Below are 142,949 nucleotides of genomic sequence, written 5' to 3'. Positions count from 1 at the left end.
GTGGAGGTCCTGGGAGAGGAGCCCTAGGGCGTGGAGCTATGGGTCGTGGCGGAATCGGTGGTAGAGGTCGGGGTATGATAGGTTGGGGAAGAGAGGGCTTTGGAGGTAGAGGCCGAGGTCGTGGCCGAGGGAGAGGTGCCCTCACTCGCCCTGTATTGACCAAGGAGCAGCTGGACAACCAATTGGATGCATACATGTCGAAAACTAAAGGGCACCTGGATGCTGAATTGGATGCCTACATGGCACAGACAGATCCTGAAACCAATGATTGAAGCCTGCCTGCCCGCCCGCCTGCCTGTTAGACTCTTGTTAAAGTCACCACATCTGTAAAACAACCTTGAGAAAACATGAGAAGAAATCTGATCGATGCTGGAAGGACCTGTCACAATAGGCTGTGGACTTACCTGCCACCAGTTGGTGCGTTTAGTCTGTTCCGTCTACTTTTTGATACTGTGTTATATGAAACCCTATTTTCCTTTAAATTTGGTTGAGTTTGTTTTGTTGTTTATCCAGTCACCCAGACATCTGTTTGAACAGGAATGCGTTGGCCTTGTGAGTAGAACAGTTTTCTAGCCTCTGCCTGTCATATACTCTTGACATTTTAAAATATTTCCTCTGTTGATTTTTATGATCCCAGAAGGAGCCAGAGTTTTCACTATTGGGTGGTCTTTGGGATAGAGTTCTACATCTTTCTTTAAAAGCCTCTTGTTAATAGCTGGAGCTAAAGGTGTGTTTGCTATGTTGATAGTGAAGGTAGTAAATTGGAAATGTAGGTATTGCTACTGGGCCACAGAATGAGTAACACGTGGTACCAACTCTGATTTGGTCAAAGTTGATGTTGCCTACATTGAATCCACATAGATGGTAGCTGACAAGCTAAGTTGGAATTTCCACCCTAAGAAAAGCTTTTTAAGCTTATAAATCTCTCCTTTTGACTTTCTGTCTCATGCCCAAGAGGCTTCTGCACCTCTCATAGAGAAGAAGCAGCTGTTGGTGTAGCACAAGTGGCAGAAGAGACAAGAGTGGGAAACTGGTAACAAACTGACTGCTGGGAAGGGCTCATGTGCTGCTCGTGCTGAAGTGCATCCTGCGTTCATCCAGAAGCAGTCTTCTTGGTCCAATCCACTTACCTGGCTTTATTTGACCCTCTTGAAGGTTTAAGTTCAACCATATTTTGTCAGCTGTTCAGTTTCAGTGGAATCTTGTATTTCTGATTCATTATAACAAATTGTTCTCTCAAAAGAAAAAAATTCCCTCAATGTAGAAAGACGTTCCATGCACTCTGTGACTCTAGAGAAACCTCACTAATACAATCTATTTTAGTAAAAGAATTGAGTAAACAAAATATGTTTTACTTTATTTTATTTATTAAAATTTAAATGAGTATTTATTTAATACTCAATTAGTGTATGTGTCCCTGAGGTTTTGTTTGTTTGCTTGTGTGTGTGTGTGAAAGAGAGAGAGAGAGAGAGAGAGAGAGAGTGTCACAGCATTCAGAGAACACATGTGGATTGAGGGTATCAAAGACAGTCATTAGGAAGCAAATGTGTTTACCCTCTGAGCCATCATATTGGACAATTTTCTTTTAAAGACAGGGTCTCCTCATATAGCACTGGCTTGCCTTGAGTTCCATATGCAATTGAGGATTATCTTGAACTTCTTATCCTCCCACCTCTACTTCCTAAGTGTTATCATCACAGGGGTATGCCATTAAGCCTGAGGACTGAACCACCAGACTACTATATAGTCTACACAGACTTCTATATAACTAAATTTCAGGGAGGGAAAGAAGGAAGGTGGAAGTAAGCATAAAGGTGAGGCTGATTCATGGGTCACAGTCTTCACCTTGAAGTACCAGCCATCTGATGCCACCTCAACTCTGACTCTGTTCTTTGTGTTCTAAGTATGAAGTCATAACACAAAGCTAGAGATTGATCTACTTTAAATATTCAGTGGTTTCCATGAGACTTACATTGCAGTCCTGGCATAGTTAGAATCCTGAACATCCTTCAGGCTCTTCATGATGTGGGTGCCACTGGGCATTCAGAGAGGACCTGTGGATGGTGGGGACTGAACTCAGGTCATGAGACTTGGATGAAAATGCTTTTACCTTTGAGACATCTTGGGACCTTCCTCCCTTTCATCTCGTGAGATTGTTTGCACTTCTCCATCTCCTTTTCCACTTCCTGGGACTCATTAGACCACCAACCAATCCCTGCCTTAAACCACTATGCAGGTTTTCTTTCTGAGGATGCTCTCTCTTGGATTTTTTAATATTATTTTTTCTCTGTTCAAAGATCATACTCCTAGACAGGGCCACCTCAACTCTAGTTACATTTGTCAGCTTCCCACACCCACCCCTCTCCATGTTACTGTCCTGCTTTATTTTTCACATTCACACATTACCCATGATTCTATTATTTACTTATATTTCTCTCATCATCTGTTCTCTCTTGTTAGTATATAACCTTCATCAAGTCAAGGACATTTTTTGTTTTCTTCTATATCTCTAGTCCCAAGAACAGTACAAAAACCATAAAGGTGATAGGTGCTCAGTAGGTAAATGCTAGATAAATGAACCCATTGGGGATTCCCATGAAGAAAATCATTCTTCCCCATACCTCAGAGAGACATCTCTAGAGCCTCAATGAGATCATTGGTCCGTTTTTCTAGTCCCTGAGATGACAGATGTCCAAGGCTCTTGGGAGAGGAAATGCACAAAAAGTCACCTGAAAACTTAATGTTCTTGTGATTTTTCATTAACTTGAGGTAAGCTTTAGCTTTTGTTTAGAAAAGAGCCTCTGTGACAATGAATTCTGTCTCTGTCTCTCTCTGCCTCTCTCTCTCTCTGTCAATTGGGCAATAAAATTACAACAGAGTTCTCATTTTTCTTATCACATATTAAAATGATCTATGGTTTTATGCTAGGTGCACTTAAGAAAAAAAGATTTCAGCTGGACGGTGGTGGTTCCTGCCTTTAGTCCCAGCACTTGGCAGACAGATTCAGGAAGATCTCTGTGAGTTTGAGGCCAGCCTGGTTTACAGGGGGTGTTCCAGGATAATCAATGAGAAACCTGTCTCAAACAAAACAAAAACAGAAAAAAAGATTTCTTGCTCTCATCTCGTAGGTGACATGGTTTTCTCCTGCAGATAAAAATAGTAAATCGTTATTTTCCTCCAAGTCCATGTATGTAAAGCTGAAAGTCAAAAAGGTGACGGATATGAGGACATGGCCATGGCAACTCAACATGGAGCAGTGGGTAAGTGTACACAACCTGCAACCCCTTGGCTGGAGTCAGAATGTGGGTTTTGTGTTTCTCTGTAAAGGGAGGGTAACAGCTCCTTGTCAGTTTACTATGAAGAATACATGACTTAACTAATAGAAAGTACGTGTAGACTTAGTGCCAAGCATCCAATGAACACTAGTCACAATTATTCTCAATACATGAAACATCATCAGACACTCAGCTCCTCTTAGTTACTATTCTTCACCTTTTCCTGTTAGTTCTTGTTGAGCTGGTGTAGCTCTTAAGAGAAAATTGCATTTTATTCATATATACAAACAGTGTGTGAGTGTGTAAAAGCACAAAGAAAAGCTGTCTCCAAGGAAGCTAGAAGTTCATCCGTCCGTCCATCCGTCCGTCTGTCTGTCTGTCTGTCTGTCTGTCTGTCTGTCTATAGCAAGCTAGGGATACCAACATGTACACAGATGATTCAAAAGGGAATGAGGCAGAGTGAAGGGGTGTGTTGACCCAGCACACACTGTACAACAGCTGTCCAGATCTTTTTTTTTTTTTTTTAGTTACACTGTAACCACAGTTAGTTAAATTGAGTATTGCTGTTCATTCACTTAAACTCTGGATTCTATTGGCACTGTGGAAGTCAGTCTCTTGTATCGCTTCTTATTTGATTTATATAACAAATATTTTTATTTATGTTAATGCACCATCTTTATAAATATAGCTTCAATTATATTGCACGGGCTTTATCTGGTATTTGATATTAAATTGTTTTCATTATTTTCTCTTAAAATGATGTCATTGTTTTAGATTCATTTAGAATAAATTTGATTAAAAATGCTAATTTTTGGTTTAGGATATCTTTAACCTATACTCAGTAAAAGGTAGTATAAAGAACACTTATATGAATATTGCATAGCTTATAAAATTCTCACTATTTTGACAAAATAGAACATTTTAAGATGTTATTAGAGATAATGAAAACAAAGTGTTTAAAAGTAGTTACAATGAAACCTATTTCTCTATGAGCTGATAAAGAATAAAAACAACTTTTTTCTAAAGCTTTGAGCCATCTGGTTCTCTAACAATTAGCTTTTTTTTTTAAAAAAAATTCATTGTATGGGTATTTTATTAGCTGATCTCTCTAAAGAAGTTTTTTTAAAATTAGATATTTTCTTCATTTACATTTCAAATGCTATTCCGAAAGTCCCCTATACCCTCCCTCAACCCTGCTCCCCTACCCACCCACTCCCACTTCTTGGCCCTGGCATTCCCCTGTACAGGGACATATAAAGTTTGCAAGACCAAGGGGCCTCTCTTCCCAATGATGGCTGACTAGGCCATCTTCTGCTACATATGCAGCTAGAGACATGAGCTCTGGGGGTACTGGTTAGTTCATATTGTTGTTCCACCTATAGGGCTGCAGACCCCTTGAGCTCCTTGGGTACTTTCTCTAGCTCCTCCATTGGGGGCCCTGTGTTCCATCCAATAGATGACTTGAACATCCACTTTTGTATTTGCCAGGCACTGGCATAGCCTCACAGGAGACAGCTATATTAGGGTCCTTTCAGCAAAACCTTGCTGGTATGTGCAATAGTGTCTGCATTTGGTGGCTGATTATGGGATGGATCCCTGGGTGGGGTAGTCTCTGGATGGTCTATCCTTTTGTCTTAGCTCCAAACTTTGTCTCTGTAACTCCTTCCCTGGGTATTTTGTTTCCTATTCTAAGGAAGAATGAAGTATTCACACGTTGGTCTTTCTTCTTGATTTTCTTATGTTTTGCAAATTGATCTTGGGTATTCTAAGTTTCTGGGCTAATATCCACTTATCAGTGAAACAATTAGCTGTTAAATATTAATTTCTCCGAAGAGCTTCCAGCATGAAGAATCACTTTTTACTTATTAATATTGTTGCTTATTTTTTGAGAATTTCATATACATACATACATATGTGTGTATATATATATATGTACATACATATACATATATAATGGATCTTGATTATAAACACCCCAGTTCCTCCTCACTTTCCACCCAAGACTCCCCCATGTGCCCTGCGTTCTTCTCACCTTTATGCCCTCTTTTCTGTTAGCATTGGCTACATGAGCATAAGCAACCTAGTCTACTGGTGGTCACACTCCCAAGTGAAATGATTTCTCCTCCAGCAGCGTGATCACCATAAAAACAAAGAAAAGCCAAACGCCATATTGAAGCTTAGGCTACATTGGTTATCAAACTAGCATAAACCAATAGTTGAACTTGTTCTTTGATCTCATCCTTCACTTTTAGAAGAATAGTGTTCTTAGCTTTCTGAGTATCCTCTGCAAACATCAAGGGAAAGACCATTCAGTCGCTAATTTAGTCAGTTTCATTCAACTGAAAGGCTAACCACAATCACACGGAAATGTGTGTGCAGGCATGTGTGAGTCCATATTGCAGCTTACTTAAGTTCAGAAACATGGAAGTGTCAGCAGAGGCAGAGCCGGTGACCAGGGCAGTAGAGATTTTTAAATGTTATTTCCTGAAGTTGCACCTCAGCAAAGAACTCCATTTTCACTTATAAAATTGTTTTGTGACTCAGGATTTAATAATTGTATTGATAATGCAAGAATAAGAAGCTATCTTTTAAGACTCTCAGAATTGATCAACACAGCTTAGAAAGCATTTAAAAAAGACTACACTGGGCCTATAATATTGAGGTAGGTAGGGGGGTGAGCCCTGTAAAAGGAGGTTGGAAATCCTTTATAAGGTAGATGCCATTGGAACAAGGATAAAAGGAGATGTGGAAGAAGATGGATCAGCTGTAAGGTTGCTATTTGACACAATGCAACTGTGAAATTGAATTGTTGAATATTTAAGAAAAAATACCAGAATTCCAAGTTTTAAAGGATTAGATAGGTAAAAATGCATCCTATTTTAGTGATCTGGGCTCTGAATACCCACACTTGCAGAATGGGTAAAAGGCAGACTTGTGTAGCTTGCCGTCTGCGCTTGGTGTGGGGATCACATACATCCTTAGAGATCTGTACTTGTGAGCTGTTCTATGAATGTGTAGTCATAGAAACAAAAGGGCATGAGGCCGGTGAGAAAGTTTTGCTCCAAAAGAAGAGGGATGATGATCAGGAACGACATGGACAACACAAGGTAGCATATATCGAGACCCTCATGCATGCCTGGCATTGGTCTCTGTGCTTGTAGTCATAGAGTCTTGCTCAATTTTCACCAACACTCTGAGGTGGGTGTCATACATTTCTGAATTTTACAGTGAAAATGCTGGAGCCCATATTTCTCCAAAGTCACAGAGCTAGCTGGGGTTGAAATTCAAAGGAAGCTCAGAGAATAAGCACTTGGTTAACTGCAGACTGTGATTTAATATAGCTTAGTGACATGGGAAAGTAACTTTACCCTTGACTCTTTTCCTTGTACTAGGTCTGATGGAGGAGGAAAATCAGACAGGAGTGGTATATTTCCACTTCCGCCCCTTTTCAACCAACTCTACAGTGGCTTCCCTAGTGTTTGTGGGCTTCTTGCTGCTGTATCTAGGAAGTCTCATTGGAAACCTCACCATTGGGCTCACAGTCTGGCAGGATCACTCCCTCCATACCCCGATGTACTTCTTCCTTTTTGTGTTGGCCACATTAGAGCTTGGCTATTCCACCAACATTGCTCCACTGACTCTAGCTAGCATTCTCTCCATGGGGAAGATGCTTATCTCTCTGCCCAGCTGTGGGGCCCAGATGTTCTTCTTCATCCTCCTTGGAGGATCTGACTGTGTCCTGCTGGCCATCATGGCCTATGACAGGTATGTGGCCATCTGTCATCCATTGCATTACAGCCTCATTATGAGTTGGCAGCTCTGTGGGCAGATGGCTTTAGGTTCTCTGGGGCTGGGTTTCCTTTTGTCACTGCCTTTGACCATTCTGATCTGCCACCTCCCATTCTGTGGCCACAATGAAATCTACCACTTCTTCTGCGACATGCCTGCAGTCATGCGCCTGGCCTGTACAGATACCCATATACACCAGGCAGCTCTCTTTGCCATCAGCGTGGCTGCAGTAGCCATTCCTTTTCTCCTTATCTGTCTCTCCTATGGTTGCATTGTGGCTACCATCCTGAGGATGACGTCAGCAGAGGGGAAACGCCGGGCTTTCTCCACCTGCTCTTCACACCTCCTCGTGGTTGTCCTGCAGTATGGATGTTGCACCCTCATCTACCTTCGCCCTAGCTCCAGCTACTCCCCGGAAGAAGGCCGGGCAGTATCTGTTGTCTATACCTTCTTCTCCCCATTGCTGAATCCCTTAATCTATAGTTTAAGGAACCAAGAGGTGACTGATGCAGTAAAAAGACTTTTGACAAGAATGTTCTGGTTCAGAAAGCCAGAAAGATTCCTTCCTGGGGGAAATTATTCACTGAACAAGGGAGAACACAGTATGATGGAAAAGAAACTCAAAATCAATAGGCCATGAGACTGGAGCAGTACTTGCACTCATGACTACCTGGGTCTAGGAAGTGTTAATTGTCACCCTCTACTTCTATTAGATTTTCAGTGACTGAGTCCTGGATCGACCCATGCTGCCTTAATCGGCCTTCTTTTCTACCACAGGACTTAGGATAAAGGCTGGCAGAGGAAACTCAGAGGAAAAGAGGAAACAAATGAATAAGATTGTTGACAGCAGGGCTGAAGAGACCGCTCAGCAGTTAAGAGCACTGACTGCTCTTCTAAAAGTCCTGAGTTCAAATCCCAGCAACCACATGGTGGCTCACAACTATCAGTAATGAGATCTGATGCCCTCTTCTGGGGTGTCTGAAGACAGCTACAGTGTACTTACATATAATAAATAAATCTTAAAGAAAAAAAGAATGTTGACAACAGGTGATAGATAACTATCATTCTGTTACACTTTAAAGGCTTGTAGACCCCAGTCCATCTACATATAGCAATGTTTCTTTGACTTTTTTTGTTGGCATTAAATGTCTCCTGAAACCTCACTTCCTTAACACAATCTTGCTGAATGGCACTATCTGATAGTGATAATTTTTGAAAACTAAATCATTTTTCTTTTTATAAAATTGAGTTTAATATGTCATGGTATTAACCCTGCAATAAAGTTCTTAGGGTTCCTTTGAGACAGAAGAAATGATTTATTCTTTGCATTTTTTCTTGCACATTGCAAAGGATATAGTAAGGGCTCAGTTTTAGGGTCCAACAAACAAAGTTGAGTTCTCATCTTTCCTTTGTTTATTTACTTTATTATTTTGCTCTCTGACCCTTTATCCTTAGTTCTGTCATATGTGTGAGTGTTTTGTATGCATGCATATATGTACACCATGTGTATGCCTGGTGCTCAAGGAGGTCAGAAGAGGCTGTCAGATCTCCTGAAACTGGAGTTGCAGATGGTTGTGAGCCTCCATGTGAGTGCTGGGAGTGGGAGCTGGGTCCTCTTCAAGAGCAACATGTGCCCTTAGCTGCTGAGTCTTCTCTTCAACCCCTATTATTTCCTTCACATTAAAAGTAGATAGTAGTCTCTTCCCCACAGGCTCGGCCGAGCACAGATGGGGCTTCCTTGGCCCGCAGCCCACTTCCAGGGTCCCCGGTTCCCGCCGCCGCGTGACGTGAGGCCCGCCATGTGCGCCCGTCCGGGATTCCCTAGCCACCCCCGCGCCCGCCCGGGTTCCCCCCCCCCCCCCGCATGCAGAACTGTGACTGTCCACCAGTCACTGCCGCCGCCCACAGCGCCGTCCCCGACGAAAGCACACACGCAGATGTGGACGCCGTGGTCAAGATGTCTCTGTACTCCCCACGGGACGGACTGACGGACACCCCAAGTCGCGCGGAGGACACCGTGAAAAGGCCGCCGTTGGGACAGAGGAGGGTCGCGCATCACCGAGGAGATGGAACCGCTGTCCCCGTTGTCCCTCCCAGTTCATATATGCACATGTATGCACATGCAAACGATGCTTAAATATGTCTGTAAATGTCCCCTCCAATAAAATTGCTCTTGATGTGAAGATTAAAAAAAAAAAAGATAGTAATAACGTCTGACTGTCTGCCTTTCTGTCTACCTAGTCTTTGGAGCCAGACAAAGTTCCCATTGCCTGTAGTTCAATCTGAGGCAAAACTATATCAAGCTTGGGAGACTGATGGAGAGGGTTAGATGGAGGACTGGGAACACAGAATGATACTTTCATGGTATCTTTTTTAAAAGAGAAAAGGGTGAGAGGAGAGATGGATCAATGGGTAAAAGTGCTTGCTGTGAAACTATGGGAATGTGGATTTGAGTCCCAAGTACTTTCATAAAAAGCCAGGCATGGCTGTGTGTGCCTAGAGTTCCATGCTTGTAGGGCTTTGTTGGCTTCCAGCCCAGCTTCAGGTTCAGAGAAAGTCCTGGTCTCAAGTATATAAGGTGGAAAGTTGTAGAACAGGCCAATTGATGTCATCTTCTGGCCTCAGTCGGTGTGGATGGGTCTTCATACCTGCACATATATGTGCACATTCACCACAATACACAAAATAGTAAAGAAACCACTCTCTTCTTTTATGTAACTTTTATTTTTAACTTATGTGTATGTGTGTATATGTTCCATGAGTGCATCTCCTCCCAGAGGCCACTAGAGGGTGTTGAAGCTCCAGGAGCTATGCTTGCAGGCAGTTATGAGTCTCTGACATTGGTGCAGGGATCTGAACCTGGGCCTTCTGCAAGAGCAGCATGTGTCCTTAATCTCTGAGCCATCTCTCCAGCTCCCACCCCACTCTCGATGTTGCAGAAACATTGCCATAGATGCTCACAGACCTTCTATCCCTTCTTTGATGGGCAACACATTAAGTCAGGAGGAGAACATAGAAGAACAATATGAAAACCCAATGGCAAGAATTCCTAGGTCCATGACCAGGTGAAAACAACAGGAAGCACAGGGCTTCACACAATAAATTTTATAAACTCTAGTGAAGAGGGCATCCTATTGCTAGCCATGTTATTTGTTGAAATTAATTAGTTTTATTTTAGGATACTATATCCTCAATAGTTTTTCAAACAAGATTTGAAGCAGCTTAAAAGCTTTTCTACAAAAGTTTAAGTGACAAGGTCAATAGAGTTGGGTTAAAGAAGAAAATTCAAGCAGGAATTTTAAGAACTAGTAGTAAGATTGTCATTCTAGAAGTGTTTCTGCAGATTTGAGAGTGCCTGCCTACATGTCTTTAGGTTTCTTAACAGCCGATGGAAAAATAGAACTGTGATTGAATTTGAGGATATTAGCATTCACTTAACAGTAAACAATTATATGGAGACATAAAGTACTTTCCTTGGGTAACACTTAGATTTGAAAGGATCACATCCCACAGTTTTCAATATGTAATAAAACACCAACATTCACAACATTAGCTGATATCCATTGAACATTTATTTATACATCTGACAATATCTTAGCTGCCTAGTAAGTGCTAACTCATTTGATTACCACAAACTCATCCTCGTGTTATACACAGAGATACATGGTATGGAGAGGTTAAATAGTTCTCCCAACATGCCATATTCAGTAAGTCAGCACCATCTTATCCCAGACACAGTGGCTCTAAGACAAAATGGATTTCCTAGGACTGAGTTTTAGCTCAGGCTGAGGGTCACTAAGGGAAGTCCACCTATGGTTCACAATCAATGAAAAGTTTTCTAAACTGATTTTAGGAAAATAAATCAAAACTATTAAAGTTGAATGTGACAGCATCTCTCTCGGGAAGTGCTCCACAAACAGTTCTGCTGACTGCTCGTGACCATAGCAATAGAGAAGAGAAAGATCCAGGATACAATTTCTGTCTAAATGTTGGAATATGCATGTATGTGTGTATGATGTATGTATGCATGTATGTATGTATGTATGTATGTATGTATGTATATATTTATATCCTGCAAAAATAATGAGCCATATTTTACATTCACTGTGTAAGATTTACATATGATTGGCTTTCATTTCCTTCATTTGATATCCATCACCATGCTCCAGTTTTATAATCGAATTTTAATGGTATTTACACTGGAACAGTAAGAAATAATGGCATTATGTTCTAATTTAATTTATTTTAATTAAGAAATAAAATTGTGGTCTGAGCCTGCTGGAATGATTTGAGGTGGTACTAGCTATGTGAAGGAAATGGCTAATGAGTTTTTAGAAGATAGTTATTTGTGGAAACTAGAGATTTGTTTATTAAATTTAAATATATATTTATTTACTCTGAGAATTTTGTGTGTGTGTGTAGTATACTCTTATATATCCACCCTTTGTTCCCCTCCTCCTCTTTGTTCTACTTCCCAACTTCATGTCATCTTTTTTTCTTTTGTTAAATAACCCAGGGGACCTAATTTAGTGCTGCCTGTATGTGCGTATATTTACTGTATGTGTGTATATTTACTGTATGTGCGTATATTTAGGACTTTCCACGGAAGCATAGTCAACCTACTAGAGATCACATCCCTAAGAAAACGGACTCCTACGCCCCCCAGAAGCCACCAACTGTCAATGGTTTCTCAGCTAAGGGTAGAGGATCTTAAGCACCCCTCCCCATCCCATGTTGAAGTGTTGACTGGCTTGATGCTGTGCAAGTAACTATAGCTGCTGCGAATTCATGAGTACAACATCCAGAAGGCATTAACCAGACCTCTGTCTCTTACCAATCTTTCTGCCCCTCTTCTATGATGTTCCTGAGACTGGGGAAGAGGGTGTGTGATGTAGACTTCCCATTTAGCTCAGAGCACCCCCCCCCCACACATACACTTTTTATCGATTTTGAGTTGCAAGTATGTGTATTAACTGCTGTCCACTATAAAAAAAAACTTATCTGATGAGGACTGAGACATAACCTTCTTATATAAAGATATTTATTTAGAAGGCAAGTTGGTATATTCAGCAAAATTAGAGTAGTAGTTTCACTCTAAGGACCTGTAACCTCCCTGGCTGTAGATTCTTGACAAGATTTATAGCAGCAGGCATAAATTTCCTCCTATGGGCTGAGTATTTATTTATTTATTTATTTATTTAATGTATATAAGTACACCATTGCTCTCTTCAGATACACCAGAAGAGGGCATCAGATCCCATTACAGATGGTTGTGAGCCACCATGTGGTTGCTGGGAATAGAACTCAGGGCCTCTAGAAGAGCAGTCCATGCTCTTAACCACTGAGCCATCTCTCCAGCCCAGGACTGACTCTTAAGTCTAATGAAAGAGCGGTTGGCTACACCTATAACGTTCATGCCATTATTGCTCTCATGCACATATCTTGCCTGTCTGGTTATTATTATAGCTCACAGAGTCACAACTATGTAAGACTGGTGATGACTTTTCTTCCCCAACAGCTTGCATAGCACCTTTCAGTACTATACAAGCTGGCCAGCAAGGAAGAAGATCCTAGCTCAGTACCAGTTTGACTTCTTTGGGTTGTATGACCAAAGCTTATGTGTCTTCAGCTATAGTGTATTACCATCAAGTTCTGGCAGGCAAACAAGGACAATGGCAATAACTTGTATTGTTTTGGAGGTCTCTGGGATCCTTCCTCTCCACCAATAACTCAAAGGGTGGTATCCCACATCCTTTTGTCTGATAATCTGTGGCTTCTGGGAAAAGTATCATACTCCATGAGAACTGGGATTTTCAACTGAAAATTTCAGGCAGGCTGTAGAAGGGCACTAGACACTCTCTCATTGACACCTCTTTGCGTTTGGTGGAAGAAGACACAAAGTCAATAATCTTGGTATAAAATTCCAAGTCAGATAGTGAACAGTTGTGTAAACTTGGACAAGTCAGTTTACTTCTGTGAACTGTTGTTTTCTCATTTGAAGTCTTGACCAGATTATTCAGCAAAGCTTTATAAATTAAAATGAAAGATAAATGGAAGTTTATAAACATGAAATTATCAAGTAAATTATGAGTACAGTGTTATTGTCCTCATTATCCTTGTCTCCTCATGTTATCTGTGTCATTGTCTTGTTTGTCACCCTGATACCTGCTGTGTAATCGGAGATGAACTCTTCCACCATCTTCCCACAAGAATTTAGTTCTTTTCCATTACAGATGCACGAACTTCCTGGTCTTGGTTCTAACATCAGCAACTGCCCATGGAAGGATCAGATGATTTCTGTGGGCTACACATTTATCACCCCTCTGCTGAATCCCTTATAGCTTGGAAAGCAGAAAACAGAGAGCCTAAGGATGCTCTTGGGAAAGAAAGAAATTGCAAGATCCTTTTGTTTTTTAGATTTATTTACTTCTATTTTATGTGTTTGGGCATTTTGCCTGAATGTATGTGCACTTCATTTGTGATTTGTGCTTCTGGAGGTCAGAAGTGGGGGATGGTTCCCTTGGCACTGGAACTCATTATGAACCACCATGTGGGTGCTGGCAGCTAGACCCAGTCCCCTGTAAGAGCAGTAAATGCTCTTGACTGAGGAGTCACCTCTCTATCCTCACACTACAAGATTCTTGCTGCTCAGAATACAATGAGTCTTTCTGTATGAAGTCAACTGAGTTATATCTACACATGTGAACTATACAGAAGGCAAGAATCTAAGAAAGATCTCTAAGTTTCAGGAATTGTTGCTATCCTTTCTTACTATGTGTCTCTTTTTGCTTTAAAGCTAAAACAGTCTTTTAGAGTGATCTGTCTATGAGGTCAGCAAAAAGGATAATTAAGTGATGTCATAGACAGAAAGTTCTATATTACTGCAGTATATGATCTCAGGCAATCGGGTCTCCTGTGATTCTATTTTCCCTTAGAAATGAGAGCCAGTTCTTGATGATCCAAAAATTTATTTACATTTGTTAGACAGGACCCATGTATCCCATCCTGTCCTCTAACTCTCTAGGTAGCTGAGGATGACCTTGAACTTCGTTCCTTCCTATGTCCACCTCCCCAACAGAGTCCTGGGGATCCACCTTATGTGATGCTTGGGATTGAACCCCGGGTTTAGGGCACACTATGCAAGCATTCTACCAATGGGGCTATAGCCTCAGCTCTTTATTTACAGTTCTAAGGATATATTAAAGAAAGCTAAAGCGGCCATTCTGCCATGTTCCAGTGGCACAAAGATTTCAGAATTCTTAAATATTGCTGAGATACCATGAGGAACTGCACTGTATATTCCCCTACTACAATATAAACTAGAATTTCTTAAGCTCCTGGAAAAGGCTAACTTTCCTTAGACAATGTGGAAAAAAAATGAACTCTGTGGTAAAGGTGGCAAAATGAATAATCCAGTTCTGTTTAAGGACTTACAACACATACCTTTAGAAGTTCTAGAGGGGAATTTCCTAAAATATTTGGTTAAAAGAAAACTTTCTTTAGCATCTGTTATCTTAACACAAAGAAAATATTTTTCCTGGATATTCAGAGAAAAGGTTGTATGATAATAAATAATTAAGACTTGGGAAATGGCAGTAGATTAGTTTGATTGGTTCCCAAGTTTCCTCTGGGAACTAAAAAGTTCCAAAGAGAATAGCATGCATCAACGAGTTGGCTCAGCCAGTAAAGCACTTCCTGAGCCAGCCTGATGATCTTAGATCCTTGAAATCTCAGTGGAAGGAAAAAACTGACTCCCAAAAGTTGTCCTTTTACCTCCACATATGCACTTTGGCATTCATGTCTGCACTCACCCACACATACACATCAGCACACACACACCAGCACACATGCACACATGGGCATGTACAAACATCCACGCACATACTGAACAACAACAACCATAACAGCAACAACTAATAATAAAACAAAGTAACAAAAATCCAATAATAGAAGGATTGTTTTGTTGTGAAATTTAGTATTCTTTTAAAATAGTTTATCCAACCACCAAACCCAGCCACTATTGCGGATGCCAACAAGAGCTTGCTGACAGGAGCCTGATATAGCTGCCTCCTGAAAGGCTCTGCCAGTGTCTGAAAAATACGGAAGTGGATGCTCACAGCCATCCATTGGATGGAGCACAGGGTCCCCAATGAAGGAGACAGAGAAAGGACCCAAGAAGCTGAAGGGGTTTGCAGCCCCATAGGAGGAACAACAACATGAACTAACCAGTATCCCCAGAGCTCCCTGGGACTCATGACTCTAGCTGCATATGTCGCAGAGGATGGCCTAGTTGGTCATCAATGGGAGAAGAGGCTCTTGGTCCTGTGAAGGTTCTATGCCCCAGTATAGGGGACTTCCAGGGCCAGGAAGTGGGAGTGGGTGGGTTGGTGAGCAGGGGGAGGCAGGGAGGGGATAGGGGATTTTCAGAGGGGAAACCAGGAAAGGGGATAACATTTGAAATGTAAATAAAGAAAATATCTAATAAAAAATTTAAAAATCATTTATCTAGTATTTTCAATTGTTATCATCATTGTGTGTGTGTGTGTGTGTGTGTGTGTGTGTGTATGTGTATATGTGTGCATATGTGTGTATGTGTGTGATCAGCATGCATTAGAGCAGATAGGTATGCATGCCATGATACATATGTGGAAGTCAGAGGACTACTAATGGAAGTCAATTTTCTTTTTTTTTTTTAATTTAAATTATTTACATTCCAGTCGTTGTCCCCCCTCAGTCCCACCTCCTACAGTTCCTCATCCCAGTCCTCTTCCCCCTTGTCTCTGCACCCTTTTGGAAGTCCATTTTCTTTTTGAACCTTTTCAAGGCAAGGCCCTTTTGCTTTTGTTGCTCTGCATACTCAAGGATACTTTTGGGCGATTCTCCTATCTCTGCCTCCCAACTCCTTGTAGGAGGGCTCAGATTGTGGATACAAGCAACTGTATTTATCTTTTTGTAGGTTTCAGGGATCAAAGTCTGGTTATTGGCTTTTATCCACTGATCCATCCAATGGGCCTTTAGTAGTGCTTACTAGACTCTGTCTCTGTTCTTAGCAAGGAAACTGATTGTTGGACCACACATCAGGTACTAGAGTATCTTGACTTATTCTTCCTAAAGAAGTGAATCATGGGCTTTGATCAAAGTCTTAAGGGTTGACAAAAATATAGGTTGGCCCCTACCAAGTTACACACACACACAGGACCTTCTTGTGTACTGAGTTCACTGTGGTTCGAAGTTGATTTTGGGAAAAGAAGGTACAATGGAAGGTGATCCAGAACAACAACAGTGAACAAGTGGAGAATTTGAAGAGAGTACCCTGGGTGAGAAGAATGCAACGGTCATTGGAGTCTGACTCTGGATGATATGCCAGAAGATGACTGAACGGTGGTATCACCTGCCAAGGAATGAATGCATATTTCTCCCTGAAGCCTTTAAGATGGGTATTTTCTTAATATACACAATCTAAGAATTTAACATAAAATGATAAGGGTATGGAAAAATGCTAGAGAACTAGAGGAATTGGGTGTAGGAGTACCAAACCCTGCTTCTATGTCACTCAGAGATGTTGTGACTGACCGCTTGCACATTTGTGTTACATGTAGAAAATAAAAACAAGGCAATGACTAAGATATAGCCACATCTAGTAGCAATTAGACCAGTTTAGAAGATCATATCCCCAAACAATTCCTATTTGTGCTCCTACTGGGACAGGTCCAGTTGAATGCCAAGTTAGACTCCTGGGGCTTGGTGGAATCAAAGTGGGCAGGGAATTCTCCAGAAATGAGATGAAGAGTGAGAACAGAGAAACAAGCCAGAGTTCCAACTCCACAAATCCTCAAGCCTCATGTTCTTCCCTGGTGAAGGGGCAGTGGGGATGAGCTGGCACATGGAAATGTGTGCTGTCCTGAGAGGAAGGCAGGTTCTCAGAGGTTCAGCTCCATGGTTGCCAAGCCATTAGGAGGATCACAGCTTGAGCTTCAGTCAGCCTTGTGTTGAGGATGTGGTGCCAGGTCTCTGAGTAGTAGAAATGAAGGAGACCTGTCAGAGCTGCTGTGTGTTCTATTCCCTGGGAATGGGCCAATGAGTGTTCATGATCTTGGCACCTCCCAAGGTCTTTCTGGTGTTGAGCCCCAGATAAGTTGGGAGCATAGTTTAACCTCCTATAGCTAATGAGGAGTCTCTGGTCTTGTCACTGTGAATGTGGGGAGATTATTTTGTTCACTCATCAATGCCTTAGATGAAGACAAAGCCCACAAGAGTAAGTTTTTTGGTTTTTTGTTTTTTAAAAACCTATTAATTTCTTTGTATTTGTAGAATACAGGCAGGAATCATGACCAGCTATGTTTCTGGGCTTTGTTGTGTAGCAGTTATTATAAGGGCAAGCACAAAGTGTTAAAGAGAAATAGCATTCCCAGATGCCTAGAGCTGGAAAGAGTAATCTATATTTCTTAACTTATTGTAACTCAAGTGTTTTAAAAATAGAATATTTGAAATAAAACCTCAAGAATAAAAATAAAAGTCAACTGTAATGATGAAAGTAAAGACAACAGAAATATGTATTTAATTATAACTTCTGGCTAAGGCAGTGGTTCTCAACTGCCTAATGCCACAACCCTTTAATACAGTTCATCATGTTGCGGTGATCCCCAACCATAAAATTATTTTCATTGCTACTTCATAACTATAATTTTCTACTACTATGACTCATAATGTAAATATATGTTTTCCAATTGTCTTAGGTGACCCCTGTGAAAGGGTCCTTTGATTTCCAAAGGGGTCACAACCCACGGGTTTTGGGCTAAGGCATACTTAATAATTGAGTAGAAAGCTGATTTTGAGGGTCCTATCAGCTAACGCAAAAGGGAAATACAAATTATATAACAATCATGGTTAAGTGGGATGTCATAAGTATGTCTATTCATAGGAATATGCTGTAACTCCAGGAGTGTGGTACATACATGTAATTTCAGCACCCAATAAGTAAGAATCTTGAGTTCAAGACCAGCCTCAGCTACATAGCCAGTATATGTCTTTCTGATTCTCTAGTTCTTGTCCTCCCTCCTTTTTTCTCCACTTCCCCTTCCTTCTCCTTTCTCCTCTGTCTCTTCTCTGTTTCTCTCTCTGTGTGTCTCTCTGTCTATCTTTGTCTCTGTTTCTGTCTCTGTCCCTCTCTCTCTCTGGGTGTGTAAAGATCTTTCTGTATATTCTGGATGTTCTGGAACCTGCTATACAAACCAGGCTGGCCTCTAAATTCACAGAAATCCTCTTGCTTCTGCTTCCCAAGTGCTGTGCTTAAAGAAATACATCACCATACCCTGAAGCCAGTATGTGTCTTAACACAAATTAAGCTGATTGTAGTACTTTTTTGTCCAGGTAATACCAGCACTTGGAAAGCTGATCTCCACAAAATTGAAGCTGTACTGGGCTACATATTGAATTACTGGCTAGCTTGTGCTTTAGTCCCTGTCTAAAACAAAACAAAACAAAACAAAACAAAACAAAACAAAACAAAACAAAACAACTTCCCAAGCAAGCAAACAAAGAAAAAAAATCAACATGAAAACTATAACAAAATCAAACTAAATCGCTGAAATAAAAAAGAAAGAAATGTGTGTATGGGAAAAGACATGTTACATTGGGGACAAAGGCAAGAATACCTTCTGTGACAGATGAAACTCATTAAGGGTTTCAGTCCCATCTTAAATGGGAATTTTAAATTTATTTTTATTTATTATTTTATATGTATGGTTATTTTGCTTGCATGTATGTCTGTTTTCCATATGCAATCAGAGCCCACTGAGGTTAGAAAAGGGCTGGAACTGGAATTAAAGACAGTTGTGATATGCCATGTGGGTGCTGGGAATTGAACCTGGGACTTCTGAAAGAACAGCATCTTGAGTTCTCTTAATCACTGAGCCATCTTTCCAGCCCTTAAATGAGAATTTTAGCAGTCAGTATTCTATATATAACTTGTGTAACTTTCTTTTCTCAGTCAGGATTATATATTAAGACCCCTTCAGCTTCTGAAGTACAAAGATTGTCATAGTGACCACACACACACACACACACACACACACACACACACACACACACACAGAGAGAGAGAGAGAGAGAGAGAGAGAGAGGAGACAGAGCTTCATGCTCTAGACTACTTCATTAGGATGCCTGACCTAAGTAGTGTGCTTTCATCATATATCTTTCACAGAGTGAGTGGGGAGTGTGTGTTCCCACTACGGCCCACAGGAAGGACATTTCATTACTCACAAAACAGCACGTTGTTGGAAAGTGCTGAGGAAAACTGGTCTGCCACTATGCCTGTTATTTTGTAACCCTGTCCAGAGGTTAGTGATCATCAGCGGATAGCACAGGGTGAAACTCTTTAGAAGGTGGAACATTACTTTTAATGAATGCATGGAGTCATTCTATAAGAGGACTGGCTTAGTGGACATGGAAATATAGTAAATACTTAAAGGGAAGCTGCAGTCAATACAAATACCGTTTGTTCCATTTTCCACGATGGAAAGGAACAATGTCCTCTCATGACTGTCACATGTGCAAAGGTCATGGCATGTCTTCAGACAGGAACACAGCAGATATGAGCAAAGACACATTCTTCTGGAGATGCTCCTGACACCTTGCAGGGACTACACTGCTAACTCAGGGAGTGAAGTGCACAAAAGTATTGTTTGCCATGGAAGATGGGATGCTTTTGAACTGAGTGTCTGCATCCAGGCCTGTCCAAATGGTAGTGTTAAATTCTGCAATGTAATGCTATTAGTGGGGCCTGAGGAGGAAGTAGGTTTGGATGAGGATCTGGGCGTCAAAACTTTGTGGCAGGATTAATATTTCTCTGCAGGTGGAAATGAATACAGTTTCCTCTCTGCTATGTGAAGATACAGAAGAAGGCAGTGATTTGCTATGCAGAACAAGGGCACTCACTGTACCTCAACATATGGTTACCTTGAACTTGGAATTACTGGCCTTGAGAATTGTGAGAAATAGAAATCTATGGTCTAAGTCATTCACCCAATGTATATTTTTAAATAATATTCCATACTAAGACAAAGATTGAAAAAGAACAATGTCCATTTTCACTTTTGCAGGAAGTAGAATAATAATATCGTGTGGTTATATGCATGCTTAATTCAGTGCTTATGTTCGTGTGTATTTGTGAAGGTCTAACTTATTAATGCAGACACTATGCAAATTAACAGTGAACTTCATTCCTACTGGTTACAGTCAGTGGAGAAAATTCAACAAATAAGAAAGTTTAAAACAAATTAAAATACAGGACTTTTCTCCCTTCCAGAATTCTTTAGGTATGCATTACAGTCTGCTGTGTGTAAGTACCTGAAGACAATAGTTAGTGTTGCTTTCATTTTCAGAGGCAAGGGACCCATGAGGGAAGGTGAGGCATTTAGAACCCATGATTATGGAAATCTCTCTTACCCTTAAACCTCAAGTGACAGGGAAGAGAAATATGCCAGCGAAATCTAGGCATATCCAGCTATGGCAGACAGCCTACTCACTCAGAGCTGTGGTCATAGAGCCAAGGGAAAGAAAGAGGGACAAATGTGTGAGTGACCTTACTGAGAAAGGCCTCTTGTAGCATGCCTTTACAAATCCTACTCCACTCAAACCGGAACCAGGTTAACAATATGCTTTGAGATGATTTAGAACTATGTACTCATTCTGTTTACGCACAACGTATTAGACCTGCTTAGAATTAACTGACCTTGAAAGAAAACAACAACGTGATCAATCTTACTATGCTTTGGGCTCCCAGTGCAATTAACTTGTACAAGCTAAGATAACTGTATAGCTTTAATATTGTTCTATGCTGTTCAATAAATAGAGAGAACAGCCTCTTTTCAAGAGATCAGCAATCTAGGACAGTTGAGGCTTACTCTTGCTTTAGATGACTCTTCTGTTTTGCAGCACCCGCACAGGGAGGATGCGGGGCATGGTGTGAAGGACGAACATTCTGTCTCTTTGTGCTTTTTCATTCTCCAGCCCATTCCTCAAGTTGGTCAAGTACAGTGATAAGCCAGAGCGTGAGAGAGTTATCTGATGCAGTCTTTAGAGATGTCTAAAGGGCATGGGAAACTCGAGCATGGATCCAAGGACAGTTGGTGAGTAGCCAGAAAGCCTTGCCTGAGTCACTTGCCTGAGAGCAATGGGAGGATGGGCCAGTGTCACTGAAACCAGAAGTGAGGCGTTTCCAACAGGTTTGAATGCAACATAGATGTTACAACTATCTGTTTGATTCAGAAATCCTTGGTGACCTTCAGGAAGATGTTCTCAAACAATAGAGAAATTCACAACAGAATACTTGAGATAAAGGAGAGGAAATGGTTGGTATGGAAAGAGTATACAAAGATTTTGTTGTTAATTATTTATGAGAGGGTGTTTCATTTAGCTCAAGCTGCCCTTAAACTCTCTCTGTAACTGGAGAGGAGCTTAAATTCCCGATTCTTTTGCTTTGCTTCCCAAATACTGGAATTACAGGCCTAGGTCACCACACACAGCAAACAGCTTTGAAAGATGACATAACATTGATGCAATTGATTTATATTATGGGAAGTGTATTTGCTCTAGAATGGAAAACAGGACTAGATATAGGAAGCTTAGCAAGTATGTTATGTAGCAGGATCTTAGACAAAACAAGAGGGACTGAGAGCATTATCTGTGCAGAAAGGGTAAAACTTAGGCATATGGAAAAAATGTGACAGCCTCAAGGATCAAGAGGAACTGCTATGTCAAGAGCCTATGACAATAATGACAGAGTAAATAATGACAAGTGTCCTCCAGGTAGGTTCAATCTATCCTCAGGGCCATCACCTGTGCCAGTGGCAGACCCAACGCATTAAGTTCATGGAGGAAGGAAATCAGACTGGGATGGTCCTCTTCCACTTCCGCCCCTTCTCCAAACTCCCTGAGGTGCAGATGCTGATCTTTGTGCTTTTCCTCATGATGTACCTGGTCAGCATCGGGGGAAACATGTCCATCGTCCTCACCATCTGGACCAATCGGTGTCTCCACACCCCTATGTACTTCTTCCTGGCCAACCTGGCTAGCCTGGAGATCTTCTATTCTTCTACCATAGCCCCCCTGACTCTGGCCAGCATCCTGTCCACAGAGAGGACTGTGGTTTCCTTGGCAGGCTGTGGTGCCCAGATGTTCTTCTTCATCTTCCTGGGCAGTGCTGACTGTATTCTGCTGGCTGTCATGGCCTATGACCGGTTTGTGGCCATCTGTCACCCTCTGCGATATACCCTCATCATGAGCTGGCACTTGTGTGTCCAGTTGGCCCTGGGGTCCCTGTTGCTGGGTTTCATCTTGGCCATGCAGTTGACTGTGCTCATCTTCCAATTGCCTTTCTGTAGCAGTAAGGAAATCAGCTTGTTCTACTGTGATGTCCTCCCTGTCATGAGACTGGCATGTGCAGACACCCATGTCCATGAGGCCACTCTGTTTGTAGTCAGTGTCATCGTCCTCACCATCCCTTTCCTCCTCATCACTCTCTCCTATGTCTTCATTGTGGATGCCATCCTGAAGATCCGCTCAGCTGAGGGGAGGCACAAAGCCTTCTCTACCTGTTCTTCCCACCTGACGGTTGTCCTCCTGCAGTATGGATGCACAAGTCTCATCTACTTGTGTCCCAGCTCCAGCTACTCTCCTGAGAGGGGCCAGGTAGTATCTGTGGTTTACACCTTCATCACCCCTGTGCTGAATCCTTTGATCTACAGCATGAGGAACAGAGAACTCAAGGATGCTTTGAGGAGAGTGATAATGAAATTGGTTCTGATCCAAACACAAGAAGCACTCTAGATAATCCTCTACAATATCTTGTATAGAAATTCTGAGTTGAGTATACGCAATATGAGGAAGTGGGGCTTGATATACCTTTGGTTTGGTACTGTTTTAAAGATGTTTTATATTGTTCTTTTTGTTTTAAAGGCCAGTTTTCTTTCCTTATCCTCAGGTTAGTCATCTTGGGAAATGGGGATGAAAATGCTCCAAGCATTTACGTTTAAACTCTGAATTAATCATGAGGATAAAGAAATACACTAAGTGAAAAATAGTTTCTCTCTCTTTCTCTCTCTTTGATGCAAGGTTGAAGTTTATTAAATATAGAAAGAAAGGATATTCACAGAAAGATTTAGACAAGACTGAAAGAGGAGTGTGGGCTTTTCAAGACAGAATTGCCAATGTACTACTTAACATTTATTTAACATGTATGGGTGTTTTGCTTGAACAAAGGTCTGCATACCACGTGCATGGTTAACCAAGGTCTGGAGGCACTGCCACTAGAGTTATAGACAGTTGTGAGCCACCATGTTTGTGCTGAAAATTGAAAGCATAGGACATGCTTTTAACCACTGAGCCATCTCTTCAAACCCTGAAAATATATAAAAATTTTATTCTTTAATGATTTTATACAAGCCTATACTCTATTTTGGTCATATTTAGTCACATTACCCTCTTATATTCCTCCACTCTCTTTGAACCCCTTATTCCCATTGAATTCCTTTCCTATATTCACCTTGTGTGTGTGTGTGTGTGTGTATGTGTGTCTGTGTGTTTGCATAGCATTAACTTTAGTTAATGTTGCCTGTAGGAATGTGGGTGTAGTTATTTACTGGACCATGAGAAACTTAGCAGTGACTACACCACTTAAGAAAAATGCCTGTCTGCCCTAGCAGCCATCAGCTGACAATAGCTTCTCAGATAAGAATGGGACCTCTTCTGTGCTCTCTCTACATGCTGGACTGTGTAAGGCTTGATCCTGTTCAGGTCTTGTGCAGGTAACCACAGCTCTCTGAGTTCATGAGAGCTATAGCCATGTCATGACATATCTAGAAGACAAGTATTTCACAGTCCTCCTCCCCATCCTGCTGTTTTTTTTTTTTTTTTAATGTTCTTTCTGCCTCTTCTTTTAGGATGTTCCCTGAGCCTTGATATTTAAATAGAGATATAGTAGTGTTATTACTACTTTCCAAGACATCCCGGGTTACCTCTGTGTCTTACTCTGGACTTTTCATTAGATATAGTTTTTAGATTGTTAGCAACCTTCAACACTGTGCCTCTGGAAAGGGTTGAAGCCACAGCAAGAGAAGACCAAAATCGAGAACATTCCAGTGTTGGTGCAAATTTAATAGTGGTAGGTTTTTCTCTAAGCCAGCTGCTATCTTCCTAATAACTGAAACAGATTATTAGATTGATTTAACAAGCTTTAAGGCACAATAACTGAGCAGCTATCAATGTATTCTAATCCTCTAAAATAATCTAGCTAGTTTCTATTAAAAACTCCCAAGATGCTTGCATTTTAGTATTGATCTGGCTCTCTCTGCTCCGTGTGTGTTCTCATGGTGACATCTGGTCCCTCACCTTGTGACAAATTCTTTCTTCTTCCCTCTCACTACCTCTTCCCTGGCTGGAATCAGAAGTCCTGTCCTATTACCTCCTCTGCCAAGTCATTGGCTGACCAGCTTTTTATTAACCAATCAGAGATAAGTGGGGAGTAATGTTTACACAACATTGTGACAGGAGTTTCTTACAATAAGCATTACAATTACAATCAAATATAGGGCACCAGAAATCAGCATTTGAATAACACAAGAATAATCTTTACACAATGCACAATAACATTATGCCAACATTCCAATCTCTGTAATGACTCCTATTATGTAAATTTGGAATTTAAAAATTATTAACATTTCCTCCTAATTACTTTTCATGGAAAAGATTCTAGGGAAAACTCTGGAGTTCAATTTCTGTTCTATTTACTTTATTGGAGACTACACACATTCACCTAAATTTGTTTCTACAATTGTGAATACTGTCCTTTAAGTCAGTCTTCCTCTTTCACTCTTATTGTCTCTCCCTTCCCCCCCCCTCCAACCCCTGCCTCCTCCTCCTCTTTTTATTCCTCTTCCTCTTTGTGTTTATCACTAGCTAGTTTTCAGTTGATACCCCTGCTCAGCCGCACACAAGCTGGGAGAAACCCAGCTGCCCTCCTTCCCTCAACCCTGCTGGCATGTCCGGGCTAACACGTTATCACCCTTCACCTCTGCATTTCTGGCAGTTCACCCAAGAGTGCCAAACGCCCACCCATAGCTCAGCTTTTGACCATATATAGGCAAAACCCAAGCTCCTGACTGACATGTCATCACTCCTGGCCTAAGACCTATAACATCCCCTTGATTTAGCCGAGGTATGAGATCTCCGTAGCCCCGTCCTTGGGAGCAGTGAACCCTCCTGGGAGCAGCATCTAATAAACTTGCCTCTATTTTAATCTGGCCTAGTCTGGCCTGTTCCTTGACGGAAACCTTTTTATTCACGTCTACACAGTATGGAAAACCTTCTTTACTTACTTGAGCTTCTCTGGAGTTGGAAAGAGAAAACACTGATTTACATTTGGAGCCACATAAACAGTGCCTATCCATGAAGAAAGATACAAAGTGGACACTTGGACAAGGCTCGTTGTTAGGATCCCTGGTGGGTGTTATGTGACAAAACTTTACCAGGGGAGATACTATACACATCTGTCTACTCACCCCACAGAGGGAACCCACACAGACCAAAATACAGAGGTCACTGAAGTCTGTGTGGGTTCTCTATTTTTGAACTCTGTAGACAAGGTCAGAGAAGGGAAAGTCCTGCCAGTGAAGGGAGTCCTTCACTGTTCACCAAGCTCAGAAGGCTGTCCAGTCAACAGTACACTTGATCTTAATTAATAGGGCAATAAGACTTTTGGCAGTCTTACTAGTTATTTTGGGAGGGAAGGGCCTAGACAATCTGGTCACTTTCAGGAACTACCTGAAGGTATTTTGAGTTGTTTACCTTTCTGTTTAAGGAGATCCCTGATGGATGGAATGTTTCAATCCTGGAACTGTTACACAACAGTGAATTTCCTGTTGATCACTTTTCTCAAGACAATGATATCAGAACTTTGTAGCATGTAGTTTCTATTACCCAGCTTTAATTTAAGCTCCAGGCTGATGGCACTACCAGCTCCTACCCAGGTTCCCTTGGGTCCTCAGATGAAAGACACACACACACACACACACACACACACACACACACACACACACACACTATTTTATTTTTAATGTGCTTTTTAGTTCAATGGCCTGGCACTTCTAAGCCTACCATGGCTAATGTGCCCTTACCTTCACTCCCAGTTTAACTCTCTAAATCTGACTTTAATTTGGTTGTTCAGTCACCTTTAGTCCTAGCTCAACACCTCTAAATCTGTACTCAACTTAGTTGCATTTCTAATCTCCCTCCTGCTACCCCAGGCCCAGTTGGGGAAGCAGCCAATGGCCACCCTACCTAAGATCTCACATGGTTGGTGACTCTCTCTCTCCCTCCAAAGCATGGTGAATCTCCTTTCCCCTTCTGGATCTCTGAGCTTGCCTGTGGGAACCTGGAAGTTCTGCCTCTTCTGTCCAGCCATTAGCTGCTAGCAACTTGATTGATCAAGAACCAATAGGGGGACAGGAACTTCAATGTTCACAGGCAGATTCGTGATCAGAACCACTCCCTACAGGACATAATGGCTTACTATTTTTATAAGGGTTGGGGCACACATTAGATTTATTATTCTCTAGTTATTTACTGATATACTTACTGACATAAAAATAGCAGCAAACAACTACTTATTGGGCTCTATCCACTGTGTATCCATTTGTTTTAAGTAAAAAGAAAGTGGGAAAGAGCATTTAGGAAGTAGTTCCTGCCTTGAAAGAAAAAAATCCAATGAGATTTAACAACCCAAACCGTAATTACACGGAGGGTCAGCAGATTCCAGTGTTATGACGTTTCAGGGTGGAGGGATTAAAGGACTGGAGGCTATGTAGTGGTCAGGGCAGGTATAAATGACCGAGATGGGTGTGAAGATGCTGTTTGAGCAGGAAAGGTATTTCTGTCTCAATCCCCTCCCCCACCAAAAAAGGAAAGGTGCTCAAAGTCCTGCAGGCAGGTGACTTTAAGTGTGTAGTACTTACAATCTACAAAGGCACAGTGAGGACCATGGATGAAGGATGCATTTCATCATCCTTTCCAGCATCTTTTGTCCTTTAAATTATGTTGGAAGTGTTTAGTCCTGTTGAATTTCCTCTGAAAAGTACATTAGTAGTTGATATTGAATCTGGATGCTGTTATTTCCTAGTAGGTTGGAATGCCCAGCTATTTTTCAGTGGTAGATTTTTTTTTTAGAAGGCAGTGCAGTTTATCTTGGTTTAGTAAATAGTTTCCCAAAAGTTTGTGTAAGGGAATTGATACTTTCCATATTACTCATTTAGTTATAACTCACTTATCTTCAACAAAATCCACAAGATTTGATTTTTCTGCAGTGGACAAATAAGGAGACTGACGCACAAGTGATTATATTAAGCCAAAGTCATAGAACAGCTACTACTAGAGCTGAGGTTAGACCTGGGCAGTTTTGTTCCATAGTCAGGGTATTCAAACATGAGAGCTCATGAATATCACTGTCATTTGTTAACTTGGAAACAATACCTTAATTCTCTGTGTTTGATTTTATTAATGATAAAATTTGGATAATGTTTACTGAGACTCCCCTCTCTGTGATATTGAGAGAGAACAAATGCAAACAAATATAAAGCCATAATGAAAGATTCTACATCAGTATTCAAACACCCAAGTGGGGGAAAGAGCCACATTGCATGGCTTACGTTATTAATTACTAAATGTTCTGAGCCATTGTGTGCCCAAGGAGGCTCATTGTGCTGCTCTTTAGGACGTATTCATTTATGTTGCAAGAAACAGCCTGTTCTCTGCAGGTCTGAAATGACAGTAGGCTTCACGGGAAGAGTTCCTTTCTGATTTTTTTCTTGTCAGACCCTTTATGTTTTATGCATACAAGGATTGGGACTTTGCTTGAAAAATCTAAATCACATGTGATGTGAAGAATTTACCGTAGAAGTCATAGGTGTAGATCCACAGTATATGAAGATTGGCATAAGGAAAAAAAAAAAAAAAAAACACTGAACCCCATGATACCAAACCTTGTCATGAAGCAGAGTATTCTAAATATAGTAATTTAGTTACATAAAGCTAACCATTGAAGACATATGGACTTGCAATTGCATTTAATTTAACACCCTGGATCTAGGAAGGATTATCTTCCTACCTTAGTAAGACAGGGATCTTTAGTTGATGTTTATCTTAGTATTTAGCTATTCATTCTTCACATATTAGTGGCAGAGCTACTTTATAATAGCCCTGGAGAATGAACAACAGCCAGTTGATACTCTGAAGCAGTTCATGGTCTATTCAGGGAGACAGTTGTGCAAGTAGTCAGGTGTAAGACAAAGGTAGAATAAGTGTTAAAAAGTGATCTGAAGTTGGTGGACCATGCAGGAGACCACTGGAATGTACTTCAGAAAACCTCCATGTTGAAGGAGGTGTGGAAATTTGACACACATGACATAGAGAGGACATATGAGGCAGAGGACAAAAGACATGAAAGGATGAGTTAGGTTCAGAGATGATGTAGTTGTTTTGCTGATAGTGAGTGGAGCTGTGTGCCACAGGGTGATAGAGTACAAAGATGGGTGGTCCAGCAATGCAGAACCTGGACTGCTATTCTAAGAGTCTGGACTATGTCTTTTTGTAACAAGAGTCACTGATGAGTTTCAGCAAGAAAAAGGACAGGAATACCATACTTTTCCATTAATTATTTATTCACTTGATATCCCGATAGCAGACCCTCTCCCTCCTCTCCTCCCAGTCCTGCCCTCATAAATCCATTCCCCATTACCCCTCCACACCTTCTGAGAGAAGAGGAATCCCCCACTAGGTACCAGCCCACCCTGTGCCTCTTCTTTGCTTGTTAGATAGAGGACACATATGAAGACTTAGCTGTAGGCTTAGATTTTTTTTTCCATTTTTATTAGGTATTTAGCTCATTTACATTTCCAATGCTATACCAAAAGTCCCCCATACCCACCACCCCACTCCCCTACCTACCCACTCCCCCTTTTTGGCCCTGGAGTTCCCCTGTACTGGGGCATATAAAGTTTGCAAGTCCAATGGGCCTCTCTTTGCAGTGATGGTCGACTAGGCCATCTTTTGATACATATGCAGCTAGAGACAAGAGCTCCGGGGTACTGCTTAGTTCGTATTAGGCTTAGATTTTTAAAAACCTACTTTTAATAAGGGTTCTCAAACTCCTTTAACAATCCCCCTTCTAGCAAACCATCCAGAGGTAGGGGAGGAAAGATGGTAAATAGGACAAGGGCTTGTGGACCTGTTTAGAAGTAGGTCCTTGGGGGTGGGGGGAGTCCACTCTCCATCTGTCAGTATACCAGCAGTCCAATTAAGTAGTGTTGGGATAGCAAACATGAATCAGCAGCAGTGGGACAATCTAGCAGAAACCACCAGTCCTCCAACAGTTGAATTGGCACAAGTCAATATCAGTGACCAGGACCAGCCGAGATGGCAGGAAAAGTTCCTTACCGTGCCACTCTCAACAAAGTGAACATCAGCGAAGATGAAGACCAATGACGTATTGCAAAGCTAGCTATACAAGTGCTCTGTCACTGTCTGTTGAGTGCTATTTATACTCTCCCCAAACATCATGTGTCCTCTCATGTATCTTGCCTCAGCAAAACACCAAGTGAGAAAGCCTCACCATGCAAGTCGGTATCAGTAAAACACGATGTGAATCTGTATCACCTGACATATCCAGAAACTTCCACTCCACCCAGCTGCAGATCTGCTCCAAATGTGTGTGTGTGGCCTAGATCCAGCACAGCATGTTCTTTGGTTTGTGGTTCAGTCTCTGTGAACCCCATGGGCCCAGGTTAGTTGACTGTGGTCTTTGTGTGGTGTCCTTGACCCCTCTGGCTCACTCACTTCTTCTACCCCTCATTCTTCTACAAGAATTCCTGAGCTTCACCTGATGTTTGGCTGTGGTCTTTGCATCTGTTTCCATCTGCTCCTGAGTGAAGCCTCGCAGGATATGATAGGCTCCTGTCTGCAAGCATAGGAGAGTATCATTAATATTGTCAGGTATTGGCTCTTTCCCTTGGGATGGGTCTCAAGTTGAGCCAGTCTCTGGTTGGGCATCCCCTCAATCTCTGCTCCATCTTTATTCCTGCATACATCTTGTAGAAAGGACAAATTTTGGGTTGAAAGTTTTGTGAGTGTCTTGATGTCCTCCTCTTCCCACTGGAAGTCCTACTTGGCTAAAGAAACTAGCCACTTTAGTCTCCGTATCTCCAGCTACTAGAAGTCTCAGCTAGGGTCATTCCCACAGACTCTTGGGAGCCTCCCCCCATCTCAGGTCTCCCACTAGTCCCAGAGGTGCCCCCACCAATTTCTGTTCTCTCTCCAAGCCCTCTCCAACCCCCTCCCAACACCTGATCCCTTTACCCATTTCCCTCCTCACCCCCTCTCCCATATAGTTCCATCCCTCCATTCATTTCCCATGTCTGTTTTGTTTTCCCTTCTGAGTGGGATTCACACATTCTCCCTTGGACTCTCCTTACTACTTCTGTTTCTTTGGGTCTGTGGAGTATAACATGATAATCCTGTACTTTATGCATAATATCCACTTATAAGTGAGTACATACCATGCATGTCCCTTTGGGCCTGAATCACTTCACCCAGGATGATATTTTCTAGTTCCATCCATTTCCCTTAAAATTTCATAATGTCTTTGTTTTTAATAGCTGGATAGTATTCCAGTGTGTAAATGAACCACATTTTCTGTATCCATTCTTCAGTTGAGGGACATCTGGGTTGTTTTGAGCTTCTGACTATTACAAATAAGGCTGCTATGAACATAGTGGAACACGTGCTCCTGTGGTATGGTGGGGAGTTTTTTGGGTATATGCCCAAGAGTGGTATAGGTGGGTCTTCAGTTAGAACTATTTCTTATTTTCTGAGGAAACACCTGATTGTTTTCCAGAGTGGTTGTACCAGTTTTCAATCCCACCAGCACTGGAGGACTGTCCTTGCTTTACATCCTTGCCAGCATGTATTTTACTTGTGTTTTTGATCTTAGCCATTCTGATGGGTATAAGATGGAACCTCAGAGTCATTTTGATTTGCATTTCTCTGATGACTAAGGATGTTGTACATTTCTTTAAGTGTTTCTTGGCCATATAGAGTCGGGAGGAAGGGTTGTTGTCTATGTTGCATGTGGAGGAGAGGTGTAAGAAGATGAATCCACATTAACTTGAGCTTCGAATGATGTGCTCGGTTGCCACTGGGTTGCCTTCTGGTCTTCATGCCCATGCACTGTTGTTCCCTTGCCTTGAGTGTGTGTCAAGCCTCATTATTCAGTTCTAATAATAGGACAGAGCCAACATGACCATCTGTTACATATGAGATTGTGGTTAAAAAAACCACATTATTGTCCTTCACTATTTCATACACTAGCAAGCGTTTGCTGAAAGGACCCTGATATAGCTGTCTCTTCTGAGACTAGGCTGGGGCCTAGCAAACACAGAAGTGGATGCTCACAGTCAGCTAATAGATGGATCACACGGCCCCCAGTGGAGGAGCTAGAGAAAGTACTCAAGGAGCTAAAGGTAACTGCAACCCTATGGGTGGAACAACAATATGAACTAACCAGTACCCCGGAGCTCTTGACTCTAGCTGCATATGTATCAAAAGATGACCTAGTAGGCCATCACTGGAAAGAGAGGCCCATTAGACAGGCAAACTTTATATGCCCCAGTACAGGGGAACACCAAGGCCAAAAAGTGGGAATGGGTGGGTAGGGGAGTGGAGGGGAGGGTATGGGGGACTTTTGGGATAGCATTGGAAATGTAATTGAGGAAAATACGTAATAAAAAAAACAAACAAAAAAAAACCACATTATTGTCCTTGTTGCATTTGCTTTTCTTCCTTTTGAGTACTCCCCCTCTTCCTTATTCTTTCTCTTTCTCTCTTGTCCTTACCTCCCTACCCCCATCTTGTTCTAGAAGTCAGCTGCTATTTGTAAGAAGCTTCCTTATGAAAAAGTAAACAAGGCAAGAACATAAGACAGATACCTCCAGTTGTGACCAGCAAGGAACTGCTGTCTCCAGCTCAGTAGCCCTAAAGAAATTAAATCCTGACAAGAGCTCTGTGTGACTTTGAAAGCAAGTCCTTCCTCATTAAGGTTTGAGGAGACCTTGAGACTGAGGCAGCCAATTGAGCTACACCTGGAGCCCTTAGACATAGAAACAGTACAAAATAAACAAGTGCTTTTGCTTCAAACTGTGTGTGTGTGTGTGTGTGTGTGTGTGCGCGCGTGCGTGTGCATGCACGCGTGCTGCAGTGGAGGTAGAATATTAAATATCTTCCTTTTCAAATTTGTGGCTTGCTTTATTTGATTTTAAACCAAGCCACACCTTTAAGACACTGCCTCAAGCTATGCCAGTTCAGGTCCTCACCATCAATATGTAAGGTAGGATTACTGCCTTCCTTCTGAGCAGGACTTAAACAGGTTCAGAGGGAGGAAATGAAGATCCTCTGCATCACAGGACTCTGTCTTGATTTGTTTGTAAAGGTAAAATTAATGTTGCAGATTTATTAATAAATGAAATACGAGTACTTGAATTATCCCTACCCTTGCTTACTGATAACATTTCAATTTCTGCCTGTCCCAGAAGAACAAACATCTGCAAATTAACGAGTTGAGATCTCTATCTCATAGAAAGATTGAAGAACCTTGCATTCTACAATAACCATCTTCTAATAGATTACCATGATAACTGAACTGGATTTCTGTATTTCCTTTGAAGTTAAGTGGGATTTTTACAGTTTTTAATGCTTAAAATGTTAACAAAGACCCCTTCAGCTCCTTGGGTACTTTCTCTAGCTCCTCCATTGGGAACCCTGTGTTCCATCCAATAGCTGACTGTGAGCATCCACTTCTGTGTTTGCCAGGCACTGGCATAGCCTCACAAGAGACAGCTATATCAGGCTCCTGTCAGCAAAATCTTGCTGGTGTATGCAATAGTGTCTGCGTTTGGTGACTGATTATGGGATGGATCCCCGATTGGGGTAGTCTCTGGATGGTCCATCCTTTCATCTCAGCTCCAAACTTTGTCTCTGTAACTCCTTCCATGGGTGTTTTGTTCCCAATTCTAAGGGGTGAAGTGTCCACACTTGGGTCTTCGTTCTTCTTGAGTTTCATATGTTTTACAAATTGTATCTTGGGTATTCTAAGTTTCTGGGCTAATATCCACTTATCAGTGAGTACATATCATGTGAGTTCTTTTGTGATTGGGTTACCTCACTCAGGATGATACCCTCCAGATCCATCTATTTGCCTAGGAATTTCATAAATTCATCGTTTTTAATAGCTAAGTAGTACTCCATTGTGTAAATGTACCACATTTTCTATATCCATTCCTCTGTTGAGGGACATCTGGGTTCTTTCCAGCTTCTGGCTATTATAAATAAGACTGCTATGAACACAGTGGAGCATGTGTCCTTATTACCAGTTGGAACATCTTCTGGATGTATGCCCAGGAGAGGTATTGCTGGATCCTCCGAACAAAGATTGTTGGTACCAGGACCTTAGAAACCTGCGACATCACAGGTGACAGAGCGACCTACACACCTGATGTCAAGACAACGGCCACCATATTTCTAGAATCCAGTGGGCTCACCTCCCACCTTTACCAGTGATCATGTCACCATCCATATATATATATATATATATATATATATATATATATATATATGTGTGTGTGTGTGTGTGTGTGTGTGTGTGTGTGTGTGTATATATATATATATGAGTAATGCCCCCTTCACTCTTTCCCCCTTTTCTTTTTTCTGCCTCCTTGCCCCTCTCTCCCCCAATAAATCTCTTACATGTGGAACTATTTGGCCTGGTGTAGTTCTTCTGAAGCCACACGGCATTCAAGATCATAACAAAGATGACATCAATAGAAATGTCAAACTGGATAGAGGTGGGGTGGAGTGGAGTGGAAGCCTGTGGAGCCCACAAGGCATCAACCCACCAAAAACAACTATAGGCAACTAAGAAATACTGAGAGTGGGAGAAATAGTTTGCCCCATGGAAGAAGACCATTGGTTATCCAACACCACACTGTCATCTCTGAAAACACAAAATTACATACTGAACAGATTCTATTTAGGAGTACATAATCCATGCATGCAATAACAATGAGCAACAACAACAAAAGACTATGAATTTGAAAGAGCAAGGAAGAGAATATGGTAAGATTTGGGGAGATTAAAGGGAAAAATGATTTATTTATATTAATCTCAAAATAAAATTAAAACAAACAAATAAAATAATAAAAATAAAATAAAATGTTATCTCTTGTGAGTGCCCGACTCGCCAACAAAGCAGACGCCACAACAGGATCCTTCTGCACACGTTTATTGGGAGAGCTTGATTGCAGAGGCAAGAAAGACCCCGAGCCCAGAACTGGTGCTGCTTATATAGGCCTAGGAGAGGCATGTCTCACGCCCGGATTGGTTATGCTTTCTACCTCATTTGCATGTCCCACATCCAATTGGTTATACTCTCTCAGTACCTCACAAAACCTCATTAACATACCTCATTTGCATGTCTCACATCTGATTGGTTATACTCTCAAAACCTCATTATCATGCCTGGGCCAGGTAGTGTCTTGGCAAGAAACTTTACTGCATATGTACACATTGGTTGTTTGCCCAAACTTATGCGTGGTGGCCAGCGGTAGCCAGCGCCACCCTGCAATGGCACATGTGGCTTCCCACAGTTATCTTAAATAAAACAATTTTATTTTAATTAAAATTAAGGCAGATTATATAGCCATTTCTATTATAGCCACATACTAGCCAAAGATAATTTTGTTTTTGTACTAAAGTTAGTGCAAAAACATCTTGTTAAACCAGGTGTGATGGCACATGCCTTTAATCCCAGCACTCAGCAAATAATTACCCCAACAAACATATACATGTACATTATTCTAGGTCAGAGGCACATGAAAGAATACATAAGTAAAGACTAAAGCTATGAGTTTACCTTAGGTTGTAAAAGTTAATTTTATGATGTGATGGTTTGAATAAGAATGGTTCCCATAGACTCATACACTTGATGTTTGGTCTTCAGATAGTGGAACTGTTTGAGAAAGATTAGGAGGTATAGCCTTGTTAGAGGAGGTGTGCTACTGGGGTTGGGCTTTGACGTTTCAAAAGCCCATGCCAGCCCAGTGTTTCACATTTTGCTTGCTGCCTGTAGATCAGGATATAAAGCTCTCAGCTACCACACCAGCGCTATTCCTGTCCATCCCCTACCATGATGATCATGGGCTAACCTAACCCTCTTAAAGTGTAAGTGAGTACACAAATAAATGCTCTTTCCTTCTTCAGCGTGATTTCTTTGTGTAGCTCTGGCTGTTCTGGGACTCACTCTGTAGACCAGGCTGACCTTGAACTCAGAGATCTACTTGTCTCTGCTGCCCAAGGTCTGGGATTAAAGGCATGTGTCACCACTACCCAGCTTTCTATCCTTTATTTTTAATTTAATTTATTTACCTTTATTTTATGCACATTGATGTTTTGCCTGTGTGTGTGTGTGTGTGTGTGTGTGTGTGTGACTGAGAGAGAGAGAGAGTGTCAGATCTTGGAGTTACAGGCAGTATGTGGGTGCTGGGATCTGAACCTGGGTCCTGGGGAAGAGCAGTCAGTGCTCCCAACTGCTCAACCATCTCTCCAGCCCCCAGCTAAAGGCTTTCTAAGAGTTACCATGGTCATGTTGCAATATTAATGATTCTTAATAGCAATAGAACCGTAACTAAGGCACACGAGAAATCAAAGGCATAGTAAGGTTGGTTGGTTACACTGATTTTTTTTTTAAAGGCAGGCTTTGAACATTAACAGGCTGAGTATGCAGAAGAATAGTGATTCAAGTACAGTTTTAAATGGCCTCAGGGCATATTTTTAACTGGGTTGCAAGGTTTAGCAAAAGTTCAATCTCTTTGAAGAAAAAAAGATACTTTGAGAAAAATATATCAGCGCATCAGATGACCAAGATTTGGTGGTAAAGTCTGTTCTCAGCTCTCCTTGTTGTATGTCTAAACATGGTTCACCTGGCTGATAGTAACACATCCTTCATAGAGAAAAAGCCTGTGAAGTCTACTAAGTCTAGTAAGTCTATTGAGTGTTTGGATAATCGCAAGGAGCAAGAGATAACGATAGAAGTCATAAGAAGGAAATTTAATTTTCTATATTAAGGAAAATTTGTTAGAGTTCAAGTGCAAAAGGTGGTTAGAAGTGTCTGGGAAACTGAAAAAAATAAGAATGGTCAAACCGAAATCAAACCAGGAATAACAACAAAACACCCCCAAAGCAAGATTATTTGGTATTCTGTGGCATATATAAAGTGGCTTTATTAACTGCACCTTTCTAGTTGTCTGATGATATGATCATCTGTGCTTATCTTTATGATCTTGTAGCTTTTGTCCACCCTTGTCAGGGGTGCACAAATTTAATTTCTTAATTGTTTTTCATTAATTAATGAGTTAAATATAAACTGTGATGGGTATACATTTTCTAATTGTTTGAGAGTTATGGTTTGTCCTCTCTTTTGTAGGGAAGGATGCTAGCTAATGATTCTACCACTGAGTCTAATTTTGTTCTTCGAAACCAATGAACCGAGTGCTTATTTATTCTTGATCATTGCTCTTAGCAAGGAAAGCAAGGAAACTGATCTTCAGAGCATACTGTAGTGTCTGGAACATCTCAGATCATTCTTCCTAGAGAGGTGAGATATAGGTTTTGATCAAGACCTCAACATGTATACATAGATACATACATACATATGCATGGACACACACACACATATGCTTCAAAGTGTATATATGTTCCCTACTGTAACCATTGTATTTTGTAGTTCAATTTAGGAAAAGATTGAAATGGTGGGGATGAACCTTTGGGGAATATAGAAAGAATATCCTGGGGGAAAATGAAGTTGGTTACTTATGAACTCCTTGGAGTCCGGTCCTAGACAATAGGCCAGAATGAGACAGGAACTTAAAAGCAGCTTTTCTAAAATGCACTGACTCCTCATATTGGGTCCATGGTGCAACTGAAGCCGGGTGAAAGCCAGGTATCTCTGCTTTCATGTTGCATTTGTCTGCCTCCTTTACTTTTACTGAAGGCACAGAGATACTCTTGCCTTTCCCCTTTCCCCTTGAGTCACCAAGAAGTTTCAGAGCAGCAGAATATCCAAGCATAACATACCCAGGTCATTATCCTAGAAAGGGAGACCTCCATCCTGGAGCTGAAGTGATCATCTTGTAGAAAGTAGATTAGTCTTCTTAAGAATAAGAGCAATAATGCCGGTGTGGTGGCGCACACCTTTAATTCCAGCACTCAGGAAGCAGAGGCAGGCGGATTTCTGAGTTTGAGGTCAGCCTGGTCTACAAAGTGAGTTCCAGGATAGCCAGGGCTATACAGAGAAACCCTGTCTCAAAAAACCAAAAAAAAAAAAAAGAATAAAAGTGATAAGAACTTTTTAGAACTATCTTGTAGAACCTTAAAGAGACAAGGATAAACTGGACCACACCTTGAAAAGACTGCTTCAGTACACAACACCTGCTGGTTTTCCTGTTCCAGCTCTTCCTTAATTTAAATGTAAACCTACTATCAACAAGGACTTGGTGCCACTGGATTCTTTTATTTGTTTTTCTCTCTAGTGTGGCTACACGGGATGAATATCTTCTCTGCTTTGTACAGCAGTTTATCCCTCTCATGAACTTGGGTGGTAGATGTTGCTTGAGACCAACCTCTCACCCTACAAACTCCAGTAACAAGAAAGTAACCAACTGTAGGATAGTACTCTGTCAAGGAGTAAGTTGACTTTTTTTTCTGAAATTGTAAAAAGAAGGCTCTTTTCTTAGTCCCTATAAGACCAAAGGTACATTAAATCCAGCAATCATAAGGAACATGAAAAAAAAAAAGGAGAAAAAAAAGAGATCCATCCATCCATCCATAGGGATAGACCAACAGACAAAGCAACACACACACATGAGAGAGAGAGAGAGAGAGAGAGAGAGAGAGAGAGAGAGAGAGAGAGAGAGAGAGAGAGAGAGAATATCAAGAGATAAAAAATAGGAACCCAAAAATAAAAGAGTAGGGTTGAAATATATTTGTATATTGTTTGTCTGGTGATGTGTTAAAATAGCAGCTCATGTCTAAACAAAGCACACTGGGCCCAAACAGTTCCATGTGTGAGAGGTTTATTGGGAGAGAGAGGGGAAGGTAGTGGCAGAAAAAGAAGGGGGGAAAAGAGAGAGAGGGAGGGTGTTCCCCTTATTTATATGGAAAATGACATAACACAGGTAAAGGTGGGTGGTGAGCCAAGTGGATTCTGGGAATATGGTGCCTGTTGTCTTGGCAAGAGGTCTGCCGATGCCTATGTGATGTCATAGGTTTGGGAGGTCCTGATGCCAACATCTGGAATTGGTGAGGTGCCATTAAATTGTGCCTTCTGTGTCTCTCACAGATGACCGTGATCTTACCCAACTACCTTAAGAGTAAGGAATAAAAATTGAGCCAATGATTAAGGCACAGCTAAATCTAGTAGCAATTAAACCAGTTTAGAAGATCATATCCCCCAAACAATTCCTATTTTTATGCTCGGAGATCTACTGGGGCTGGTCCAGTCGAAAGCCAAGTCAGACTCCTGGGGCTTGGTGGAATCAAAGTGGGCAGGGAATTCTCCAGAAGTGAGATGAAGAGTGAGAAAAGAGAAACAAGCCAGAGTTCCAACTCCACAAATCCCCAAGCCTCATGTTCTTCCCTGGTGAAGGGACAGTGGGGATGAGCTGGCACATGGAAATGTGTGCTGTCCTCAGAGGAAGGCAGGTTCTCAGAGGTTCAGCTCCATGGTTGCCAAGCCATTAGGAGGATCACAGCATGATCTTCAGTTAGTCTTGTGCTGAGTATGTAGTACCAGGTCCTATGGGTAGTAGAAAGGAAGGAGCTAGGGGACATTTGTCTAAGTTGCTGTGTTGTCTAGACCCTGAGAATGGGCCAATGAATGCTCTTGACTTTGCCACCTCCTGAGAGGAGCTTTCTGATGTTGAATCACAGACACATTGGAACATAGTTTAATCTCTTATAGCTAGCTTACGAGGACTCACCTATTTTGGGTACAAACAGTAACCCACAAACCAGATTTTAAAGCAAACATCCTCCCTGCAAGCGATCAGAGGAGAGATCCATCTCCTTAGAACTGTGGTCAGTTCTTAAGGTTGCCTGAATGAAGATAGTCAGAAATATATCCCCCCTTGGGGAATGAATGCTTTGCTGTGACAGGCAGAAAACATACTGTAATTTACACAACTTCTAGGTTACACAGTCAAAATCGAATTTTGGGAAAAGGAGAGACTCATAGATGATGGTTTTGGAGACATACTGGTATTGGGTCGTGAGGATGACATGTTAAGGTAATGTGAGATGCCCAGAGCTTACCAACCCAACCTTCAACCAGAAGAGAATTGTGGAATCAGAAAGGCAGCTTGGGAACAGAGCGCTGCCACCTGCAGCAGAAGCTCTCAGTCTTTCACTCTTACTGTTTTGCAAAGTCCTCAGAGGAGGACTGAATGGAGCAGTGGAGCGTGGGGAGCTTTCTCAGGCATCCATCAATGTCTTGGATAAAGCCAAACAGCCAAGAGTAAGTTTTTATTTCTATGTTTATTATACTTTGGATACTTCTTAGAAATAAAATAACTCACAATCAACCCTCAAGCTCTAAATAGAATGCAAAGGAAAAAAGTAAAAAACTGGAAATAGAAGTATCAACTTAATTTAAATTTCAGCAAAAGAGTGTTTAATAATTGACTATCAAGCTTAGCTGGTTTTCTAACACCGATCACAAAAGGAAACCATAGTATTTACTGTCAAGTTGCATTGCATATGTATGCATGTCTACCCAAAAGAAATGTGTGCATGACTCCGGAGTGTGCTACACACTTGTAATACCAGCCCCTGAGAGGTGACATGGGAAAATCTGAGTTCAAGACCTGCTTTGGCTATGAAGTCAATGTATGTCTCATTGGTGTGTGGTAGTTCATGCCTCTTAATGCCACCACTTGGGAGGCTAAAGCAGCAGGTTCTCCATGAGATTGAGGCCAGCCTGGGCTACACAGGTACTTTTAGCCTGTCTGGGCTACATATTACAGAGTAAGACCCTGATTCAAAAGCAAAAACAAACAAAACCAGTGAAAAATTAAACACAGTGCAAAACAAACAAACAAACAAACAAACAAACAAACCAGCTAAGATAAGAGCAAACAGTAAAGCAAGGAAGAGGAACACAGTGCGTGGTGTGTGAACGAGAGGAGTGGCACTCATCCTTTTAGTAAATGGCGTTTGTTTACAGACAGGAAACGCACCGAGGATTTGAGTCCTAGGCAGAGTCTACATCATGATCCTCTCCCTCTTTGATCTTGTGACTTTTGAACTTGAAACACGTTGACTGGAAGAGCCTGACTGAGGGATGTAGCTCCCTGGAGTTGAGGTCCAGTGAGCACACTTAGCTTTGGGGCACAGGGTCCTTGCAGTTGCAGACGCCAGTGGGGAGAACTTGGCTGTGCATTGAATGAAAAATTGGCACTCCTGCCAGGATTTCAGAAGGCATGAATGTTGCGCTAAGCTTTGTTGGCCTTTTTAACATATTAGTTTTTCTTTATTTTTGAGAATTTCAGACATGCATACAATCAAACACAATCATCGTTACCCCCAAATCCTCTTCAACATGAACCCTTAACCTTCATGTCCTTTCTTTCCCCCCCAGTCAGTCCAGTTAGCACAGCTCGTATATTCACGGGTGTGTGGACCATCCACTGGAGCATAAGAAATCTATCAGCAGTCATACATTTAAAAAAGTCTCCAGTGGCTATCAACTGTCGATAGTTCCTCAGTAAGAGATAGGTTGTGGAGAGATAGGATAGGAGGGCACCTTCTACATCTGTGCTAGACGATTCCTTGGAATATCTTGTTCAGGCCTTATGCAGATAGCCGTAGCTACTGTAAGTTCATAAGTTCAGTAGCCAAGTCAAGTCCAGAAGTTTGCACTTCATAGCACCCTGAGTTAATTTTTTTAATTGTGTGTGTGGGCGTGTGTAAGTGTGTTTGTGTTTAGGGGCTGTGTCATGAGTGTGGAAATATGGAGACGGAGGACAAGTTAGGGACTTCAGTTTTCTCTTTTGAGTCCAGTCCTGGTGTGAAGTCATCTCACCAGCCCTGCCTTCTTTGTGTGGAGTGCTGATTCAGCGCACACAAAATTCTAAAACACTTCTACGCAACTGCTGACTTTCCACACTAGAATGGGAGTCCTGCCATATTATTCAGTGTTAAAGTGAAGACTGACCTTTTTCACGGCCCTAAGAATAGATCTATATTTTCTGTCTCTGTTTCTGTCTCCTTCTCCATCTCTCTGTCTCTGTCTCCCTCTCTGTATGTGTGTGTGAGTCTGCAGTGTAGGAGCCCCTATGTAGACATGCTGAGGCCAGAGCAGCACATTGGGTGTTTTCTTCTATCACTGCCTGTCTGATTGCCTTGAGATAGGATCTTTCCCATAACTGGAAGCCTGATGTTTTGGCTAGACTCTCTGGCCAACAAGGTCTCAGTATCTGCCCATCTCTGCGACCCAGGGCTGTGGTTACAGGCACAACCAGCCACATACGACTTCTTGTGTGGGGTATGGGGATTCAAATCCAGGTCCTCAAGTTTGCAGAACAAATGCTTTAAACCACTGAGCCATCTCCCAAGACCCTATCCTATAAATCTCACTCAGTAAATCTTCAGAATAGTAGTGGTCACTGCATGATTTTAGAGTGCCAGGAACTGGTTTAGGCTCTAAGCATCGAGAATGTCAAGCAAAGCCATTAATGCTGTTAGGAAGCTTGGAGCCACAGAGGTGTGGCTGTAAATAAATGAACACAGAAGTAAACATGTCATCAAATGGGAAGAGAGACCCTTGTTAGATAGGACAGTTCTCTTTATGAGTACTGACTGTTCCCTTTGTGTTTAATCATGGAGAGCAGATGGCAGGGATGGAAGGTCTGCTAGTTATTCTCAGTGCCCTGCACAGGGAGAGAGGCTGGGAAATGTTTTCTGCTCACATTCAAATCCAGGACCTCAAGCTAGAAGAACAAGTGCTCTAAACCACTGACAATTTTCAACATTTGAAAACCCCCCAGACAAAACCTTTCCATCCATGTGTTCTCCAGGATTTCTTCTTCTCAAAATGAATTTAAGTACTCATACAAGTATATATTGTATGTTGAACATATATCTCCCACATTTTTACCTTCCACTTTCTCACCTCTTTGCCTTTCAACCATTATCTGTGTCTCCTTAGTTTTATTTATGTTTTCATGCATGGTATACTCCATGATGTTATGTATCTCTATGAAGTCTAATAAGCACAAGAGAAAGCAGGACATTTGTCTTCCTGAGGTTGATTCAGTTAGTGTAATTGTCTACGGTTGCATCTATTTTCTTGCAAATAACAGAGCTTCATTCTTCTTTATGGCTGAAAAGCTTGTGTTATGTATATGTTCCATATTTTCCTTACCTATTCTGCTATTATTGGGAGCCCAGGTTGGTTTGATAACTTAGCTACTGTGAACAGTGCTATAGTAAGCATTGATGTGCAGTTATCTCTACCATATATTCACTTGGAGTCCTTTGGATAAGTACCCAGGAGTGATGTAGTTAGCTCAAAGGGACATTTCAGATTTGTGAGAAGGCACCACCCAAATTTCCACAGTGACTGGACTCATTTATATCCCTACCAGCAATGTGTAAGTGTTCCCTTTGTTCTAGATCTCTGTGGGGAATTTGTCGTTGTTTTCCTGATGTCTGACATCGTGACTGGGCAGACATGGAATTTCCATGAAGTTTTGGTTTGCTTTTCTTTTCTCTGATGGCTACCATGGTTGAACATTAAAATTATTTTAAGTTCATTTTTATTTATGTGTGTGTCTGTGTGTCATGTATAATATGTTCACATGTATGTGGGTGCCTACCGGGGCCAGAAGAGGACATCAGATCCTAGGGAGCTGCAGTTACAGATGGTTTTGGACTGCCCAGAATGGGTGCTAGAAAGCAGACGCAGATCCTCTGCAAGAGCAAGAAGTGCTGTTGATGCCAAGCCAGCTCTTCCACTTCCTGAGCATTTTTTCATGTTTATTTTATCTTTTCTAAACTGTTCCCTCAATAGCCCATTTATTGATTGTGTTGTTTGATTTCCTGTTGTTTATTTTTTCTTTCATTTTCTAACTTCCTTACCAGGTATGGCTATCCAAAATGCCTTGGCAGCATCAGGCAACAGCACAGAGGTAAAAGTCTTTAGAGAAGCGAAACAACACTTCTTGCAACATGGGCTTGAAGTCATGTTTTAAAAGGTATGGCTCTACCAATATATAGGAAAAAAATTAAAGGAGAAGCTGCAACTAGTACTATACTGCTTGCCCCATTTTTTTTTTAAACATGGAAAGGAACAATGTCTTTACGCGACTGTCATATGTACAAAGGTCATAGCATGTCTTCAGACAGAGCAAAGCAGCTATGGGCAGAGACACCGTCTTCTGGAGATGCTCCTGACACCTTATAGGGCTGCACTGCTAGCTCAGGGAGTGAAGTGCACAATAGCATTCTGTCTGCCATGGAAGATGGTATGCTTTGAACGGAGTGTCTGCATCCAGCCCCGTCCAAATGCTGGTGTTAACCCTGCAATGCGATGCTATTAGTTAATGGGGCCTGAGCAGGAAGTAGGTTTAAATGAAGATATGAGCATGAAAGTCCTATGACAGGATTAGTGTTTCTCTAGAGGGGGAAGAGAGTACAATTTCCTCTCTGCTGTGTGAAGATACAGAAGAAGGCAACAATCTGCCATCCCGAACAAGGGCACTCACTGTGACCCAACCTATGACTTCGTTGAACTTGGAATTTTCCATGATCAGAATTTTGGACAATAGAAATCTGTAGTCTGAGTTACTCAGTCAATGGTATTTTAAAATAACATCCTTAATGAAGACAAATATTTATATACTAGAGAAAGAACAGATGTTTGTTCTTGTTTATACAAGGGATGTAGTGGTAAAAGCATGTGATTGCATATATGTTTCTGTGTGTTTATATTTGTGTGTATTTCTATTCTCCTAATTTGTTATTGTAGACACCATGAAAACTTGCAATGAAGTCTGTTTTTATTAGTTATAGGTAGTATGAGGAATGCTCAATATTGAGACTTAAATAAATTAAAACAAGAGATGTCTTTCTAAGCACCATTAGATGCAGTTCTTAGAGAGCAGCCTTCCACAAGACATGGGAAGATGGAAAGTAGATTTGGGGGCAATCACCTGAATGGCCAGTAAAATCTTTCCTGGGTGAGCCTTGGTAAGGAAGTGCAGCCTTTCCAAGTATTGAAAAGGGAGTGTGCAGAGAGATGGGAGGATAGACTGGTATCACTGAGACAAGAAATGAGGAATGTTCAGGAAAGGGGAGTAGCCAGTGGATGTAGGTGCAACACAGATGGACTCACAACCATCATTCAGGAATTGATTCAGGAATAGGATGATCCTTGGCTACGTTCATTAACATGATCTCAAGGATAGAGGGATAAAATATAACCACACATTGTCTGCTTGTAATACAGAACAGATAGATATCGCTGTTATAGGAAAGAGACAAAGAAGAGTTCTTGTTTGCAGCACCTCTCCTTTTCTCTTCCCTTTTCCTCTCTTCTTTCACTTTGTAGACATGATCAGGCTGACCTCAGACCCACTATGTGACTAAGAAAGACCTTGAACTCCTATTCTCCCTGCCTCTGCTTCCCAGTGAGATTTTAACGAGTTCCACCAAATCTGGCAAAACATCTTAAAGAGTAGCACTGATGGCAACTGCTTTACATCACAGGGGGTAAAGCTGCTTTGGAATGAGGACCAGTGGTGTAGATACTGGATTGAGCAAATACCTCCTGGGGGAAAACCTCAGAGGAAGTGGGAAGGTCTGAGAAATTAGTTTCATAGTACAGAATCCATATACTGAGACATATGATAATGTGTGGTGCCTTCAAAGGTCAGCAGAGAATGTTATATCTAAAGTTGATGTGAATGATGTTAAGTGTTCTCCAGGAAGTATTTATTTATTTATTTATTTATTTATTTATTTATTTATTTATTTATGACATTGGACGCAGGATCATCAGGTGTGGTGGCTTAAATGAGAATAGCCCCCATAGGCTTATATGTTTGTATATGTCATGACCCCATTTGGTAGATCTGTTTGGGAAGGATTAGGTGTGGCTTTGTTGGAGAAGGTGTGTCGGGGGTGGGGTGGGCTTGAGGTTTCAAAAGTCTGCACCATTTCCAATTAGTTCTGTCTGTCTGTCTGTCTGTCTGTCTGTCTGTCTGTCTGTCTTCTCTGACTTTTTGTCTCTCTGACCAAAAAAAAAGAGTTGACTCAGAAGAGTGGGAATCCTTGGAATTGATAATACCACGTATCCTCTGGTGTCCCCAGTCACAAATGTTGCGATCTTGTCATTGTTGCGGGAAATATAAAAAAAACGATCGAACCGGCACACTCCCTGTGCTTGTGCCTCTGTCCTGGTTGGTCACACACTGGCAGGTAATGGTCGACCTGCTTTTATTTCGTGGAGATTCTGACTCTGAACTCCACAATCTCTCCACCCAGCTCACCAGGTTGCCACTGGCGAGCCACTACCACACCAGCCCCGTGCTTCAAATCCCCCACGGCCTTTGTGGTGCACACTTGGCAAACCCACAATTTGCAGCCATACCTTCCTCTCTTGAACCCAGACTATAAGCCGCTGCATGAAGGAAAACACAACACAAACTTAGTTCAGAAACAATGGTAACTCAATCTTTGGGTGCAACAACTAAAACCTAAACTTGTAAGCCTTATTTAAACCTGATTCCTCCGGTGGGGAATCCTTGCAGATCTGCCATGATACCTGGAAACTCTAGCAACTACATCTTATCCCTCTGTTGTCCCATTACAAACAGATCCTAACTCTCCCCTGCTTCCTCTCTTCCTTCGTCCAAAACAGAAGCCCCACCGGGTGGTGGTGGCACATGCCTTTAATCCCAGCACTTGGGAGGCAGAGGCAGGCGGATTTCTGAGTTCGAGGCCAGCCTGGTCTACAAAGTGAGTGCCAGGACAGCCAGGGCTACATAGAGAAACCCTGTCTCATAAAAACTAAAAAACAAAACAAAACAAAACAAAAACCCAGTCCCCCCCCCAAATAAATCCCGGAAGCCCCACCTATTCTCCCAGTGATTGGCTCCTTTATTCATAAGGTGATTGGTTCACAAGAAGCCACCTGTTGGAGACATAGCATGTCATGTCCAGTCTGTATTAGAGATGGTGGACATCACAAAAGGTGTTACAGAAGGGTAATCTTAGGATTGGCAGAAGACCAAGAAGAGATGTGTCTGATGTCTCAATTGAATGGGACCAGGAGGGAACCCAAAGGAGACTTTTGAGGAAGTCTGGAGGTATCAAGGTAGCCTTGAAGAGATAGAAGAAAACCAGACAGAGATAGAAAAAAATATTTTTAGGTTTTATTTCATTTTGTTTTCTATTATGTATGTATGTATTGTCTGCATGTGTGTCTGTGTACCACATTTGTACTGTGCCCACAGAGGCCACCAAAGGTTGTTGATCCCCTGGGACTGGAGTTACAGAAAGTTATTAGCTACCAGGTTGCTACCCACCACAGGTTCTCTGGGAGAGCTGAATCACTGTTCCAGCCCCTTAGAAGAACAACAGTTTTCAATGATCATTACTAATGTTCATGGAGATTTTAGTAGGGTCCAGACAGATTTATCCTCTTAATGTTTCTAAGAGTAGAGTCCCATTATTCTTTTTTCTGGATGAAGAATGTAGAAGGGTTTCTGGTATTCTCTGGCTTAAGATCTCGGTGCTGACTTGAAAAGGCACTGGTATGCTGAATTATTCTAACATTACTTTCAGTGGCTGAAAAAGAGAGAAATTATGCATTGCTGGTGAACTGATGAATGTATAAAAACAACCATGTATACACACACACACACACACACACACACACACACTAGAATTTTATCTAGTCATGCATGTAATATAATCTAAAACCTGGGAGGAGTTCATGCATGTATTCAATGTGTTGTGATCATATTCATCCCCATTACCGTCTCTTATATCCCTCTTGCTTCTGCTGATCTCCTTCTTTCTAAATCTTCTCCTACTTTCAGTTCTTTGTCTTTTTATTTTTATGCCATGAGTTTCATTAGGCTTCCTTTTTTTGTTGTTTGTTTTCTTTTTAGACAGGGTTACTTTGTATAGTCTTGGCTGTCCTGGAATTTGCTCTGTAGACAAGACTCACCTTATCTCAAAGATCAGCCTGCTTCTGCCTTCTGAGTGCGGGGATTAAAGGCATCCACAATCATGCCCAACTCTAGGGTTACTTTTATGAACATGATGGCTAGGGACTATTTACAGTAGCATGGGCAAACCACTGGTGGGTATCCCACTGATGAAAATGACTCCAGCTCCCCTGGCAACTTGCCTATAGTGCTTAAAGGAGAGGTTCACCTCACAAGCTCCTCCTCATTCATGATGGAATGTTACATGGCTTTGTCTCGTGTCAGCAGCCACAGCAGTTGTAAGTTTGTGGTGCAGCTGCTACGATATATCCTGAAGACAACATTTCCTAGCTCGCCTCCCCATCCCCTGGATTTTCAGATCTTTATACCCCCTTTTTTACAATGTTCCTTGGACCTTGAAAGTGGTCACATAGACCACTCAGCACTCAACAGTCATTTAGTCTCAGCACCTTGACTAACTGTGAGTCTCTGTATAGCTGTTCATTGCAAAAGAAGTTTCTTTGAGCAAGGCTGAGAATAGAACCTGTCTATGGATAGAGATATAAATATTTATAAGACAGTTTTACTATATGCCTATTTAAGGAAACACCAGTAGAAATCATCCCCATGCCCCCATACCCTGCTTAAAGAGTCTTTGACTATGTCAAGTACAGGCCTTTCTGGAGTTGTGAACTCTACCCAGCAGGGAGGAAGCTTCCAATAAAATTTCAGCTTGATTTCTCTGTGTCTTGCAACCAAAATATGTGGTGTGTCTTCAGCAATAGGGTCTCACTACTATCTCTTTCTGGTAGGCAACCAAGAAACTGTACTGCTTGGAGAACCTCTGGGGCCTCCTTAACCAACAACTCATAGGAAGGTATCCCTCACCTGGTACTGTGATTTTCATTTAAAAGCCTGTGACTTCAGGGAGCACCACCCATAAAAGGTACTTTAGTTCAAGCTTTTTAAAAACTGTATTTTGATATGGATATCACTTGAAAGATTATGTTTCATAAACTGAATAATTTCATGTGTTTTGAGGTACCGTGAATGGACAAATTCACAGAGACAAAATGAAAAGCAGGAGTCACTAGGACTCTGTAGAGGACAATGGGCAGTTATATTGTATAATTAGCTAGATTTTTGGGAAAATGACATGATGGCTAGAAGTACAGTTAAGAAATGAGAATGTAGTCAATGTTTTATTCCAACCAAATCAATAGTTGACTGTTATTCTTTGATTAGAACAGTCACAGAAGAAAGCTGCTGACTGTAGGCTGGGTGTAAAAACAGTTGGATTTGAGCTGACAAGGGTGGGTAAGGGTAGGAGTTTAGCACATCATCCAACAAGAGCATCAGGTCCTAATATCTGTCTATCCAAAGGGGCATCTCCTGGGCCAATGCATTAAATGGCAGACCCAACGCATTAAGTTCATGGAAGAAGGAAATCAGACTGGGATGGTCCTCTTCCACTTCCGCCCCTTCTCCAAACTCCCTGAGGTGCAGATGCTGATCTTTGTGCTTTTCCTCATGATGTACCTGGTCAGCATCGGGGGAAACATGTCCATCGTCCTCACCATCTGGACCAATCGGTGTCTCCACACCCCTATGTACTTCTTCCTGGCCAACCTGGCTAGCCTGGAGATCTTCTATTCTTCTACCATAGCCCCCCTGACTCTGGCCAGCATCCTGTCCACAGAGAGGACTGTGGTTTCCTTGGCAGGCTGTGGTGCCCAGATGTTCTTCTTCATCTTCCTGGGCAGTGCTGACTGTATTCTGCTGGCTGTCATGGCCTATGACCGGTTTGTGGCCATCTGTCACCCTCTGCGCTATACCCTCATCATGAGCTGGCACTTGTGTGTCCAGCTGGCCCTGGGGTCCCTGTTGCTGGGTTTCATCTTGGCCATGCAGTTGACTGTGCTCATCTTCCGACTGCCTTTCTGTAGCAGTAAGGAAATCAGCTTGTTCTACTGTGATGTCCTCCCTGTCATGAGACTGGCATGTGCAGACACCCATGTCCATGAGGCCACTCTGTTTGTGGTCAGTGTCATCGTCCTCACCATCCCTTTCCTCCTCATCACTCTCTCCTATGTCTTCATTGTGGATGCCATCCTGAAGATCCGCTCAGCTGAGGGGAGGCACAAAGCCTTCTCTACCTGTTCTTCCCACCTGACCGTTGTCCTCCTGCAGTATGGATGTGGAAGCCTCATCTACTTGTGTCCCAGCTCCAGCTACTCTCCTGAGAGGGGCCAGGTAGTATCTGTGGTTTACACCTTCATCACTCCTGTGCTGAATCCTTTGATCTACAGCATGAGGAACAGAGAACTCAAGGATGCTTTGAGGAAGGTGGTGATAAGCTTCCTCCTGCTTGAAAAACAATGAGCATTATGAATGATCCTCTCAGACACTGGGAAGTAGAGATGCTATGTCGACTTAATGAGATGAGGAGTGGGGGCTTGCTGGCTATAGGTTTGATGTAGTTATATTTTCCAGTCTCATTACTATTCAATGGTGGAGTTTGTTTGTTTTTAACTTCAGGGTACTCATTCTTCAACATGGGGATGAAGAATACCTAAAGAATCTAAATGTTGAGGGCTATGAGGATTAGCAGACACGAATGATATAACCTGTCACTTTAAAACTGAAACACCATAGTGAACATAGCTTTGCTCTCCCAGTCATCATATGTAACATCTGTCTAATCTTCGACTTTTCTCCAGTCTGATGTTTATGGCATTCCTGTATACTGAACATGGGAAAGGTCAAAACTAGCAGCAAGACAAGTGTTAAGCCAGGAACATTCTACTCTGACCTCTCCCATGATTCCCATTGCATAAAGTTTGAGTTCCTTTGAGTATTTCATATGTGAGTACTGTTTTTACATCATTTCCATCTCTCCCTCTGTCCCCTCCAACTCCTCCCATATCCTCCTGCTCAACCCATTCTCAAATTCATGAATCTCTATTACTCCAATCTTACAGACTGGTCCAGTAGGGAATTTACTTAAGCCTGAACTTTCCCAGCATGCAGAAACTGTACAATAACTGTTTCATCTAGCTTTCTTAAGACTTGACCATTTTCCTACTTTCTTGGGTTCACAAGAAAGAAAAATGACTCTTCAAATTAGCAGGAAGCAATTTTAAGAAAACTATGCCCCATTCCCAAGATGCGGGATGGACGGTTTTTGGTGGTTCTATGGATGATGAATATTTCTTGTCATTTAAGGGATTGGTTACAAATTGTAAAGGTCTTGGATCAGAGAGGAAACAAAGTAAAGGAGGTTAGACTCAAGGAGTTCTCTTTATTTTCCTCTATCTTTCTCTCTCTCCTATCTAATGTTAGGGAGAAAAGGGGGAGAAGAGATAAAAAGAAAAAAGGGGGAGAAATAAGAATAATGTAGAAATAATATAAGAGGGGGTAGATTATTGAATCTATTCTTAGACCAATGACAATTTATTAATAAGCCAAAAATCATACATTGGTATAGATCTTTGTATACTGACACAAAATTAAGGTTATATTTGGCTACAACATACTATGTATCAACTCTGTTTAAGGTATTGTACTTATGTACTTCTTAAAAATGCAATGTTCTAGTCTATTTAAAATCTGCTATTTCAAATGTTTTAGAATAAATAAGAAATAATAAGAAATAAATAAATAAATAAATAAATAAGAAATAATAAGAAATAAATAATCAAACTCATAGTCATGTTATATACTAGTCTAATTTATTGCAGACATATCTCTTCAAAATTGAATAGATAGTAAATAGCTAAAAACAATTTAGATATGCTATGGATAGATAGATTTCAAAAACCTCAGTGATCTTCAGGATATGGCATTTAAAGATGTTTTATTATTAAAAGATCTTTTTTGACAAGGAAGTAGGTCTGTTCCTAGCAGCACCCTTATTCCACCTCAGTGAAGATGATGATGAGCATCAAAGATCCTCCATTCGGAGTCTGTTTCATGTGTGGCAAGCTGCCACTGAGGGGAAAATGCCCTCTCATCAATTGCAGAAAGAATACTGTCCAAACTGGACAAGCAAGATGCAGGAAAGTCTGCTGCCAAGCTTTGCAATGGCAAGGTAGGCAAGTCCTTCATAATTCCTGCTTCACCAAAAAGTCTGTCACACATTAGGCCTGAAGGCTGAATATGGATGCTCTAACACTATAGAGACAATTTTTGGGTGACTGTCCAGGCAGCCAGAAGCCACTGTCATTTCATGGTTCTTAAGCTGCTCGCTCTGCACTCCCTTCATACTCAAGTAATAATTATTCTGTATCAAGTCTCTGATGGGGTTGAAGCTTAAATTGTCAGGGTTTAGAAAAATATTGTAAGGTCTATACAAGTTATGATAGAAAATGATTTAAATCAGAGCTCTAACTCACCAACACAGGTCAGATAGTAGAATACTTTCTCAAAAGTTGCTAAATACAAATGGGCTAGATATTGTAAATATAATTCTTAAAAGTTGTTTTTCATAATTGTTAATACTGTATATAATGTATTGATGTAAAAGAGCCTTTTACTAAAAGGGGGAAATGTAGCGAAAAATCTTTTATAAGCATCACCTGTCAATAAAAAAGCCCATGGCCAATGAACTAAGGCAGGAAATAGGATGTTGGACACTGGCAGGAAGGGAGAGGATTCTGGGAAATAGGAGAGTACAAACGAGAGATTCAAGAGAATGTGTGAGACAGACCGAGGATAGGGATGTAAGCCAGCAGGTAGATGAACTCAGGGAGGCTCTGAGGAGACATGAAGGAAGAATCAGGCCAGAACTAATGAAGTGGTAGACATAGAATAGTTTAAATGGTTAAATAAGTTAAGAGCTCGTCAGAGAATGAGCCAAAGCTTATAGCCTAGGCATTTCATAATAAATAACTAGTCTCCAAGTCATTCCAGGAGCCAGGGCAGGAAAAAAAAGATTTAGTACTTTTTACACTATTTAGGTGGAAAAATATTGTATGATCAGACAATTGTGATCACTATGATATTGATCAAAATGATACCTGCTTACCACAGGGTTGCTTACTGCCTGAAACTGCCAGTATGTAGTTTTGATATAAATGAAGAACGCAACCTCCTTTTTGTTTTGCATGTATATGGACATGTGCTCTGTGCATATGTGCACTTGTGTAAATGGGTATTTTCATCATGTGTGCAGGAGCACATGTGTGTCTTAGTTCTATTACTGTGAAGCAACACTGTGACCAAGGTAACTCTTATAAAAGAAAGTGTTTAATTGGGGGCTTGCTTACAGTTTCAGAGGGTTGGTCCATTTTCATCATGGCAGAAAGCAGACAGGCATGTTGCTGGTGCAATAGCTGAGAGCTTTAGATTTTGATCCATAGGCAGCAGGCAGAGACACAGACGCTGGGCCTGGTTGTGAGCTTTTGTATCTTCAATGTTCACACCTAGTAATACACGTCCTCCAACAAGGTCACATCTCCTAATCCCCTCCAAACTGTACATCAACAGGGGACCAAGCTTGCAAATATATGAGCAGGGGTGGGGTGGGGGTGGGCATTCTCATTCAGACCACCACAACAGGTGTGCATGCATAGGCCAGGAGGTGATGTCAGTGCCTTCCTCTATAACTCTCCACTTTGTTCACTGAGGCAGGGTCTCTTGGTGTATCTGGAGTTCATGGATTCCAGTGAGTCTAGGAAACCAACCTGGCCCAGTGATTCCTGTCTCAGCCTCCCCAGGCCGTGGGTTTCCATGCCGTAGGTTCTGGGGATCCAATTCTGCTCCTTCCATTTGCATGGCAGGTCCACTGGCCCTCACTCAGTCCTGAGTCTCTGATCAACTGATCAGAGGTATGTTGTCAGTGAATACTGAGAATATTATTGTGTATGTGACTGAAAATTTCCACGAATTTTCAGTTCCTCATTTTTTCTTTTTCCTTTTTTTTTTGAAAATATATATATATATTTTTTTCACATAATACATCCTGATTACAGTTTCCCCTTCCAGTCCCTTCCTCCCTTCATTCCCATCTGGATTTACCCCCTCTCTGTCTCATTAGAAAACAAACAGGCTTCTAGGAGATAATATTAAAATACAATAAGGTAAAACAAAAATTAACATTAGTATTGAACAAAAGAAGGAAAAGAGCCGAAGAGAACCAAGAAACAGAAACATTCATTTGCACACTCAGAAATCCCATCAATGCATCACACTGGAAGGCAGGCATAATCTATATGAAAAGTGATAAAGAGAAAGGAGATGTGTTCTAGTGGATGTGTGGAGAACTATGGAGGAAGCAGATGCCTCCGCAGGCCCATGCTGAGACATCCCTTCCCCCTGAAGAACCAATCACAGGATAGAATAGAGTTTATTCAGGGCATGGGGAGGGGAGTTAGGAGGGTAGTAGAGGTAGAGAAAGGCAGAGAGAGAGAGGAAGTAGAGGAGAAGAGGAGGAGAGGCCAGCCATGAGCACATAGAGAGAGAGGGGGAAGGGGAATGGGGAAGGGGCAAGGGGACAGAGAGCAAGAAGGGAAGAGCAAGAGCAAGAAGACAAGAGAGGGAGGCGAGGGCAAGCAGACCCTTTTTATACTGTTGCCAGGTAACTGTGGGGAGGAGCATACCTGGCTGTTGCCAGGTACTTGTGGTGTGCAGCTTAGACACAGTGCTTACACAAAGGGCCTGTAGGGTAGACAGAGAGAAGAAAAGAAAAGAAAAAGAAAAAGAAGATGAAATTTTAAAAAAGAAAATTGAAGAGAAAAGCATTGTCATGGCACTGGAAGACAAAGAATCTCCAAAGATGCCACTGAATTAATTATTTGTTGGTCGTCTACTGCAGGGCATTCCCATAAGAAGAGTTTGTTTTCATTTGCAAATGGTTCTGAAACTGGGACCTGGATGGATGCAAGGCTGGAAATCTCCTCAGGCCTTTGCTTTCTAACGTGGAAATCTACAAGCCTGTTAAGTTTCAAACCAGCGAACAGTGGCTGAGGTGCCTATTTAACATATCAAAGTGGACCTGGCCTCCAGGTTCTCCCAGCATCCCTCAGTCCCTACCTGTTACAGGGATACCCTCTACCCAGAACTTTCCAGCCCAGGGCCTGGGTTGCCCTTCCCTCAGCAGCAATTCCCTACATAATTCAGACATTTTGGTGATCTACCCTCCTTTTGGCTCCTTATGTATTTTTGGCCTCCCTTCCCCTCCCCAACACCTCACGTGGTTTAGGTCATGACCACTCTGGACTCCCTGATGTGTCTGCCTCTGGCTATTCTCAGTCACATACTGATAATAAACTTCCTCCTCCAGCCTACCTAGAAGTCATGTGCTTTCCTTTTTATTTTTTTCATTCAAAGACATGTATTGCAAAACTGAGAAAGCAACCAGGGGAGCAACCCTTAGTCTGGATGTATACTATCATACCATCTGCAAATAAAGATATTTTGTCTTTTTCCTTTTCGATTTGTATTTCCTTGATCTCCTTCAGTTGTTGCTCTAGCTAAGCTTTAAAATGCTTTATTGAATAGGTATGGAGACAATGGACAACCTAGTCTTGTTTCTGAATTTAGTGGGATTGCTGTTGGGGTACACTGTGTGAAGGTATGTCTCTGCATACTCAATTGTTAATTCTGTACTAGCAGACAGCACCAGCCTCACATTTTGTAAATATTCGTTCTTCCTTACCCGCCTAAGGCAATCAAGAATTGCATCTGATTGGTTGTAATAAAGAGCTGACAGTCAATAGCTGGGCAGGAAATGAAGGGCAGATCTTCTGGGTAGAGAAGGGACACTGGGAAAAGAAATGAGACTGGGGGTGTGGGGTTTGCCAGGGGACATGGGGGTGAATGGAGGGAGGTGAACAGAGTGGAGCAGAGAGGGAGAGCTGGCCAAGTGGTGGGATATAGTGCCAGGATTAGTGGGTTAGAGACAGTCCCAGCTGAAAGGCCTAAGCTTTAAAATATTAAAAAGCCTCTGTGTCTTTATTTATTTTGCTGGCGGGTCCAAGCTATAGATTGCTTTGAGTTTTTCTCCATTTATGTTGGTGTTAGCTATGGTTTTGCTGTAAACTGTCTTTATTATGCTTAGATGTGTTCCTTGTATCCCTAATCTCTCTAGAAGTTTTATCATGAAGAGGTGTTAAATTTTAGTTTATTTGTAAGGTGGATTATAGTTACTGATTTTTGTATATTGAACCATCGCTGTATCTCTGGGATGAAGCCGACTTAATTATGGTGAATGATTTCTTTTGATGTGTTCTTGGATTCAGTTTGCAAGTATTTTATTGAGAATTTTTGCATCTATGTTTATAAAGAAATTGGAATGCAATTCTCTTTCTTTGTATGTCTTTATTGGTAACGGTGGCCTCAATGAACTGGGCAATGTTTCTGTTTCTATTTTGTGGAATGATTTGAAGAGGAGTGGCTTAACTATTTTTTCAAAGTGTGGTAGGATTCTGTACTCAAACCATTTGGCCTTGGGCATTTTTTGGTTTAGAGACTTTAATTACTGCTTCATTTTCACGAGGGTAATAGCTTTGTTTTAGTTGCTCATCTGATCTTGATTTGAGTTTGGTGAGTGGCATCTATTGAGGAAATTAATCATTTCTTTTACATTTTCCAATTTGGTGGAGTGCATTTCCTCAGTGTCTGTTGTTATGTCCCCCTTTTCATGTCAAATTTTGTTTATTTGAATACTCTCTGCCTTTTTTTTTAAATTTGGATAAGAGTTTATCAATCTTATTGATTTTTTTTCAAAGAACCAACTTTTGTTTCATTGATTCTCTGTATTGTATTGTATTTGTTTCAGCCCCGAGTTCGATTATTTATTAACATGTACCCCCTTTGGGTGTAATTTCTTTTCTTTTCTTTTTTCTTTCTTTCTCTTTCTTTCTCTCTTTTTTTGTTCTAGAGTTTTTAGATGTGCTGCTACGTAATTAGTTTGAGATGTCTCCAATTTCTTTTAAGTATATGTACTTAGTGCTATGTGTTGGGTAGATTCCCTCAATTCTAAGAATAGAATGAATATTCTAAGGGTGGTGGAATTCAAGACATCCAATTTTAGAAACACCTTAGGTTTGTCCCTCCTCCCCGCCCCCTGCCATTCATTGTTTTTTGAGACAATGTCTTTCACTGGCCTGGCGCTCACAGCTAGGTAGATCTGGCTGGTAAATCTCAGGGATCCACTGTTTCTACTTTCCCAGTTCTGGAATTACCAGTATGTGCCACTGTGTTTGATTATTATTATTATTATCATTATTATTATTATTATTATTATTATAAGTTCTGGGAATTGAACTCCGGTCCTCATATTTGTGGAGGAAGCACTTTACTGACTGAGCTATCTCTTAAGCTCTGACTTATGTTTTTTTTTTTTTTTTTAAGTGTCTGGATTAAGGCAAGAAGTAATAGGGAAGAAAACTTGTTCTGTATAATAACTTTTTAACAGAGCTGGTACCATTCAGTCATGGAAGGTACTACCTTGGGAGTATACAGAAAAACTGAGCAAATTAAAATGACCAGTGACCACTAACAAAAAGCTGTTCCATGCTATGTATCCTATGGTGGCCTTATCTAATGCACCTTTCTGATTCTATAATAGTCTGTGACTTTCATTGTATCACAGCTATTGTCCAGCTATGTAAATTAGATATCGGTAGTAAGCAGAGTGCTTCTATTCATGGAGATTATAAGGACTTAGTGTACAGGAGAAGCACGGTTTCTTCTCCCATCCCCAGAGCTAGTTTTGCATCAAGTAACCTATTCATGCCAGCCTTCCTGCTGTTTGTCTGTGGATCTGAATGAGTTTAACCTCTTACTGGTTGCTTCACTAATAAGCTAAAACATTAAAATATATTCATTTTATATTTGCATGAGAGTCACAATTTTTTCCCTGTTGAAATCAATTATATCCTTTAAAATAATTTGCTGGGACTTAAAAAAATTTTTTTTTTACTTGTATGAATGTTTTTGCCTGCATTATGTCTGTATACCACATGTGTGTAACCTCTGCAGAGCCCAGAAGAGGGCGTTGCATCCCCTGGAACTGTGTGTCACCATGTGGATGCTGGGAATTGAACCCAGGTCCTCCAGTCAGTGTTCTTTACTGCAGGGCCGTTTTTTGCAGCCTAAAATCAATCGCGTCTTAACTGGAATCCTTTGTTCTTGCTTCAAAATGAATCCATCCTCCTTCCTCACTTCTGTCCAGATTTCAGACGTCCACACTTCGAGAGTTTTTCACTGTAACCCCTCTTACTGGAGAGGTTGAAACAGGAGAATGGCAAGTTCAAAGCTTGCCTGGGCAATTCAGGGAGATTCTGTCTGAAAGGAGAAAACCTAAGGGCTGATGCTAGAGAATGAGCTCGGTGGCGGAAGGTTTTCCAAGTGTTTGCTGGGCTGGGGTGGGGGTGTTCAAGCCCTAGCTGTAGGGTTACGACCACCAGGGGGCGTGGAAACTTTCGCAGTCCTCGCTGGGCCAGCGTCAGGACAGGAGCCGGAGGTCAGATAGAGGATTAGAGTTGATTACCGCATAGTTGGCTCTAACAGCTCAAGCCCTGCCTTACTTGACTACCTTTATGGCAGCGGAGGAAGTCAGTAGGAGCGTGCACATCGCAGAGGGTAAAGTCCGGTTATAATTAGAAAGTATCTATGGCCTTTAAGATTGAACACAAAGTCGAGGATACTTCTCGAACTTGAGACCAAGTCTTCACTAGCGCCAATTGTTGACCACTACTCTGGTCGATACGCCATTTGTTATCCCCAAATCAAATACGGAGGGGAAGGGAATAGGGGCACCGTTGAAGAGGAAGGGCAGTGAGAAGAACCACACTTTTCTAAAAATTCTTCAAATCCCAGGGCTCTTGACAGCAAGGAGGAGAGAGGTGGGCTTAAGTTTTCCAAATCAAACAAACGTCTTTATCCTACAACTCTGCCCGGTAGTTAAAAGTCAGTTGCTTCTTTTCTCGTACAGGCTAAGCAGAAAATTGCTAAGCAGCCTCTGATTTATATAGCTATGGAAACGGACTCTCCTAGATTCCCTCAAGTTATTCAAATTGTTAGTAAAAGGTGACTGGACCGCCTACACGACTTCGAGAGGCCCCACAACCACTAGCATCATAATCCCCAAATTCCTCGCCGCAGCCCGATCCAGGGCATCTCATCTGCAGTTACGCCCTACGGGAACAAGTCTCTGAGCCCGAACCGCACAGATTTTATACCCAACAGGTCCCTTCTTTAAGGCGGAATATCTCTTGAGCATCATCGGAACGTTTTCCCTCATCAAAGGGAGCAGGAACCAGCTTGTCTTCAACCTGAGGAGTCCGCAGAGGGCCGAACAATAAGAACAGTGCGGAAAATACGGAATCGAAGCCAGACAGACCACCCCCGCCTTTTTTTTTTTTTTTTTTTGTTTCTGCCTTTCGAGGGGCATGGGAAGGTGTGCCCGGAATGCTTCCGGCGCTGGAGCGCGCTGGCCCTTTAAGCAGGAGCTCGGGGAGCGGCCCAGGTATGGGGCGGGCCCAGGGGCGGGCGAGCCCTGAGCCGGCGCGGTCTCGTAGCCGGATTTGGAGCGCGGCGCCGGCGGGGGCCGGAGGGGGCGGCGCGGCGGACCTCGGTGGCCTCGGACGCTCCTCCTCGAGAGCGGCCGCCGCCCGCCTCCGCCCGCTCTAGCAGCTCTCTCGCCCCGGCCGGCAGCCGCCGCCGCTCCAGGCCGCTCACTTGGGACGCGCTCACCTGAGACAAGGCGCCCGCCGCCCTCACCTGGGCCAGGATGAAGGACCGGCTGGAGCAGCTGAAGGCCGTGAGTCCGCGGCGCTTGGGGGATCAGGCGGGCCCCGGGCTGCGGGGATCGGTCATCAGGATAAGTGGCGTGGGAGAGGGGCTTCTCCTAGTTCCCCTAACCCAGGCCGCAGGGGTGCTCTGCGCGCTAGGCCTCCCTCCGCCCAAGCCCCCGCCTCATCCCGCGGAGCTTTGCACCCTCCCCTCCCCTGCAGGGTCATGTGCTCGGTGATTCATCACCTAGCTGCGATTTCCCTGGACGCCCGTAACCCTCTTACCCCTTCTCCCCCAAAGCTGGACAGGGTTCCTCCAGAGCTGGACCCACTCGGGGACTTGAAATCAGCGGGGCTAATGGAGAAGTCAGGGGGCTCACCTCACCAGCTGTCTTCTGCCGCCTGGCACTGTGCCCCAAACCGGCCTCCTCTCCTTTCTATTTCCCTCCCGGAGCACCGGGCAGGGCTACTCCATCCCCGGAGTAGTTGAGAGTTCCGGGTGACTTCCGGAGCGGTGAGCCTGTTAGGTGCTGAGATGGCACCCCTCTTCCCATTCAGTGGTCTGTAATTATTTTGTCTTGTACCCCCGGAGACAGCTGTGGTCGTCTGCCGCACAAAAGCTGAAAAGCTTAGGTCACTTACTCTTTTGAGCCTATTTCCTTGTCGGTCAAGGGAGAATCTTCCTTCCTTATAGGTCTGTTATGAAGGTTGAATGACATAATGGGATTGATATAGGGAAGTGCTGAAGCATCAATTTTTGGAGGTATAGATTCATTTAGTAAGTTACTGAGCACATTCTATGGAGCAGGGCGAGTGTGAAACTTTAGGAACCCACCCGGTGATACAGGCTGCCACTTAATGGGATATAACAGTGCAGCCCTGGAAACTCACAGTGGAGTCTGCCTCCTAGCTAGCCTAGAAGCGCGCATCAGCTCAGATCTCAGACTAGACCTGGTGAAGGTCTCACCGAGTCTTCCCAGGTGATTAATGAGCTCCTTACAGTAGGGAAGTATTAGTCTGCATTAGCACTGGGGCTTTGCCCTGGCCCTACTGCTTACTGGTTACCCTTTAAACTCCAAGCTTAAGTTTTGTTATCTGTAAAATGAGTAGGTATGCAAGCTAAAAGCAAGTGAGCTGCAGGAGAGCCCTTTGTATGGCGCCTAGGACTTATGCTAATAACTTAATGTTTTTTTTTTTTTTGGCTTTTTTTGTTTTGAAATAGAAATGTTGGTGTTGTAATTGTTTTACTTTCTCCTCCCTTGCAGGGATGAGATCTTCCTCACCCTGTTTGCATGCTCTGGGTCCTGGGCTGTAGAATAGGTTTGGGAGATGGAGAAATGAGAGAAGGAAGAGACAGTTGCTTATTGTGGGAGCCAGCCTCTGCCCCAAAGTTGCTTTTTCACATTTGAGCCTCAGGGCATCCTGGTTAACTGAGGGGCAAACTTTACTTGGTGCTCTTTTGTAGTTGGGATAACCTGGATGGCAGGGATGCCCCTTGTCAAAAAGAGTTCAGAGCTGAACAGCAGTCAGAGGCCGCTCCCTTTACTTAGTCAGGGAATCTATTTTGAGACTAAGATACTCCCTGGCTCTTTTCAGTAGTTGGTTGTCAACAAAGTAATCTTAAGTGAGCTTTGAGTTCCAAGAACAAGGCATTTTTCTAGGGAACCGGAACACGTTCCTTTGCCTCTCAGCCCTGCAGGGTTAGCCTCTGTAAATCAGGGCTAATGCAAGTGAGGTGCTAGCTGGTGCTATATTTATGGTAGTGTTCTAAAACCACAGGGAGGTCGCTGTCCTTTTGGAGCAGTGCGATGCAGAGAGGATGGGGTTGAAGTTCAAAGGCTTCTCTAATTGAGGCCCTGACACTTAGTAGCCGGGATCCTTTTGCAACTTCACCTCTGTGCTGCTGCTGCCTCAGCCACTGCTTCTTCTTGATTATTCTTACTTATTTATTGACAATTTCATTCACGGATACAATGTATCTTGATAACTGACCCAAATCCTCCCTCCTCTATCCTCAGATAACCTCCCGTACATCTAACAGTCTTGTACCTTCATGTCTTCTCTTTCCTTTTCTCTTTAAAAATTTTACATAATCAATTGAGTCCAGTAAAGGATGCCTGCATGCAAATCAGTATGGGGCTGTCTACCAGAGCATGGGTGGCCTGCCAAGGGGACACACTCCAGAAGGAAGAAAAATGATTCCCCCTTTCCCTAGAAGCCGGCGACTGCCAATGGCTCCTCACTTAGGGGTGGAGGGAGCCTCATGAGCCCTCAATCTGTGATGGAATGTCACGTGGCTAGATTTTGTGCCGGCAGTCACAACTTCTGTGTGCTACAGCCATGTTGTGTCCTGAAGACAGCCTCTCACAGCGTTTTCCCCATCCTCTGGCTCTTCAGTCCTTTCTGCCTTCTCTTCACCATAGCTCAGGAGTCTGGATGGTAATAGCATAAATAGCCCATCTAGGGCTGAACACCCAACTGCTGCTCATTTTCAACACTGAGTAGTTAGGAGTCTTTGCGTGGGCTGCTGCCCATTGTCCATAGAAGGTCCTCTGATTAAGGTTGAGGGCAGCCCTAATCTGTAGCCATGAACATAAATACTTAGAAGGCAGTCTGACAGCATGACCATGTAGCAAAGCATCAGTAGTAGGTACACTCGCCTCCAAGCTCCTTGATGCTGCCTTTGTAAAATAGAAAACGCGGTTGGTCTCAGACTGTGCTTCTGCCATTATTAATGGTTTCTGTGAAGAACACTGAGGTATGTGTGCCTTACCAACCATACTGTGTTGTGTCATCCCCTTCCTCTACACTGTCCTTTACCCCAGCGACCACCTTTTTCTTTGGTAACAAGATAGGGTATGATCTGTTTCTGATTCCTGTTATCTACAAGAAAGATTTGCTAACCTGCTTGCAATACATTTCCCATTGAGAAGCCTATGCAATGTCTTTCTAAACCCAGGGGAGAGAGGGTGATAGCTCTCTTCAGATAGCTGGGGGCTGTGTCATGTGCTTCAGGTAAGTTTCACTGTGAGTAGGCAGGAGGGGAAGACATGGGGTAGAAATCAGAAATCTTTAAGAAAGTATCTTTTTTTTTTTTTTTTTTTTTTTAAACAAATGTAATTAGCTGCTCAAGGATTGGGCAGGCCAGCTGAATAGATTCCTCTACCATGAGAGGTAGGCAAGGAGACTTTTGAGGTGTTGATCTCTGTAGGAATTTGAGCATCTCTTGGAGAGGGAAGATGAAGGATAGGAGATTGAAGGCCTCCATGAACCCCAGGAGTGTATGGTTCTGTGAGATGTTAATTAGTATTATTTGTCTTACTGTTCTGGAGTCCACAAGGATTGGTGCCTTGGAGTCACACCTGTCAAGGTGATCAGCGGTCTTCCCCTCAGGGTCTCTGTGCAGGTGAAATGAGATAATCTGTGATGGTCATCTACTACAGTACATGTGAACTGGCCACACTTAACTCCCCGGGAGCAATGTCCACCCTCAACCACATATGGTCCTAAGGCTGTGGTCACAGGACCTGGCTTAGCTCATCTCCTGACTGCCTCCTGAGGGGCTGCCATCAGCGTTTTCTTGTTTATCTAGGAGTTTGCTGGGAATGTGCAGTGACTGCACCCCGCCCTCCTGCTCTTCTCACACACCTCTCAGTAACTGAACTTTGAGTCTGCTGGGCAATTCCTGACCCAGGAACCTTTTGTGTGGTCCTGATTTTACTCAGTAAACATTTACTAACTGCCTATTGTGTACCAGGCCCTGCTGAGATGCTGGGATGTATCAGTGAGCAACATTTGTCTCTAGAGCGTAGGAGGTTCACAGTTGGGTAGAAAGAACAGAGGACTGGATAGCATGATGCGTAATTCTTGGGATAGAAGCAACCACAGGAAGACCCTTTGGACTGGGAGATAGGAGATGAGTCTGCGGTGCCATTTCCAGCAGTAGTTTTTGAGTGGAGATCCCTCTTTGAATCTGGTATCTTCAAATGCAAATAGAATTTATTTGGAAGAACACATGGATCCTAGGTTTTCTCCCTTTTTCTCCCTTTGGTGAAACAAAGCATTAAGAACATAAAAACATGCATTGTAACATCAAAAGGAGCTTGTGTGTGTGTGTGTGTGTGTGTGTGTGTTCACACTACATCCTAGCCATCATAATTCAGAACTTTTAGAACTGTGTGTATCTTGCTGCATATGAGGTTTGACAGAATTACGGTACAAAGTCCTTATTTTAAAGAATAGGTCAGATAGGGAAAACATACATTTCATGGAAAGAGAGATGAGGTAAAACCTCATAATGAAAACAGAGCAGCCAGTGATGTATAGTAGTAAGACTTCAGAGGCCTCCCTACAGACCTACCAAGCAAAACTGAAGTGACTTGGATGTATTCGACCTTCTACGTCCAAGACCATTAGGGAACAGTATTGAATCAGTCACTCTGCAGCCTAGGCTTGGGCTTTTGCTCTGCCTGTCTTGGTCTTGCTGCTGCCTAACAGCCTGCACATGTCCTTCCCCACAGGAAGTTCAGGGTCTCTGAGGAACGAAGCTCTGCGGTAATCCTGTCAGAAATAAGGGGCGTTTGAGCCTAAGTGCTTGCCCAGTCCCACCCAGTGCCAGGTGCCCTGGGTCATAAGGAATCTTAGCATACCAAACTGCCCTTTGTTGAGATTTTGTCTCTTTTCAGTAATAGGTTTTCTAACCGGTCTGGATTCCTTCCTGGCTCCTCTCTGTGCCTGGGAGGATTCATTTCCTGGGAGGGATGTTTTGCTGAGAGTGACGGGGATTGAGTGGGGATTATAGGCCCATCAGCGGGAGGCCAGAGAGAAACGCTGGGACCAGAGAAGGGGATTAACTTTGTTTTTATTCCCTTGAGCTTGGGGGAGGTTAGGACACTGGCAGGAGCCGTCCACGCTGTCCTCTCTCCTCCCACTGTTTCCTTCCGACCATTGTTGCCCCTGCCCCACTCTCCAGGCTCATTCTTCACCCACAGTCACTCCCTAACTGCATCCTAGGATACTCTCTATCCAGGCCCGCTGCTGTGTGCTATTTTGCAACTAAGTAAGTTAGTGCTTTTTTTTTTTTTTTTTTTTTTTTAATCATTACTACATAGAGGGTTTGAAACCACCTTCTGCTAACTTCTTTTTCATTTTTTTTTTCAAGACAGGGTCTCACAGTATAGTTGTGGCTGTCCTGGAACTCACTGTGTAGAACAGGCTGGCCTCGAACTCTGCCTGCCTTTGCCTTCCAAGTGCTAGAGTTAATCATGCGCCACTGCACCCAGCTTCACTGGCTTCTTAATGAATGACACTTTATATTCCATATCGGCTGTTTAAGTAAGACTGGTGACTCATGTACTTGTCATGTGAACTATAGCAAGCATCACTTATTGAGCAGATTGCTTTTGTCCAGGACTTTCCCTTCTCTCCAGTCATCTCCATTCTACAAGATGAGGTGGTGGTGTGTGTCATTCCCCTCTTACAGGCGAGGCATGTGAGGCTTGGATTTGACTGACATGCATGCTTAGCCTGGAAGTGATGGGTTCAAGAATGAACATGCTTGTTTTGCCTTTTGAGTCATCTTCCCACACTGTATCTGACCACCCCCACTGTACTGTGTATCTCCCCCCTCCCCCACAAGCAATAAGTCCTTGGGGCCCCAGTACCCAGTATTCTGCATGGTAGTCACACATTATATGTTCTCTGCCTGCTGGTCTGCATCAGCTTGGCTCTTACACATCCCTTATTCTTCTTCCCTTATTTCTTGTTCCATTCTCTGGTTAGTGAGGCTTTACCTGATTGGAGTAGAACATTTACTCAGGGAATCCATAACTTTGTTAATGAAGTGAAAAGTCACTGGTGGACACACAAGGTGGATAAATTCCAAGGCTCTTCCCTTTATTAAAATTCCAATTCAAGCCAGGTGTGGTGGCGCACGCCTTTAATCCCAGCACTTGGGGGGCAGAGGCAGGCGGATTTCTGAGTTTGAGACCAGCCTGGTCTACAAAGTGAGTTCCAGGACAGCCAGGGCTATACAGAGAAACCCCCGTCTCGAAAAACAAACAAGCAAACAAACAAACAATCCAGTTCAAGAAGTCACAGAGGCTGTCTTTGATCAGAAAGACAATGGCAGACAACATATGGATACCTAAGTGAAAACCCAGCTACTTCATTTTCTCTCTGGTAAAATCCTTCTCATCCCCTGATGCTGGGCTCTGGTGTCATCGCCGTGGGAAAGCTTCCCAGGCTAAATCCATTAACCCTGCATTCCCTGACTCCACAGATTCTTTTTTCTGTTGATACAAATACAGCCATATAGCTAACATAGTATTATTATTATTGTATTAGTTTGCAGGTCTTACCCATTGGAGGGTAGAAAGCTGAGTTCCAAGCCATTCAGTAGGTGAACTGAGTTAATGCTGTTGATGAATTCAGCTACCTGCAGATTTTGTAGTCCCAGACCGGCTTTATCTCTAGCCTCCTTTATGCACAGCCCCACTTCAGCTTTTTCCCACCACTGTCTTTCCTGCTAGGTCACTCTGCTTTGTGGCCTTTGGCTGTTTCTATGGCAACATTTCCCAGTGTGTGCGGAGCCAGAGTACAGCTACTGCCTAAAGAGATTAGTAGAGCATGTACTGTCTGGGTATGCCAGCTGTCTGGGTTAGGGAAGCGTGATATAGCATCAGGTTTGCTTACTTTTTAAAAAAAAGGTAATTTCCTTTTTTTTTTAAATTTATTTTTTTACACTCTATTTTTATCTGCCCCCCCCCCCAACCCACCCTCAGACTGTTCCACATCTCCCACTCCTCCCTACCCCCTGTCTCCACATGGATGTCCCCACCCTCCATCCCACCTGACCGCTAAACTCCTTGGGGCCTCCAGTCTCTTGAGGGTTAGGTGCATCATCTCTGAATGAACACAGACCTGGAAGTCCTCTACTGTATGCGTGTTGGGGGCCTCATATCAGCTGGTGTATGCTGTCTGTTTGGTGATCCAGTGTTTGAGAGATTTCAGGGGTCCAGATTAATTGAGACTGCTAGTCCTCCTACAGGATCGCCCTTCTCCTCTGCTTCTTTCAGCCTCCCCTAATTCAACAACAGGGGTCGGCTGCCTCTGTCCATTGGATCCTTTCTGCTCGTCTCACTTTTCAATGTACATTCATCAAACAAAGACAGTGATACCAGCACAAGATTCTTCACTAAACACCAGGGCATTTATTTCTTTTATCTCACTAAATCCCTTCTGTTCTAGGATTTAAGCCAGGATACCACATTGTACTCACTTGTGCTTCCTCTGTCCCCACACAATTTCCCCCTCTTTTCTCTTTTTCATGACCTTGCTTTATGTTCTACTTGTTGAAACAAACACTGAAATCCCATCCCCAGATTGAGTTAGTGTCTACCTGGTTTTGATTTTCAAGACCTACGCTTGCTAGATCCAGAGTAGAACAGTGAATGTTCTCAAGAGAGGAAGGAGGTGGAGGGAGGCCTTGTGGGTAGATGCTACAGCTATAAATCAAGTTAGGAAGGTTAGTTCCTTTGGAGTCACTCAGCTAAGGGACAATGCTCATTCTAGGTCTCTCTTTGATATCATGTAATAATCCTCATTACTACATTAATCTGACATGACATCTGCTTTCCATTGTTTTGGAAATTCCTGTCCCTGGGCCAGGGCTGCAGCTGGGGTGGAGTCAGCGGTGGTGAGGGAAATTTCTCCAACTTGACTGAGAACAGGCCTCCTTGGCTTGGGCACACACTCTTGGCAAGGTAGCTGGCATCTTTCAGCACCAGTCCCTAGAAGATTAGTGTAGGGATTAAATGCCATGGTATAAAGTACATACCTTAGAAGAGTCTTCATCTTGCCTTGACTGTCAGTCAGTGCTGCCTGTTGCTGTGGTGATTTGAGTATTACAGGAGGAGCATGCTGGGAAGGAGGTTAAGGAGCCAGGTGAAAGGAAGAATTCTACAGAGTGAGGAGGGAATAAGATATTGTCTGTTCCTTCCTTCCTCTCTGAATCCCTGAATGGTACTCAGTGGCCAGGATTGGACAGGAGGAAGAAGTGAATGTCAGAAAAGAAGTGAAGGAGGCTGGGGAAGGGGCCAGAAGACCTAAAGGGAAGCTGAGCTCAGAAGGAGGAAGAAGAAACTATTTTGTGAGTTTTCTCTTAACAGCTTCAAGGATGAGAGAGAATGCAGGGTGTGGTCCTCTCACTCAGACGGCCTTGCTGGAAATTTCCTCTGGGTAAATCCTCGGTTGTCACAGTTTTCTCAAATGTTGCTCTTCAAACAGTCTCTCATAAGCTTCCATCTCCGACAGGCTGTCTGTATTCTGGTGAGGTTGGGCATTCTGTCTTCTCCTGTGTATAATTTCTCATTATAATTGTTGCCTCCCCCCTCCTCATGTGGTATTGTAGTTATCTGTTTGCCCAGGCAACTCCCAGTTTAGCTGGAGAGAGCTTGGAGAGCCCGAGATGCTGAGTTTGCCCCATGAGCCTCCAGCACTTGAGCTATGACTTGGCACGTGTTAGATGTTCTCCCTGGAGGATGAGTGAAGGAACACCCATGCCTGCAGGGGAGAAGGAGAGTATTTTGGGTGTGCAGGTTGATTATGAAACCTTGAGATCCTTCTCTAAGTTAATGTGGTAATGAAGATTAGAAGGTATCAAAGAGAGGTCTGAAATGAGCATTGTCCTTTAGCTGAGTGACTCTAAAGGAATTAACCTTCCTAACTTGATTTATAGCTGTAGCATCTACCCACAAGGCCTCCCTCCACCTCCTTCCTCTCTTGAGAACATTCACTGTTCTACTCTGGATCTAGCAAGCGTAGGTCTTGAGAATCAAAACAAGGAAGGCACTAACTCAATCTGGGGATGGGATTTCAGTGTTTGTTTCAACAAGTAGAATGGAAGGTATTTTGAAATATACATAGACGATTAAGAAATGTTGACCCTATACTAAGATACGAGAAAACCTTCAATTCCACAGCATATGAATCAGTGGTAGCCTTAAAATAATAATGCAATAATACTCCCCCAGGTTTACCCATTGGAATTTCAAAAACTTCTTTCTAAATAACTCTTAATATGAATCAAAACCGAAAGGACAAAGCACTAGAAATGAACGATAATGAGAGTAGTACATCTGTGAGAGTATAGCTGGGGCACAGTTCAGAGCGGTTTTGGGTTTTTTGTTTTTTATTGTTTGTTTTTGTTTTTAAAACTCACATCAAAGGCTTAAAGGCTTAAAATAAATGAAATTCTGGTTATATGACTTTCTTCCTCAGTGACCTCTGAGAACTGGCATTGGAGTCACATGTAATGTGTACCCAGAGTTGCTCTAAACATTTTGTATGTAATAGCTGATTGGATTTTACAAGAGTTTTGTGAGCAAAGTATTCAGGTCATGTTACAATTGAGAAATGGGAGGCAGAGAGAAGTAACCTGTTCAAGATGGCAGCTCATAGCTGTGAGGTGCCATGCTGAGTCTTCACTGTAGAAGTCATATGTACCTGCGTATGTTTATATTCATGAGTAGCGGTAGGAAGACATGCATAATATCGCTTCCATTTGAGCATATAGAGTCATCTAGCTTAGATGTAGCATCCTCTAAAATAGGTGAAGATATGTCATTGAGACACTAGAGCAGGCACAGGCGTGAGCTCCCATGCCTCTGCTAGAGTAGAGTCCTAATGATGCTATTTAATAGCTGAATTGCTTTGGATAAATTAATTAACCTAATTAGCAGTTAACCATATCTGTAAGTGAGGGAAGAAATATTTGTCCCTTAGAGGATTGATGTGAGACTTAGATAACACATTTGAAGTCATGGAAGTACCCGTGATACATATACATACATATCATCTACTGTCATTGTTGTGACAGTGCACAAAGCTTTGGGACTTTGGCTCTTGTCCTCTGGCTTGCTGGTCTTGGACTAATCTTATAATGACCTTATTCCTCAGGTCTCCTCCTTTTAGATAGAGCCACTGCTTTGCCTTCAACTGCTCAGCTAGAACAGATGTTGAAAGTAAAAGCGGGAGGCTCACTAGGGTATCATTATCTGCCGATTTCCTCTTTATTCATATGACAAGGGTGTTGCAGAAGATGAAATTCAGGGAAAAGAGGAAGTGTTTTCATAGGGAGGGTTTGGTACTAAAGAAAATTGTCCTTAGGAGAGCTGGGCATTGGAAAAGGATCATCTGAGCCTTCAGTAGGGAACAGAGCACTTGCTGGACCCATTGAGAGCCCACACACTCACTTGGACTGTCTGGCTCTTTAAATCAAAGAAGAGGGACAGAGTACTCAGACTGGCCCCTCCATGTGTGTGTGTGTGTGTGTGTGTGTGTGTGTGTGTCCATGTCCGTGTGTCTGGTTCTCCATGAATAGTGGTGTCTGTCTTTGGCAGACCAGGTGTCTCCTTTCTTTTATTGATTCATCTTTCTTCCTCCCTTCTATCCCCCAATTCCCCTCCCTTCATCTCTAAGTCCCAGTGAAGGAAACTGTTCCTGCACACTGAAGAGGGTTGTGGGGCGCTGGAGCCCTCCTGCTGGGCTCCCCTTCCTTGACTATGTTGGGTGGTTTCTTAGGCACATTTGAGGTATCCTGAGTCTTTCCCAGACCACAGTAGGGAACTTAGGGCTTCGGTCCTTCCTTTGTGAGAAAAACCAATGTTTAACAAAGACATGTATTGTATCCAAGTTCTATAGCTCCAGTCTTTCAGCAAAGGGTGCTTCCTGCATGCCCCAGCTGCCAATTTCACGTTCCAGGCTGCTGCTGGTGGTAGCCTTCGAGTAGGAAGCATTACAATAAGAAGGGCTTAGGACAGAGGCCCTGTGCCCAAGCTGCATCTCTACAAATCAGCAGCCGTGAGACCTTGGCTAATTGTAACTTCTGACGTCCAGTTTCTTAGCTACAACATGTAGATGGGATTTGTTGATATGATGTGCAAAAAAAGGGGGTGGGTATCTTATGGTCACCAAGTACCTAATAGTGGCTATAGGTAGCAAATACATCTATTTATTCTGTAAGCTGATGTAACTGACCTAGGGTTGCATTCTAGACTTCTCAACAATCATTACTGTGCAGGAGGAGTCGGCCTTAGCTGTTGTTTTTGAAATTTGGAGTATACTTTAGGCTTGAGGAGGGGAGATAACTGGGTAGCTTGCTGTTGCCAGATTCGTTGGTGGTATCTTTCATCTCCCCACAGGAGAGACATCAAGAGGAAGTAGCTGGCTGGCCTTGTGGTTCTCCTGCACACTGTTTTCCCTCTGTGGCTGAACTTTCAGCTACTGTAACATCCTCATTACCACATGCCTTGATTCTTTGATACTGATGCTGATGTTCTCTTGTTTAAGTTCAGTCATGGGGTAGAGGATAAAAGGCAGGGTGTGTTTTCCTTGCCTTACTCCCTGAGGTGGGAAACAAAGGGGGGCTTTGAGGAACCTGGATTTACCACAGCCACCTGTAATCAGAAGGAAAGGAGCCCCACCCTCTTCCTGGGATAGTTTGTAGAGAAAGAAGCCAGAGAATAGTTCTGGGTCCAGTGATGTCAGGTAGCATGTGGCCATGGTCCCTTCTTTGTATTTTCCGATGTGGGTTAAATCTTCTTGTTACTTTTATGTATTTAGAGGCTAAACATTTAAAGAACCTGAGAAGATGGAGATCCAGAATCCAGAGTAATCCCGTTAGTGTCAGGCATCCTTAAGGTTGCATTCAGCTCCCAAAGTCCTGCTTTACCCTAATGACACATAGACGCATGGTGAGGCCGTTGAAAAGTAGCTCTCATATACAGTGCTTCACTCAGCATATGTATGTATGTATGTATGTATGTATGTATGTATGTATGTATGTATATGTGTGTGTTTGTGTATTTGTGTGTGTATGTGTGTTTCTGTATATGTATGTTTTTTAGTCAGGGTTTTATACTGCTTTGAACAGACACCAAGACCAAGGCAACTCTTACAAAGACAACATTTAATTGGGCTGGCTTATAGATTCAGAGGTTTAGTCCTTTATCATCAAAGTGGGAACATGGCAGCATCCAGGTAGGCATGGTGCAGGAGGAGCTTAGAGTCTTATATCTCACCTGAAGGCTGATAGAAGACTGGCTTTCAAGCACCTAGGATAAGGTCGAAAAGCCCATGCCCTCAGTGACACACCTATTCTAGTAATGCCACACATCCTAATAATGCCACTCCCTGGTGTGAATAGTGTGAATACCAGGTATACATTCAGCTAGAAGTGATTAATTTTCTGTTAAATACTTGGGAAATATGGAATAGATTATTGACATGTATCTTAGTCACTCTTCTCTTGCTGTGAAGAGACATCGTGACCAAGGCAACTCTTACAAAGAAAGCATTTAATTGTGGACTTGCTTAATTAGTCTCAGAGGTTACTGTAATTGTCAGCATGGTGGGGACTGTGGGCATGCAGACAGACATGGTGTTGGAGAAGTAGCTGAGAGATCTACATCCTAATCTGCAGGCAGATAGGGGGAATAGAGAGGGGGGAGAGGGAGGTAGGGAAGAGAGAATGTGGGAGAGGAGAGATAGAGACGGACAGACAGACATAGAGACTGGGCCTGGCATGGGCTTCTGAAACATCAAAGCACACACCTAGTGACACATTTCTTCCAACAATGTCACACCTCCTAATCCTTCTAATTCTTTCAAATAGTGCCACTTTCTGGTATCTAAGCATTCAAATATATGAGCCTGTGGGGGCCATTCTTACCTAAGCCATAAGTATGATGTTGCCCTTCAATTGCAGGTGATAAGGCTGATTTTGGCTAAATGAACAAAAGAACTGTTGAGCTAACTGAAAGAATACAAGTTGAGATCTGCAAAACCTGTCCACAAACAAGGGGAGTGGGGCTCAGGAAAGGAAAGGGGCAGCTCTGTTGGGTGCTGCCATTAGCTTACTAGGCTTCACTCTCTTCAGGCTCTTCTCACAACTCAAATTCCTTGGGGAGCTTAAGTGACCCCAGTGGCCTTCTCAGAATCTGGTGGGAAGGGTGAAGAAGTGTTCCACAGAAGGTGTCCCAGCTGGCAGATAGATATATTACTGAATGTCTCTCTCTCTCTTTCTCTCTCTCTTTCATTCTCTCTCTTTCTTTCTTTCTTTTTTCCTCTGAGCCATCTCTCCAGCCCTCACTGAATGTATTATAAGAGATGCACTTGATAACCCTGTCCTTCCCGGAGTTTGTAGTCACCGGATACAGACTGAAGGGTAGAGGGGCAAATGACAGTAGGCCATAGAGGTTGATGTGGAGGATCTTTACAGAGTGGTGGGAGCTTAAGGGAGGTTTGGAAGTTTGCATGGGAGAGACAAAATTGGGCTGTCTGAAGTGAGTTTTAAAGATGAAAAAGATTTTGGTAGTTGGATGGATAGCTTTTTGGTTAGAATTCCTGTGTGTATAGCAGCATGGAAAGAAAGATGCTACACGTAAAGGAATGGTGTGTCTATGAAGTGCAAGGCATTTCAAATGGCTGATCTCAAGAATGCGTTGAAGGAGAAGTGTGGTGGGGCTGCATTATAAAGGCCCTGTATGCTTTTCTGGGCAGAGAGATTTTCGTCCTAGGAGATGAGCTGTCATTATGTGACCTTGGGTGTCAGGAGGACATAATTAGAGTTTTTTTAGGAGATAGTTGTGGAGTGAGTAGGAGGACCCTCTGATTCAAGTCTCTTGAATGCAGCTTTGAAGCTTGAGATGCTGGCTGCTCCAGACCAGACAGAAAATGAGATGCTGAAGAGATTTCCTAGGTGGCTGCAGATTTTGATGGGAATTTATGGATTTGTCGGATTGGTAACAGGTGACGTGAGGCCTGGCTACTTTCTTGCTTGTGGAGTTCTGAGCCTTTGAGGGTGACATAGCTAGATGTAGAAGGCTGTAAGGCATTGAAAGGTGTAGTGGAGTCAGGTGTAAGGGTTCTTGGCCTTCACTTTCAACAGCCAGTATTTGGTGTGCTTAGAAGTCAGCAGTGCCCTGTGATAGTACTTGTCTGGGAGAGAGCAATTAGGAACAATGTGGAGACAGCTCAGGCTTTTGTTGCTGGGTGGGGATGGGGTCACTTCCTCTAGAGAGCCATTTTGTAATGCTGAGGAGGAAGGTGAATGAGGTTGAGGAGGCTTGCATTCCCTGAAGTTGGCTGGGGACTAATGAAAGAACTTCCCTTTCCTTATAAACATGAGCTCGTGCACAGGGAACAACTTGATCTTCTTTGCAATAAGTAGTTTCTAAGCATGGAAAAATCTTTACCCCAGCTGTGAGAATCAGTGGCTCATGCTTTGAAGGAACTGCCTGGAACTTGTTTAAACAGTATGGTCAGGTTAGAGTCTGCCTGTTACTAAACCTCTCCAAATTTTAGCTTCTTCAACTAGAGTAAGCTACAAAAATGCCTCTACCTATAGCCACAAGATTGGACTGGGTATGAAGTTCAGTGACAAGCCCTTTGCTAATGCATGTGAAGGCCTAGGTTTTGACCCCCAGTATAAAACAAAGCAAAACAAGACAGATGAACAACAACCAAGACCTTAATTGTACAGTGTACTGGATCCTGTGTGCATATGTTTATGTTCATTATCTTCTTTCTTATTTATTTATTTAGCAGGGTTTCTCTGTGTAGCCCTGGTTGTCCTGGAAATTTCTTTGTAGACTAGGCTTGGCCTCAAACTCAGAGCTCTAGCTGTTTGCCTCCTGAGTGCTTGGGATTGAAAACATGCATGACCACTGCCCGGATTATCTCATTTACTTGTTTACTAACTGAATGGAGTAGTGCTATTATTACTAACTGTATGGAGTAGTGCTATTATTACTAACACTATGGAGTAGTGCTATTATTACTAACTGAATGGAGTAGTGCTATTATTACTAACTCTATGGAGTAGTGCTATTAGCTTTTGACAGTTAAGGTACCCCAGGTCTGATAAACTGGGTAATAACTTGTCCCTTCTTTCTTCCCTTGCACAGTCAGGAGATAGAGCTTGGATTTAATTACAGGCAACTCCAGAGCATTACAATAGTAGCTTTCTATTCATTTTAAAGAAAATTGTGTGTGTGCGTGTGTGCTTAAATATAACCCCTTCAGTTACAGTGGCTGTTTATTGTGTTTCGGTTCTCACTCTGGCCTGCTCTGGTCTCTTGTAGAAGCAGCTGACGCAGGATGATGACACGGACGAGGTTGAGATTGCCATTGACAACACAGCCTTCATGGACGAGTTCTTCTCTGAGGTGGGCAGCCTTCCCTTTGTTTTTGTTTTTGTTTTTTTTTTTGTTTGTTTGTTTTTTCCTGAACGTACATGAGGAAGCAGAATTTCCTCAGTAAGAATAAAGAAACCTCAGATCTTTCAATGCTGGCAAACGAACAGATGGGCAGGCAGAGCAGTTCCAGGGAGATTCTGTTTTTAATTCTTGAGAGTATCTCGACTTTATATCCTATTAAGGAAGTCAGAAGAAAGAGGCCGCAGAGATGGCCCAGTGGTTGGTTAAGAGCACTTTGTGTTCTTCTTGAGGAACCAGGTTGGATTCCCAGCACACATGAGGTGACTCACACCATCTGTATTCCAGTGCTGGGGATCCAAGGTCCTCTTGTGCCATTGTGGACACCAGGCATGCACTTGGTACATATATACATGTAGCCAAAACACCCAGGCAAATAAAATTAAAAAAACAAAAAGATTTTGAAAAGTCAGCAGAGGGTAAGTTATATGTAATTAAAGAGAGACTTGTAATATCTTAAGTACATGACAACATTTTAATGATGTCTTTTCTTATTTAAAGTTATATAATTTAAATACATTGTCACAGCTAGGAGTAAAACCAAAATTACTGTTTCTTTAGGCCTTTGATTTGTATCAGTGAAATTTGTTGTTTCTTAAAATTTTTCTAGTTGCTTTAATTTTGGTGGTGACAGAGAAAACAAGATGCTACGGGCTTATATTTGTAAAGCCGCTCATGCCTACAGCTTCGTGTGTACTGTGAGCATGTGAGCCTTACAGGACTGAGTTATAGTAACACTGAAAGGTGGAAGCATGAGGCAGGAGTGTGTCAAGATGCCAACAGAAACGATGGCTTCGGAGGTTCCCATACTTAGGTTCAGTCAGCCTGCTTTTCACCAGCTGTTGATTGTGTGAATGTTCCTTAGCCTGCTGAACCTTATTCTCCTCATCTGTAAACTGGGATTGGTTAGATCGTGATTTTCTACAGGGTTGCATTGGGTCTGATTATGCTCATAAAACATCCCAAATGTTGCCAGGCATGTATGTACTCAGTGAACAGCACTTAATTCCTCACTGCCCCCGAGTCTGACTGTCACTGAAGTTTCTGTCTCTCTTTGTTAGGGTTTTACTGCTGTGAACAGACACCATGACCAGGCAACTCTTATAAGGACAACATTTAATCGGGGCTGGCTTACAGGTTCAGAGGTTCAGTCCATTATTACCGAGGTGGGAGCATGGCAGTATCTAGGCAGGCAGGGTACAGCAGGAGCTAAGAGTCCTACATCTTCATCTGAAGGCTGCTGACAGAATACTGGCTTCCAGGCAGCTAGGATGAGGGTCTTTAAGCCCACACCCACAGTGATATACCTACTGCAACAGGGCCACACCTTCTCCAAATAGTGCCACTCCCTGGGCTGAGCGTATACAAATCATCACACTATTTATCTTTTCATTTCCCTGGAAAGAAACAAAGACCTCATTTTCTTTGTGAGGGGTAATTCAGGAGTTTTCCACAGTCTGGATTGTGGGTATAGAAAGTGAACCTCCAGATTCCCCCAAATGGAATAGAGTAGAACTTGACAGTTCATGGCTGCTCATCTGCTCAGTTAAGAACTGGGTTGACACTAGCAAGATTTTGCTGAAAGGACCCAGATATAGCTCTCTCTTGTGAGACTATGCCGGGGCCTAGCAAACACATAAGTGGATGCTCACAGTCAGCTTTTAGATGGATCACAGGGCCCCCAATGGAGGAGCTAGAGAAAGTATCCAAGGAGCTAAAGGGATCTGCAACCCTATAGGTGGAACAACATTATGAACTAACCAGTACCCTGGAGCTCTTGACTCTAGCTGCATATGAATCAAAAGATGGCCTAGTCGGCCATCACTGGAAAGAGAGGCCCATTGGTCTTGCAAACTTTATATGCCCCAGTACAGGGGAATGCCAGGGCCAAAAAGTGGGAGTGGGTGGGTAGGGGAGTGGGGGGGGGGTATGGGGGAACTTTTGGGATAGCATTGGAAATGTAAATGAGGAAAATACTTAATAAAAATATTAAAAAAAAAAAAAAAAGAACTGGGTTGAATCCTACTGGGCTAGCTTTAATAGAAGATGTCCCTAGTCTCACTGCAGCTTGATATACCAGGGCAGGTAGGAGAGAAAGGAGGGGGGAAACTGAATAAAATAAAATAAATAAATTAAAAAAAGAAAGGAAGGAAGGAAGGAAGGAAGGGAGGGAGGGAGGGAGAAAGAAAAAGAGAGAAAGAAAGAAAGGAAGAAAGAACTGTGTTGAAGCTAGCCTGACTGTGTTGTTCTGACTGGAAAGTTGGCCATAAGCCTCCACAGTGCCGAACTCAGCTTGTGGGTAGGCGCCACCTTTCAGTCAGTGACTGAAAGTGAGGTCAAACAACACTTGTGTTGTTCTACTTTGTGGACAGTGGAAGACAGTGCTCTTGTTCAGTGGTGGAGGTGGACCTGAGTTGATGTCAGAAGACGTCTTCGGTCACTACAGTCTTTCCCTGGTGACTCGCATTCAGTAAGGAATATCTTCTCTATGATGAGGAATCTTCTCTAGTACCTCTGTTCTCTCTTTTCCTGAACCACAGGAGGGTCCCTAAGAGGCTGCATTCCTTGCACGTTAGGAAGATGGTGGGCTTTGGTCTCTGAGTAAAGGGTTGCGTCTGTTTTCCTGGTTGGTACTGGGTACATGGTCATGACCATCCTTTGTCAGAAGGGATACAGTGTAAGTCTTCATAGAGAGATAAGATCACCGGGGTTGCCATAGAACCTGGCATAATACATCCTCTAGAGATGACCACATTGCTGCCCAGGCACAGCCAGGGACTGTTAATAAACAACAGGTCAGGGTTGGTTGTGGCTGTTGGCTCAGTAAGAGTGTTCACTCTGGATAGCAGTGTGAGATGCCATGAGCCCTTGTGAGCTACATTTATTTATTGTGTGTGTCTGTGTGTGTGTGTGTGTGTGTGTGTCTGTGTGTGTGTGTGTCTGTGTGTGTGTGTCTCTGTGTGTGTCTGTGTGTGTGTGTGTGTCTGTGTGTGTGTGTGTGTGTGTGTGTGTGTGTCTGTGTGTGTGTGTGTGTGTGTCTGTGTGTGTGTTTGTGTGTCTGTGTGTGTGTGTGTGTCTGTGTGTGTGTGTGTGTGTGTGTGTCTGTGTGTGTGTGTGTGTGTGTGTGTGTGTGTCTGTGTGTGTGTGCGTGCGTGTCTGTGTGTGTGTGTGTGTGCGTGCGTGTCTGTGTGTGTCTGTGTGTCTGTGCGTGTCTGTGTGTGTCTGTGTGTCTGTGTGTGTGTGTTTGTCTGTGTGTGTGTGTGTGTGTGTGTGTCTGTGTGTGTGTGTGTGTGTGTGTGTGTGTGTGTGTGCGTGCATGTGTAGTTTTAGAAGATGACTTGATGGAGTTGACTCTCCCTGGCCAGGTGTGTCCCAGGGATCTGGCTTGGGTGATGGAAATGTCTTTACCAAGTGGACCATCTTGCTGGCCCTCTCTCATAGATTTAGAATGCACATTATCTTTCTAAAGGCTCCAGGAAGTCCCACAGTGAAGAAATTTGCTTTACTAGGCTCTCTCAGTGTTTGGTTCTTCACAGACCTGAGACTTTTATTAAGGAGGTTAAGTGACTGCACTTTGGGACAGCCTGTAGATAATAGATGTGCTTGCTGTGATTTTTTTTTAGCTTAGAAGTATGAGCTCAGGCTACTAGCATCATTGGGTTTTGCTGGGGTTCTCTGCCAATGAGTGGCTTTGGCATCCATGTGGTGGGTAAACTGAGCAGGCAGCTGTTGGGGCTCAGTGCTTAGAGGGGCTAACTGGGGTAGATCCAGGTACCTACAGGGGTTGCTGCCAAAGGCAGCCAGTGATTAGAGAAGCTGCTCAGCAGAGTTTTTTTCTGAAGGAACAAAGCTTAATTTACTGGGGCTGGCATTCTCCGTGGCCAGGGAAAAAACTATGAAATCTTTTAACTCCTCCAGGTCAGCGAGAAAGAGAAGGAAAGAAAGAAAATTCACACACACACAGACCACACAGACAAACACAGACACACACAGACACACACACACACACACTGAGTGGATGAAACAAAAGGCAGAATCCAATAACTTCATACACACAAATATACATGCATATATACATACACACATAGTACATGTATACAGACCTACAGATAGACATATACATACTGGCACACAGAATGTTTAGAGCAAAGCTCCAGCAAGCTGGCTCCAAGTAGTTCATATATACATACATAAAAACACACAGTTGGTGGAAGGAGTAATGTTCTAACCCCCATTCATCCATTCACCCAAACTTCACACACACACACACACACACACACACACACACACACACACACACACACACACAGAGAGAGAGAGTTGATGTATATGGGAGAAGCAATGTTCCAGCCACACCATCCTTTATTCTTTCTTCCATAACGTATATCCCAGCAGAATCTTTCAAGCAGTATACAATTATAATGTGATTATATGTTAGTTTTCTTCTAGTGAATGGTTATAAAAAACAATGTGTTTTCTGATACCTTTACAAGAAATAACATTGCATAGTACAGTTATTCTGAAAAACACACATAATCCATAATCAAGCAACTTGTTATTGATTAACAAAGTGTAAGCAAGCAAGGGAGTTTTCTCAGCCAGTTTCTCTTACTGGCAGGCAGCAATTTACAGTTATGAAGAAAGAGGTAATTATTTTATTATTTATCTTTAAAACTAATCTTGTAAAAATCTTAAAAAGAATCACAGATTTAAATTTTTATATAAAAATCAGTCATATATGTGTTAAGTCCTCAAAATGCACATCTCCTCATCAACAATTCTTAATAAATCTTATCAGGAAGCTGAGGGCAAAAATGGGTATAAGAAATCAATTATCCCCAAAACCTAGGATACCCAAGATATAAAATACAATTTGCTAAACACATGAAACTCAAGAAGAATGAAGACTGAAGTGTGGACACTATGCCCCTCCTTAGAATTGGGAACAAAACACCCATGGAAGGAGTTACAGAGACAAAGTTTGGAGCTGAGACGAAAGGATGGACCATCTAAAGACTGCCATACCCAGGGATCCACCCCATAATCAGCTTCCAAACGCTGACACCATTGCATACACTAGCAAGATTTTATCGAAAGGATCCAGATGTAGCTCTTGTGAGACTATGCCAGGGCCTAGCAAACACAGAAGTGGATGCTCACAGTCAGCTATTGGATGGAGCACAGGGCTCCCAATGGAGGAGCTAGAGAAAGTACCCAAGGAGCTAAAGGGATCTGCAACCCTATAGGTGGAACAACATTATGAACTAACCAGTACCCCGGAGCTCTTGACTCTAGCTGCATATGTATCAAAAGATGGCCTAGTCGGCCATCACTGGAAAGAGAGGCCCATTGGACACGCAAACTGTATATGCCCCAGTACAGGGGGATGCCAGGGCCAAAAAAATGGGAATGGGTGGGTAGGGAAGTGGGGGGGAGGGTATGGGGGACTTTTGGGATAGCATTGGAAATGTAATTGAGGAAAATATGTAATAAAAAAAAAAGAAATCAATTATCACCAGTCCAGCCTCAGTGAGAGTCACGTCAGCCAGTGCTGCCATTGTTCTTGTTCCCTGATCATAAAAGGTCCCTAGCTTAACTCGTAAGAGTGTGTGTGTCTTTCTGAACTTCATATTGTTCCGTAAGATATTTTATATCAGAGCCAGTAGTAAAAACATCTCAACCTAGCTTCACTAACAACTTTATTTTTCCAAGTGTTTTCTAAGGGTGGTGGTCACTGTTGACAATGTCCATCTCTAAATTCTTCTCTAGGGTGGTGATAGAATCATAACCTGCTCCAGCAGCAATGCCTGAAAGAGATCAAACATTAATATTGCGAATGCCAGAGATACTGCCCAGTGAGGGACTGGAAGCCCCCTTAAAGTTTTCATATAACTCTTAGAGTAAGAGGAATGCAAGCAGAGCAGAATTCCATTACAGCATAAAGTCCTCAGGACACATAGTTCTCAAGGCTGTGCCACACCAAGGCCCATGGCACAGAACTCACCAGTTAGGCTGCACTGGCTGGTCAGGGATCCACCTGTCCCTGCCTTTCCAGTGCTAGGATTATAGAGATACCTCTATACCTTGTGTTTGTATCTGGGTTTTAGGAATTGAATTCAGCCTCTTAAGTTTACAAGACAAATGCTTTACCAACTGGACCATTTCCCACAGCCTCAAGCATGCTTATTTCTTGAAGTTAATTGTAGCCATATGTTGATTAAACAGACATTTACAGAGTGACCCTTTGTGTTTGGTACCATGAGGTCTATCAAGTAGTCTGAGATGAGAAATGCAGTCCTAACATTTGAAGTGATCTTCACTTAACATCCAGCGTTCTCCAGAGCTAGGCTGGGGCAGGGGTGGAGGTGGGGGTTAGGCAAGGGTGTGTGTAGATGGAGCAGTAGGAGATACAGAGGGACTAATTTTGAAGCACAGGGATTGGCTGTTTCGGTTTGAGTTTTGTTAGAGCTAGGACCTTTCAAAGTAATTGTAATGTGGAAATCTAGGCACTAGAGTCAAATCCAGTGGGTTAAGAACTTGTTAACTCTTTCAGTAGGGTATTGCATTCGAGGTGGGTAGGCAAGCTGGTAGATTCTGATTTCTAGGCTCTTTCTATTGGAAGAGGCGGGAAGTTTTGGCTAGTCATTTGGCAATTTGCTTTTGACCTGTCTTTCCCACCTACTTTTCTGCACTTTGTTCTTTATTGCTGGGAACTACATTAAAAATGTATATATTATACAGATTAGAAGATTTATATGTCATATATGTGTATACTGTGCCCTGCTTGAAGCCTCTGTCCTCACTGCTTTCTACTGTGGTCCCTCTTTTAAGTTCTTACTAGTGACTCACCTATTTTCATGGTGTGTGTGTGTATGCGTGTGTATGCACACGCACGGGCATGTGTACACGTGTGTAAATTCTGTATGAGAAAAAAATATACCTACTTGACTTTCTGAGACTGTTTTAACATGATTTTCCCCCCTTAACATGATAAACTCTAGTTCCATCCACTTTCCTACAAATGACAATATTTTATTCTTTCTGTCTCAATAATGTTCTTATATGCATACATTTTAAATCCATTTATTAGGTCACAGATACTTGGGCTGATTCTATATCTTGGTAATTGTGAATATTGCAGCAGTAAAAATGGGTGTGCAGTGTCTCTGCTGCATGCTGACATCATTTCCTTCAGGTGTATTTGTAGGAGTGGTGTAGCTGGGTCACGCACAAGTCTGATTTTAGCTTTTTGAGGATCCTCCATACTGATTTCCATAGTGGCTATGCTAACCACATTCCCATCAACACTGCATCTCCTTATTCACCTTGTTCTTTTTATGATTGACATTCTGATTGGGGAAGATTGGTGTTTCAACTTGGTTGATTTGAGAATATTGTCTTAGAAAACTTGTTTTTATTGGTCAGCACAACTCTGAGGTCATTCTTTTCACTCATAAAGAGAAGTTGGAACACTAAGTCTTGATAAAATCCTTTAGGGACTTGGAAGTTTAGGAGAGGCAGAGATTAATTTTTTAAATTATTTTATTTTACTCTATTTTTTTCCTTCTCTCATATATTACATCCTGACAACAGTTTCCTCACCCTCCCCACCTCCAGCCTTTTTAGCCCCACTCCATTCTCCCCCAGGTCTCCTTCTCCCTCCCTGCCTCTCCTTAGAAAAGGACAACCAGACATGGCATAACAATAAGACCTGGCACATACCATTTCATCAAGGCTGGGCAAGGCAACCCAGTAGGAGAAAAAGGGCTCCACAAACAGGCAAATGAGTCAGGGACAACCCTACTCCCTCTGTGAGGATTTCCACAAGGACACTAAGCTACTCAGCCATGACATAAATGGGGACTTGGGTCAGACCCCTACAGTTGCCCTGATCTCTTAAGTTCCCATGAGCCCCAGCCAGTTGACTCTGTGTACTTTGTGTACTTTGTTTTTGTGGTGTCCCTGACCCCTCTCATTCCTCTAATCCTTCCTTCCCATCCTCAACAGGACTCCCTAAGCTCCACCTAATGTTTGGCTGTGGGACTTTGCATCTTTTCCCATCAGTTGCTGCGTGAAGTCTTGGCAGAAACTAATTTTTAAGCAGAATCAGTAAAACATTTTGCATTTCCTTTCACCTCACCCAGCCACAGTCTGCTAGGCCTTTCTCTGGTTTCTGTTTTCTAATTCAATTCCACTGGAGAATTAGGTCCAGGGGAAGAAGCCATTATGCCTGCTATAGAGAGATGGCTTGGTGGTTAAAGCACTTGACACACAAGTGTGAAGATAGGGTTCAGATTCTCAGGATCCATGTAAATGCCAAGTAGGCATGATTTCCACCTGTAATTTCAGCCTCAGGGAGCAGAGATGGGGGATCCCTAGAGCAGGTAGCTGTGTCCACGAATACAAAATTTGCCTGAGTGACCCTGCCTCAATGAATAAGGTGCTTTCGGGGTTGAAGGTGATTCCCAACATCAATCGCAGGCGTCTATACATGTTCCCACATGCACATTTGTTCCCTGTACTGGTCTGAATATGCTTGGCCTATGGGAAGTGGCACTGTTAGGAGATATGGCCTTACTGGAGGAGGAGGAGGTATAGACTCGGGAGTAAGTGTGTCATTGTGGAGGCGGGGCTTTAAAGTTATACATGCACGCACACACTCACACTCAAGTTTGGCCAGTGTGATCCAGACCTTCTTCCTGGCTGCTTGCAGAGACAGTCTCCTCCTGGCTGCCTTCAGATTAAGATGTACAGCTCTTGGCTCTTCCAGCACCAAGTCTGCCCTCGTGGGGCCATGCATTATATCTCCTGATGATAATGGACTGAACTTCTGAAAGTGCAGCCAGCCCTAGTTAAATGTTTGCTTTTATGAGTTGCCTTGGCCATAGTATGTCTTCACAGCAATAAAATCCTAACTAAGACATGCCCATATGTGCTCATACACTTGCAGACACGCGTACACATAACACACATATATGTATGGAAATGGAAAAAGACAAAAACAACTTCTTCCTTTCAGTTAGATGAGCCTGGTTAGTATCATGTGGTCATTTTAATTGGCAGCACCTACCATCAAGAGTGGGTGACCTGATGTCCTTAGGTATCTGTAAGTGGCTACTGGGGACACTCGGATTGCTGTAGGATTAAACAAGACATACTTTTAAAGGTGTATGGCATATAAAAAATGAGAGGTTATTACTGCTGTTTGTGTTTAGTGTTATCATTTAACATTCATTATGTACTTGACGTGGTGTAAGCTTGTTCAAGGTCATAAAACTGCTAAGAGGTGGAGCTGAACCCTGAACCTGCTCTGCTTGCTAGTGTGTGTGTGGTTTAATTGTATCACATAGAGTCTCATATTGTTGACATATCATTGGGATATAGTCTGAAAATCAATATGTAGTTAAAGGGCACTGGAGATGAACTAGCCTTGAATTTAGTGGTGATTTGAAAAACTCACTTTTGGGTTTTCCCCAACCCATCAGCAATGCTTCTATACACTGTGTACTTCTGATAGGGAGTTGTGGTCAGACAGAGAAGTGAGGTACAGCATGATCTTTGCAAAATGCTGCTGTAACCAATGTGTTCTCTCTCTCTCTCTCTCTCTCTCTCTCTCTCTCTCTCTCTCTCTCTCTCTCATATGTATACATATGAGTGCACATTCATGAACATGCATGTATAAGCAGGATGTGAGTGTCATTCTTTGTCATTCTCTGCTTACTATAGTATTCAGATAGGGGCTCTTACTGAACCAGAAACTCACTGTTTTGGCTGGTCTTGCTTGCCAGTACTTTCAAGCGCTGTCTGTTTTTGCCCATCAATGCTGGGTCTACAGACGTGCAGCAATGCTTTGCAGAACTAGTCTTACAGGATATGGGTTGGACATGCACATCAACCTGATTTGGGGTGAATAAATGTACCTGAGCTTAACAGAGATGGGGTCTGTGGTCCTTACCTGGTTGAGGAGACAGGGTCTGGATGCTTGGTTCAAACCTCAGTTTCCTCTTGTTTGAAGGTTGGTTTGAAGCCTCTGCTTCAGTTCGTTTGATGGTGATCTCACAAAATGACTGCAAAGGGCCGAGCACTGACTAAATATATAATAGAGTGGGGTAATGTCAAGCACATGCGTTGACGATTAAGTACTTCTCAGTTCCTACACAGCTTCTGCCAGCCCATGATTTGTTTGATGATCTGGTGAATGCACCAGAGGAAATCACATGTAGCTCTCACTAAGAGATACTCTGAAGTTCAGAAATTCATCCTTCAGGAAGATGAACATTTTCAAGAAAAAACTGACTCAAAGCTCAAGAGAGAAAAGAGAAGGGCAGGGGCAGGTGGTCTAGAGACCACCAGTGTTCACAGGCAATAACATATGTGATCTCACCTGGTACAACCTATAACTTATTAAACTTTACTTTTCCAATATGAATAATAATACTAATGTACTCTTAAATCTTTTGTTAACTATTAAAATGCTGTATAACTTGAGTAGTTGTATATGGTTATTTATACTCTAATATGATCACATTAATATTTTATTTTACATCTTTAAGCAATGATCATACAGTGAAACTATGGTACATCGAAGCCAGCGTATTAGTAGAGTGGAAAAAATCCTTTGAGTGGCAAAAACGCTGATGTGAAGGATAGAAAGGACAAGCTTGATCTTTGCTATGTTTTTGGAGCACTTTATAGGTTTTTAAAAAGACATGACCCATCCATTGGAAAAAAGGGGCACTGGACACCACCTATGTATCGAGTCTGCATTCCATACATTAAGATTGTATGGTGTCAGTGTATTCTTGTTGGTTAATTGTTGCAGTGCTAATGTCCTCTTCACTTTGGGATAAGACAGATAGGCACATTGGGGGCTGAGGTCTCTTCTGTATCTGCTGTCCCTAATGTGATCTGCTTCAGGGCCCATGGTGCCCAGACAGCTGGTGCCTGTGAAGGAGCGGAGGGACATTTTCTTAGTGCTCATGCAGCACTGTTCTCTGATGCTGTTCTGTCATAAACCAGAATGCTCTATGGCACACACCTGAAGGTGCAGAAGTGGCCCAAGGCTGTAATTCTGGGTTCTGATCAGCGCTGGGGTTAGCTTGTAAGTGTTGGGTCACAGAAACCTGTGTCCAGGAGGAACCTGGCTGTTTTCTGATGTGACCTTGCCGAGTCTCTTTCCCCTAGCCCCTGTCTCCTTCATCTGCCTCTCTTCTCTCTTACTCCTTTTTCTGGTTTTCACTTTCTGTTTGCTCCGTTCTCTTTGACTGCTTTCCTTCCTCCCTGCCCCATCCTCATCCTCTCCTACTTGCACTTGGGGCCTCTTCCTCATACTGTTTGCAGTTAATTCTCCTGGTTGTCTCCACCGGTTCCCTTAAGCTGAGTGTGGAGGGGAGAAGTGTGTATTCTAATGACTGTTCTTTATGGACTAATTTACTGGACAATGGAGATGGCACCCCCTGGGCCGCTGGAGATTTGTTAATGCTCTTCCACAAACACAGAAGGTAGACAGCTTGCAGCAGGAAGCTCTGCTAAGCATTCCTTTCAGAAGTGGACATATTTTCCCTCTTTGATGGTGAAGGCTGTTGTCTTTTTGATTATAGATCGAGGAAACACGGCTCAACATTGACAAGATCTCGGAGCATGTAGAGGAAGCTAAGAAACTCTACAGTATCATTCTCTCTGCACCGATCCCAGAGCCAAGTGAGTGTTGACCGAGTTGAGTTACTGTATTGACCCTTGGCATTGGGGCTGAGACAGGCTTGCTTTCCTCTGCTCTGGGGATAGTAGGGGAGCATATACATTCCCTTGTGCTAATGCACATATGATATCACATCTCACCTCCCTCCCTCTCCCCTCCCCTCCCTTCCTTTCCCCTCTCTCCCTTCCTCCCTCTTTCCCTTCCCCCTCTCTCTTCCTCCCTTTCTCCCTCACTTCCCTCTCTTCTTCCCCCCTCCCTGCCTTCTCTCTCTTCTTCCCTCTCTCCCCCTTCCCTCTCTCTCTCTCCCCCTCACTCCTCCTCATACTTTTCTTCTCCTTCTCCTTTTCCTCCTCCTCCTCCCCCTTCTCCTCCTCCACCACCACCACCACCTCCTCCTCCTCCTCCTCCTCCTCCTCCTCCTCCTCCTCCTCCTCCTTCTTCTTCTTCTTCTTCTTCTTCTTCTTCTTCTTCTTCTTCTTCTTCTTCTCTCTCTCTCTCTCTCTCTCTCTCTCTCTCTCTCTCTCTCTCTCTCACACACACACACACACACACACACACGACATTTCTAAGCTCTTATTCCCAGTCTCTACCAGCTCTTTTCTTCATAGTCCCACTGGAACCATTGGCCAGCCTCTTCTATTTTGCAGCTTGTACCTCTCCTGACTAGCAGGGCCTCTTAGTGCTCCTCACACACCCCAGGCTCCATCCCAGCTTTGTGTCTTGGTTTGTGTTCTTCTGACTCAAGTTCACTTTCAGGCCCTCTTCCAGAATCCTCCCAGATGAAGGACATTTTTATTCCCTCTTTTCCTTATGAGTATTCTGGAATGGTTAGTGTAAGTCCCTTCTGTTTCTTACCTTGCATGTGTCACTGCTGCCGAGGCAAACTTTTGTTCTATATTTGGGGACTACAGTTTAGCACTGTATTTACGTTCCTAAGAAAAGTGACTATTTACTTTCCAATTAAAACCAGAACACTTCAGCAGAGCATATGGGAATCGTCCCCTCATGTTGCCACCTTCCTCTCCACCTTTCCCCTGCCACTCCTCCCCAGCCTGCTGATTTTCCTCACATTAACCTCTGACTAAACCTCAAACATTCCTTGTTCCGCATGCTCTTTATATATCATTCCTTCTTCTTGTGAGTCCTGCTTACTCTCCTTGGCTACCTAGCTAAGCTGTAGTCTGTCTCTCTCTCTCTCTTTCTAACTAATTTTTTTTAACCATTTGCTAACCTATAGTTTTTGTTGAGGCTCAGTTCTACTATCTCTGCCCTTAGGGGCTCTTCCAAGTTCCTTGAGGCTGTGTTAGGGTTTCTTCGTAGCCATCCCATGCACACCGTCCTCAGAACTGCTACATAGCAAGACTTCCGATGAACTCCCTCCTCATTCCCTGCCAGGCCCAGCTCCTTGATGGCTGTGAATCTATATCTCCTCTTTGGTCCCTTAATTTCTCGCTCAGTTCCAAGGGTGGAGGTACCAAAGGATGGTTCTGGAATGAATGGTTGTAGCCATTGTTAATTTTGGTCCATATTCCCACCATGAGTACAGTGCTCCATGCATGCATCAGCTGGGACAGCTCTGGGCATGTAGTAGGCACATCATAAATACTTGCCTTATTTACATTAATGGGCTTTGGTTGACGTTTCTTTTCCCCAGAACTTCCACGGAATCCTCTCCTATCTCCTGAGATTGAGCTCACATGGTAAACAAGTTAAGTCCTCTAAAAGCATGACTTGGATTGAGGAGGCTTGTTTTAAAAAAGCAAATCCTATGCTCTAACCCTGTATTTGGTTCTTTAGGTCTGGAATAGGGTACCTAAGGATGTCTTTTAATTTAGTTAATTAATAATTTTATTTTGGATGTTACGGATTGTACCCAGGGTTTGGTGCATGCTAAGCATGTGATCCACCACTATGCTATTTCCTTAGTCTGAAAATGCTTTAAAAAAGGAAAAAGAAAATCTTTGTGACTATAGTGGTAGATTCTAAAAAGCACATTGAGATGAGCACTGAAGTGGCAGCGGGCATCTGAGAGTTTCTGCCTCAACTGCTGACTGATGTAGCTTGCAGAGCAATTTGCCCTCTTTTCTAACTGAGCCTGCCTCTTATGTTTACCCAGAAACCAAAGATGACCTTGAACAGCTCACAACTGAGATCAAGAAAAGGGCCAACAACGTCCGGAACAAGCTGAAGAGTAAGACGGGAACACAGAAATAAGCCGGTCTCCACCACAGACAGAGACAGCCTCTCAGGGCCCACCTCTCACCTGCCAATAAGTGACACTACTTGTTCTGTTTTCACTGGAGGCGTGGGCACTGTCTCTGGACTGACCTTCTGTATCCTTAGACATTTATCACCTCTTGAGTTCTCACTGTAGTTGAAAACCCCAGCACTGCAGTTAGGAAGTGGGAGTAATTGTATGCGTCCCACCACTGCGTGGTCGGTCATTTTAGCTTAGTCCTTCAGTTCTCTCCTGCTGCTTCCTAGCACCTGTGTGTACATTTGAGAGGTAACTGCAGAGACATAGGCGCAGGGTCTGCTATTCAGTCAGCAGACATTTCTCTGTGCAGACCTTCTCATTCCTGCTTCCCTTCCTGGTTGTGGAGCACAGTTCAGTAAAGTCACTCTCATAGCTTGAATCCTCCCGGGGACCTCAAGCGCTCGCTTAGTTCCACAGCTGTAATCCATATTCCTGTCACAGTACTTGCTGAGTATGTGCTGTTGCTCAGAGAGGAAATCCCTATTCTTTCTTCCCTCCCCAATAAATTACAATAGTTACTTTAATGGATAGTGAGGGGAAGAGAGCTTCCAAAAATAGCGTTAATGTGACTGCCCCCTTGTTAAGCAGTTTGTTCGATCTTTGCTTTGGTATTTTAAAGAGATTCAGGTTGAGCATACTTAATCCAAAATTTTCAAATGCAAAATATTCCAAAATCTGAAACTTTTTGAGTATTCACATGACACTGTAAGTAGAAAATTCCATAGTAAGCCTCATAAGTATACTAAAAATGTAGTTCTAAATTATCTCTAAGCTCTAACATATCTGTGAAACACAAATGTGTCCTGTGAGCCAGCCCTAACATTATGTATATGCAAATATCCCAATTTTGACAAAATCGGAAACCCTCCTGGTTCTAAGCATTTCACACAAAGGGTGCCCAGCCTCTGTTGCTACTTTTTCCGTTTTATAAACAAGAGGACAGATGGATGAAAGAGTTACATGATTTCCCCCTTGTCACACAGCTAGTCCATGGCAGGGTAGGGATTTAAGTCTCAGTCCCTTGGTGACCTGAACTGAACTGTTAGTTGTGTTGCTGAGACCTGACATTAGCACAAGCTGATGAGGTCAAGTGTGTAGCTTGTGGGGGTGGACGCTGATCTTTTGTGATTGGATCTCCCTGTTGTCCATCTTCATAGCCTCTGTGTGTGAGGATGGGTAAGTAGGTCTGTGTAGAATAGGGTCTTTTGTAGAAGGAAGGATGGATATGTTGCTAGAGTAACCCTCTCACTGCAGGCATGGAGAAGCACATTGAGGAAGATGAGGTTCGGTCATCTGCAGACCTTCGGATACGAAAGTCCCAGGTAACTTTGTTTCTGGTTTAACAATCATTTTCACCACTTTTAAAAAATTATTATTTTTTTTTACCATGTGCATTAAAAAAGCAAGATTCTATTGTATTGGAACTGAGTTTGAGGAACCGGGAAAGGGGAACCATCCAGGCTGAGGCAGTGGCCAGGGCCCATTGTTCTCCTTTGGCCCTCTCTCATGTTCTAAAGGAGGCCCCTAAAGTACTCCCCTAGACTCTTCAGAGCGCACCTTCAACACTGCCTTGTTTTATAGGTCAAGAAATTGATTATGTCTTCTAAGGTTTGTTAGTTATAGTCACCCAGTTTGGAGTCAGGCACGTTGGAGCCATCAAAAACATGATCCTTGTCCTATGAGAACTTGGCCATGGTGGCTGCCTCACATAATCCCAACACTTTGGAGTCGGAGGCAAGAGGACTGCCGAGACTTCAAGGCTACCCTGCTTGAGCTATAGTGTGAGAACATTAAAAAAACAAAAACGGAACAGGAAAAAAAGGAGGGAGGAATCTCACATGATGTTTGAGTGGTGCAGTAAATATTGTATAGCAGAAAAGCATTGTAAGAAGGCATAATCGAATCCAGGGTCAGCACACCATTGAGAGATCTCATGGTGAATTGGCGGTGGCCTTGGGTAAGCAGGAGTACCAGTGTAGAAAGGCTCAGGAGGCAGAGCTTTCTTTTTTGAGAGAAATAAGAAATGTGATTAGGAGAGAGAGAGAGAGAGAGAGAGTGTGTGTGTGTGTGTGTGTGTGTGTGTGTGTGTTGGCAGCAGCAGAAAATGGTGTTGGTGGCAGCATTGGGATGAATTCAGGACAGATGAAATGGGAATACCCTACCTTGAGAAAAGAGTGTGTTGTTGGGTAGCAGATGCTAAATTTCCAGCAGATAACATAGTGTTACACTCCAAAAGTCTTTAAATACTAGTTGAGGGAATTTGGAGCTGATCCAGTAACTGCCCATCATTTGTTTCAGTCTACACAGCATCTAGGGGGATATGATAGTCCTTTGGATATGAGTGGGGAAGAGGCGAGAGGCTAGGAAGTTCCGAGTTAGACTTTTGTAATGATTTAGTCTGAATTTACATGGTAGTAGTGTGTTTGGCAAAAAGAGGAATAAGTAGGCTTGATGCTGTGAGGTGGGCAAGGAATAAAAGTTATTACTAAGGCCGGTTGAGAGAAAATGTTTATTGTAAGCAAGAAACCTTGAGGTTGTCACTTGGCATACTGCTTATGGGAAGCGTAGTCGACAACTGTAGCCAAGGTCATGGTGGAAAATGCTACTGGGCTCTCAGGTTCTCAGTAATTCTTTTTGACTGAGAATTATTATCACGTGAGTTCAGTAAAGAAGGAAATGAGTAATGGAGATTGCACATTGAAAGTGGCAGTGGATGCTTCCTACAGACTAGGAAAACAAAACTGCATTTTGGTCTTTTGGTTCCAAGCTCAGGACTGCTGCAGACTAGGCTGTATCAAGGTGGGATAGAGGTTTAAATCATCTCTGGGGGACTACTCACTTAACGTTGTTCCCACAGCACTCCGTCCTCTCCCGGAAGTTTGTGGAGGTGATGACAAAGTACAATGAGGCTCAGGTGGACTTCCGTGAACGCAGCAAAGGGCGCATCCAACGGCAGCTTGAAATTAGTATGTGTTTGAAGTCGGTCCATGTCTGTCCCCACCTTTTCCTGCTATGTGGTTGTCCATCCTGAGTCCTGGGAGAAGCAACAATGACCCTGCTGCTTGTGCCTTCTTTATTCTATTTGGCACTCCAACACAGAACAAATGCTATGGATTGATAGATCTGTAATATGCTATCCTGGGTTGAAAAGTGACACATATATTGAGCCAAGGAATTTTATTGTTTATGGGATCCAGCTCTTCCCTTCCCTTCAGGGGAACCCACTAAATAGTTGGTCTCCTGAGAACTCATTTTGCTGTTAAATGAAAAAGTACATTTATGAAAAATGATGTAGTGCTAGTTGCTGTGAGGAATTAAAAAATTAATAAAGCTATACTGTTTGGGAATTTAGTGATATGGAAGAATAGGCCCTACAAGGCAAATGGCTTCAAGTGAAAGAAGCTGTGTGAACAAAGGCGCTATCAAGAAAACACAGACGTGTTTGTTTCGAAGTGGCAAGTTGTCCAGAGTTGGACGGAGGGTGTGTTTGAAGGTGCAGTGTAAGGTTGCAGGAGGGCTGCCCACAGGCTGTGCACTGTCCTGAGGCCCTTGGCCTCTGTGGTACGGTGGTTGGGCTGGAGTGTGTGCTTAGGGTGGGGATTATTGCGATAATGTTAAAGATGGACTGGAGTCAGGAGGTTGTTGGCGGGGGGGGGGGGTAGTGTTTGGGAGGAAATTGTAAGTGGAGTTGTACGTTGAGCTTATATTTCATGCATCTCTTTTGTTACAAAGCTGGCAAGAAGACAACAGATGAGGAGCTGGAAGAGATGTTGGAGAGTGGCAACCCAGCCATCTTCACTTCTGGGGTGAGCGACCAAGGCACTCGCTTCAGTGGACAGGGATGAGCCCATGTGGGCTGCACTTGCAGCTCTGCAGGGGAGGGAACTTCTGTGGACTCTGAGGGCTGGGCAGGGCTGGTCTGTTACTAGGGTGGTTGACAGTCTGTCTGTGTGGGATCTGTTGTAGATCATTGACTCCCAGATTTCCAAGCAAGCCCTCAGCGAGATTGAGGGTCGGCACAAGGACATCGTAAGGCTGGAGAGCAGCATCAAGGAGCTCCATGACATGTTTATGGACATCGCCATGCTGGTGGAAAATCAGGTAGCTGGCGTATGGGAAAGCAGGCATTTCCCTGTGAACCGGAAATGGCATTTTGGAGGTCAGGTGGGGCAGGGGATAGAGCATTTTCCCCATGGGGCAACAGAATTCTAGTGTCTGAGGCAGAGGTGTGCATTTTTACTTCTTGAGTGCTGGCGCCTTGAGCCACCTCAGTCTTGTTTTCTTGCCTGTACTTTACTTTCACAGTGATTCTAGTTAGTAGTGAAGTTTCATGTCATGACAGAACCTAGTCTGCTCAGCCTTATCACTGTTTTCTTTCCCTTTTTAAAATTAAAGACATGGGCTCTTTGGCTGTGGAATGTGTAGTTGAGTATAGGCTGCCTGCTTAGCATTCATAAGGCCTTGGGTCCAAGCTATCTTCTGGCCTAGGTCTGCATAAACCAAGAATAGCAGCATATACCTATAATCACAGCACTTAGAAGATGGAGGCAGGGGGATCAGGAGTTTAAGGTTATCTTCTAATACAGAACAAATCTGAAAGGCAGCCTGGGATTCACTAGACCTACCTTTCCTAAAAAAATAAAAAGGAGGTCTTATAGTCAATGCCTTGACAGTCTTTTGATATGAACTATTTTACTGAAAGCTTTTTCTTTTCCTCTAATTCACCATAGAAGTTAAAAGCAAGTTAATTAATTTTTCTAGTTTTGCTTTTATACTTCTCTTTTCCTGAGCATTTTGGCACCTTTTGTTAAGAATCAACAGTAGACATGATTGAAGAATTTCTTATTAAAAGAATATTTTAGTGAAAGACTATAAAAACACTTATGATTCTCGACAATTCATCCCCAAGCTTGCCTGCTTGGGAGTGGAATTCGATATTGCTTGCATATGACATTCATTTCTGTCAGATTGTTGGTCCCCAGTTCTTGGGATAGAGTTAGGTGTCATGTAGGGTCATGGTGCTAAGCAGCTTTCACCAGGAACTTCCAGCTATTCAGCCATTGGTACAGAATTGGAAACTCTTGCTTGGTAGGTAGACCCCAGACCGTAGTTGAAGCCTGAGTACAGGCTAACCAGTTGTTCATGAGTTCTTTGCCCTTTGGCACTCTTCTTCCTTTTCCCTTTCTGGCCTTTGAGACTCCTTTCTCAATCCCTCTATTCCCACTTTTTTTTTTTTCCCACCACACTGCCTTGCTGAGGATCTGGTTTGAGTCAAGTGATGGTAAGTGCTTTGCTGGGTTTTCTGAGAGTCCCAAGGCAAAGGGAATGAGAAAGATCTAGGCGGGTGACAGGGAATGCTCAGCTATAGATTCCCAGGAAGTAACTGGAGTGACCAAACTTCCTTGATAGGAAGTAAAAGCTGGGAAATGATCAGGATCTTATTAAAAGACAAGAGTCTAGAGGGGAAGATACAACCAATAGCATGGGGAGCCCCAACACTGCTACTTAAGGGGCTTGGTAATTTCTCTTGAAGGACTTAAGTACTTCTCCTGTTGCCGACCTGATAATTGCTGTAATACCTTTGTGTACTGGGCACCAGTTCACAGTAGTGAGCAAGCTCGGTTCACAGTAGTGAGCAAACTCAGTTCACGGGAGTGAGCAAACTCAGTTCACGGGAGTGAGCAAACTCAGTTCACGGTAGTGAGCAAACTCGGTTCACGGTAGTGAGCAAACTCGGTTCACGGTAGTGAGCAAACTCAGTTCACGGGAGTGAGCAAACTCGGTTCACGGTAGTGAGCAAACTCAGTTCACGGGAGTGAGCAAACTCGGTTCACAGTAGTGAGCAAACTCGGTTCACGGGAGTGAGCAAACTCGGTTCACAGGAGTGAGTAAACCCAGCTTAGGCTGAGTGAACTTGAATGGCTAAGAATGGGTCAGCATCCTGGTGATATTCTAAAAATATGAGGTTTTCTTATTTTGGTTCATTCCTATATGCTTAAAAAATAAGAACATTAAAGAAAAATGAGGGAGAGGGCGTCCCTTTGTGTATATTTACATGTAGTTACTGAGCACCTAGAAAACCTGCTTCAGATGGCTGGTATAATTACTCATGGAAGTAGTCCAGTAGTTATTGAATGAGTGACCACTGTTGAGGACTGGGGAATTATGGGTCATTACATGGGGAATGGGAAAGTTTGCTCTACGGAAGGCTGTGCTCTAAGGTTTCTGCATGCGCCTTGCCACTGAAGACTGTACAGTCCTTCCCACATTAGCTGGGCTATTTTGTGTGTGTGTGTGTGTGTGTGTGTGTGTGTGTATGTGGGTTAACAGGTGTGACTTGTGTCTTCTTTTTAGGGGGAGATGTTAGATAACATAGAGTTGAATGTCATGCACACAGTGGACCATGTGGAGAAGGCACGGGATGAAACTAAAAGAGCCATGAAGTATCAGGGTCAGGCTCGGAAGGTGAGGTTTTCCTTCTGTCTTCAGACAAGAGAGTCCATTTTGTTTGCTGCTGCGCTTTCTCTCTCCTCTCTTTCTGTCTCTTTCTGTTGCCACCACATCTTGCATCTGGGGAAAGGGAGCCATGATTGACCGCATTGAGAACAACATGGACCAGTCAGTGGGCTTTGTGGAACGGGCTGTGGCAGATACCAAAAAGGCGGTCAAGTATCAGAGTGAAGCCCGGAGGGTGAGCGCCTCAATCTCTGCTTGTTGTACCTTCTCTACCTGTCTTTTGTCACTTGTCTACTCTGTTCTTGAGCCCATGTCCTTCGTCTCTGTCCTAGCCTTAGCCTCTTCCAAACCCCTACCTTAGCCTTTCCTAGACTTCCCTCCCTCCCTCCCTCCCACGGTTCTGTGCATGGATCTGGCTCTCACCTGATTTTGGCCCTAGAACCCACACTCGAGCAGCCCAGTAGGCTGGCCACATGGCCTAGATCTTGTCATTAATCTGATTGTAGCTTGTGAATCCTTAACACATTACGTAGCTCCTTGGAACTCCGGAAAACAGTCTTCCACTTTGCCCAGCATTCTTTCTCTTTTTCTCTAACTTGAACCTAGCACAGTTGCTAATTGTTACATAAATATTATTACACACTCATAGAAGCACTTCCTTTCTCTACTTCTAGATGAAGTACAGGAGTTGGGCCTGGCATTCACATCCCACTAGTGTATTCTACCATGTCTCTGTGCCTGTCTTCCCTTCTGGCCTATGCTCAAGAACTTTGAAGCTTCTGTCTTCATTGACTGTGGATGCCCAGATATGGCAACCTCTGCCTTGTTTTATTCTTTGTTTCTCTTGGTCTCTGAGATTTTCATTCTTTACTTCATTCTCTTCTGCACCTAGCACGCTTGTGCAATTATTGAGGGAGTTCGCAAATTGTTTTCATCTGAATCTATGATGAACTGCATTTTGGACACCTATTCAGTATATGTAGTCTAAGGTATATAACTGGGTTTTTAAGAGGACAGATGAATACATGTTGGTAATCAGAACTGTGTTACAAACATTTTATGGATTGGTGAGGTGCTGCTGGAGACCTCATGATACTGATTGCCCTGAGTTCACATATGCAAGCATGTGAACTGAGAGCTGTAGGTTCTCCACACTTCCATTTGCTGGCACTGCTAGGCAAGACGAAATTTAAGAAATGTAAAATATCCATGAGAACATTTTTTATAGAGAGATGTATGGGTTGAGATGGTTTTCATTGTAAGAGATAAGAAAGGCTACCTTTTAGATGAGTTACTATTGCCTTTTTTTTTTTGTAATAATGATTTTATTTTTATTTCTTATTCCTTTCTCCAGAAATTGATAATTATCATTGTGGTAGTAGTTGTGTTGCTGGGCATTTTAGCGTTGATTATTGGACTGTCCGTTGGGCTGAAATAAGAGTGGCCTAAGGGGCTGCTGCACTGAAATGTAAGTAGACCAAGGGTTCTGGATTGGCTTCTCCTGAGGAATTAGTCTGGGATTTCATAACTCTACTCTTTTCTAATGACTGTCACAATGGGCTTTAAAACTGTTGGTTGCCTTAATTCTTTAATTTCCTTAAAATTCCATTCTTGGGTTCTGGCTGCAGGATACGGGTCAGGTCTTCTGGGTTTTTTGGAGCCTGATTGTTCGTTCGTTCGTTCCTTCCTTCCTTCCTTCCTTCCTTCCTTTCTTTCTTTCTTTCTTTCTTTCTTTCTTTCTTTCTTTCTTTCTTTCTTTCTTTCTTTCTTTCTTTCTTTTTTTGGGCTTTTCAAGACAGAGTTTCTCTGTGTAGCCCTGGCTGTCCTGGAACTCACTCTGTAGACCAGGCTAGCCTTGAACTCAGAAATCTGCCTGCCTCTGCCTCCCAAGTGCTGGGATTAAAGGCATGCGCCACCACGCCCAGCTCTGATTGCTTATTTCTACTGTCTTGTCACTTAGAACATTTAGCACCTCATTCCGACTGTCTGTACCCAGGAAGCATGGGTAGATAGATGGTGGATGTAATCTGGGAGCCGTCTGCTAGATTCTTAGTGGCCTTCATGGATGCTGGGTTTAGTGTTCCTTGTCCTTTTTCAATAAAACTGAAGCTTCATGCTGCAGCCTCAGGCTTTAAGAGTTATGTTTGTAGCTGAATGTCAGCTCTTGAATGAGGTACTTGGTAACATTTTAAAGTGTTGAGTCATAGCAGAGAGACTGATAAACACCTTATATATGTAACAGAATCCTCACAGCATTCTTATGGGACAGGTAGTATTATTTTAGAAAAAAACTTAAATCTTAGAGAAGGGTCAAATTCACACAGCTAACAGTGGACTTAGGAGAGTGCTTTACTACATCTTCATTTCTTTTTGTAAAGTGTTTATTATTGTCTACAAAGTCCAGTGAACTCTAGGCTGTCAACTAAAATTTATTAAGATATAGCTGGCCAGTAAATTAGGCTTAATAAGGGTGAGCATCATAAAAATGATCTAGTCATCCTTGGGACTTAAGAACCTTCTTGTTTTTTGTTTTTTTTTGTTTTCTGGATAAAATCGAGTGTTATTTTTAAAAGCGTTTAAGATATAGACAAGTGAAAGTTACCTTGTAATATTATTTTTCTTAACATGTGGCGGGTTCACACACTTAGTTTTGCATAGTTCAGACTACATTAATTATATAGTGCTTTTATCTAGTTAGAAAATCATAAGATCATTGTTTATCACTAAAATCCTGTTGAACGCTAATTCTGAACGTGAGGGCATTAGCATTTCCTCAGGGTTGGAGTTTCTATTATTTTGCTTTTATTGAGTGCAGTGAAAATGTTCTTTTCTCTTATAAATTCAGAAACTAGATTATTGAAGTAACAGGCATGAACCTCTTTTTTATATTATTTTGCTATCATTGAGTATGGTGAGATTTTTCTTTTCTTTTATTATAAATTCAGAAAGTAGATTACTGAAGTAACAGGCCTGAGCCTCTCTGAAAGTCGATGCAGACTTCCATGTTGACACTGGGGCTGATCTTTCATTTCACTTCAGCTGTACCCCAGTGTGTCACTGCATTGTCCCCTGTCCATGTGGCTGGAGATCTGGAAGTCAGATTATTAAATCTTAAGTGGAAGATAACAGTGATAAGGCAATCAAGCTCTCTGGGTCTTTTGATTCCCTTCTTTTTCTCTTGCTGTTATTCTAGTCTTTGATGACTTACTTCTGTCTCTTAAAGTTTCAGTTTTGTGCTCAGTCCTGACTATCTCAATGAAAAGTATGGTATAATAATAATAATGATGATAAAGATGTATTAGTTGTTATCTTTCCATATCCTCAGATGAAAGATGCTTTGCAAATTCATGGTGCTTCTCAGCCCTTGTTCCGAATGTCAAGAATTCAGGATGTAAAAGACTCATTTTTGAAGAGGCTAACAATATCATTTTTAGTTGACTAACCAGATCATGTAACATTAAGTTGTGACTTATGGCACATTGTTCAATATTCCCTAGTAAAAGCAAGGTTGATCGGCACCTAGGAGTAAAATTAGTTATGAAATAGCAGTGAAAATAACTTTATGGTTGGGGGTCACCATAACATGAGGAACTGTATTAAAGGGTCAAAGCATCAAGAAGGCTGAGAAACACTTACCTAGAGGTTTTATTAGTTCTACCACAATAGCAGCATTCTTTTATTTCACATGTCCAGCCCTGGGTTTGTCTCTGGGCTATTTCAATTAGTGTTGACTGCTGCATGCTCTTTTTCATAGGCATTTCTGATCTTTGATCTCCACATTTGGGGTTTGTGGCTAATTCCCCTTGTTCCTTAACATTGTTCTGAATACTGATCAGCTTCCCCTCTCCCCACCTTTCTTAGAACCAGCTTTCACTCCAGCTTGGCCTGACCACTCTTGTCTCCAGACGGGAACAGAGTTTGAAAGGCCTCCCTGAGAATGAGGGGGTACCTGTTACTTTATTTCCTTATAACCATCCTTGGACCTGGCTCAGCAAACAATCTACCCCCAGAAGAATCTAACCTACCTGATGCAGTCCTGAGTTCTCATCAAAACCACCTCCCATCCTAGCAGCTGAAGTACCCTCTTCTGGACTCTGTGAAGCAACCCTGTGTGTTGGTGTGTAGGTTATGCTTTGTGCCTTGGACAATCCCCGTGAGACAAGCCAAGGCACTGTATTTCTACCTCATGGAGTATTCTCCTGGAATATACTTTGTAGGGGAATAACTAACAAAGTAGAGGAATTCTAAGTTTAGTAGTAAATGTGGCTTGGAACAGAGTCCCTAGCTGGCAGGATGCCAATCCTTAGTTTGTTGTTTGCTGTCCTGAAAACATGAAAGACTAATAGATGCCATTTTGGTCTTACAAGTTGGCTTATTTGAAATTTACCTTTTAATTAAGCTCTAACTTCATTGTGGGTCACATTGGTTTTTCTCTATATTCACTCTTGTTTATTTAGAGAGACCAGGGTGACAGGTCTTCTGAAGCTACCATTGGCAAAGAGTAAGGTTATAGAATTTGCTGGCTAGTCACTGTTAGATAATTGCTCTTTGTGAAGACATTACTTTGAGGCCAACCAGAACCAGGGATTTAAAACTGGTCCAGGGACAAGGTGCTACAGTCTCAGGCTCTGGAAATGTCAGTCATTTGTGTGTTCCAGGTGTACTTTTGTAATTATGTATGTGAGAGATATGTACATAATTGTCTGCCTCTCAGGAAGTAGGAAAACTAGAAGATACTATGACCTCAAAAAAAAAAAAAAAAAAAAAGACAAAGGTAAGCAGCAGCTAAAATCAGCTAGGGAATATATGCTTACCTCAAGTGAATCACTGTAGAAATGTGATTTTTTCCCCCCTTGCCATCAAGCTTGTTTTCTGGATGGCTGCTGATATGGGAATCAAATGAGACCTTTGGAGTAAGGACTAAATTGGTTCCCATCGAAGTTTTCTGCATAGCAGATAGTGTGTAATATTTACCTCCATCTGTTGCTTACAAGAGGGTTGTCCAGAGAACCTCTCACACCCGTCTGATGTTATTTACACTATCCATGTGATGTTTCTGTCTGGCGGAAGAATTGGGAGGCTCTAGAGCAGTTCTTCCTGCTTTCTTTTGTCTCCTGTAATTCTTATCATGGAGGCAATAGCCTGGAAATCGTTAGTGATAAGCCTCAGACCTTTGGTGGTCCCTGCCAGTATCCCGGATTTTGGGTATATAACCCCCCAATTTAATGTTTCTATGGGATAGATGAGTAGTAATCTAGTCTAGGCACTGCCTATGAGCTTTCTTTGTAAAGGTACCTCCTCAGTCACCCAGCATTCAAGATGGAGCCTCAGGGATGCCTTCCTCCCTTTGGCTGTGATGTCTGGCAGGACTGACTCCGGCTAGGAGGGGAAACAACCCTTAGTGCAGGCCTTTTCTCTCCTCCTTCAGGCCAGCTGAAAGTTTGAAATGCCACATATGAAGGGCTTTTGTTGTTTGTAATTTTTTAAATGTAAACTTGATTATTTTATTGCTAATTTAAAAATAAATGACTTTATACTGATTGTAAAACAGCTCTGGGGCCATCTCTCTGCAATGTTTTGGTGATTTGGCGCCACCATGTGGTAACTTTTGGTGCCGCAGAAGCTCTAGAAATATCTGTTAGAATGCTATTCAGAAGGCAGAGAGGACACTCACATCATGGTCTGATTCTAAGTGTCTAACCTGGAAACATTCTCTACACAAGCCAGATCCATCCGTTTTCCTTCTGCATTCCCTGTCCCTTCTGTCCCTCCACGTCTGGCCCCATCTGTCTCCTTTTTGTCAAAGTGTGTATCTGCACAGTGATGTCGATTCTCATGTATTTCTCTCTCCTTGTGATGAGCAGAAGAAGATCATGATCATGATCTGCTGTATTATCCTTGCCATCATCTTGGCTTCTACCATTGGGGGCATATTTGCCTGAAAAAGGTAAGCTTTCTGGGGAGGGCCAGCTCTGCTGTCACTTACTTGACACACTTGTATTCTGGGTGCTCTGGGTGTCAGCAGGATGCACAATAAGGAGGGGGTGAGGGCTGGGTATAGGAATAGCTGAATTTTGGAGAAAACCAAGGAAAAGGGATGTTTTGGAGAGAAGTAGGTGGAGAACTATTGGGAGTAGGTGGTTAGTGAGGCAAGGTCGCAGTCTGCCTCGTGACGGAGCCTGGCAGTATCATGTTTCTCAACAGTGAGGGATGGCCATCCCTGTTGTAAAATCTTGAGCCCTTGTACCTGGAAATGGTAATAGAATTAATTTTTGCATCGGACTTGCCTTAAAATCCCCTGCTCCCAAGGTTAGTACAAGCTAGTACAGTTTTGAGAGTAGTTTCACACCCCTGCAGAGAAGAGGTGGTATCCTGGCCATGAACACCGTGCTGTGTAAAATATGATTTTTCTTTCCATTTTCTCTTACTTCGTTCTGCTTTTACAGATGGGATCTCAACGGGCATCTGCAATCTTCCACCTCTGTGGTGCCATCATGTCTCCCCTCAGTCTTCCTCAGCTATGTCTCTTTTCACTAGGAAACTCACAACACAGGGCACCAATCAACTGTTTATTAAATGAACAAATTAATGAAAATGTAGAATTGAAAGAGATAGGGATGAAGGAACAGGGAGCACGGCAATATACAGTTGGTTTAGATGGCCCTTAAAGGTCTGGCCTGCATGGTAGAGAGACATAACGAACGGGTCCCTGTTTAGAGCACAACACACACACAGCCTGAAGGCCAGGATGGTGGTGAAGAGGCAGGCATTACAACATGCCCAACTCAACAGGGTCATACTGAACTCAGTGAGGCTGTCTCTCAGATCATGGTACTCCCTACTTTTACTCTAATGGCTCTTCTAGGTCGCATTCTTAACCAACCACATGTCTGCTTCCTCTTTCAGGGTCCAAGAATAGTTTTTAATTCATAGATTGTTTAAGGATAGGCACTATGCCTATCTCGAATACTACCATGTCCCTTCTCTTAGCACACAGTGCCTGCCACTTTCAGATGTCTGCTTACTTATAGTCAAGCTTTGATTTCATTCATGGATGAGTCTTTGAGCTTGGCTTTTAACTCTTTAAGGTACCATTGGGAACATGATTTTTTATTAATCAGAGGCACATAGAAAAATATGGCAACACCCCTATTACCATACCATACCTGTCACAGTGTTCTGTTTTGAGGGATGGTGCTTATGTAGAAGCTGGCTTTGTATTGATGGTATAAATTTCTATTAGTACTCTCATTTGTCAGAGATGATAGTTGGTCTCAGGATGGAGGTTCATTCAATAAATTCATTCCTCCAACAAAAGAAAGAAGTTTATACTATGACCCAGCTCCCAAACAAGCACACCATGTTATCTGGAACAATGGAAGGAAGCCAAGGGGATAAAGTGGGACGAGGCTGCTGCTTCAGCCTCACCATGTCTGTGGTAGAATAGGCTGCAGGTCAGTGAAATGTGCAAGAAACTGGTCCAAACACATTTCTAACTCAAGTGTCACTGTGTTCCACTTTAAAAATAATTTACTTTGAGACTATTACATTTTACATTCATTAAAAATAAATGAAAATCTGCGTCTAACTTTTGAAAGTAAGTGTTAACTTACTTGAATGCTGGTTCCCCCAGAAAAACTGATTACTCTTGTTACGGACAAATGAAGCTGGCACCATGAAGTTTTGGATCACATGGGACCCTCAATTATCCAGCAGTGTGTGTGTGCTCTACATACACTAGCTCCTAAAGGGACAGAGAGCCAAGATGCCCCTCCTTAGCTAGCTTCAGATCTAGGAAGGGTTTCAACTTTTGTTAAAGTTCTTTTGCTAAATTCCTTGTCATATTCCATGTTTTCCCTTCTGAGACTGACAGAAGATGGGCAGCTGGGCATTAATAAATATCTGTTGAACCCACTAGTTGTTGGGTACTAGTTGTACTGTTGTTTTTATCCTTGAATTACTCCAAAAAATACATTTGTAATAAGCAAAATGTCCTAGACTAGGTAGTGTACATATTACATTTCCAGAGCTGAGAACATGCAAAGACACATTTCAGGTCCGGAGATAAGCCAGGTTTTTTTTTTTTTTTTGAGACAGGATCTTGCTTGTAGATGTGACTGGCCTTGAACACAAATGAGATCCACCCATCTTTGCCTCCTGAGTGCTGGGACAGCTGGCTATCAAACTGTCCTTAATCCTGTAAGCAACTGAAACTGACCAAAGAGAAGTTGTACCCTGAGGTTACATTCAAACTTTAATTAGAATCAACCAGGTGACACAGTTTTTCAGAAGTCACTCACTCATGTGCTTAGTTAGGATCCAAGAACCAGCAAAGACCCTCAGGACAGTAAAGGCGCAGATTGTCGCTCAGGAGGCTGCGCACATGTTCCTCGCGCTTTCACTACACACGCTTGGGCATGTAGAATTTGCCCCAGTATCGCCCTTTCTGCGTCAAGTCATATGGGCTCAGGAATTTCCGTATGCCAAACATGTTGGCAGTGGCTATGTGCTCAAAGGTCCAGGGGTTTTGGTTGTTAAGTTCTCTCTCTCTTTGATTTTGGTGCATCCTCTCTAGAGTCTTACGGCTCACAGCCTTTGCCGGAAAGGGTAACTTGTGAGCAACTTGGTTCAGGATACCTTTTACCTCTTCAAATTCACACCGTCCACCCATCTCTACTACTAGGCAGCCAGTCTTCACAGGTGTCACATAGTGATCGATGGCACCTTTACCTCCCCCCATGCGCTGCCCAACACCTTTGCGAGTGATGGGCTTGAAAGGGGCTGGCACTCGCCAGATGGCAAACATGTTCTTGGGATCCATAAAGCGGTTGATTGTCAAGCGCATCATTTCAAAATGGCCCCAATGGAGATAACCACCGCCAAGTGCCTAAAAATGAACAGATAAATTAGAACACAGGGGGATTTAGAAAGTATGGCGTCTATTATCATGCCGCCTCTTTTATAGTAACTGGCTTTAATGATACACATGAAAAGTAGACATCTAAGTTGTAATTAGTAATATGGAGGAAACACCTAAGCTACAGTAATAAAAGACAGCAAGGATGGAATCACTCCCATGGAGAGCCCAGGGAGGACTTTTTACAGATGACACTGAAAGCTGAGGAGAGAATCCTAAGAACCAGTCAGAAGAGGACAGTCCCAGGTGGAGAAACATTGATGTAAATGCCCTGACACAACAAAGGGCTTGGTAGTTTAAGTAGAACCAGTGTAGCTGGGGTAGGGTAGGAATGCAGAGTGGGCATAAGGTTCTGAGAGGTCAGCAGCAGCGCTCAAGGGTACAGTGCAGGCCAGGGAAGAAGACTTCACCATCACTCTGGCTGCCAGAAATGCTAGCACATAGCCACCCACGGCACTAACATTATTCTTTACAGAAACCACTGTATAGAAACAGCATGAAGCAGGTGTTCTAATTCTCACCCACAAATACTTCATTTTTACCAGAGACTTGAAAAGATCTTGTTATAACTGGGGAACTGAAGTAGCGCCTTTGCTCTTTGCTTTTACAGCAACCTTCCTTACCGCCTCTATAGTTCCAACCCATCTGAAATAGTAAGTGGCCATCCTGCTGTAAACAACTTCTAATTTCAACTAAATATTTTCTGAAATAGCAAGATAAAAATCTAACCTTGCTAGATTTTTGTTAACACAATTTCACATGGATCTGAACCATCTACCTGTTCAGTGAATACCTGTTGTATAGGCTACCTGCTTGTTGGCCACTAGGTTATTGGATCCTTTACATTATCACAGGGCTTATAGACAGAATTCAGTGCAAACTCTCAAGCATCTAGTATGGGACTCCTGTGTTTTCAATCCTACACTGTAGAAAAATATATAACTCACGTTTCCTTGGGAACCCAGTAGCCTAGTTCTATATCTATTTAAAGAGCAATTGGAATGTGGATGTAGGTGTGGCAGTTCTAATGTGGAGGAAGAGACTAGAATCAACTCAAAGAGAAGAAAACTTTGTTAATCTCTTTTATCACTCACCAAAATTGCAAAATTGCCTTCTGTAAAGTCAGTGGCTTCAGTTGAAGGCCCTCGTATGTCCTTCAAATTTTTAGGTTCTCTTCTTACTTTTGGCACAAGTGGGACTCTTTCAACAAATTTAAGCTTGGACCTTTCAGGGATGGAGACATCTAGCAGGAGCAAAGACAATCAAGAATAAGTGAAGGTGCACGACGCAGAGGGCCTAATGAGTAATAATTCCAGCGGTTACCATTTGCCTCTGGATGTTTCTAGCGACACTGGACTCTTTCAGCTATAACAATGCTTACACAAATGTTTCTCAGCCAAATTCACTTATTACCCCCCTGTATGTTCAGCCCCTATTTGTAGGGACTGTTCTCAATTATTACTTCATTCACTGTTAAAGCAGCTTTGGTATTTTGAGATTGTTTTTTTTTTTTAAAAAAAAAATCCCAACTGTAGTCTCCCCTCTTCCCCCATCTCAATCTACTCATTCCTGTTTCTATTCAGAAAAGGGCAGGCCTCCCATGAATATCAACCAAACGTGGCATATCAAGTTGCAGTAAGACTAGGCACCTTCTGTCGTATTAAGACTGGATGGGGCAACCCAAGATGAAGAAAAGGGTCCCAAAAACTGTCAAAAGAGTCAGAGACAGCCCCGTTAGGAGTCCCACATGAAGACTTCGCTATACACCCACAACATGTACGCAGAGGGTTGAGACAGTCTTATGGATGTCATGTGATCACTGTGTAACCTCGAACCTGCAGGAAGTGCTGGACTGAGTGGTGGCAACCTTTATATTTCTTTAGGGCTTCAACACTAAACAGACAAATGGGGGAAATACAAAGTGAAGTATTAGAAATTGAAAACAAGGGGCCCACAAGATGTCCCAACCGGTAAAAAGCACTGCTTGCCCATCTGGGTTGGAGCCTTAGGGCCCACGTGGTAGAAGGAGAGAACTGACTCCCAAAAGTAGTCACAGACCTCCAGATATATGCCTTGACACATACGCACCCACACAAGTGCATGCATACAAAATAAATAAAAGGCAATTAAAAATAAAAAGAATTGAAAACAGGAGCATACATAATTTTCAGCTAGGCCAAGAAACATAATTGGGCAAGTGGTATTCTAATCTCTACTTTAAAGAAGAGGAACTTCAGTTAAAACATCAAAGCCAGAAGCATGCTCTTAAAAACCAAAACCAAAAACAAAACAAAACTCACTGCTCCTCTAGATTGCAAAAATACCATTAAAACAAAACAAACAAACGAAAAAAAAAAAAACCTTCTGTTGTATTTTTCTTGGTAAACTTACAAAGTAGGATTTTTCTTGTCACTATCCTCTATATGACATCCTGGGGAAAACAACTGTGACTCAAAAAAAAAATTAAATATGAGAAAGAATGGCTCCATGATAGAATAAACAAAACAGGAAGCCTCAAAGGGCCATCAGATCATTAATGGAATAATAAAGTTGCTGTTCCAAGTTACAAAAACTACTCTCCCTTCACTGACTTCTATGGGCAGCTACTGTGAGACCTGGTAATACGTTCTTACATCTGCAAGTTAGTATGCACTTCTAAGCACACACAGCACCTTATTTATCAAAAATGTTAGGAGTGTTTTGTCTGCATGTATTAATGTGCAGAAGAGGATGTAGGAACCCCTGAAGCTGGAGTCCCAGATGGTTATGAACAATCTTGTGGGTTCTGAGAATTGAACCTGGGTTCTCTGCAAGAGCAACAAGTGTTATTAACTGCTGAGCCATTGCTCCAGCCCACACAGTAGTTTAACAGTTATGTGCCGAAGACCCTCAGATGTCTAGGCCATTTGCAGTTTTGGAGATTTTAGTACATTAAAAAGTTAGATGTACAGGACTGCAGAGCACCTGGCTACTATTGCTAAGTGTCTGCATATCTGTACTATTATTTAGAAGATAAAAAAATCTGATATATGCCCAGTTAGTGCTGACTGGGTAGATCATGGGCCACACATCAGTGGTAGGATGCCTGGGAACTAGCCCAATAGTTATCTGCTTTGCAACATCGAGGGACTTCGCTGCAGTTTGCCTTCCTTACATATATCTGTTGAATCACTCAACGGAGGGAGGAAGCACAAACACACCTTCGATGCCTTTTCTCAGAGAAAAATAAGTGGAAATGACAGGTACTCACTTTCAAAAGTTGGAACTGGGAGGAGCGTCTTCAGACCAGCACTGGTGGGAAGGGCTGCCCAAGAATCTACAATGACAAATCAAACCATTACTGTTACACTCTGATCACTCCTGACAGAGGTGTCTAGAAGCACGGGGGTACGAGTTCCACTAAATGGGCTTCCAAGGAAGCAACTAGGCTCACGGAGCACCGTCTCCCGCACATGACCAGGACCCAGGCCTCCGCATAGTGGAGGTGGAAGAAGTAAGGAAAGCGCAGGACCTATCGCAGTAAGCATAGACTTTGGAATGTGGGGAGGAAGATCGGGGAAATGCCTTTTTAAAAGATGAAACAGGTTTCTGACCTGAAAAGTGCATCCGCAGGAGCGGCGCGGGGACGCGCGTCAACAGCCTCCACATGGCCACGCGTGTGCTGCCGGGTCAGGTTTCTCTCAACTACAACAGTGGCTTTTCCCAGTTCAGAGCTTTGCCGGCCCGCGGACACAAGACAGGAAGTGACGTCATCCTGTCCCACCTTTTATAGAGTCCTGACGGAAGTAGAGGAAACTTCCAGCACCTGGTTCTGGAGCAGGTTATCTGCGGGTTAAAGGTCCCACAGGCCAAGCCACGCCCGAGGTGTTTCAAGTTTCCGCGAGGGTCTTCTCAGTTTTTTTCTGTTTAGTGACAGCTCTGGGTTTTCTCCTTGGTGTAGAAAGCTGCGAAAGCCCGAGGTTTTGTAAGAAGTTGTTCCCTTAACTTTCCGTACATTTATGTCTCTTCTCTAGGGACATAGAAAGATGCTATTGATTTGTCATTGGCTTATTTACTGTGCGCTTGCTGAGTTTGGTCTTGACAAATCTATCAAAAGAGCTGTAGCTGGAGTTTTCAAGGTAAAAGCACTGGCTTGGGCATTCCCAACCGGCTGGGTTCGATCACCTGTCCTTTTACTTTTATAATTAAAAAAAAAAAAGATTTATTTATTTATTATATATAAGTACACTGTAGCTGTCCTCAGACACACCAGAAGAGGGCATCAGATCTCATTACAGATGGTTGTGAGCTACCATGTGGTTTCTGGGATTTGAACTCAAAACCTCTGGAAGAGCAGTCAGTGCTCTTAACCGCTGAGCCATCTCTGCAGTCCCACCTGTCCTTAATATGCTAATTAAAAGAAAGTAACCTCGAAAAGCCATTAATTTAAGGTAGCTTCATTTGAAATAATAAATGATGGACTCCAATGACCATTCAAGATCATTTTCATGGCCCTGATATGAGCTTTAAGCTATTTATTTATTTATTTATTTATTTGAGACAAAATCTCTATGTAGTTCTGGCTGTTCTAGAACTCACTATGTAGATAGGCTGGCCTCGAACTCACAGAGATCTGTCTGCCTCAGCCTACACAGTGTGGGATTAAAGGCATGTACCACCACACCTGGCACCTTTAAGTTTAACTAGTGGACAAACTGGGGCATCGAGTGGGGAGTCCGCTAAAAAGTATGCATAATTAAGCAGTCCTGGTCTAGGCTGATCATTGCTTCAGTTTTGGTTTGGTATGGTGGTCATCTCAAGCTGGCATAGATTAACAGGATTAATTTGTTTCTATAAATGATCAGTTTGGTTTCAAGATTTAGCCTTGTCTTCACAGAAGAGGGGTAATGTTCTGTCTTCAAAGTTTTTCCTTTAAGAAATCCAAGAGAAGGAGCTGGAGGGATGGCTGGGTCGTTAAGGGGATTGGCTGCTCTAGTGAATGGACCACACCATAATTTAATAAGGAAGGGAAATGAAATAATGTATAATTATCCTTTTGGAAATGTTGGACATATAATTTTTCCTGAGGCTGGAGCTTTGTAGTGATTAGAACAAGAGGATTTGTATCTAAGCTTTTAGGAGACAGATGAAATTAGCAAATGAGACTGATGTCTGTTGTGTTTAAATCATGTTAAATCTGTGTGCTCTTAAGAATTAATTTCACAAGCAGTAAGTACAGCCTTCAATGCTTGTGGATAAGATATACTGGGGAAATTGCTTACAAATCTATTCACCTGTGCAATACATCTGCTTCCCAAGTATTAAGAGACTCTACAAATCCACCCCAGGACACAATTTAACTTGTTTATTGATATTCCTCCTTCTGCGCTGGCAAAAGGCCACATTTTGAAAGACCTGAGAGTGGTCAGAACTCCAAGTCCCCTCTTTTTAAAAGAGATGTAATCCATTCCACGACAGGTGCCACCCATGCCAGGAAGGTCAACAAAGGTGTGATAAGAGGCAAGCATCTTGGTTGGGAGGAGTGTAAAAATGAAGAAATGAAGAACCTCCTCCTTCCTGTCTTATCTTCACTATTATCTCTCTACTTAAAATAGCACTGAGCCGAGGGACAGTTTCCACTAAGGTTAATTCAGTGTTGTATTATGTAGTATTGGGCATTTAGATTTTGAAATTATGTTCTTTGTAACTATAAGGGACAATTTAAAAAGATATTTGCATATAAACAAGACATTTACATCTATGTGCAGGTGCCCACACTGGCCAGAAGAGGGAGCTGTAGTTGCTGCGCAGATGCTTGTAAACTGCCCGTACAGGTCCTCTGAAAGAACAGCTCTTAACAGTTGATTCATCTCTCTAGTCACTAGCAGTTGCCATTCTTAAGTGGGAGAGTAATGAAGAAACACAATAGCAGCAAGAAATAGCAAAATATCAGCCCAACCCTTTCTAGATAAAGGTAGTGAACAAAAGCTGGGTGAAATAGTTGATTAAAGTTGATGTGTGATAACATCTTCCAGTCTAATGGATTATAAATCACATAGTGGTGATATGTCAGTTTTCATTTCTTCATTGATGAGTGATATCTAGCTTTCCCTCATGCTTTTGATTTCAATGTTTGTGATTTGCTTGTATGTATGCTAGTTTGTTTTTTATATGCACTTGTTCATGTTTCTCTTATCAATTCAAAACTGTTTGTTATGTCTCATAGGCAGATTCCCGGTTTTAATTTGTGTGTGTGTGCTGAAACTAGAAAGGGGACCAATAGGAGGAGAAGTCTTAAGAGAGAGAGTTGGGGAAGGAGGAAAGAGAAGAACAAGGGATAGCAGAATACATGTGACATGAAAGGATGAGAGGGAAATGGAAAGGTACCAGCAGAGGATGGGGCAGGGAGAGGATCAAGAAGAAAATGTTTGTGAATGCCTCATAACAAAGCCCATTCCTATGTATACGAATTTAAAAAGAATGCGTATTTTAAAGCCTGTGTTATGTGTTGAATTTCCTAACTACTGCCTAGTTTTATAGATTGAAACCATCTTTCCCACTCTGCAGACTTGCCTTTTCTGTGTCTCCACTGGAAGGAGTAGAAGGTTTCATCTATTTGGTTCCAGTTTTGTTTGTTTCCTTCCTTTCTTCCTTCCTTCCTTCCTTCCTTCCTTCCTTCCTTCCTTCCTTCCTTCCTTCCTTCCTTCCTTTCTTTCTTTCTTTCTTTCTTTCTTTCTTTCTTTCTTTCTTTCTTTTCTTCTTTCTTTTTTTTTTTCTTTTTGTTTTTTTTTTTGAGACAGGGTTTCTCTGTGTAGCCCTGGCTGTCCTGGAACTCACTCTGTAGACCAGGCTGGCCTCGAATTCAGAAATCCGCCTGCCTCAGCCTCCCAAGTGCTGGGATTAAAGGCGTGCGCCACCACCGCCCAGTGGTTCCAGTTTCTTAAGAGGGTGTTGTACATAGGTCACTTACATGCCTAATCAAAGTCACATACAACTGTGTACACTTCTTTTTTTTTGCCATAGGCATAGAAGTTTAATCCATTTCTCATACAAGGAGGCAACAGCAAGTAGTAGAAGGGTGATCATGTATTGTGGCTTCAAGGGACCTCATGCACAAGGCAGCAGATGACCGGCCCTAGAACCTGCCCACCCACCCCCACAAGCTACTACAGTGGCTCCGGTGAATTGAGTCCTGAAAAGATACTTCCCAGCAAATGCACCCATAGTGAGGAAAGTAAGGGGTTCTCCTGCCCACTCTCAACCAGATAGAGCAGTGCAAGGTGGTGAAGCCTCTGGAAGAACAGTTTTATATCGTTTCTATGACAACACACTTCCTTTGGGCAGTACTTAATGCAGATTCTGCTCTCGAGGAGCAAGGCTCCTGTAGTGGGTCTTCCTCACTCTGCTGCTGTAGTGGAGTGGACACTGGGCCCTCTGCAGGGCCAGCAGCTCAGTCGTCAGCCTAGCAGACATATCCACACTGACCAAGTACAAGGTTTACTTGCTAAAAAGGAAGGCTTAGCTAGTTTCAGTTCCTCATGAAGTGTTATTTCCTGTTGAAAAGCAAAGAACTAAGCCAACCCTCTATAAAATTGCCAGTCCTTAACCGAGGCCTCAGTTACGGGATAAAGGTCTCTCTCTCTCTCTTCAGTGCTCCTCTCCAGGGGTTCTGGGTTCTACTTGACACCCACAGGCTTCCACAGATGGCTAAGAAGCATGGCCTATATGGATCAACCACCCACATACTCAGTACAGTCAAGGGCAAAGGACAGAAAGTTGTGAGCATGAAGCCTGAAGCAAAGGTTCCACCCAGCAGGCCAACAAGACCACACACTGGGGCTGGCTGTACCCTACAGCTGGTGACCCAGGTACTAGCAGAACATAGGAATACTGGCTTCACCACAGATCCCTATTCACACCCCAAACTAAAGGCTTAAGCTCACTCAGCTATTTGCAGGAGTTCAGGGGCTCAGCTCCACTCCCTCCCTGCTCAGCCTCTGGGGATGATGATGGGCTGAAGCTGTGGGGACCATCTCTGCCTCTCTGTGCTGTGAACTCTGCAACAATTCTTCTGTAAGAAACAAGGAGGATGCCACATCTCCTTCCTTGTCTAGGTCCTCAAAACCATTCCCATGATCCTCCCTGGACACATAGCACTTTGGATAGCAGGGACCAGCAGTTGCTTGCAGTGCCTGAAGACTGGCAAGGGTACAGTCAGCTAAACAAGCCACTAGTCTCACTGTGTGAGTTAATTAATTAGTCCTTGGGGAGGTTGGGGAGTGGGGTAGGCAGGTCAGAGGGCTCTATACCCCAGATCTCCCGGGTGTATTCAGTGATGGTTCGGTCACTGGAGAACTTGCCAGAGCAGCCTATATTCCTGATCACCTTTTTTGTCCACTACTTGGAATTGCGGTATAGATGGTCCACCTGGGCCTGGCATTGGATGTAGGCTTCATAGTCTGCAAGTACCTTGAATGGTACATCAGCATGTTAACCACGTCCTTGAAGCAGTCTGGATCTTTGGGAGAAAAGAAGCCACTGTTGATCTGATGATCCACAACCTGCCTCAGCTCAGGCAGGCGCTCATAGAATTCTCTGGCATTGTACCCTTTCTGGTCCAGGGCCTCAACATCTTCTACCCGCATACCAAAGATGAAGAGGTTCTCCTCTCTGGCCTCCTCGGCCATCTCCACATTGGCACCATCCATGGTGCCAATGGTGAGCGTTCCATTGAGCATGACTTTCATGTTGCCTTCATGTACACTTCTTACTTGGGGAAAACATCTTCCTTTTTGTCTCCCCCCCCCAGCATTACAAAAATATATCTGACTGGCTACTCCTCCAAAGTTTAGCTTTACTATCTATGGCCATTAGAGGGCCCAATATGTCTGTATAGTCAGACACCCTAGCAGAGTGAATTCTTGAGCGAAAAGAATGATGTAATACTGAGCTTGTGCATGCATTTGTGATCTGCTAGGACAGTTACATTTGAATTGACTTTTTTTTGTATTCCAGCTAGTATGTATTTGTTATTGTTATACTGTTATAGACAACTTAGATATCTTAAAGGGGTCTCTCTTCTCTTTCTCAGTGTGTATCCCGGTCTGGCTCACTCGCACTTTGGATTCTGCACCCTCCTGTTTATTGGGATTACAGGTGGGCACCACCATGCCTGCTGAGATGACTATTAACCTTTTCTAAACTAAAGATAGACCAGGCTCCTCCTTTTGCCAAAGAGGACGCTGGTGTTTTAGTTGGATGCTTGCCTAGGCAAGCCACTGTGTTTATTACATGCATGATCAGAATGGTGGCTCAGTTTTTTGGTTCCCAATCCAGATTTCTTCTCACACCGTTTGAAGACTATTGCGTTATTTTTGTGTATGTTTGGTTTAGGTGGCTGTACATTTTTGGCTGTGCTTGTCCATGTACACACACGTGGAGGCCAGAGACTAACATCAGCTGTTTCCCAGAGTGTGCTCCATCTTAGTCTTGTAGACAGGGTCTTTAACGGAAGCTGGATTCTGTTGTTCAGGTTAGACTGCCTGGAAAGTAAGCCTCCAGCATGTGCCAGTCTCTGTTTCCCCAGTGCTGGAGTTGCGGATGTTCACAGATACCATCCATGCCTGACTATTTTATGTGCATGCTGTGGAGCCAGACTCACTTCTTCATGATGAGGCAAGCACTTTACCCACCTATCAACCTCTTGATCCTTAGGATCATTTTTTACATTTTACATTTTATTTTATGTGCATGGCTATTTTGCGTGTCTTTATGTATGTACATGTACATCTGTATACCATGTGCATACAGTGGCCTGAAGAGGGAGTTGGATTGCCTGAGATTGGTGGTACAAACAGTTGTGTAAGAACATTTTCTTAAATTCATTTTTCCTTCTCAGCCTCAGTTCCTGCAATGATGACTCTGAGACTATTTATTATTAAACATCTAGACGTGAGCTTTAGCTCATTCCCCGACTAACTCTTAATTTACTTAACCCATTTAAACTATTCTATGTTTACCATTTGGTTAGTTACCTTTTCTTCAGTCCCAGCCTGTGTCTGCCTGTGTGTCTCCTCAGTGTCTCTCTGAATCCATCTACCTTCTGGTTTATGTTGATCTCCTCAGGGCTCTCTCCTCCTTAAATCTCTCTTTTACATTCTCACTATTTCCCAGAATCCTCTCTCTTCCTGCCAGTGTCCCACCTCTTATTTCTTGCCTTAGTTCATTGGCCGGCCATCAGCCTTTTTATTGACAGGTGATGCTTATAAGAGATTCTCTTTACACAGTTGTGAGCTGCCATATGGGTGCTGGAAATTGAAGGGCAGCCAAGTGCTCTTACCTGCCAACCAAGCCATCTCTCTGGCATCCTCCACAACCATGAAACAATTTAAGATGAGAATTTACCCAGAAAATCTAGAAGTTATGACATCATTTACTGAGCTAGAAACCATCCTGCAATTATATATGGGATGATTTTGTTCATTCAATACAAAGGTATCTGTACATATGTCTGTATTAGGTGAGTTGTAAAGGCACACTTAGTATAAGAGACCCAAGTAGCAGTTTCACTAGTTCATCTGTGTAAGTAGTTGTATTGGTTAGTGCAGAAGGTTGCGTCGATCTCCCCGAATATCACCGAGGCTTTCCTTCTCCCTTGTGATTGGTGTAAAAGACAACTGACAGTCTGTTTTGAGAAGCCAAAAATTTTATTGCATGAGTCACAATGGTGAGCACCTGCATCATTTATTCCACACAGTGGCTCAGGAAGAGAGTAGCATTGTTAATATCTGCTTTTCTTGGCACAGATTTGAAATGATATGAAAAACAAAACAAAACAACCCAAACCATCCTTTTGTCACATGGGACAGAAGATACTCCGTCTCAGTATTGGGTGAAGTTGGCTGTGATGTGCTCATGATTGAAGGGGATATAGTAAGCAACCCCTGGAAAAAGGCAGAGGATAACACATGTCACAGTGCACATAAACTTTCCACGCCAAACATCAGCTCATTAACCTTGTTAGATGGGTAAGGTCACCACAGCGAGAAGTGGGCAGAAAGGTAAGTTTTGAATGTTTCAGGATTTCTTTAAAAACATTTTTATTATTGTTATTTATTTGTGTATGTGTGTGGATGCATGCATGTGAAGCTCAGAGGACAACTTGTGAGAATTGATTCTCACTTTCCATCATGTGGGTCCCAGGAATCAAACTCAGGTCACAAAGCCTGGCTCCTGTTTAGGAACTTCTTTCTTTCTTTCTTTCTTTCTTTCTTTCTTTCTTTCTTTCTTTCTTTCTTTCTTTCTTTCTTTCTTTCTTTCTTTCTTTCTTTCTTTTCTTTCAAAAATATTTATTATTATTATTATTATTATTATTATTATTATTTGTGTGTGTGTGTGTGTGCATGTGCGTATGCGTGTGAAGGTGCTTGTGGAGGACAGAAGAAGGAACTGGGATTACAGGCTGTTGTGAGGCACTTGATGTGGGTGCTGGGTTCTTTGTAAGAGCAGTGGTGCCTTTAACTGTGAAGCCGTCTCTCTCTTTTTCTTCTCTCCTCTCCTTCTCTCTCTCTCTCTCTCTCTCTCTCTCTCTCTCACTCTCTGTAAAGATACTATATTCCTCTTGTATTTGCTTTATATATTGCTGCACAAATGTCTATGGATTTCTAATTTTCAGCTTTTAGGTTACCATTTTGTGGAGTATGTTTTGGGGGACAACCCCTTTCTTCTTTCACACAGAAAAGTTTTGCTAAATTTTTTTCTGAAATTTATCTTTAATATTAGAAGCAGTATCTGGCACATAGGAACCATTCAATAAATGGTTCAAACTAAAATCTTTAAGGGAGAATCTCACTTATTTTTGGAACATTTTTATAAGAAATAGAAAGGGCAATAGGCTGAGCATCTTTCAGGATAAGAAAGAGAAATGATGTTGATATCTTATCTTTTAGGTAGTTCTGGCAACAGTAAACATGAGTTCCATACCCAAACGGTTTTGAATTGGACATCTTTACTTTTTACTGTCTTTGATCCCAGAGAAAGGAAGTTATTTGCAGACATGAGGCATAAGCCCCTTTAAAATTTCAGAGTAATTTCTTGAGATCAAAGTGGTGGCAGAAATAACAGTGACAACAAGCATTTTGAACACGTACTCTTCAAAAAGTCACTGCATTTTTTTTTAAATCCTCACAATAACCCATGGAAATAATATTTCCATTTTATAGCTGTAGAGAATGATTCCTTATTTGTGTACTGTAGATTGTGATTATGAGAGGAGGTTTTTACAAAGCCTGGTCCTGAAGCCATGAATTCTGACCGGGCAGCTTTTCCTAACTATATGGTAGACTGCAAGCAAACCATCTCTCCCATGGTAAAATTGGGGAATGGAGCCTTCAAGACACAGCCTTGGATTCACAGGATTCACAGTCCTCTTCACAGTGACAATCAGTGTCCAGTTAACATGATCCTCAGACACAACCATGCCCAGTGCTCTTTAAGTGGGAAGAAGTTTCAGCGCTTATGCAAAAACCTTTCAGAAATATTAATTTGCTGGAGTCTGAGTTTCATTATTGCTATGTTTATTCCATAAATGTATAGTTACAAACATTCCTTTATCAGAGACTAAACAGAAGGTGAGGGTTTGGAGTTTTGATGAGGCTGTGTTAGAAAGCTCACTTGTCCTAGAGTTTGGAAACCTGGACTTGATTTCTGTTCTGTCAAATTCTAGGCTCATTTTTCAAACAGGTACTTTTGACATCTTGTGGTGATGCAATATTCTGAAATATCTCTTACATTCTAAGAGCCTGGGACTTTTGCTGCACCTCACTGCAGGGTTAATAGTATACTTGGAGGTTACTTACGACATAAGACTATTGTGTATTCAGGTTTTTTGCTTAACCTGCCTTTAGGAGAAGCATAAGAATTGAATCTTGCCTTGAATTCTCCATGTAATCAAACTTTACAACTTAAGACAACACATAGGTATAATCTTAAGTTCTTGTTATGTACTCTTCCAAGAACCAGACCCAGAAACAATGCATGTGTATCATTTTCGGAGAGCAGCAAATACCTAAGATGACAGCAGCGTCCTCAAATCTACTGGGAAAGTTTGAAAGCGTCTATTTATGGAAATTGCCTGGTAAACACTGGTGTTCATAGGACTGTTAAATACTTCTGTAAAGTATCCCATTCCTTCCCCATGTGATGCTCTCTGTGCTGTTTAATAAAGACACAGTAAAGCCTGTGTGAGGGACAAACACATAGCCATGTAATAGACACATGGCAGGCATACACAATCACACACAGAGCCTGACAGATCGACAAGGCAGCTTTCTTACATCAGGCACAGATTCAGATGAACACAACAGAAAGACAGAGATGGAAGGCACAGATATAATGAAGTAGAGAATACAAATCTGGACTCACTCTTGGTGAAATGGCTTTAGGTGGAAATGGTAACTGCTTTTATTTCTTTCCTTAATGCTACACTGATGCACTCTTGGTGTCTTGGAGTTAACCACCAATGTATAATCCACCTCTCATCTCTTGAATTTAGAGTCACTAATAATTGCACAGTATGTAATGATTATTTACAACACTCAATTCCTGTACCTACCCTTATTATAAGCATGTACATTATCATTTTATCCAAGTATATTAATTAAAGAAGTAGTAAATGTAGCCTTCCAATTTGAAGAAAAAGACATTCCTTTGCTTTTCTTACCTTCATCCAAAGGCGTTTTGCCACTAAGAAACTCCCAGTATGTCTTGTGATTAACATTCTCAGCGATATTATTGATAGAAGAGACAATAAGGCCCCAGGATGTCATGGTGGTTTCAAATCTAAGAATAAAATGTGAATAACCTTGGTTGAAGCCAGGCAACAGGAGGCAAGATAGAGAGATAGGTATAATAATGCTTTAAAAAACAGATAAAAATAATGTTCAGAAGAGAAAATACAAATGCCTAGTGTGTATGGAATCATGCCACTTAAAGTGAAATTTCACTGAATAGCATTTGAAGGGTTTTGGTTAACGTTTGCAGTTGAGTGAATTGATAGGTATTTTCATATTTAGGTATTCACATTTTATGGATATATCATTTGGAACAATACTTTATCTTGCACAGTATGTATTTTTCAGATTTTATGGGTTTATTTCTGTTTGTTATAATGAGGATTCCAGATGAATGAGTACCTCAATGTATGTACTATTAAACAATTTCTACTCATTTCATCACACATATCTCCATGGCACAGTTGAAGTCTAAGGTTTTCTTGTATAGAATATTGCATTGCAGTAAAAGGAGTAGCCATTATAGAGGACAGTGTGCATGAGAATCGTATGGGGTGCACTCTGTTAATGATCAACTCTAATGATGTTCAAATTATTGGAGGACCTTATATAAAGAATCATGGGATCTGGTGCCCCTGGCCTCCATATGTACCCACACTCAAATGCACAGATATGTTCCTGCTCCTCACATCGTTAAAAATAAAATAGATCATAGAAAATAAGGGACACAAATTTTAGAAGAAAGTATGCCAGCCCACGAATCTGATGAATCACAGCTATTTGTATTATGTATAGAAAAAATTCTGTAAGATTGTTAAATAACTGATTATATTATGGTTATGGAGGCAGTTTGTTCTTTTTTCTCTCCAAGTATATCCAGAGGGTTTGGGTATCAAGTGTCCTCTTTTCTTTGTCATGCGTTCCCAGGGTCCTTTGACTTCTATCTTTCTCTGTGACCTCCCTATCTTCCTCTATTGCTTCCTCTTTTTTCAAACGTTTACACTCTCCTCTGTAATCCATTTCCATATTCTACTCTTTCCTAACAGGATAGTGGGTAGAATGTAAGATTTAAAGGCAGACAAGTCGATGCTTAGCTCTGAACTCTACTAGTTACCTGTTATGTGATCTTAGGAGAGAGAGGATCGGAAGGAGGATACAGGAGGAATCTGAGTCAGGCTTGGGGAGGGCAACGTTGCTCGCACCACTCACTTGAACATGGAGTTTTTGCGCTGTGCTTCTTCTAGGACAGCAAGTAGCACAGATCCACTTTTCACACTAACCTCGATGGTCACATTGAAAAGCAGATCAACCCCTCTCAGCTGGTTGTTTATGGTATATATGACGGTAATGTTAGATACTGAAGTGGGGACCGGGGTAGGATAGTCAGTTAAAGTTGGTGGCACTTCATGATCTGTGAGGAGCAAAAAGGCCAGGTTTATTAAAGGTTTTGAGATTTGAGTTATGGCTGCAAAAGTCATTGCTGTTGACAATATATCCCAGAAAAGATTTCAAGAAAATAGTAACCTTTAAATTCTTTAACAAAATATTTGGACAACTACTCTAGAGTCCTGGCAAAGACTCCATGTTAAACTTGTGATGTCATTGGGAAGCAGCCTAGACAGTGAGGCCAAGGTAGCAACGCTTCATCTGATGGCGATGGGTTTGCTTGACTTTGGCTCCTGTAGATTCAGCACTGAAGTCTATGAAGATCCTATCATTTCTTCCTGTCATATGAAGCTGGTGAGTTCTGGAGGAAGTATTTGATAAGAACAAAGAATTGAAGGAATTGATTTCAGAGATTTATTTTTTCTGGAGTGACAAAAGATTTAGGAAGGCTCCGCATGGGCAATCTGAATTTTAAATATTTCAGTATTGTATTAGATTGGATATAAAGATGCTATAAAATAACATGTCAAGTTTCCACCCTATCCTGTTGGTATTCTGTCAGGCTAACATTTTAGATCTTAAAGGCTTGGATGAATTTCATCTGTGCCTTTTAAGTCCAATAAAATCAACAATTGGTAATTAGTCTCCTCCCCCTTTTCTTCCTTTTGCTTTTACAGTGTAGATGACATTGACTTTTATTTAATACTGATTTCATTACTGTAAAGACTGTAGTTTTGTCTGTATGTCTGTTTTATGACTTTATAAAGAGCAGAGAAGACTTAGTGATGCTTGGCAGTCCATTTGTGGAATCAATGAAGCTCCTTGTGGTGACCATGGGCCTTCTACCTCCTTAAAGTAGCTGTTTTGTGTAAGGAGATGAATTCTGAAGGCTAGACACTGTGGCTGTGTGCTAGAACACATTGTTAAGATTGGATATCAGTTGAAACTCTGTCTGTCCATATGGGATACATGGACAAAACAGTCTTATATGCTACTCAACATCAAGCCACATGCTATTGTACTATAAGTAGCACAGTTATAACATAAGAAGGGAGGTCATTGAGAAGTACTTACCAGGACCACATGTTACTTGGGGCACATCTAGGTAAGTCTTGCCTTTCAAGGAAGGGAGAATTTGGGCAATGGACATGGGGTTTTGGAATTTCCCTTGCTTAATCTCGTTGAGTATTGTATGCATAGTCTTCTCACAGTCCCACTTCTTGGTAGGTTGCTCAGGTGTCACGGAGAGAGCCTGGGGTGAGCATGAGCAAGGATATATATATATAAATGATTAGGTATAGTGGGGAGATGGCTCTTGTGAGGGGTGAACTTGATTGCTAATCTTTATGATCTTCCAGAATCCAAACTGAAGCAGCACAAGGTTTTGAATCACATTTGTCTTTCACAGCATCTGTCCCATGATAGTCATAGAAGGAGTGGAGGGGTAGCACCCAGCAAAGGCACTGGCCTATCATGAATGAGGCTGTGGGCACAGTCTCCTAGCTAACAGCAAGCAAGTGCTTAACAATGATGAGCCGGAAAGATAAATCAGTGTTAGATTACTGTCTGCTTGTCCCAGGGACCTTGGCTTAATTCACAGAAGCCACATGGCAGCTCACAACCATCTGTAACTCCACTTCCAGGGGACCCATCATCACCTTATGGCCTTGCCCTCTTATGGCCTCCTCAGGTATTAGGTATGTATGTGATGCATACATGCCCAGTACCTGAGGTGTATATGGAATATACACATAAGATAAGATAAAACAACAACAACAACAACATAGCACCGAACAATTATCTGGTCAATGATGAGAGGCAGGGAATACTGCCAGGGCCGCTGTACTCATGACAAGTTTTTAGCTGTAGAACAAGGATAACGGAGCAAGCCTCAGAAGGAGCTTTAGTCTAGGGCAACCTGGACTGGCAATGCAGTACACTGCTCTTGATTTGTGTTGTCATGCACAGATTGTGGTGAACTTCTCCCAAAGCCTGTGTCTATGTCAGGACTGCAGTCACAGTCTCCACAGCCCTGGCCTTGGGATGGAGTCATGGCCTGGGTTGCACTGGTCTCCTTGGGAACAGTGACTGGTGGATTCATCCACCAACTGGTTCTTCCCTGATACACCCATACTGAAAGAAAAAAACATGTCTCCCACTTGTGTATTTCAGTTGTGACTGTATGAGTAAACACGAAGCTGTCATTAACCATCTTAAATTCCACACAGCAGGAGAGAATGAGTGAAGACAGGCATGAGAGGCTACTAAGAGTGGTCTCTTATGTGTCATTTAATCTATTCTGGTTATTCTTGAAATCACTTCATCTAGTCTTGACATCCCCAGGTATGTGAAATATTAAATTGTCATTTTAAAATCGGGCTTCTGGTACTTGCAAAACAAGTCTGGATGACTATACCAAGCTATTTACTTTCTTTGGCAAAGTTTTCTGTCTCTTAGGGCTAAATTAGAAAGTATAAGTCCTGCTTGTCTTTGGAGGGGCATCATTTGAGGGTCCAGTGAGCCCGTTTGGGAAAGTATTTTGCAAGGCATGATGTGGAAACTATCATTGCATCCTCCATTCCTCTAACAGTTATGCTAACTAAAGCCCCCAAGTATGATAGCAAGCTTCGTTGGCCAATGACAAGTTTGCATGAAGCTGGGAAGAGAAAATGGGAGAAGGAGGAGAGTCAGAGATGGTTGTCTCAGCTAGAAAGAGCAGAGTGGTCACTTGGACATTTGTGACAGGAACAGTCACCATGTTAACTTCAGCAAATACAGATTGAAACTCTCCATAGAGGCCACTTAACAAGGCAGGTTAGCCTAAGAGTACTAGCTAGATACTCCTCAGCAGTAGTAGCTTCTACTGTGATATATTTTTTCCTGGGAATAAAACATTTATTCCAACATACTAGAGCATTAAGCCATCAGAAATAATTGCTAACTCTGTATGAAGAATCTTACCAGACTCCTTGTTGAGGTCAGTTCCTACCAGAGGAAACTTTGGTGCAGTAGATGGTATGGAAGGATGAGAAGTTTCAGGGTAGAAGTGCCTTTAGGAAGGCTTGAGAGTGTCTCAGGTCATGCAAGGACTGTCATTTAGGAAAAGGGTGAGTGAGCAAAAGCTGAACGCTTTATAGCTCTCCTGTTGTACTGAGAGTCCATGGACAGTGAGTGGGCATGGCATTGTACTTGTGATGTTTTTGTATATCACATGGCACTCAGTGTGGTTATAGCCTTGCTCTTTTGGGGAAAATGAAACTCAAGGAAAGTCAACATTTGTCTTAGATTGGGGCAGACTTGAAATTCAAACCCTGTTGTAATGGGTCTAGAACCCTTTGATCTCAACGGCACAACTTTTCAGATTAGATAATGGTTATAGATTAGACACTTGTTGGTCTGACTCTTCAGGCTTTCTGGGTAAACTCCAGGTGCATGTGTAGACAGGCAGGAAGGGAGAAGGTATATGTGGTAAGTGACAAGAAATCTACATGGTGGGTGCTATCTGGATGTAAATAAGGTCTTACCCTTTGATAGGAAAAGCTTTTGTTCTCATGTATAATCTACCAGAGTACCTAGAAAGCGATGAAATCCCAAATAGAATTCCTAAGCCAAATCGGCAAAGAAAACAGTTCTGCATCTGGCACTAAACCAATCAGAAACCTTAAACAAGGTTAAGTGAGGGTCCTACCCTGGCAAACCCAATCTTAAACTCATTCCCTCAGGATGCCTGCTTTCCACAGAAGTTTCTAGACCTGAGTTCTGGGGTTGCTGTTTTATGGTTTAGCTATGGTAAATAGTTTTGTTTCATGATTAAATTGGGGTGACCATGACAAGAAGTAGCTTTGCTCTTAGGCATTTCCACACATGGCATTTTGGATTGGTGAGCTGTCTTCATTCTTATGCTTGACACTGATTATTACATATGTTCTGTGGACTCTTCTCTAATTTTTAGTATGTAGAGGTTACCAACACCAGTCTCTTGTTCTCTCAGGAGATGATTTCCTTCTGATAGTAGCCCAGAGCTACACAAAGCTTAGGGCTCCAGCCCTCTCCCTTTTCTGGGGTTTCTGAGGTTTGGAGTTTATGATGCAGTTTTCTCTTAATCTTCTAAGATATTTAGAAACTTTAGACCACCAATATCTCAGTATGGCTAGAGGATTTGACCACCTGTGACTTTATAATTTATGATTCTAGTTGGTAATCTCTTTCCATCATCATGGATGCATCTATTTTCCATGAAGGATTCTTGCCCTAGTCAACAGTGGCTGGAGGATGGTGACAGATTTGGGGCTGTCAAGAGCATCTTTCCCTTGTGGGCCAGGAAGTGAATAGGAACACCACAGGAAGACCAAGAGAATCAACTAACCTGGACCCTTGGGGACTCTCAGAGACTGAACCATCAACCAAAGAGCATATACCAACTGGATCTAGACACCTCCCTCTCCACATATGTAACAGAGGTTGGAGGTTGGTCTTCATGTGTGTCCCAAACAACTGGAGCAGAGGCTATCCCGAAAGCTGTTGCCTGTATGTGGGATATGTTATTTTAGTTGGGTTTCTTTGTCTGGCTTTAGTGGGAGAGGATGTGGCTAGCCTCACAGAGACTTGAAGTGCCAGGTTGCAGGGATACCTAGGGGTGGCCCTACCTGCTCACAGGAGAAGGAGAATTGGAGGAAGGATTGTGGAAGGGGGTCACTGGGAGAGGGGCAGTGAGCAGGATGTGAAATGAATAAGTAAAAAAAAAATAGTTGGCATGCCAAATGGAGGCAGGAAAGGAATACAATTATATTTCAGTTAAAAGCATACTTTTTCTCCACATCCTCGCCAGCATCTGCTGTCACCTGAATTTTTGATCTTAGAAAGAGGAACACTCCTCCATTGTTGGTGGGATTGCAAGCTTGTACAACCACTCTGGAAATCAGTCTGGCGGTTCCTCAGAAAATTGGACATAGTACTACCGGAGGATCCCGCAATACCTCTCCTGGGCATATATCCAGAAGAGGTCCCAACCGGTAATAAGGACACATGCTCCACTATGTTCATAGCAGCCTTATTTATAATAGCCAGAAGTTGGAAAGAACCCAGATGCCCCTCAACAGAGGAATGGATACAGAAAATGTGGTACATTTACACAATGGGGTACTACTCAGCTATTAAAAAGAATGAAGTTATGAAATTCCTAGGCAAATGGATGGACCTGGAGGGCATCATCCTGAGTGAGGTAACCCAATCACAAAAGAACTCACATGATATGTACTCACTGATAAGTGGATATTAGCCCAGAAACTTAGAATACCCAAGATATAAGATACAATTTGCAAAACACATGAAACTCAAGAAGAATGAAGACCAAAGTGTGGCCACTTTGCCCCTTCTTAGAATTGGGGACAAAACACCCATGGAAGGAGTTACAGAGACAAAGTTTGGAGCTGAGATGAAAGGATGGACCATCTAGAGACTGCCATACCCGGGGATCCATCCCATAATCAGCTTCCAAACGCTGACACCATTGCATACACCAGCAAGATTTTGCTGAAAGAATCCTGATATAGCTGTCTCTTGTGAGGCTATGCCGGGGCCTAGCAAACACAGAAGTGGATGCTCACAGTCAGCTATTGGATGGGTCACACGGCCCCCAATGGAGGAGCTAGAGAAATTACCCAAGGAGCTAAAGGGAACTGCAACCCTATAGGTGGAACAACAATATGAACTAACCATTACTCTGGAGCTCTTGTCTCTAGCTGCATATGTATCAAAAGATGGCCTAGTCAGCCATCACTGGAAAGAGAGGCCCATTGGACATGCAAACTTTATATGCCCCAGTACAGGGGAATGCCAGGGCCAAGAAGTGGGAGTGGGTGGATAGGGGGGTGGAGGGGAGGGCATGGGGAACTTTCAGGATAGCATTTGAAATTTGAAACGTATATAAAGAAAATATCTAATAAAAAAAAAAGACAAAAAAGAGCATACTTTTTAAAAAGAAAAAAAAAAAAGAGGCATCTTTTCCAGTTTAAGCCTGGGGATCAGTGGGTGAAACAGCGTAGCCTACAGACTCAGCTGAGGTACAGGCTTGGCTCTGTCTGCTATTTACTAGATCGTTTTTATTATTTACTTTAGTGTGTGTACCTAAGTCAACTTTACATTACTTACATCATTTTAAATACAAACCATTTTTTTGTGGGTAAAGATAAAAAAGAACACTTTCCTGGTAAGTTTGAAACACAAAATTCCATCAATATTTTGGAAAGACTGCTTTCATATTGGTATGTGTGCACCAAACATTCAGTAGAGAATGACTGTTACTAGTAAACTGGTCATTATTGATAGTAAGCCCTCAAAAAAAATCTTGATTTATTTATTTCATTTTTTTTCCAAGAAAGGAAAAATGAATTCTTTTAGGTTTGTCTTCCCATTTTCTCTATGAGCTAGTAAACACCTGCATTTTCTTAGTGGAGAAACTGAGGCAAGGTAGTTAAGGAATTAACCCCAAATCACATTAGTTAGACTTTCCTAGGCATGTTAGTAGACACACAGTCCCTTGGCCTTACAGTCCAATGTTATTAGTCTGGCCTAGCAAATAGGATGCCTTACCTGCATGGCAAGGCCAGTGCTGTAGATGTCTCCGATGATGCCATCAGCTTTGATCCTTAAGCTGATCTTCTCCACAATAGCCTTCAGTGCCTGACCAAACAGGTCTCTGTAGTTTTCTTGAGAACCCACAGGAATCTTGTTGTACATACAGGTCAGGGCCAAGGTTGCCACTGCTCCTGTGTCTGTGGCAGAATGGAGACAGACCCCCAACACGATTACCACCACAGCCAGTGTTCATCATCAGGTGCTTATTGAACCTAGTTCTAGGACTTCCTGTGGAACAGGACCCATCTTCATTTAAGACATGAAGAAATGGGAGCTTAGAGCAGTGAAGTAACTGCACAAGGCCACACAGCCAGTGAGCAGCAGACTTAGAAACACTTGTATACAACTTAACAGCTCCAGACCTGTGTTCAGGCTCACTTCTCATCTCCATGTCAGCAGTTCTGGAAGTCCCAGCTGTCAGCTGCTCAGGGAAGTCACCTTGGTCTTCCCAGCACAGCAGCCTGAGTCTCTAGCAGCTGTGGTTTATGCTTCTTTTGCTCTGTCAGTGTTCTGTGTCATGTGTCATGGCTCCTGGGCTCTGTAAATGCTTGGGAACTGGTGACTCTATATCCCCCATAGCACCCAGTACAGGGACTTTTTGTTATTTGCATGTGATAAACATGTGTGGACCAAAGGAGCAAACTCTGACAAGATCAGAACAAGAAAAAACAAACAAAAATAAAAACAAAAAACCACTAGCAAGTGGCAGCTCTCCCCCTGGCCCTCCCACCTCATCTGAATTCTCAGAGCACCATTAAAAGTGACAGTGTTATTGACCCCTGAGACACAGAAGTCCACCACACTTCCTGAGCTGACAGAGATTCCAGGTAAAGGGGTATCAGTCTGCTCTTGATCCCCGAGAAGAGCCCCGGACTGTATCTACCATTTGTCTGATAGTAAAAGGAAAAAGCTTGCTGCTGAGGCCTGCGGAGTGAGCAAAAAAAAAAAAAAGCCTGGTATGATACTATTGCTTAGAGGGCGGCAGAGGGCTCCATGCCAGGGCCCCCAACTGAGGAGGGATCAGTACACATAGAAAGGTCACCCACAGGAAAGAACATCAGGCAGGGGAAGGATTCAATTTGAAGGCAGCCCAGTGTGAGTGAAGGGAAGACGTAAGAAGGTCCCTGTGTTGGTTTCAGAAAATAGCTGTCAGCACCTGATATAGCTGTCTCCTGAGAGGCTCTGCCAGGGCCTGACAAATACAGAAGTGGATGCTCACAGCCATCCATTGGACTGAGTACAGGGTCCCCAATGAAGGAGCTAGAGAAAAAGCCCAAGGAGCTGAAGGGGTTTGCAGCCCCATAGGAGGAACAATAATATGAACCAACCAGTACCCTCAGAGCTCCCAGGGACTAAACCACCAACCAAAGAAAACACATGGTGGGACTCATGGCTCCAGTTGCATATGTAGCAGAGGCTGGCCTTGTTGGTCATTGATGGGAGAGGCCCTTGGTCCTGTGAAGGCTCAATGCCCCAGTATAGGGGATGCCAGGGCCAGGAGGCAGGAGTGGGTGGGTTGGTGAGGGGGGGAATGGGGAAGGGGATGGGGGAAGGGGTTTTCAGAGGGGAAACCAGGAAAGGAGATAACATTTGAAATATAAATAAAGAAAATATCTAATAAAAATGGAAAAAAGAAAAAAGACAAAAAGAATCAAAAAGAAAATAGCTGGTTATAGAAAGGGCATTTGGATGGCAAAAGGAGAAACATGGAAACACTGAGTGTGGGAGAATTAGTAACAATCAAGGAGTGAAAGGTAGGGCTGAGGCAAGACGTCTCCATTTTATTTGAAAATAACTTATGACTTGTGTGATGTGTTTATTGTCCCTGTGGAGATGTCCTTAACTCACACATCCTATAAACCTTTGTTCAATGTTTGCATACCGGGCCACCTGCATGGCCCTCCGCTTCACTTCCTCCCCTTTATCTCCCACTCTATCACCAGCTCTCATCCACTGTGACCACCCTGATACTCTCAGCCTAGGTCTGGCGGCAACAGCTTACCCACATTGAAGGGAGAGGGTTCCATCATCAGGGTCTTAGCGAAGCGCACTGCGATGGGTAAGGTCGCCTCTGAACTCTTCTGGCACAGTGCGAGGATCGCCAAACCAGGCCCATAGAAGGCCGAGGATTCAGCACCCGGGCCTCAGAAGACACAGACCCATTATTAGATTAACACTTAGCACACTGGAGACTTTTTGAGTAACGTGGGCCAAAGCTTTTAAATAGAAATCATTAGAAAACCTGTCATAGTCATAGAAAGACTGGCAAAGGAAGACACCAGTGTTTTTCAGATTGAGAGTGTCATCTGCTATTTGAAGAGAAGGGCTGAGTGGATGGTGGTTTCCCAGTGGGCTTCATATTGGCCGAGAAGAGAGGCTCACGGGGGCGGGGGCGGGTCTGTCAGAGCAGAGGTGGCCTCATGCCTCCTCCCTGACTTTTTACTTCCCACTTGCATAATCTTCCTTTCTGGTTTGACAGTTCTCAGGAAGGACCCTCCACTCTTCCCTTCCTTCCCATGAGCTCTTACTTGAAGGTGACCAGTTCTCCATTTTCTTCAGTAGAGTGGACACTTTACTTCCAGGGTCTCTGCAGGAGGACGTGAGAGCCATAACGGTGAGGGCAAGCTGCCCACTTGTCAGGTCTGCAGCAGAGAGAACAGGAGGAGGAGGGCAGACGTTCTCAGGCAAGGCGCTGCCCACTGGCTATTGCACTTGTCTTTTAAACTTAAAACATGTATGTTTATTATTATTACTGTATGTGTGTGTGCATGGATGTGCGTGTGTACGTGTGTGTGTGTGTGTGTGTGTGTGTGCATATGAGCACACGCACAAAAGCCACAGGCACATGTGGATGCTCAAAGGCCACTTTGTGGAGTCAGTTATTCCCTCTATAGTTATGTGGATTTAAACTCAGACTGTGAAACCTGCATAGCCAGTGCCTTTACCCACAGAGCCTTGTACCTGAGAGCAGTTTCACTAGCCCATTTCCCAGTTGACACCCCCCCCCCTTAGTTTTTTTGAGACAGTGTTTCACTCTGTATCCCTGGCTGCTCAGGAACTCACAGAGATGCTCCTGCTGAGAGCTGGGGTGACAGGTGAGTGTCCCAGCCTCCCATCTGGGATTTGGATTTTTCACAGTGTACTCACAGGATTTTAAACTCTTCTTTTTCCAAAGAAGGAGATACAGAAACAAATTCCCGAGGAAACATTGAATCTAGTGTTGTCTGTGTGACTCAATGACTGCATAATGAAACTCGTTATATAATTAGTATACACTAAAGAACAATGCCTGGCATCTGTTTATAAAAGAAGTGAGAATGTCTGTACAAGTCCATGGAAGCTGACAGGTGGAAAGTAAACTTGGTTATGCACTTTGAACCCTCAGGCAATTCCTGGGAAGTAAGTGGACCCCAAACTTTGTTGTTACTGTCATTTATTATTGTTTTTGTCCTTGGAGGGCTCGGTGAATAAGTGGCATCTGGTGACTTATTTATAAGCAGCAGGTCTGGAATCAGAAGCCCCCATGTTGTTCCCTGAGCATCCCTGCCTGCCCCCTTTCCTGATAGTTCTGCTGTCTCATGTGTACAGATGCCCTGCTGCTGTGTAGGGTGAGTGAAGTGTCATCAGAGGTAGCTCTGGGGTGGGCGATGACACAGAGCTGGGGTCTGGGCGTGGCCTGTGCGTGGAAGATTCAGGTTGCAGGGAGGGGCTCCAGTGTCTAACCTGCACTGTCACTGGCCATGAGCTGGTAAGTCAGGAGTTTCTGGGCCTCCACGTTGTAGGCGCCGGCCAGGTTCATGGCAATCAGGATGCTGGGGTTTGGGAAGTCTGAGTCAGTCACCGAGTTCTCCATGAGCGCTTGTAGGCCATCGACCCAGGGTTGCTGATCTGGGGGCACAGCTGAAAAGAGGAAAGCAATGACACAAAAATCATCACTCATCCCTCTTTCTCCTCAGTCCTCTGCCCCTTTCTCGGGAACAGAATTTCTGTGTCTTTTAGGCCTTTTAGCAGAAGGCTTGAGAGCTTTTGGGGATCAAGTAATAGAAGAGGAATACAGAAAATAACAACATTTTTTTTTAGAGGTGCATTAGTTCTTACACTTTCTCCAGTGATTTCTATATTTAAAGTGATTTCTCCTGTGCCAACTCTGAGTGGTACAGCTCAGAGGTAATTAACATGATTTCTAACACTTCCCAGAAGTCACTGATTTCTTTTATATTCATTTCCCTCCTCTCTTCCCTCTACGTGAAGACTCTTGATGATTTGAGACATAATTTGTTCTCAGCAAATATTTGGGCTCTCAGTTACCACTAAGTATAGGCCTTGTTCCAGCAACCAACATGCCTGAAGTCATAATTCAGTCTCTTTCAATAAAAAAATGCATTGATCTGACTCTCAGAGAATTGTGCTCTAAAGTCATGAAAGATGGCTTCCATGGATGACGGCCCATGGAACATGTCTCCGCCCTGTCTTATGTCCACCTCTTTGATACTCCTATAGTGACTGCTGTTCCTCCTCATTTTCATCAGCACAACTGTGCCTGAAATCTCTGCCCCTGGAGGGGTCTGCTCCTTTCCCATCAGAACAATCATTATACTCACAGCAAGAGCTCTGGGCACGGGTGCTGGTTCCTGCCACAGCCCAGAGAACACTTAGGAGGTAGAGGGTAAGCCAAGCCATGCCTGTCCACGTCTCCCTTTCCACGAACACTAGTGTTTGCTAGTGAAGTGTTCCTCTACCTTCTCCTGTGTGCACTTATTTTTGTAATAGTCTGCTGTAAAGCCAGTCACTCCTAGCTACCTATGCTGACCCCTCCTACCTTGATACAGCTCATTCCCATTTGCCTATCTGAGTTTACTTACTGGCTAGGCCCTCCATGGTATGTAAAGGTGACTTCTAAGTAGCAGAATGGTATGAGCCTGAAGGTTGGGTAATGCAGCAAAGACAATGAGTGTCTCTTAACAAACTCCTAGTAACAGGTAGGAAATATGGCTAATGTGTGATTATAGACAGGACTTCTCCTATGCCAATAGCCTCCTGATGCTTATCTGCAATGATTTTTTATTAAGACTTAGATGTTTAAGCTTCAGTGCAGTAGCTGGATATAAAATTAACTCAAATAAGTGGCCTTTCTCTACACAAAGGATAAACAGAATGAAAAAGAAATTAGGGAAACAACACCCTTCACAATAGTCACAAATAATATAAAATACCTTAGTGTGACTCTAACTAAGGAAGTGAAAGACCTGTATGATAAGAACTTCAAGGGCTGGAGAGATAGCTCAGCGGGTAAGAGCACTGACTGCTCTTCCAGAGGTCCTGAGTTCAATTCCCAGAAACCACATGGTGGCTCACGACCACTTGTAATGGGATCTGATGCCCTTTTCTGGTGTGCCTGAAGAGAGCTACAGTGTACTCATATACATAAAATAAATAAATCTTTAAAAAAAAAGAACTTCAAGTTTCTGAAGAAAGAAATTGAAGAAGATCTCAGAAGATGGAAAGATTTCCCATGTTCATAGATTGGCAGAATTAATATAGTCAAAATGACTATCCTGTCCAAAGCAATCTACAGATTCAATGCAATCCCCATCAAAATTCCAATTCTTCACTGAGTTAGAAAGGGAAATTTGTAAATTCATCTGGGATAACAAAAAACCTAGGATAGCAAAAACTACTCTCAACAATAAAAGAACCTCTGGGGGAATCACCATGCCTGACCTCAAGCTGTACTACAGAGCAATTGTGATAAAAACTGCATGGTACTGGTACAGCGACAGACAGGTAGATCAATGGAATAGAATTGAAGATCAATGGAATAGAATTGAAGACCCAGAAATGAATCCATACACCTATGGTAACTTGATCTTTGACAAGGGAGTTAAAACCATCCAGTGGAAAAAAGACAGCATTTTTCAACAAATGGTGCTGGCATAACTGGCGGTTATCATGTAGAAGAATGCGAATCCATCCATTCCTATCTCCTTGTACAAAGCTCAAGTCTAAGTGACCCTAACCCTCTATTAATTTCACTGTCTCTGGTTTTATGTGGAGTTCTTTGATTCACTTAGACTTGAGCTTTGTACAAGTCCTGCTCCCCTACCTACCCACTCCCACTTCTTGGCTCCAGTGTTGACTGAAGTCAGTCTACTAATGTGCTGGCTTCCTTTATAATCATACTGCTAACCACTTCTCTGGCCTATTTTGTTCCAGACATGCACATCCATTGTGCTGTGCTCCTTGTTACCTTTGTATATCATGACATTTCTTGCCAAGGATACTCTTCCAAATATCCTCAGGGCTCCTCCCTTCTTTCACATGTCTATAGAAAGGGACAATTTGACAGGAGCCTTCCAGTCCACTCCATATGTGACAGCCTTGCCCTGACACCAACCACACCTGCTGTGACTCATCACTCTCTGGCATACTGTCTATTGGTTATTCTGTTTTGTCTGCTAGAATATCTGCTCCAAGGAGATTGGGCTTTATCTATTTTTTCTCATGGGTATATCCCAGGCACTTGTGGCTTGAATGTCAAGTTAATGAACATGTACAAGGAACAGACTCTAAAGTCCTTTTCATATTTTCAGGGAATATTGATGTTTTGTGAGGTGAGAGCATGGGTTATCTATAGGGATACACTGGATAGCATCTATCGTGGCCCCGTGCCTTATGTTGCATATGTGGTTCCATGTTTTTGTGGGTGTTGTATGGACTGGTCTCAGTTCTTGGGAATGTATGCAGGGAGAGCAATGGAATGAAGCTATAAGGGTATAACTTTCTTCTTGCTTCCAGCTGTCCAGTTGTGTGCTACTTTATGGGGAAAGCCCACATGGTAAGAGAGTGAGAGAAGGCACTAACTGGTATTCAGAGATAGGGGGAATACTCTCAGCTCTTCCTCGTTACTTCCATATGTCTGCGGTCTAAACCATGCAACCTGTGACTGTGCTAAGTGTGTTCTATGGCAAGGCTACATTAAAGTCACACATAGAGGTAAGGTTGCCAATGAGATGACTTTAAGATAGAAAGAACTCTGATCTACCTGGTGAGTCCAGTGTAGTCATAAGGGTCATTGCAAGTGAAAGAGACAAGCCAGGGAATCTGAGTCAGAGGAGACATGACCATGACAGTGAGGCTACAGTGGCAGAACAGCCTTGAGGATGGAATGCACTGTGCATCTTGGAATGCAGTCTGTCCAGGTGGTGAACGCAGCCTTGTAACATTTTGATTTCAGCCCCGTGAGACCTATTAGGGATACCAGACTTCTAGAACTGTAAAATAACAAATCTGTTTGAAGCTCACAAATTCTCAGTAATCAGGTACAGCATTAAGGATCTCATTTAGGACTAAGAACCCAGAATGATGCTGACCTTGGGTTGCAGAGCCTGTGTGTGAGCTTCCCGAGATGATTCCAAGCCCTGCTGGGTGCCAGCTCTGTAAACACACTCTCCTGTAGCTTGTCAACTACATCCAGGGTTGCTGAAGTCTGGCTAGGACACAGCTGTCATGTTAGAAAATATCTCCTCCAGCAGAAAGCTCCCAAGCCACGCATTCTTTGCTAATACACTTGACAGACCTTGGCTGACTCATCACTGGTGCATTTATTTGCTGTTTGTTTTCCTATACCCACCATTTTGTGCCGCAGTGCCTTCTTGATTGACTCTAGACACCTGTTTGGTCTTTTTGTGGTGCTTTTTTCCTTCTCTGCAGGAATCAGATTTCTAAGAACCCCAGGCTTTAGGAGTTTTTCATATGACAAGTGTGGCCACTTAATTTCTATCCGAGTTTAAAGGTTTTTCAGTCAGCAGTGCTGTAACATCTCTTTTGCTAAGCCACAGGCTGGGACAAACTCCATTTTCTGTTAAAATTTCATTTTTACATTTGCCTTTTATTGATTCATTGTGAGTTTCACATCATGCACCCAATTCCACTCTTCTCCCCATCCCTACATAGCCACCCTCTGCTCTTGCAACCTCCTCCTCAAAAGAAAATAAAAATAAACAAAAAACAAAACAAAGCATAAAAAACATCTCATTGTAGAAGCTGTGGTGTATCACAGTGTGTCCCAAGGTACACCCTTTTGTCCACACATCTTTACTTGCAAATGTTCATTGCAATGAGATGCTGGTTTGGTACAAAGCCTCTGGCTTCTGATACACCATCAATACTGGATCTTCATTAGGATTCCTCTAAGATATCCTGTTGCTGCCCTATGTCATGGAATTCTGCAGCTTTGGATCTGCAGGACCAGCCCTTTTACCAGCCCTCCAGCAGTTCATAGATGAGGTAGAGGTTGGGGTGTCCCAACTCCAAGCTCTGGGTCTGGGCTAGATGGTAGCTAAGTTGGTGAGTCTGCCAGCTCCCCATCAACTGCTCCACCAGGGTGAGCCCTCCAGGACTGCCCAGGTTAGCTCACCCAATGATGCAGCAAGCAAAGGGCAGGGTCAGTGCTCCTGCTCTTGTATCTTCAGGGTGGCTCACCCTCACCCATGCCACCAGAGCCAGCCCTATTATGCTGCCCAGTCGAGCTATGGGGCCCACTCTCCTGAGTGCTGCAGCCAGTGAGGGGCTGGGACAGCTCTCCTGCTTTCATGACCCTAGAGCAAGCTATTATGACAGCTGCAGGTGGTAAGGGTTGGGAGGGGGTGCATCACCTTCATGCACATGCCCCCTCAAGGCCAACTCTCCCTTGCTCATGTCCTCGGGGCTGGTTCACCACATCCTACCACCAGGACCAGCTCTACTGTGCTGCCTATGTGAAGTTCAGGGCCTGCTCTCCTGAGAGCTGCAGCCAGTGAGGGGCAGGACCAGCTCTGCACAGCCCTTGGACATCAACACTGTCCCGAGCAGCAGCCCAGCCCAGAGACATCCACATGGTCTTTAGTGGTAATATGAGCTACAGACATTGACACAGACCCCTGCTGCTGTATCACCATGGCCCTCAGCAGCAGCATGGGTGGCTAAGATTTCACTATGGCCTCAAGAGGCTAGATCCCATTGCTGTCTAGACCTGAGGCCATCTAATTCCCTTGGACAATAAAAGTCAGGGCAGAGGTTGATATTGAGAGTGGAGGGTCAGTATAAAAAGATAGTATGTGGCTGTAGGGTTCAGTCTCTATGAGGCAGGGCCTCTAGTATAGGAGAAGAATTTAAGATTATCATAAAGAAAACAAGAGCTATGTGGAAACATGACTAAAATATTGTAATCCTGCATGTGAAGGTAGAACTACTACTGTAAGTGTCCATTCTGTACCATGACATTTTTTTCTATTTTATTTATTTATTTATTTATTTATTTATTTATTTTTCACTTTACATCCCAATTGCAACCCCGTCCTTCCAATACCTCCATCACACAGCCCCTCCCCCATTTCCCCTTCCATTCTCTGAGGAGAAGGGGAAGGCCCTTCCCCCATGGGTAACAACCTGCCTTGGCACATCAAGTCACCCCAGGACTAGGCACATCCTCTCCTACTGAGGCCAGACAAGGCAACCAAACCAGGGAAAGGGGATCCAAAGGCAGTCAACAAAGCCAGAGACAGCCCTCAGTCTAATTGTTTGGGGACCCACATGAAGACCAAGCTGCACATTTACATTTGTGAGCCTTCATAGGCCCATGTTACCATCAATAGGTCAAAACAACAGCTTAAAAATAGCAAAAAATCCTCACCAAACCTATTATTCAAAAGAGAACTAATATTCCAAATATATAAAGAACTCAAGAAATTAGACACACACAAGAAAACCCAAATAATCCAATTAAAATGGGGTATAAAGCTAAACAGAAAGTTCTTGACAGAGGAATCTCGAATGGCCAAGAAGCACCTAACGAAATGCTCAACATTGTTAGTCATCAGGGAAATGCAAATCAAAACAACTCTAAGATTCTATCTTATATCCATTAGAATGGCTAAGGTAAAAAACACAAGTGACAGCTGAGTACAATAAAAAAAAAGTATTTTTTATTGGATATTTTCTTATTTACATTTCAAATGTTATTACCTTTCCTGGTCCCAGAAACACCCTATCACATCCTCCCTCCCCCTGCTTCTGTGAGGGTGTTCCTCCACCCACCCACCCACTTCCACCTCCTCATCTTTGATTTCCCTATACTGGGGCATCTATTGAGCCTTCCTATGACCAAGGACCTCTCCTTCCATTGATGCATGACAAGGCAATCCTCTGCTACATATGCAGCTGGAGCCATGTGTACTCCTTTGTTGATGGCTTAGTCCCTGGGAGTTCTGGGGTGTCTGGTTGGTTGATATTGTTGTTCTTCCTATGGGGTTGCAAATAACTTCAACTCCTTCAGTCCCTTCTCTAACTCCTCTATTAGGGACCCTACGCTCAGTTCAATGGTTGGCTGCTAACATCCGCCTCTGTATTTGTAAGGCTCTGGCAGGACCTCTCAGGAGACAGCCATCCATATCAGGCTCCTTTCAGCATGAGCTTCTTGGCATCCACAATAGTGTCTGATTTGGTAACTGTATATGGGATGAATCCCCAGGTGGGACAGTCTCTGTGTGACCTTTCCTTTAGTCTCTGTTCTATACTTTACCTCCATATTTGCTCCTGAGAGTATTTTGTTCTCCTAAGAAGGACCAAAGTATCCACACTTTGGTCTTCCTTCTTCTTGAGCTTCATGTGGTCTGTGAATTATATCCTGGTTATTTGGAGCTTTTGGGCTAGGATCCACTTATCACTGAGTGCATACCATGTGTTTTCTTTTGTGATTGGGTTACTGTTGGGGTCGGCCAGCAGCTCACATGTCTGGGTTCGAGCCTGGAAGGCATCTTGGAACTGAAAGAAAAGAGGGAGCCTAGGCGGGTTGAGAAATAATGCAACCAAAGACAACTAGTCTGCTCAAGGTTCAAATTTTTAATGGCGACACGTTTTATAAAAGAGGGGGTAAAGTCTATTCCCGCCAATTCATCCTTGGAGCCTGGAACCAACTGCAGGTGATGATGTGCAGGATAGGGCATAGTCACCGGAATAGCTCCGGGGCCTCTCAGCAGGTAGCAGTATCTTGAAGAGAAACAGCGACTGTGGCTGGCAATAGAGTGGTCTAGGGAGGAACGCTCCACCCTAGAAAATCTCCTTAGTGGCAGCAAGGTCAAGTTCTGGCTCAGCCTGCTTCAGGTTTATGGGAAACTACAGGTTACCTCACTCAGGATGATATTTTCTAGTTCTATCCATTTGCCTAAGAACGTCATGAATTCGTCGTTTTTAATAGCTGAGTAATACTCCATTATGTAAGTGTATTACATTTTCTGTATCCATTCCTCTGTTGAAGGACATCTGGGTTCTTTCCAGCTCCTGGCTATTATAAATAAGGCTGCTATGAACATAGTGGAGCATGTGTCCTTATTATATGTTGGAGCATCTTCTGGGTATATGCCCAGGAGTGGTATAGCTGGGTCCTCAGGTAATTCTACGTCCAATTTTCTAAGGAACTGTCAAACTGATTTCCAGAGTGATTGTACCAGCTTGTATTCCCACCAGCAATGAAGTAGTGTTCCTCTTTCTCCACATCCTCACCAGCATCTGCTTGATTGAGAAATGAAAATAGACAAAGAACCAGTGAGATCCCAGGGAGACAGGTGGAAGTGGGATGGTTCTGTCCCTTAAACTGTGGGCTAATCTTAATGTTTGAGCTTCATACTTCCACAGTTCTTCACAGCAACTCTTTTCTCTGTACTCACTGCTTGCGTGAAGTCAGCATAACTGACTTGCAACCATATCTCAGAGATCTTGGTCACGGAACAAGTGCGTGGTTGATGTCATTGGCTGCTGCTGCAGTACTAGACCTATACACAGGTTACATATGTAATATGTCCTCATATTTCCCAGTTGTCCACATTGTGTACAAACAATGGAGACGCTAGATCAGAACACAGTTTAACTTGTTTCACTTCCTTTCTAACTACTTCAGATCTTACAAAAGGGAACAAACATAGCCTTTTGTGCAGTAGTTTGTTTGTTTGTTTTTTGGAAAAAATTAGAAAGAGAAGGAGACTCTCTTACAGGGGTTGTGACAAATGAAAAGGAAGGCAGGAGCCCAGTCTCTACACAGTGGCCTACTGGCCAGGGTCTGAGCTGGTTAGTATTTCTTCCAGCGAACTTCTGGATGTTCTCCATTTTGGACAACATAATTTCTGACTTCTGTAAGACGAAGAAAGGGAACTGAGTCAGATCATCTGGCCAAAGGATGAACAAAATCACAAGTACAATTCTTCCAACCCCTTTGCTTCATCTTTCTCATACTCCAATGCTCTGCATCTTGTGGGTACATTTCTTCTTTACCTTGCCTCAGAGGTGGAGGTGGCCAAACCTCTTCTGGCAGACATATCTTCTTATGGCCAGGCCTGAGGAGCTGGGTAAGTGCCTATGGGGATATTCATAAAGAATCTCCTGACCTTTCCTGAGGGAATGCTTGGTTCACTCCTGCCTTGGGTTTGCATTTGCATTCTTTCCCCAGAACCAGAAAAAGAAAGCTTGGGTCTTTTGGAGGGCAGTCAAGATTGATCCCTTTTTGTGAGCATTCTATAGCCTCAGTAATAGTGTCAGGCCTTGGGACCTCCCCTTGAGTTGGATCCCACTTTGGGCCTTCTTTTCCTCAGGCTCCTCTCCATTTCCATCCCGGTAATTCTTTCAGACAGGAACAATTATGGGTCAGAGGTGTGACTATGGGATGGCAACCCTATCCCTCATTTGATGTCCTGTCTTCCTGCTGAAGGTGGGCTCTATAAGTTCCCTCTCCCTACTGTCAGGTATTTCATCAAAGGTCCCTCCCTATGAATCCTGGGAGTCTCTCACCTCCCAGGTCTCTGGTGCATTCTTGGGGGAGTCTCCCCAACCTCCTATTTTCTGAGGTTGCCTGTTACATTCTTTCTGCTGGCCCTCAGGGCTTTAGTACTTTTTCCTCACCCAATATCAATCAGGTTCCCCTCTACCCTCACTGCTCTGCTACCCTGTCCACATTCCCTCTCAAGTCCCTCCCTCCCTCCCCACTTGTGATTGCTTTCTTCTCTCTCCCAAGAGGGACTGAGGCATCCTCACTTGGGCACTTCAGCTTGTCGAGCCTTTTGAATTCTGTGGACTGAATCTTGTGTATTCTGTATGGGTTTTTTCTTTTTTCTTTCTTTTTCTTTTTGGCTAATATTCACTTATTAGTGAGTACATACCATGCATGTCCTTTTGGGTCTGAGTTACCTCACTTAGGATGATATTTTCTAGTTCAATCCATTTGCCTGCAAATGTCAGGATGCAGTTATTTGCACCCAACCAATAGACAGAAGCAGCTGACCCCTGTTGTTGAATTAGGGAAAGGCTGAAAGAAGCTGAGGAGAAGGGCTTCTGTAGGAGGACCAGCAGTCTTAATTAATCTGGGCCCCGGAGATCTTTCAAATACTGGACCATCAAACAGACAGCATACACCAGCTGATATGAGGCCCCTAACACACATATGGTAGAGGACTTCCAGGTCTGTGTTCATTCAGAGATGAAGCACCTAACCCTCAAGAGGGTTAGGAGGCCCCAGGGAGTTTAGAGGTCAGGTGGGGTGGGCGGTGGGGGCATCCACGTGGAGATGGGGTGTGGTGGGGAGGAGGTGTGGGATGTGGAGCAGTTGGAGGGTGGATGGGGAGGGGCAGGGAATGGACTATAGAGTGTAAAAAATGAATTACAAATAAAATTAAATTAAAAAAAAGAAAGCTTGGACTATGATTTACTCTTGTTTGTTTCTGAGGATCGTGGGAGTAGAATAGATCACTACTCCTCTGTTTGTTAATAATAGTGATGCAGTTGAGTCAACACAAGGTCCTGGTCCAGGTACATCAGCTAACGTCTGGATGTTTCCTTCTGATGGGAACTTAGTTCTGAAAACAATTTGCCCACCAACTTGTTCCAAACAACATCTAGATGATTATCAAAAGGATAGAAAGGTCTTGCTGGATTGTTAGTTTCAAGGCCTAATAGGAACTTTGGGAGGTGAGCCAAGCTAGGACGAGGAACTGGCTTAGGTTACTAATTTGCTGAGAGCTCTGGACATTAGAGGAATTAGATCTGATTAGGATATGGGGAGATGGTTAGTGCCAATAATTAAATCAGAACTTCCTGGGTATGCAGTCTCATCTCTCTACACTGTAACGGCAATTACTACCAACCACCGTCACTTGGTTATGTACCAGTGTGCTGTATTAGATATTGACTGCTTGCTGAAGCCATGTTCTCTCTTTCTTGATACAGTTCATGGGTTAGCAGGAAACTGGAGACTGGGAAGGAGAAGGAAGGGGGAAAGTACAGTGTGCACATTATAGTTAAACGCAGGAAGTTCCTAAAAGAAACTGTATGTGAGAAAATGAGAAAAGGAATGGAAAACCTTTTCAGCTTTTCAGAAAAAATAGATGTGTAAATAAAGGGCCCGAGTTGTCTCAGTGTGTGACTTGCACTTCTTGGTCCAATTCTTCTTCCCCCATTCCACACATTCTCCTTCAGGTTCTGACCCCTACCCGGGCTGGACTCTGGCACAGTGGCTTGCCCCCAGGAGACTCTTGTGTTTCACCTTTATGCCCCAAACAAAAGTGGTGTAGAGGCCCCATGAGCCCTGCTCCATTGTGAAGCTGTGCGAGGCAAAGAAGGATTTTCAGGAACTTAAATCCTCAGATCTATTCCTTAAACATTGTTGACTCACTTGACAATATTTCAAAAATATAGGTTTTCTACTTCTATCCTCAGATAACTGGATTCTCAGACCTGATCTGGAGGCCAGGAATCTGAGTGTTTTATAAAAACTCGGAGATTCTGATGCAGGCACCCATGTCAAGTTGGAGACAGGATGAGTATTGTTTTTACCCATCTGATCAGCATACTTCAGAAGGCACCAGATTTCACCTGAGTTAGTAGGAGAAAGAGTTAGCTTCATGTCCTAGAGTCCATAAATCAGTGGATTATTTTCCTTTTTGATAGATCACATATAAACAATTATATATTTAATGCTGTTCATTGAAAAATGACCATGTCTATTTGACATTCCTCTGTCATAGTATTACTTCTTCTTGGAAGCCATGGAATCAGCTCTTATAGTATTTATACTTACATGTGAGTATGCAATGATTCTTGACTTCTCTATAGCACTGTTCATCTTGTTACTAATAAGTGTCAACCTGTTTATTTGAGGAGCCAAATAAATTCCTGTTTGTAGGAGCATAGTCAATATCTTAATTTAAATATTTGTCTCCCTAGGCCAAGGACTCTGACCTAGGGAGACGTGGGTCTTCTGAGGGTGGAGCGTGGATATGCTGAGCTCCCATTGAATAAACATCAAGTTTGAGCATAGTCAAAGTTCTGATGTACTTCTTCACTATATTTTTCTGGTTTTCTGAGGACTCCGTGATGCATAGGTAGAGAAGAATTTCTCTTCCAGACATTGCTGTGTGACTTAGGAAGTTTTATTTATTGAAGTTTTGCTGAAGGAAGGGTAGAGCCCTGGAATTCATTAATCCCTTAAGGTGGAAACTAGCTTAATACTAATTACATATAATAAATGCCTTAAAGTTTGGTAATATTCAGACATACCCAGATACACTCTCATTCTCTTCCTGTGCTTTCTCTATTCCATCTAGGAAGATAGGACCACGTGGTGCAGTGAAATTGGAATGCATGTCACTGATATTCACAGAGTCATGGACAGAGGTCTATAAAGATAAGGGGGCCACAACTGTAATCATTTGAATGGTAATGCTGAAGTCACCTGGCAGAGAATAAAAGGCAGAGAGAAACATTCAAAATAATAAAAATGTCAGAGATTGTATGCCTACCTAGTCTACCAAAGGACTCTTTCTTTATGCAGAGGTGACTTGCTAGATAAAGCAAATGTCACCAATCAAGAGGCAGGTCTGCTACTACTTAAAGTAGAAACAAAAACAGAGACACACTGACTCTCTTGGATGCTCATTGGGCTCAACTTGCACATGTTGTGTAATTCTATTACTCCACCACCCTTTTCATCCTTTTCTTACATAGGCCCCTGACATCCGTTGCTGTCTATGTCTCTGTCTGTCTCTCCTTTCTCTTTCTTCCCTCTTCCTGTCTCCATCTCTGACTCTCTGTCTCCTGTGTTTCTCTCTCATCCTCCTCTTTTTCCTGCTTCTTCATTTTGTCTTGGTATACCTCCAGTAATGCTTGCCCTTTCTCTCCATTTTGCTTGGCATTTACTGAGAACATGTTATATAGCTCACACTGCACTAGTCAATTTAAATGGATTGTTTAATTCAGTTCTTATGAAAACCTGTAGTGGGCACTATCACAATCCCCAGCATTTTCATTGAAAAAGTGAAGCTTTGACATTCAACATTGTACTCATATTCCCTATATCTATTAGCTTATTCAGTAATGACCACAGATAAAAGGAAGTTTCTCCCTTATACCTCAGTGCAAATACTTTATTTGAACAGATGATTTATGCTACATTTCTCAAAGAATACTGCCATGTGCCTTCCATACAGATATTTTATGTTCTGCTGAGTTTACAGTATGAATGAATAATAAAAAGTCAGCAACAGGATGCTCATCTTCTAGGTAATGGTCATGATGCTCAGATTTATATATCCAATAATTAGAAGATACTCCTTTAATGATAGTCTACCTATATCACCAGAGTTTGAAAGAAATCAATCTCTACATCCCAAAGAATAACTATTCAGCTGGTTCCAATTCCTGGTGATGTAATGAGAGCTGAATTTCCCCAGGAAGATCTACATTTTATTTAGGGGCTTATTTTGGGTTGCCACAGACACCTCTATCCCACGTGGGTGGTCTGCTTAAAGGCAGCTTTAGTGCTTATACCTAAGCCATGAGCACATGGACCATATTTGTTAACATGCACGTAGGTCTTTCCAGAAGGGCAGGTAGAACCTAAGCTGTATAAGTTGATGCATTGAATATTTCCTGAGAAATGTTCTTGAGAAGGCTACACCCAACAAACAATTTGAACACTGATGTACTGGTGCCATCTTAGATAATTAATGAATCTTTCCTAACATCAAGAAGCTTATAGCTAGTTTGGATGAAGATATGGGAAACAATTTACCATAACACTAGCCTTCCCAGTAGCACAGGTGTCTCTGTAACAAGTTCAGGGAGGTACCTGGCTTAGAGGCAGTGCTTACTAACTATGGCTAACAGCCAAAGCATAGTAGGAGTCCTGGGATGAACTCTCTGATAAAGGGCTCCACGGGCTGGCTTTTCCAAAGAGAGGGGGAGCTCGTCAGTACTTAGTGAGGCCCAGGGGAGGTTTCACTGGAGAAGGGAATATTCGAGATAGGCTTTGATAGGATGATGGAACTTTGTCAGGTGAGAAGAGGGGAACTCATTATTTAGGGGCCACCAT

General features: G+C 42.8%; 6 protein-coding genes, 2 long non-coding RNA genes and 1 pseudogene across 24 annotated transcripts; 6 read left to right on the top strand and 3 right to left on the bottom strand.

Annotated features, from left to right (window-relative positions):
• Positions 1-1,242, top strand: part of Gm6365 (predicted pseudogene 6365) — a 2,024-nt pseudogene extending 782 nt beyond the window's left edge.
• Olfr1419 (olfactory receptor 1419) lies at positions 6,582-7,741 on the top strand. Its single transcript, NM_001011775.2, has one exon. It carries the CDS (start codon positions 6,673-6,675, stop codon positions 7,702-7,704), a length of 1,032 nt encoding a protein of 343 aa, NP_001011775.1. The 5' UTR covers positions 6,582-6,672; the 3' UTR covers positions 7,705-7,741.
• Positions 7,742-21,935: 14,194 nt separating this feature from the next.
• Positions 21,936-22,892, top strand: Olfr1418 (olfactory receptor 1418). The gene has a single exon (NM_001011524.1). The coding sequence runs from the start codon at positions 21,936-21,938 to the stop codon at positions 22,890-22,892; it is 957 nt and encodes a 318-aa protein (NP_001011524.1).
• Positions 22,893-48,862: 25,970 nt separating this feature from the next.
• Positions 48,863-49,810, top strand: Olfr1417 (olfactory receptor 1417). Its single transcript, NM_146936.2, has one exon. It carries the CDS (start codon positions 48,863-48,865, stop codon positions 49,808-49,810), a length of 948 nt encoding a protein of 315 aa, NP_667147.1.
• Positions 49,811-55,609: 5,799 nt separating this feature from the next.
• On the bottom strand, positions 55,610-62,217 carry Gm41810. Its single transcript, XR_003952942.1, has 2 exons — positions 59,547-62,217; positions 55,610-59,234 (listed from the first exon to the last, which is right to left on the bottom strand). It is a non-coding gene; the product is annotated as a predicted gene, 41810 (long non-coding RNA).
• On the top strand, positions 56,318-102,769 carry Stx3 (syntaxin 3). Of its 16 annotated transcripts, XR_003952775.1 has the most exons (13): positions 56,318-59,195; positions 74,310-74,393; positions 86,042-86,141; positions 87,794-87,839; positions 88,256-88,330; positions 89,651-89,718; positions 91,254-91,362; positions 92,129-92,202; positions 92,363-92,497; positions 94,751-94,861; positions 96,207-96,320; positions 98,714-100,799; positions 101,299-102,769. XR_003952775.1 is itself a non-coding variant. In NM_001286543.2 (12 exons), exons 6-11 carry the CDS (start codon positions 89,653-89,655, stop codon positions 100,792-100,794), a joined length of 573 nt encoding a protein of 190 aa, NP_001273472.1. In that variant the 5' UTR covers positions 58,484-59,195; positions 74,310-74,393; positions 86,042-86,141; positions 87,794-87,839; positions 88,256-88,330; positions 89,651-89,652; the 3' UTR covers positions 100,795-100,799; positions 101,299-102,769. The 16 variants fall into 16 exon arrangements, 6 of the variants coding, with proteins under 6 accessions (XP_006526907.1, NP_001273472.1, NP_035632.1 ...); XR_003952771.1 differs by lacking the exon at positions 87,794-87,839 and having other exon boundaries at positions 100,717-100,799; XR_001782569.2 differs by lacking the exon at positions 87,794-87,839.
• A 161-nt stretch (positions 102,770-102,930) lies between these two features.
• Mrpl16 (mitochondrial ribosomal protein L16) lies at positions 102,931-107,472 on the bottom strand. Its single transcript, NM_025606.3, has 4 exons — positions 107,363-107,472; positions 107,020-107,085; positions 104,864-105,012; positions 102,931-103,739 (listed from the first exon to the last, which is right to left on the bottom strand). The coding sequence occupies exons 1-4, from the start codon at positions 107,415-107,417 to the stop codon at positions 103,254-103,256; spliced, it is 756 nt and encodes a 251-aa protein (NP_079882.2). The 5' UTR covers positions 107,418-107,472; the 3' UTR covers positions 102,931-103,253.
• Positions 107,473-110,600: 3,128 nt separating this feature from the next.
• On the top strand, positions 110,601-116,944 carry Gm46655. Its single transcript, XR_001782678.2, has 3 exons — positions 110,601-112,904; positions 114,554-114,808; positions 116,763-116,944. It is a non-coding gene; the product is annotated as a predicted gene, 46655 (long non-coding RNA).
• Positions 114,440-130,344, bottom strand: Cblif (cobalamin binding intrinsic factor). 2 transcript variants are annotated; one of them, NM_008118.3, is made up of 9 exons: positions 130,162-130,328; positions 129,284-129,460; positions 128,089-128,202; positions 127,563-127,703; positions 125,516-125,697; positions 119,999-120,176; positions 118,748-118,949; positions 117,469-117,587; positions 114,440-114,691 (listed from the first exon to the last, which is right to left on the bottom strand). In NM_008118.3, the coding sequence occupies exons 1-9, from the start codon at positions 130,238-130,240 to the stop codon at positions 114,630-114,632; spliced, it is 1,254 nt and encodes a 417-aa protein (NP_032144.2). In that variant the 5' UTR covers positions 130,241-130,328; the 3' UTR covers positions 114,440-114,629. The 2 variants fall into 2 exon arrangements, with proteins under 2 accessions (NP_032144.2, XP_006526751.1); XM_006526688.2 differs by lacking the exon at positions 114,440-114,691 and having other exon boundaries at positions 117,567-117,587; positions 118,819-118,949; positions 130,162-130,344.
• Between the last annotated feature and the right edge of the window lie 12,605 nt (positions 130,345-142,949).

Source organism: Mus musculus, chromosome 19 (assembly GCF_000001635.26).
Source record: "Mus musculus strain C57BL/6J chromosome 19, GRCm38.p6 C57BL/6J".
NCBI lineage: Eukaryota > Metazoa > Chordata > Mammalia > Rodentia > Muridae > Mus > Mus musculus.
Note: the sequence above shows the minus strand (reverse complement) of the source record. Positions and strands in the feature narration are given on the sequence as shown.

Bases quoted from the DNA above. Each gene is read 5' to 3' on its own strand.
- Olfr1417 (NM_146936.2), top strand. From the start codon at position 48,863: ATGGAAGAAGGAAATCAGACTGGGATGGTCCTCTTCCACTTCCGCCCC.
- Olfr1419 (NM_001011775.2), top strand. From the start codon at position 6,673: ATGGAGGAGGAAAATCAGACAGGAGTGGTATATTTCCACTTCCGCCCC.
- Cblif (NM_008118.3), bottom strand. From the start codon at position 130,240: ATGGCTTGGCTTACCCTCTACCTCCTAAGTGTTCTCTGGGCTGTGGCA. The intron at 129,461-130,161 runs GTGAGTATAATG...TCCTCTTTTCAG, and splicing joins CCGTGCCCAGAGCTCTTGCT to CTGTGCCCCCAGATCAGCAA. The intron at 128,203-129,283 runs GTTAGACACTGG...TCTCTGCTGCAG, and splicing joins CATGGCCAGTGACAGTGCAG to ACCTGACAAGTGGGCAGCTT.
- Mrpl16 (NM_025606.3), bottom strand. From the start codon at position 107,417: ATGTGGAGGCTGTTGACGCGCGTCCCCGCGCCGCTCCTGCGGATGCAC. The intron at 107,086-107,362 runs GTCAGAAACCTG...TTGTCATTGTAG, and splicing joins CCTGCGGATGCACTTTTCAG to ATTCTTGGGCAGCCCTTCCC. The intron at 105,013-107,019 runs GTGAGTACCTGT...TGCTCCTGCTAG, and splicing joins CCCAGTTCCAACTTTTGAAA to ATGTCTCCATCCCTGAAAGG.
- Olfr1418 (NM_001011524.1), top strand. From the start codon at position 21,936: ATGGAGGAAGGAAATCAGACTGGGATGGTCCTCTTCCACTTCCGCCCC.
- Stx3 (XM_006526844.4), top strand. From the start codon at position 59,166: ATGAAGGACCGGCTGGAGCAGCTGAAGGCC. The intron at 89,719-91,253 runs GTAACTTTGTTT...TTGTTCCCACAG, and splicing joins TTCGGATACGAAAGTCCCAG to CACTCCGTCCTCTCCCGGAA. The intron at 92,498-94,976 runs GTAGCTGGCGTA...ATCTGGGGAAAG, and splicing joins CCATGCTGGTGGAAAATCAG to GGAGCCATGATTGACCGCAT.